The 119579-nt window shown below is 41.1% G+C and overlaps 3 protein-coding genes and 2 long non-coding RNA genes across 6 annotated transcripts; 2 read left to right on the top strand and 3 right to left on the bottom strand.

Annotated features, from left to right (window-relative positions):
* Nucleotides 1–13143: 13143 nt before the first annotated feature.
* Nucleotides 13144–27077, bottom strand: LOC124116981. Its single transcript, XR_006858210.2, has 3 exons — nt 26896–27077; nt 17315–17386; nt 13144–13165 (listed from the first exon to the last, which is right to left on the bottom strand). It is a non-coding gene; the product is annotated as an uncharacterized LOC124116981 (long non-coding RNA).
* Nucleotides 26887–28799, top strand: LOC124116980 (mannan endo-1,4-beta-mannosidase-like). Its single transcript, XM_046478647.2, has 2 exons — nt 26887–27222; nt 27815–28799. The coding sequence occupies exons 1-2, from the start codon at nt 26980–26982 to the stop codon at nt 28772–28774; spliced, it is 1203 nt and encodes a 400-aa protein (XP_046334603.1). The 5' UTR covers nt 26887–26979; the 3' UTR covers nt 28775–28799.
* Nucleotides 28800–30488: 1689 nt separating this feature from the next.
* LOC125383471 lies at nt 30489–60437 on the top strand. The gene is made up of 3 exons (XR_007222761.1): nt 30489–30606; nt 49974–50054; nt 60373–60437. It is a non-coding gene; the product is annotated as an uncharacterized LOC125383471 (long non-coding RNA).
* Nucleotides 36312–58720, bottom strand: LOC124116998 (G/T mismatch-specific thymine DNA glycosylase-like). 2 transcript variants are annotated; one of them, XM_046478663.2, is made up of 9 exons: nt 58653–58720; nt 54684–54772; nt 51781–51939; nt 51001–51178; nt 49972–50041; nt 48713–48845; nt 48248–48330; nt 46469–46545; nt 36312–43415 (listed from the first exon to the last, which is right to left on the bottom strand). In XM_046478663.2, the coding sequence occupies exons 2-9, from the start codon at nt 54704–54706 to the stop codon at nt 42555–42557; spliced, it is 1584 nt and encodes a 527-aa protein (XP_046334619.1). In that variant the 5' UTR covers nt 54707–54772; nt 58653–58720; the 3' UTR covers nt 36312–42554. The 2 variants fall into 2 exon arrangements, with proteins under 2 accessions (XP_046334619.1, XP_046334620.1); XM_046478664.2 differs by having other exon boundaries at nt 58632–58714.
* A 5879-nt stretch (nt 60438–66316) lies between the features above and the next one.
* On the bottom strand, nt 66317–98742 carry LOC124116979 (DNA repair protein complementing XP-C cells-like). The gene is made up of 22 exons (XM_046478646.2): nt 98654–98742; nt 94106–95190; nt 93527–93614; nt 92588–92672; nt 91483–91707; nt 90033–90101; nt 88850–88942; nt 87588–88147; nt 86760–86887; nt 85594–85644; nt 83315–83407; nt 81822–81977; nt 80127–80184; nt 78918–79029; nt 77738–77782; nt 76145–76189; nt 74718–74813; nt 74492–74573; nt 73746–73842; nt 70591–70684; nt 68735–68824; nt 66317–67811 (listed from the first exon to the last, which is right to left on the bottom strand). The coding sequence occupies exons 2-22, from the start codon at nt 95184–95186 to the stop codon at nt 67650–67652; spliced, it is 3510 nt and encodes a 1169-aa protein (XP_046334602.2). The 5' UTR covers nt 95187–95190; nt 98654–98742; the 3' UTR covers nt 66317–67649.
* Between the last annotated feature and the right edge of the window lie 20837 nt (nt 98743–119579).

Genomic DNA, 119579 nt, shown 5'->3' with positions numbered 1-119579 from the left:
TCAGCAACTCATGCTTGCCCTAAAAGGCGACTATGCTCGTCGTAAGAGGCGACTAACGGCATCGGATGGTCAGGCTCGCTCACTTGGTTGATGCTTCTCATCGACCCCAATTGCGTGGATCGATGCTCATGCTGTCAATCACTGGATTGTCTGGCCCAGACTCGATTATTTACAGACCGCCGACATATAGCTGGAATATTGCTGAGTGCAGCGTTAAACATCAAACCAACCAACCAACCAATCACACCTATAAGTCTTTGTAAAAAGTAATCTGTAGCCGGGTTAATTTTGTGTAAAAATAAATTAGTTCAATGGGGTAAGAAATGAATTTGCAACCACATGACCCCAACCATGTTTGAAATGAAAAAAGCAAATTATTTTCAAAATGAAGACGTCTCAAATACCCACCAAAAGTTGTGTATAATGCGGATTGGTTTAGTTTTTAAAAGTTCGACATACGATAAATCAACTGAGAGTTACAGATTCTTTTGCTCCATGGTTTCCTCGACAGGGGGCACGGGTGGCCCAGTCGTCTAAGGCGCCGCGATTCGCTGTGCAGAGTGGCGTCCCTTGGGCACGCCAGAAACCTATGGTTGTGGTTTCGAATCCCGGTTCGCCCCAATTATGTTTCTAGGTTTGTGAGCGTCTGAGACCTGCATCACTTCGGGCTTTCCTCCCACATTAAACGCCGTGATATAACTGGAATACTGTTAAAAGCGGCGTTAAACCCAACTCACTCACTCCTTTGCTCGACAGATCGAATTCATGGTTATTAATCTTTTAGACATGAGCTGTCATTCCTAATGTATAGTCACGAGGGCTCCAGGTACTTATATAAGACATCGCCAAATATTACCTTGTGTATGAAGCCCACTTTCAGCACACAAGCATCTGATATGTCCATTTATCACCATTTATATAAAAATACACCACGTGGCCAAATGACGATACGTCATTGGACAAGAACATTAAGTTTAAACAATGACAGAGGAGACGTTGGCGACAGCATAATGCATACGTCATATTATTATTAACTATATCTAATAATCTTGCGTGTTTATGGTAGCTATATTGCTCCTGTCGACCTTAACGTCACTAAATACACTACTGCCAACAATATGATATATACAAATGACACGCTGCCTTGTTAAGGGGTCTAGCGGATCAATCACGGTATTGCACGGGCTCAACGGATGGGGTTTCGTGACCTTGAACAATGTCACCAATTTCATGAACTGTCAGATTCAGTTTCCTGCACGTGACATGACAACAACGTGCCAGTTTTTCCTCTGTGTGTTCGGAAAGTTTATGACGGCAAATCAATAAAAGTTGGTATTATATGACAATTTCTTCACCTTTACAATCACTTAAATGCTACTATATGTTGCCTTTTTTCAATTTTGTGAGGAAAACGAAAGTTTTTATGTTTTATCGACATTGTTGATTTTTTATGTTCGGTAATTTTTTTTATCTTATTTAAATATCAGACGTTTATGCTTTTGTCGTGTACATTACAAAAATCAATACAATGTTAGCTGTTGTGTTCAGGATTAGATTAAGAGATGCTTTTGAAAGACTGAGGACGGTAAGCTTGTGGCGAAACATATGACCAGGCTTAAGTCCCTTGGTCTAGTGCCCTGAGGGTGAAAGGTCGGAGGTTCGATCACGGCACACCCAAAGACGTTAAAAGATTAAATTTATTGTTACCCTGCCTGGCGTTCGGCATTCAGGGGATAAAACAAGGAATGGTCGGCTCGGAGTCAGTATACTGTGTCTTGGTATGTTTTCCATGTTAAACTGTGGTATGGATCTAACACACACACGCGCGCGCGCGCGCGTACGTGCAATCAAATTGCGAAGATCGATGCACATGTTTGTTTTGTTTGGTTGTTTAACCCCAAACTCAGAAATATTCCAGCTATATGGCGGCGATATTCGGCTTTTCCCGGAATAACACGAGTTGGTCACGAATGTGATTGTTAGAATCCCGTCGCGGGACAACATTTTTCAGCTTGTTAGGAGACATGCCAAGATCTTTAGATTCTCGTTTCAAGTATTTATTAATGGCACAAAATGGTTTTCCTCTTTCTGCTTCGCATTGAAAGAAATCATACACATTAAAAATCAACTGTTTCACATCAGCTGAGAAGCGCATCGTCAGTCAGTGACACGTGTACTGTGTAGCACGTGCAGTACGTGTTTACGCTGTTCCTCCTAACGTTGCGCACCCTCTGGTTTCCATTGAATCCATGTACGGGCAAATACAAGGGACGCCAAATTAAAGTGTTTGTTTGTTATAATAACATTTTCAACTTCTTATGGATACAGCAATATTTGGAAAATAAGAGCAGGATTTTAGATTAGATTAGATTAGGAAGAAAAATATTGAATTAGATGTTAGTGAAAAGTCAACTTCTTTTGACGTTCGACGCGATTGTGGTACAAATTCGATTACATTACCAGCACATGAGGCGAGAATCGATCTAATGTGACAGATGGCACAGAACTCAGAGACTCAGCGCAGGGAATGTCACAAAGACCACTGTGTCGAGCTGACACCAAGTTGTACCTGCACGAGAAGCACGTGGAAAAGGAAGCGTTCGAGGCACAGGTGCACAGGAGGCACGGGTGCACAGGCGTGTTGTCATTTTTGGTAACACTGTGTCGTGGTTGTCGAACATAATCGATTGTTGGGACTGCATTGTGGACAACAGAATGACTTTAAGATTGTTTTACGAGTGATTGTTGGTTTATTGGTTGTTTAACGCCACACTCAATAATATTCCATATATACACCACTGCAGTCTGTGAACCTGTGAAGATGCGGGGTAGAATAGGTCTTCAGCAACCCATGCTTGCCGTAAAAGGCGACAATGCTTGTCTAAAGAAGCGACTAATGGGATCGGGTGGTCAGGCTCGCTGACTTGTCTCACGCACAACAGTGTGACTGATTGTTTGCATCATAACAAGATTCTTTGTTCATAGCATGGGCGGATACAGCTTTTTTTTAAAGGGGGGGGGGGGGTGTGCACAATTAAGATCTATTTATTGTCTTTGGTGGTAATTTATACAGAAATAAAGATTTTTTTTCGAAATAAAAAGGGGGGTTTCAGCAGTCCAATGGAACGCTGGTCGCTGAAACCTATGATCGTGAGGTCGAATCCCGGTCAGCCCCGATTATTTTCCTAGGTTTCTTCAGCACCATACCCATGGTCGTGGGTTTCACCAAAGTGGTAAACGTCTAAGACCTGCATCACTTCGGGCTTTCCTCCCACATTGAGCTGACACGCCATGATATAACTGGAATACTGTTCAAAGCGGCGTTAAACCCAACTCACCCACTCATCCACTCACCCACTAACACTCGAATACGCCGCCAATATACCATATTCTTAGAAGCCGAGTAAAATGTCAATCAGGTGATCGAACTCTGTGAATTCGCCCACCCACTCACAATAAATAACTAAATACGAATCCTCTCATGTTCCACCTGAAACAATATCCTCCACTGCGTGTGAACTACCTGTCGATGAACGTTCTTCAGAGCTGAAATTAAATAAGATGTAACACGCCTCAGGGGCATCTAACACAATTACAAATAATCTAATCACTTTGCTGGAGGTTTGTTTTTTCAGTATTATCATCACAAATTGACACCTAATCCAGCTGGTTAGAGCGACTATCGGGGAATGGCGATCCCCCGGCAGTGTGGTAACACTGAGCCAAGTTTCGCCTTAACAGGCACCTGTAGAATTTCATAACCCAGCTCAGACTTGACTTTGGTTTTCATATCAAATATTTGGATTAAGGACAGGATTTTCTAAAATTGCTCAGAATGTTCTTTTTTCTTTGAATTCTTATTCCGCTATGTTGACTGCTCTTTGGCATTTAAGTCCTCAAATATTTCCTAAAAGCTGAAAAAAACAACTAAAGTTTTACAAACGTTGCTGCTTCTTTATGAAAAGGTTAGACAAAAAAAACTTTTTAAATGCTATATTTGATTCAAGGAGATATTTTGAGGAAAGTTATCTTGTGTAATCAAATAAATGCTGAAGAATTTCCTCAACATAAAGACAAACAGTAAAGGTTAATGTTTCTTATTTGCAAGGACAGGACTAGAAATATTTATTGACCAAATGAAAAATTAATAAATAATTCTTTCAGTTGTCAAGCGTTTTGGGCCAAGACAAATCCCTATCTGAAATATTGTGAAAGAATTGATGGTATAACGTCATGAGAAGATGCTCCCTAAATGTATCCGCGTGTTGTGTCGTGCAATGTGTTATGTATGTATCTTTAATGATGTCATTTATATAAAATACATAGTTTGAAAAAGTAAGCAAGCATGCAAAACATTAGTGTGGATTAGGTTGAATAATCAGATTCGTGTTTTATCTTCTCTGCACCTTTATTTGGTGCAGAAAATTCATCTGTGAAATAGTGCTCATACAAAAAATGACTTCAAAGTATGTTATGTAATTTAAGCCTAAATGGGTGGGATTAATATTGTCCAGGCGCACACGTTGCCTTCAAATTGGTAGCTCAGGATGACGACGAACGATAGAAGAGAAAACTCAGTGTTGAAGTTTTATTTTACAGCAGCCTGGTTTATTGTTGATGGGGAATAACGGTCGAAAAGGTACACGATGACAATCAAGAGACTGAACATATTTACATGGGTCGATGCTCATGATGTCAATCACTGGACTGTCTGGTACATGACTTTCCTGCCAGAGAGAGGCTAAACAGACTGACCAATAGCATCCAAGATTAGCTATCTACTCACAGATAGAAGGGTAAGTAGTACCCGCACGCCAAGGTCGGGCGTCATATTACGCCTGCAGGAAGTCTAGCTGGTAGCCAAGCAGTGAGATAGCTCAGGATGACGACGAACGATAGAAGAGAAAACTCAGTGTTGTAGTTTTACTTTACAGCAGCCTGGTTTATTGTTGATGGGGAATAACGGTCGAAAAGGTACACGATGACAATCAAGAGATCGCATACCAGGACCTTATTTCAGTTCTTTTACATAATAATGAACATTAAACCTTAACCCCAACCCCACCCCCTACCCCTCAACCCCGTGGTATGTCCTGAACTATCCAGAAACAGTAGTGGTTCCTCCTAACAAGGCCTGGAACATAACAAAGTCACGATTTATTCCCCTAACAAGATCAGGTCGACGACTCAAGTCACGGCGTTCTACGCCTCTAGTAGGCCCCGTCTGTGATATAGGTGACGAACGTATGTACCTCCAATAAGGTCTTACGAATGATATTAATGAGGGCGTTATTAACTTCTAACAAGACCGCGTTAACGGCGAAAGTGACGGCGATATTTGACTCAGGTCTTCAGCAACCCATGCTTGTCGCAACAGGCGACTATGCTTGGCGTAAGAGGCGACTAACGGGATCAGGTGGTCAGGCTCGCTGACTTTGTTGATGCATGTAATCGTATCCCAATAGGATGGGTCGATGCTCATGATGTCAATCACTGAATTGTCTGGTACAGACTCGATTATTTTTACAGACCGCTTTAATATCGCTGAATGCGGCGTTCAGCAGCAACCAATCAATCAATCATAATTCTGACTTCGGGATATGATAATGGTACTTGTCTCTAACGTGGTAGTGTGGATACCACAAGTGACGGCGGTATTCTAGACACCGGTGACGGGAGACCTCCACCTCCGCCATGTTCTGTTACACAACAATGATTTACTGTGGTCTGTACAGCTACGAACGTCATCTCCAAATGCTTATCACATCACTAACCACAATAGACGTCCAACCCGACCTCTGAACTCTCTGACGGCCCTGACATTTTCATTACATTAGTAAGCTTGCATGAAACCTCATTATCGATTTCCTGCCAGAGAGAGGCTAAACAGACTGACCAATAGCATCCAAGATTAGCTATCTACTCACAGATAGAAGGGTAAGTAGTACCCGCACGCCAAGGTCGGGCGTCATATTACGCCTGCAGGAAGTCTAGCTGGTAGCCAAGCAGTGAGATTCGTCTGAGTGAACGAACCACGAGGCATCTTTGATCTGCTTGTTGACAACTGATGGCAGCGTTAATTATACCCTTCATGGTGAAAACAAGCGTCAGTCAGACTGACAAATACGCCAGCTCCAATAACAACACTGCTATAGGAATATTCAGTTGTTTTTGAGCGTCTGGTACTGATTAAGCGTGGGCATCCAAGGGCGGTGGGGTAGCTTAGTGGTTGAATCGTTCGCTCGTCTCGACGAAAACCAAGTTCGGCTCAACATGGCTTTGGTTTTATTTTTCGTGACTGTTAGAAGTTTGCGCTCGTTCGCTCACTCCCTCCTTCCACCACTCATTCCCTCCCACACTTACTCACGCACCATCTCCACAAAGCGATATTACCGCTACGACTGTTGTAATTCCCGTTATGTAGATTACGTCATACAACTTAAGGTCGCTTTGTGGATTCTTGGGTTAGTTTCACAAACATGTGATGCTGTACCGTCAGTGAGAGTGTGAGGACGGTTTTAATTCCCTTTAAGCAAAATCGAGACGAGAGACACAAAGAATGGGTGACACACTGCATTCGAATGAAAAACCTGGATATTACGATTTAGCGCAAAAGCAGTTTTGATTATGAATTCCATTAGGACAAAACATTCGGCAAATTACAATACAGTATTGTGATTTCTTTGTTTCCGTACTGAGGAGGCCAGTGAAGGTAGTAAATTTGGCAACTCCGTGGGGAAGAGAACCCAGACCTTCGACGCGACGAGTGAATGCTTTAACCACTAGGCTACCCCACCGCCCGCAGACCTTAGCAAGATGCATGGAATTATAATGTTTTTGTTGTTGTTGGATGTTGTTGTTTAACGCCGTACGCAGCATTATGCCGACTATATGACGACTGTCTGTAAATAATCGAGTCTGGCCCAGACAATCCAATGATTGACACCGTGAGCACCGGTACACGCAAGGGGGATACGATGACACCTCATCGAACGTGACCACCCGATCCCGTTAGTCGCCTCTTACAAGCATGGGTTGCTGAAGATCAATTCTAACCGGGATCAAAGGGGGATACGTACACCTCCCCACCTCCCAAATGGACCCGTGAAGATCAGGGGTAGAATAGGTCTTCAGCAACCCATGCTTGCTGTAAAAGGCGACTATGCTTGTCGTAAGAGTCGACTAACGGGATCGGGTGGTTAGGCCCGCTGACTTGGTTGATGCATGTCATCGATCCCAATTGCGTGGACCGATGCTCATGATATCCAGTACTTGATTGTCTGGTCCAGACCCGATTATTTACACAGACCGCCGTCACATAGCTGCAATATTGCTGAGTGCGGCGTTAAACAAACAAACAAACAAACAAACCTCCCCAATGTAAGTTTAAAAAATATAGCTAATTTCAGAGTACTGCATGACTTTTAATCAATGGCGTGAATATTATTATCATACGCGTGAGTTTGGGTTAAAGTCGCTTTAAACAGTTTATAATGTGTGGCAACTCTTGTAGGAGGTCTTAGGCGTTTAGCACTGATGGACATACAATCAGAGCGAATCTAGGATTCAAACCATGATTATAGGTGTCTTGTACACCTAAGGGACGTAACTCTGCAAGCTTTGCACATAATTGCACCGCCTCAGACAACAGGGCCATCCGTGACCCCGATTATGACATGACCTCTAGATGTACTTTTGTCAGATCGCCAAAATGTATTTCCGGTCGCGTTCAAAGATTTTAACCTTACGGTCAAGCAATGCCTGGTCAGTTTCCAACAGAACAAACTCGTGTCATTCGGTTCTGTTGACCATCACACATACCTTGACCTCTAGGAGAGCATCAGAGTATCATATTGCTTGTTTAAACGATTATTTATGCCAGGGGCCATCTTAGAAATGTTACATTTTATCTCTCCAAATAATTCCTAATGCGCTTCCAAAGCTGTGGTTTGTTTATTTTGGGTGCAAACAAACAAATTTCTGTTTGAAGAAGCTTCAGCATTTTTTCTTTCGTCAGTGGCGCGTTTGGCCATTCGACCCGTTGTGGTTATGAATACAAGGATTTACTCCTTATCCGTCTTCAAACAAAATGCCTCACTTCTCAAACTGATATAACCAAGCATAAATTTGTGCATTGCAGTCAAATAATTGATATTTTGTTGCGTTCGTGTTTTGGCGCTACCGTTGATCAAATCCACGCGATAGGCAGGCACAGTCGGGTTAAATCGGTTAGGATGCACAAACCAGTGCATTTTTTATGCAAACACAAACTCAGCGTTGCCAATGCAAAGAATGTTACTTTTGCGATACAACGTGATAATAGAGAATGTCAGGCAGCTGTTTTAAGGGTTAGTAGCCCCTTCAAACAACGCTCAAGGGCCGGGGTCGTGCGCGGCGTCTGATGACACAGGACAGTCGCCCTCCACAGCTGATGGAAGGTCTTGCAATGTTTGAGGAGGGTATTTACAAGTTTCACTGTTTTATTGTTATGTTTTTGTTTAATTCTAGGTTAAATATTCATTAAACAGAGTCTACCGGATGCGGGTCTTGGATTTGTTATACGCTGGAAAAAAGTGATTAGATCCAAAACACAAACCTAAACACGTTCCTTGTCCCATTATTTTGACATGTTTAGGCCTTAACATGTTTAGGATTGTGTTTAACAGCTAAACGTGTTTAGGGTGTAAATGTGAGAAAGATCCATATACCCTTTCTTGATACCTTGACACGTATACCTTTATGGTAGGTAATTTAAAAAGGGGGGGGGGGGGGCTTTCTTTTGGGCTCATACGCGTTTAATGGGGAAAAAGAATTGTGTGTATGTGGTGATATGTGTGTGTGTGTGTGGGGGGGGGGGGGGGGGGGGGGGAGTGAAATAAACCGTTGTAATTAGATATACTTTCATTGTTAGCTTCCGTTTCCTGTACGCGGTGTAACTTTAAGTCCTTTGGAATTATTTATTGTATTGTTTGCAGATGACATAATCTTGTTAGATGTAACAGCTAATGGCCTACAGAAACGTCTTGACCAACTTTCTTTATATCGTAATCAATGGAAATTGACTATTAATACTCAAAAAAGCAAAGTGATTGTGTTCAGGAATGGCGGCAAACTTGGATCTTATGAAAAGTTTAGGATTGGGGATTCTGTCATTGACATAGTCCTTAGTTATAAATATCTAGGTGTGCAGTTATCGTCCTCTGGTTCTTGGTATCTTACTCAAAATCAAAAGACTTTGGCACAACAGGCATGGAAAGAAGTTCGAATACTACAATCAACACTGGGAAAATTCTCGACAATCCCAGCTCGTGTCTGTTTTCATATTTTTGATAAAAAGTATTGCCAATTTTAAATTATGGAGCAGAGGTTTGGGGATTTCATCCTTCACCCGATATTGAGATATACTATTCGTCAGCAACACATTTAAGAACATAACACTTCTTGAATCTCCGCGGGATACGAATCCGCAATCTCTTGATTTGCAGGCCTTCGCTATCACCTGTGCTACTGTGACTGTCATCACATCATCGATGTCAATTATCCTAGTCACGCTTGGTTTACGTGTATATTTCTGTTAACATTGTACCAAGTTCGTTGTAAGTCCTGGCTTTATACAAAAGTGCCTGGGAATCTGATTTGCAATATTTATAATACATCTTATCCATATTTGACTTGCTGCCTAATGATATGCATTTTTTTCAAACATGTTCCATTTCTAGGTTGGGTAACCTGTAGTTCACTCAGAAAAAACTGGTCCGATTCCCCAAACACTATATGAAGTCGATTGTTCCATGTCCCTCAGTGGGTATAGGTGGAATAGTTCTTAAGAACGTGGTAGGACCAGGGCCCACTTGCACAAAGCGATCTTAGCGCTAAGATGATCGTAACTCCTATACTTTAACATAGGCTTACAATAGTCTTAGCGCTAAGATTGCTTTGTGCAAGTGGGCCCAGGACCCGTTTTGCCCCCCAGAAACGTTCTAATTAAAGGTAAAGGCAACCTTTGAGATACTGACAGGAAAACGTTCAAATGGCTAACAACTTGCAATGTTTATCTTTCTTACAGGTGTAGGTTTGGGAATTTTGACAAAATCCAATTAATAAGCAAGGCCAAATGAGGGTCAATGGCTGTTTGTCAATCGTCAAGAACTTATTTCACTATGATCAAGCCTTTGACCCGAGATGATGTTTTCTTTATCTAGATGTCCATAGAATGTCAGGATTTTTGTGACGTTGTAACGTTATATGTATAATTAGTGTTAGTCCAAATAGTGCAAGTTTTGAAATGAATATACGTGTAGTCTAACGATCATGGATATAAACACAGCTGATATCGTTCCCATGTCCTGAATGTTTTACTCTCTCTCTCTCTCTCTCTCTCACACACAAACACACACACACACACACACACACACACACACACACACACACACACACACCACACACACAAGCTTCTCTCTCACACACGCACACACATACATGACTCACACACACACACACACACACACACACACATGGCCAGGTCAAAATGCTCTTAAATATTTGACCCAGCTTCCTCTGGTGACCTTGGAACCGGTTGCAATCTGAGGTTAAAGACGCCTTAACCAGACAACACGTGAAGCCGTCCCAAGTACACTGGACTTCTATAGCCAACTTGGCGTAACTTCATGGTGTCCCTGGCTCCCTTCGCCTCAGCTGAGGTTGATATTATGAAAACCAGATATTTCCGTTGAATGTTTCAACTTGTTTTGTGGTTAAAGTGTTATAGTTTCTAATGTGAGGTTTACACGATATACGGAAATCTCTCTCGTCACTTTTATCGTGTCGGCCATTTTGACGCCTCGTACTTGATGTCAATGTATTACGATGTGTTGTCACTGTGACCCAGGAGCGGTCGGGTAGCCTAGTGGTTAAAGCGTTCGCTCGTCACGCCGAAGACCCGGGTTCGATTCCCGACATGGGTACAATGTGTGAAGCCCATTTAAGGTGTCCCCCGCCGTGATATCGCTGGAATATTGCTAAAAGCGGCGTTAAACCATACTCACTCACTCACTCACTCACTGTGACCGATTTACTGAGGTAGTTTTTAACAGACCTTTCTCATTTAATGTTGATTAACGCCTCACTCAGCAATATTTCAGCTATATTACTGCCGTCTGTAAATAATCGAGTCGAGAACATGAACATCAATCTACGCAATTAGGATACGATGCATCAACCAAGTCAACGGGCCTGACCACCCGATCCCGTTAGTCTCCTCTTACGACAAGCATAGTCACCTTTTACGGCAAGCATGGTTACCTATTCTAACCCGGATCCTCACAGGTCATAGCGCCCCAGGGTATCGATTGCCGCTCATGCCATCAAGCACTGGTTTACCTGCGTCATACTCAGGTATTTTTAGACAAGCGTTATACAGCCGAAATATTCCCGGCTTGAACAACATTCTCGACTTTATCCAGTGAATCGCGCGTGCCTGTTGATGTCATTCGTCACCCATCAGTCACCACCGGCATCAACCCGTGAAGATTCCGGGGTAGAATGGGTCTTCAGCAACCCATACCTGCCGTAAAAGGCGACTATGCTTGTCGTAAAAGGCGACTAACGGGATCGGGCGGTCAGGCTTGCTGACTTGGTTGATGCATGTTATCGATCCCAATTGCGTGGATCGATGCTCATGATATTAATCACTGGATTGTCTGGTCCAGACTCGATTATTTACAGACCGCCGTCATATAGCTGGAATATTGCTGAGTTCGGCGTTAAACAACAAACCAACCAACCAACCACCACCGCCATAACGATACTCGCCAGACACGAGCCAGTCAAGGCCCCAACCCCTAATCAAATATCGACGTCGGTAAACACCGTAAACGGTTCGAAATCTGTCTATGTCATGAATGCAGATTATTCTAACACTCAACATATAACACTACAGACGGATGAAACCCGTCAACGTTAACGCTGAGATCACACCTGACACTTTATAAACGAACGTTTGTTATGACTGCGCCGTTATTAGAGGGCCGGTCGGCAAAAGAAGTCTATTTAGTTAGAAGTTATTTTTAAAGGCACACCATTTCGTCTGCCTACTTCATTTTCGCCTACTGTGATAAAGAAATGTTTAGTCTATGGAAGCGGTAGCGGAAAGTAACTGTGATTTGATCTGATTTATTGATGATCTCATTTATCTATTTATCGATAGCAAGCAATCGTGACGTCATTTGTTAACCCGCGAGATTTCCCGAGACTCCACACAGCGAGATCATGTAACAATGTCCACAATCATACTCCCACAAGCTGGCACAATGGTATAAATGAAATACTGTTCAAAACATGTACTGGTCCCATGCTACCTTTGCCCTGCGACAGCTTTACACGTCAAAACGGATTTTTTTTATACACTAATCCTTAGTAATCTATTTTTAGGTGATACGCGTGCTGGGAGTTCTCATTTTAACGAATCACCATCAATACGTGGTAGAGTAACTATTGCTATTATCTTGCATTGGTTTTTTTAGTAGCAAAATTAATTAACAATTGAAAGAAAAGAACCATGACTACAGGTTGTAGGAACATAAAATTTATTATTATCATGGCTTCTTCTCAAATCTTGATTAATGGATTTCTGGATTTAGTTATTGTCTTCTGATAAAATCGTCCAAAAGAAAGTATACACCCGTTTTTGATGGTGGCTAGAAATGAAACAAACAATAAATGGTTATTCGATGGTGATAGGGCCTTAATGTTGCAGTGTTTCGGTGATTGTTCTCAGCTGAGTAACGTTTTGACAACGTTTGCAACTTGTTGATGAAATCAATTTTTTAAGTGTATACTTTCTTTTGTCCGACAGTTTATCATGTCTTTCTACACAATTCTGGATTAACAGATTTCTGGATTAAGTTACCAGGCAATAAGTTTATTACCTCCTGGTAAAGAAAAAGGTACTAAAAATTATGTTTATGAATTTCATTGAATGTGAATTATATTTGGCGACGTAGCGTAAGTCGGTGTTTTTTAATGTTAAAATACAATAACACTCAATACAAACCACAAATTTGAAACACAGGCGTATCGACCTTATTAACGTTTTCGATAACGTACGGTAGCCACTGGTCAGAAACGATTCGTCCATATTTGTATCGTTCATTTCACTTGTGAAGCACTGAAATGAAATGAAATGGTTAACTTTAATAGAGAGAATATCGTGAAAACTATTTCCAGTTACATATTTATCCTCTGGTTGCCCTAGTTTCATCGAATCTGTTAAGAAATGCATGTCATCGTATCCCAATTGCGTAGATCGATGCTCATGGTGTCAATCACTGGATTTTCTTGTACAGACTCGATTATTTACACACCGCCGTCAGATAGCTGGAATATTGCTGAGTTCGGCGTTAAACAACAAACAAACAAATAAACACAAAGCTGACGATGCGGTAGCTTTTACACAGGCACGTATTGCTTGAAGTATATTCGAAGGTGTGATACTGATAAACAGTTCTTGAATTTGATTGACAGCGTACGATGATAGAGACACTTTTTTAAATGTGTCAATTGCAAAGCTTCCCCAGTCCTGCTGCATCGTCCAGTGTGTTGTGTCACGTTACAACCACGTGAATTTCGTGAAGCACGTGCAGTACAGTCACACCGACTCCCAGTGGGCATTACGACCTGTGGTGAAGCGGCCTGGGCCAGGTTATAATACTTAGACCGACTATGAGGCTGGCGGTTGGCAAGGACAACGATTTACATGTGCATGTATAGTGGACATACAACCGTGATGGGGTTCGAACCACGGACTTCCTGATCTGTCCTTATCCTTGCTCAGCATTTTTTATAATTGTTTAGGAGCTCAATTATGTTTTCCAACATAAACCGGTGATAATTTTGATTTCTTTTAAATTAATTCAAATAACGAACTGAATTCTTTGGACATTTCTCTGCAAGAAAAGGGCACACTGTTCTTTCTTACAAATCGACGCATACATAAGATTTCATATTAGTAAAACTTGGGCTTGATTATATTTTTAGTAAGAAATCCCGGCCCAAACCTGAAATTCTGTCGCGGTTTTGGTATAATATATTTATAATTAGGCAAGACAATATGTCAATAGCACCAAAAGATTGGTCTGTTTTAACCACAGGTGCGTTTGTTTACAAACAGGAGAGTAGTCCGGTCACGTGATATGCAAATTAGCTTGTGAGTTTGGCGTAATGCTCTCATCACGAAGTGTGGGTAGAATGTTTGTTTGTTTGTTTGTTTGTTGTTTAACGCCGTACTCAGCAATATTCCAGCTGTGTCGAGCCAAACCATATGAACTCAAGTGAGAGAGTGTGTATGTTTTTCTAGCCGCATTTAGCAATATTCCAGCAATATCACGGCGGTGGACACAACAAAATAGGCTTCACACATTGTACCCATGTTGGGTAAAAACTCCTGTGTTCCTGTACAAGATAATACAATTGAAGACATAAATAATACAATCTGTATGCGGCCTATAGACTACCACGTATTTAAATCTTTTTGACTATTTACATTTAGCACAAAAAGTATCCATACGCTGTATATAGTCCAAATTATTGCCGGGATTTAAGTTCCATTTGCCGTCGATTTTCAACCAATCAGTATACAGCATTCACTAACATTCATTTTACATCATAAATACATAATCTGTTGTCATTTATCATGATCTGGACCGTGAGGTTTCAGGGAAGACAAATTTGTCCACGAAGTTTCGACTTCATTAAATCAAGGCGCGTTATGTTAGCCCCGTGGTAAGGTAATGCGGTCAACTTTGTACACGGAGTCAGGCAACGTATCGCTGCATTAAGAGTACCAGTGGGGGAAATTGATCACAAGCAGCTGGTAGCTGTCGTAAAAGGCAACTTAAATCGAACGTACAAAACAACAGTGCCTGGAAGTTAGTTCCATGTGTGACCGCCAGGGATGTGTCTGTGATCGGGCTGGTTTCTGTGATCGATGAGCTCACTATCACATTTTGGGTTGCGTGATCTGGTTGGGTGTTCACAACCTCTAAAAGTCTCCCTCCCCTAGCTTAATCCCGAAAATAACGCTTCCCATTTTGGAATACATCCATCTAAAAAAGGAGATTGAGAGTGCGTTTTATTTACACGCAGCGCAAGCTTAGATACAACTCCCAGTAGATTTTGGAGTGTTTTAGATAGCTCTCCGGTAACCCATGTACTTATAGTTTAATTTAACGAATCGTGAGAGAAAACTACTGCTGCAGCCCTGACTACCGGTTGTAGGAAGGTATTACTGTCATCTGGTAACACCGGACAGAGGAAAGTATACATCCATGTTTGAAGATGGCTAGAAATGAAAAAAGACCAAGATATTTTAATTCGATGGTGGTGTATTTTATACGGGTATCATCGTTGTGTTTTGGACTTTAATTGTGCATTGTTTCGGTGATTGTTCTCAGCCTAATAACGTTTGATAACGTTTGTAATTTGTTGGTGAAATCAAAATTTCAAGTGTATATCGTGTCTTTCTGCACAAATCTGGATTAACAGATTTCTGGATAACGTCACCAGGTAATAAGTCCTGGTGTAAAAAAAAAAGGTACTGAGGTGGTATAAATTATATTTATGAATTTCATTGAATGTGCGAATTATATTTGGCGATGTAGCGTAAGTCGGTGTTTTTTAATGTTAAAATGCAATAACATTTAATGAAAACCACACATTTAAAACATAGGTTTATCAATATTACTTACGTGTTCAGTAACTTTCGGAAGCCACAGGCCAGCAACGATCACACCTTACACAGTCCATTCAACAAAATACATATTCTGAGTATATCCGGGGGCACAGTGGGCCCATTCGTCTAAGGCGCCGCGATTCGCTGTGTAGAGTTGCGTCCCTTGGGTACGCCAGAAACCTATGATTGAGTTGGGTTTAACGCCGCTTTTAACAGTATTCCAGTTACATCGCGGCGTGTCAGCTTAATTTGGGAGGAAAGCCCGAGGTGATGCAGGTCTCAGTGGTTTACCACTTCGGTGAAACCCACGAGCACGGGTATGGTGCTGACAAACCTAGAAACATAATCGGGGCGAACCGGGATTCGAACCCACAATCATAGGTTTCTGGCGTGCCCAAGGGACGCAACTCTGCACAGCGAATCGCGCCGCCTTAGGCGACTGGGCCACCCGTCCCCCTGTTACTTGTTGTTACCCTGCCTGGCATTAAGGGGATAAAACAATGACCGGTAGGTTCTGAGTCAGTATACTGTGTCTGAGTGGGGTACTCATGGTGTGTGGTGTCTCAGTTGACTTGCACTATAAAAAAACCCGGACTTGTACATGCAGCCACATGCACTTTGGAATATTAAAGCAATAATATTTAACATGATGTTAAACCCCATTTCACCTTATCACATAGTATGTCACCTTATATGTGTTTGTTAGATATCATGTGTTGGTGGAACAAACACTTATACAAATGTGACCCTCATTACTGTTTGTTTGTTTGTTTGTTGTTTAACGCCGCACTCAGCAATATTCCAGCTATATATGAGGGTGGTCTGTAAATAATCGAACCTGGACCAGACAATCCAGTGATTGTTATGAGCATCCATCCTCGCAAATGACACCAACCAAGTCAGCGAGCGTGACCACCCGACCCCGTTAGTCGCCTCTTACGACAAGCAAAGTCACCGTTTACGGCAAGCATGGGTTCCTGAAGACCTATTCTACCCCGGACCTTCACGGGTACCCTTATTACTGAGCCTGGGGGTCTGATAATGCGAACGTTGTTGGTTTAATCTAGTTTGGACTCGTGAAGATCTGGGTTAGAATTGGTCTTCAGCAACATATTGTGTTGTAAGATGTGATTGTCTCTGGACTGTCTGGTCCAAACTCGATTATTTACAGACCGCCGTAATATGGCTGGAATGTTGCTGAGTGCGGCGTTAAACAACAAACAAACAAATTATCGTTTGATTGACACCCTAGTACCAGAGAACAGAGTCCGAATCATTACACCCCAGTCCCAGACACCAGAGTCCCAACGGGGGACATTTACAAATTCAAAGATGGAAAGATGAAATAGAAAGCGGAGTATTAACAATTATAACTTTATATATGAACCAGGAATTGTCAGCAGTATTCAAGAAAAAACAAAAGATTTCGCCAAACAAAGATAAACGAGGGGCTATAAGGGGGATCGTGGTTTGCAAGGTTGTTAGCGTCGGGGAGCACCTGATGCTAGTCCGTGTGCAGTATCTTCAGTACCACATAACCTACAAGGCACAGTTGTGATTTTGGATATCTGATGCTTCTCTACCTACTTTCAGGCAATAAGTCTTCAGCGTGGTTCCAACTGGGAATACGTCTGACTGATGCGCAGCGTTAAGACGAATCTATTCAATAAAAACGAGAGGCAAAGTATTTTTATACGTCGGTATATGGTCTCTGTCAGCAGTAAAGCGTGACATCAATGCCCAAACTTTGGTATATATTAAAGTATCGTATAAACCTATTTTACGGGTCATTCTTTTCGTGGAACTACCTTTCAGCTCGTCTCGGGGATTTTCTATAGTAAGTTCCTCTCTTCCATCAGAATAATTTTGCACTAGAACACAATCCACATAACACACATTACAGTGCTAACTTAAGGACATGTGCGGAAATATGTAACATCAAACGTCAAATGTTACTTATATAATAAGTGGAACCTGCAGATTGCATATATGTAACCTTGTGAGTCATTCGTGACCAACTCGTGTTATTCCGGGACAAGCCGAATAGCGACTCGTGCCCCTCTCATGGCGACCGGGTTCCGTCTTAGCGCAAACGGGCATACCTAAAACAATTGTCAACTCGTTGCGTAATGGTTCACGTATATTTCCCCATATATTATATAATTTCAGATGCAATTTAAAGCACATCGGGACATGCGGAATAATACAGTTTGATTGAACACATTTAACTGTGTGTTGGGTATATTTTGAGATACAAGACATATGTAAAATCAAAAATTATTTCTGAGGGATTCGTTGACGAAGAACTTGAAACCATACGCGCATTCTGATTGGTTTGTCGTATTTTCGCACATAACATTCATGGACAGCGGCATTCGTGACCAACTCGTGTTATTCCGGGACAAGCCGAATATCAGGTTACGGAAAGGGGCGAGTGGTGACGAATGCGACAGGGGGACGACATTCGTCACCACTCGCCCCTTTCCGTAACCTGCAAGAAGACTCGTCCCCATATCGATGAATTTTATGTGCGAAAATACGACAAACCAATCAGAATGCGCGTATGATTTCAAGTTCTTCGACAAAGAATCCCTCAGAAATAATTTCTGTTTTTACATATGTCGTGCATCTAAAAATATACCCAAGACACAGTTAAATGTGTTCAATCATACTGTATAATTTCGCATGTCTGGTGTGCTTTTAATTGCGTCTGAAATATAAATGATATATGGGGAAATATATGTGAACCATTGCGCAACGAGTTGACAATTGTTTTAGGTATGCCCGTTTGCGCTAAGACGGAACCCGGTTGCAAAAATGGCCACGAGAGGGGCACGAGTCGCTATTCGGCTTGTCCCGGAATAACACGAGTTGGTCACGAATGAGGGGGACGAGTCTTCTTGCAGGTTACGGAAAAGGGGGAGTGGTGACGAATGCTTGTGAGTCGGCCACTAAGCTTCCGAGGCGCTGATAAGCCACGATGTCTTCAAAGATCGCCTTTTAAAGTATTTGTAAGCCAGCAAGATATATTTTACGTCCGTTTCAAAGAGCGTGTGTTGGATAAATGTTGTTTTAGATTTTTCTTACAGTTTATCCGTCTGCAGGATGATTGTCCGACGCTGATTCAAATAGGCAATGTACTATATGGAAAACTTTGAAAGTAGTTGTGAAAGTTGTTAAAAAATATTAAGATTTTTAAACTTTTCTCGTTAGCTATTACCCCTTGCGGTTCAGATTTGAAAAGATTGTGTTTTACGCCTCCGTGGTCTAGTGGGAGAGCGTCGGCCCGGAGAACGGAAGATCCGGGGTTCAGTCCCGGTCGCGTCATACCAAAAGACGTTTAAAGATGGTACTTGTTGTTACCCTGTCTGCCACTCGGCATTAAGGGGCTAAAACAGCTCGGCTCGGAGTCAGTATACTGTGCCTGAGTGGGGTATTTATGTTAAACTGCGGCATGGTATCTCAGTAGGCTAGCACTATAAAATCGGCATCAGTCCGGACTAGTACAAGCAGCCACACACACACTCGTGCATGCACGGTGTTATATATAAGTGCAATACTCCTGGACGTGATGGTAAAAAGCCATTTCATCTCACCTAAAGGGTTATTCTATTGCATCGTGCAGCTTCATAATTTGTAGATGCGCTTCAAGTATGAAGTATGACCCTTCTGCACACTACACATACATACCCCGCCTTCATCTCACCATACAAGCAGACTGACTTTCTTCTGCACAAAAGACACGGTGACTGCAACCAAAAAGCCATTTTCCTTCCAGAGACGTCATGCGAATAGACACGCATGTATCTTATTATAGCACAATTGCATCATTTAATCACGACAAATTATATCGATCCATTTCAAGGTGCTTCATGATCAGACTTTGCAAACAGCTTCTGTCTCATTTAGAACGATTTACTTGTCCGTCGTGATCGGAATTAATCTCCAATGTAATTAGAATGTTGCGTTTAAAGCAGGTGATCTATTCAGAGCCCAGAGATGGCTTTGTGAACAGGAACGTAAAACTTAAAGACCTTGTATATTTGTCTACCCTTCGACAGAGACATTGATTGGTCACGTTTTGTCGGGTCAGCTTGGACAAATCAGCTCTCAAATTCCATTAACAGGATCGATAAGACAAATCTGCGTTGGCCTTGAGTAAGGGGGTAAGCTGGGTTTTACGTCATGTTGAACAGTACTTCCGGTACCCCTAATAAGCGACGCAACTGTGCACAGGAAATTTCGGCGCCTCAGAAGATTGGGCAACTCCTGCCCATTGTCCTTTAAAGTTGACGTTGTCTCAAAAGAATAAATATGCTTCAGATTGTTAAAAAAAAAGGTGCCTGCCAATAAAACTACATTGTTGCAAGATGTGTTTTCCAAAACCTATTTAGGCTCATAGTTTTAATTTGAAAAGAATATCTGGTTGTGCAGCTGCAGCTGAAGAAATATCCAGACTCCTTACAAAATCCCAGCACACACAACCCTAGTAATCTATATTATTGATGAACACGATGTTACTCCTAGAATGTTAGATTTGAGTACTGTTGACATCATTTACTGAGACATTAGTTTGCAAGCACTTTCATCTGTCCGTCGGTCGCTGTCATACACTGTTGATCACATTGTCTTTTATTAAACATTATAATGGCAACAATCTCTTCTAAAAGAAACTGAGAAATCTAGACTTGCAAAGTATACTGAACAACAAAAGTACCTGTGACATTGAATAAGATTTAATGCAAAGTTATGTTTTTTACCAAATCTGAAACAATTTCGGTTTGCAACAGATAAAAGATTCCTGTAAGTGTTCAAATACTTTAATTTGCCATACTTACTTCAGAAAATGCGTGATTTCATTTTAAAAAAACATGAACATGCCAAAATGTCAATTTACAAATCAATAGCGTGTGTGTCCACCTCTGGTTGCGATGCAAGCAACACATCTTCGCCTCATGGAATGGACCAGGCGTCGCGCAAAGTCCTGTGGGATATCTGTCCACATCTGCGGGAGCATGTTAAGAAGTTCCTGGAGTGTCTGTGGAACACGTGGTTGACGTCGAAGGCGCCGATCCATCTCATCCCACACTTGCTCGATTGGTGAGAGATCAGGGGAGAGAGCCGGCCAGGGGTTGACATTCACGTTGTTTTGTTGAAGAGAATCCTGAACAAGTCGAGCAATATCAGGCCGGGCGTTGTCATGTTGAAAGGAAATGCCTGGGCCATGACGACGCAAAAACGGTAGAACAACAGGGCCGAAGATCTCGTCGCGGTAGCGCTGTCCATTGAGATTTCCCTCTACCACTATCAAACGGGTCCTCTGTCTTGCTGTAATCCCACCCTATACCATAACGCTGCCGCTCCCGAACCGATCCTTTTCCATGCCATAATGATTGACGTTCACCTCGACGTCGGTACACTCGAATCCGTCTATCACTGTGGCTGAGGTGAAAACGAGACTCGTCAGTGAATAGAACTGCATGGCCGCCCAGCGTAGACGCTGTACCACTGTAGACGTGCCTGACGGTGGTTTCCTGTCAAAATGGGACGTCTGGCGGGTCTTCTGGCGACAATCCCTGCACATCTGAGGCGACGACGTACGGTTTGTGAAGACATTCGTCGAAGGCCAGGGATGCTTCTTGCAGTCACTGTTGCTGGCTGGAATCGATTTCGTAGGTGTGTTGTTCGAATCCAGTTGTCTTGTCGATTATTGGTTACGCGTGGCCTGCCACTCCGAGGATGGTTTCTGACTGCATTCGTCCGTTGCCAACGTTGCCATAAACACCAAATTGTGTTTCTGTGGACGTTAAATTGTCTTGCAACATCACGTAGACTCGATCCTGCTTCAAGCATACCAATGGCTCGCAGACGCTTATTTTCGGACAGGCATGGCATTTCGTAATGTTGAATAATGGTGTAATTTTGTTGTTTTTCTCAGTGGTTGTTGTCAGCACGATGCTAAACAATGCATATGGAATCCCGTTAAAGGGCAAGTTCACACGAAAATGAACCTAATTTTCTTGTACTTTTTCCACAATAAAAGTGTTAACCTAGAAGTGTCATAGACAAAAATATAAAAATATTACAATTAATTAACATATGTTTTGCATTAAAACGATTTATATTTTTCACATTTACCAAGTGTTCTATTTCCATAACAAAAACACCATGGCTTATGCCCCTTGCAATATGACGTCATTGGTGCCAATTGATAAACATTATGACGTCATCATGCTTTGTTAGAGCCGCTTCACGTGGTGTAGGTACAGGTGTATGATTCTAGCGTCTCAGATGCCAGCCAGCATAGTGTTATGCTGAGTCACCACTGCGCCGGAGTGTGTCGTAGGCCATGTTGTTTTACCGAAAACTTGTACTTGATATCTTTTGCGTTCAGAATAGACAGGGACCAAGTTGAATTGGCACCAATTACGTCATAATCTAAGGGGGATAACTCAGGCCTGTTTAGCTCGAAAAACGAAGGCCTCATGACGGCATATCATTTTCACACTATTGTGAGCTTCCTACTTTCACTGTGAAAAAAATGAGTGTATATTTTCAAACACAGATACTAACTAATTCTAAAATTGCGTTTTGTTTAGAAAAAGAAAGAAAGTGATTTTTGTGTGTACACTTCCCCTTTAAAGCACATGTTTTTATACCCATTCTTGGGTAGTGAAATGCATGGGGCTTGCATAAAAGTCAACTTTTGCATGCTTTTCTGTAGCAGTTGCGTTTTTGTGACTTGATCCCATACATGTACTACAATATTGAAAACCAAACTTTACTTGTTTGAAAAATACACTAAAATATTGGTGTCACAGGAACTTTTGTTGTTGATTATATTTTAACTTTCTTTGGAGTTTTCGGATAGTTGTGTCAGGGTCTGTATCAGAAATTACTGATTCGCCTGCCTTAGGGTTTATTAGCCTTTAAAACCTGCAGTCATGCAGATAGTTCCCGTTTTATTCACTACTAAAAGTAGTCTCAATTCAGTTACAATCAATTATGTAGTTGAGGTTTTTTCTTGTCTTTCCAGGCCCCTGATACAAAGGTGTTACCATCAACTACTCAAAAGAAGTTAAAGAACACCGACTTTTTCATATGGCTATAGTTAATCTGTGATGACATGACAGATTAACTATGGTCATATGACAAATTGGGTGTTCTTTAACTTCTTTAAAGTAGTGTATTTTGAAATCTATGAAATTTTATGCTTTAGTTATTTTAGTTTAGGTATTTTAAACATTACTGTAACACCAATTTTTTTTCTTGAAACTAAGTTTTTGTTGTCCTACACTACTGCGCGTGGCACATGAAAGTGAGTTTGTGTGTACAGTAAACTACGTTTATAACGAACACGCTTATAACGAACTGACCTATATAACGAAATTTGTTTTTAGTCCCGACCATTCGTTGTATATATGTTGTATGTTTGCTTATAACGAACTACGGTTATTACGAACAAAAAAAGTTGTCCCCTCGAGTTCGTTATAACCGTAGTTTACTGTATCTCTTTTCTTTTTATTGGTTGACATGACTGAGATGATTTCTTTACAAACTGAACTGGTACACATGGTACAAACAATGTTCCTCTTTTGTATTTTAACCCTCACGTTTAAATTATTGTGCCATATAAGTATCATATATATGGTTTCACAGTTAAACACAAACAAACTTGATCATACCATGACAGTGAGTGAGTGAGCTAGTTTAATTCCGCTTTCAACAGCATTTCAGTTATATTATACCTAAGGTGCCACTTTGGTAGCATAAATTGACTTTTTAAAATAGAAATTTCTCGTTATTTCAATTATCTTCTCGAAATTTCGAGTTCTTTCTCGATACTTCGATTATTTTCTCGGTTGTTTTTTTCAATTATTTTCTCGGAATAACGAGTTGTTTCTTTTACTTCAAATATGTTCTCGATTCAAGTTTATCATAAAAACTCGGAATTCCGATTATTTTTTTCGTTGCTTCGATTGTTTTCCCGTAATTTCGATTAAAATTAAAAAACTCGAAATTTCGACATTTCGAAATAACGAGAAAATACTAGAAGCATGGAGAAAATAATTGAAATAACGAGTAAATAACTGAGGTAACGAGAGTGAAAAAAATCGCAGTAATGAGAGATAGTCGAAGTAACGAGAAAATAATTGAAATTACGAAAATATAATCGAAGTAACGAGAAAAAAAACTCGAAACGTCCAGAAATTAACAAATAAGAAATTTCGATTTACAGCATATTTGGGCCTGTCAGTGAGGGATAAGGCAAAAAACACACGAAAAAATCCACGAGCAGTCTATAAAGAATGACACTCCAAGGACGATAATAAGCGGATATTATAGAGGTAATAATATGATTATAGCAAATTATGAATATCATCTCGTATTGTTTCCAATATACATGTATTACTTCTTTAGTAAACATTTTCTAATATATAACTTCTTAAGTAATTTTATTTATAACATTTATAAATAACATTGGGTCATGAAAATGACACTTGAATAATTTGAAATAATCAGTGAGTGAGTTGAGTTGAACGCCGCTTTAAACATCTTACCAGTAATATCAAGGCGTGTCAGCTCAACGTGGGAGGACAGCCCGATGTGATGCGGGCCTCAGACATTTACCACTTTGGTGAAGCATTCGTCACCACTCGCCCCTTTCCGTAATCTGCAAGAAGACTCGTCCCCCTATCGATGAATGTTATGTGCGAAAATACGACAAACCAATCAGAATGCGCGTATGATTTCGAGTTCTTCGTCAAAGAATCCCTCAGAAATAATTTTTGATTTTACATATGTCTTGCATCTAAAAATATACCCAAGACACAGTTAAATGTGTTCAACCATACTGTATAATTCCGCATGTCCAGCTGTGTTTTAAATTGCATCTGAATATATATTATATATGGGTAAAGATGTGTGAACCATTACGCAACGAGTTGACAATTGTTTTAGGTATGCCTGTTTGCGCTAAGACGGAGCCCGGTCGCAAAAATGCCCATGAGAGGGGCACGAGTCGCTAATCGGCTTGTCCCGGAATAACACGAGTTGGTCACGAATGTTTGGTGAAGCTGACATGATGCTGACAAACATATATACATAATTAAAGCGAACCGGGATTCGAACCCACGATCATATGTTTCTTGTGTGACCAATGGACGCAACTCTGCACAGAGAATTGTGGCGCCTTAGACGACTGGGCCACCCGTGCCCCCGATTAGTGTTGTGGTGGTACGTGAAGTGGTTGCTGTAGTGGAGGTGGTGGTCTGTGTAGTGGTGGTGGGTGAGGTAGTGTATATCTAGCCATCCCGGGGGTAGAGATCGAGATAGTCAGGGCACTAGTCCAGTGTATATCTAACTGGCCCGGGGGTGGAGATCGAGATTGCCAGGGTGCTGTATATTTAGCCAGCCCGGGGAGTGGTGACCGCCTTGAATTCCGAATATTTATGAATTTATGTGAGATATTTCGACACAATCATCAGAAGTCTTTTTGTCGTTACAGGCACTTCGTGAAGGACATTTTACGCACGCTTCTGTGACTTTTGCAGAAATAGTGGCTTGCGTTCGATTTGAAAACCCTGAACGACCGAGATGAACTCATGTCAACTGAATTACGTCTTTCTTCGGTTGACCTAGGTTGCCCATACCATAACTCCCGTTAACAGCCTCCAAGTGACGTAAAGAAAATTAATTTTGTTTATTCATTCGATCATGAATTAAAGGATTTTAATTATTATAATTAAATATAGGTGCTAATTGCATATGTGTATTCTGAAATGCGTCAGAGACATTTAACTTTCGATTGTTGATATGAATATGAATAAATGATGCAACTTTGTTGATGGTTTTGCCTTTTCTTGTCGTTTTGTGTGCATTCAATAGAAAAGATACAGTTTTGTCAAGAACTACTTATTGTTGTATTTCTGGTTGCCAGAAATGTAGTAACGTAGGTTGCCTCAGGTCACTCAAAGTTTCAGAATCGAACGCACATAGTATGAATGGGTGTGAATAAATTATGTACTGTTGGAAATGATGTGATGTGCAACGGTTTAATATTTGCTTCACGCTCATTCTAAGTCTAAAGTCAGACAGTTTCAGCGCCATGAGAAAGTTATTAATTATGCATGGGGTTTTAGATGTACAGAGTGTTACAAATTTATCAAAAGTTACATTTGTGTAAAAATAATAAGATAGAACATTACGTCTCAAACTGTCATAATATGGACATTATAAACAAAATTGATATTCAGCTTCCACTTCAGGTCTTACACAAAATGGACATAGTCACTTAGCTCTCGGTATATTGTACATCCTTCCATTTAGCAAAGTATGACCAGAACATCTTAATTTACTCAAAGCAATACGATAGGCACTTACTCAAATGTAATCTAGATAATTTTCAAATACATTATATTGCTTAATACAAGAAGAGAAAGAAAGTTTTGAGTACTTTCTTAAACTGCTAGACCACTGTTGGTTATCTATTTCAATACATCTTATTTTAGAGTTATCAATAAAACCAATATGATTTATGCCTTGACTATCCCAAATATGGACAAAGCCAAATAAATAAAGAAGTTGTTTTACTTTGAGTGCCCAGCAATTGTTTACTTACAGAGAGGACCAGCGAAGACCAGCAATATTCCAGCTATATGACGGCAGTCTGTAAATAATCGAGTCTGGACCAGACAATGCAGTGATTGATATTTAAGCATTGATCTACGTAATTCTGATACGATAACATGTATCATCCCAGTCAGCGAGCTTGACCACCACTTCCCGTTAGTCGCCTCTTACGACAAGCATATTCGCCTTTTACGGCAAGCATGGATTGGTGAAGCCCTATTCGACCCCGGATCTTCACGGGGAATGCCAAAAGAAATACCGGATGCCTAGAGAGAGAGGGTGGGATAGGCCTGACACCCTTTTCAAAACACGCATGTAAGTTCAGGATAAATGAATTTATAGAAGTGGTGGTCCTTTATCTTTTTCCAAGTTTGTATTCGTATGTGTCAGCAGACACTATCCACTAAATACAATCTTAGAAACCTGCACAATAAAGAAACCCTAATTATTTCATTATCTTATAATCAGGCACAGTTTGCTTGGACCTAATCAGCGCAAACAACAGCTGTCGTCCTTGTAATCTCAGATAATCTTACCTGTTGTCTGGGTCAAGCTTCAAGCATATATTCAGCAGACTTGACTATATTGTGGCGTACCCAAAAACGATAATTTAAACCAACATGGTGCCTCTTTCTAAGGGGTTTCTTATTTTGACTGCGATCCAATATGGCTGCTATGGACTTCCGATCGATCAACGCGCTACCTTGGAGACGAAGAACTTGTACAGCAATCTACTGAAGCTGTCACGTGACGACAGCAAGTTCGTGTTTGGGATGCAAGGATCCACACAGTGGGGAGAATATGGCGGGCACTCTCCTTACCAAGTCTACCAGAACGGAAATACCAAAGGATGGGCGTTCACCGTGAGTTGGCGATTTTCATGATCGCTCGTTTCATTCCGGAAAGAGCGAAGTCTGACGGACAGACGCGAGTGGTGACGATTGAGTTAACATTTCAACACAATCAGAATTATCATTAAAATTGATAAACATAATTGTTATTATACGGAGAGAGTTATATAGTTTGTTTGTGCCAATAAATAGAGAATCTCACCCTCGTGTCTTTTGATATGAAATAAATCAACATTCGCAGATAAAGGTTTTATCTGCGAATGTTGATATATTTCATATCAAAAGACACGAGGGTGAGATTTTATTTATCATCCAACGTCATCCTTTAACTTTTGCAGTTTGTAGGCAGTAATAAGCAGTGTCTTCGGTATAAAAAGTACTGATAACAGTTTCAGTTGCAGAGCCTTTAGATATGTCATTTGATTGTGACGTCATGGTAACCATTGACGTCTGCAAAGCATTGTGATGCAATTTGTGATGTCACCCAAGCGATAATCTGCGTCCACAATCTGCTCCCAGAGGAGATATCGCTTGGGATGACAAATGTTATTAATTGTCTTTATTCATTGAAACGAAATTGTGATTCATTCCATATTTTTTCCAGAGTAAACAGGCACATCATATGGATAGCGATGACCTTTGTGACGTCTGCTCAATCACGAACCAACATCCGGGCATCATGGGTATGGACTTCCGGGATCTGACACCTTCTTACATTGACACCGTGACGTATCTCGCCCACAAGGCCTACGCTCGAGGAGAAGTTATCACGTTTTCATGGCACCACAGCAACCCTGTTACAGGAGGGCCGTTCTACATTGCCGACGACCACGGGGACGTGGCCCACAGCATCCAAAAATCTCTCCCTGGTGGACCCAACCACGTCAACCTGACAAAGAGTCTGGACCAAATCGCAGAATGGGCACTAAACTTCAAAGATCCCCAGGGTAAGCATATCCCCGTAATATTCCGTCCCTACCATGAGATGAACGGAAGATGGTTCTTTTGGGGCATGGGGAATGCTGCTCACAACACCCCGGACGAGTATAAGAAACTCTGGCAGTTCCTTGTCCACTACCTCCGTGACATCAAACACGTCCACAACTTCCTCTACGCCTACAGTCCCGGCTGGGTGAAGGATAACCATGAATACATGCTCACCTACCCTGGGGACGACTACGTCGACGTGGTGGGACAAGACTACTACTACAGCGGTTCGTCTTCAAGAAACCCCACAGACCTCATCGCTAAAATCGAGTCCATTGTTGATGTGGCCAAGAGGAGGAATAAGATAGCGGCAGTGACTGAGTTCGGATCTAATAACCCCACAGTGGATACTCATCCCAACTTGTGGATGGACCTGGTCCTCAAGCCAATGAAGGAGAGTAAGACTGCTCTAGGAATTGCCTATCTATCAACGTGGATTAACAGGTGTTCGGGCGACCGGAAGTGTGGGAATCTTTACACGCCATATAAGGGACATCCCGCAGCAGACGACTTCCTGAAGTTCTTCAATGACCCGGCCACTCTATGGGGAAAGAACATGCCACACATGTACTCTTAGTGAAATAAATATCTTCTATTTTGAATATGTTAACATATTTAAAAATGAACAATTGGGCATAATTTCAATCAATATTAAAACGGATGATAATTAAAAAATGTGTGTCAAACTAGAAAAGTGATAAAACATGCCTTCTCCAAACTCATCACAGATTGAAGACACTTACCTCTAGGTGAGTTAGTGTGTGAGTGGGTATGGTTTTACGCCGCTTTTAACAATATTCCAGCAATATCACGGCGAGGGACACCAGAAATCGGCTTCACACATTGTACCCATGTAGGGAATCGAACCCGAATCTTAGGCGTGACGAGCGAACCACTAGGCTACCCGACCGCCCCTTACCTCTAGGTAACATAAAGAAGAATCTGCAAGGCATTTCCACCATAATGACAACTCTGTAAGGCTGATGACATCATTTCTGGCCAATGCGTACAACTTTAACGAGAATGTCCTATCCCTTTACCTACCTAAGTTATAACCTTTATTGGTTTAATGACATCCCTTCCAATTTGGGAAAACGCCTGTCAAATGCAAGATAGACTTAACCAGAAAGACCAATACCTGTAACAACATTAATAAGAAAGTTAAGTGGACTCCGGTTTTTTACTTCACACATTGCTAAAAGAAAATTTTAAACCAGAAATTCCCCATGTCCCTAATAATATTAACAAGACAGTTATATACTTTTTTATTTGATATCACGCGCGGTTTTAGATAATACATGTCTAACGCATGACAACTTTATACCAGAAAGTCCAATGACTTTAATAATATTAACACAAATGTTATATGAACTTCGATTTTTATTACTTGCGGTTTTGGAAAGCACATCTGACAAGTAAGACAACTTTAACAAAGGGACGCTCCAGTTACCTTGACCTTCAAATTCGGCCAATGAAATGTATGATTCTTTCCAGTAGAAAGATGGGTGCTAGCACTTGGAATCATATCATACCACCTCTGGGGGTTGGTCAGTACATAAAAAAGCAGATGTTCCTGACGTGTGATCAGATCTATGGGCTCTTTTCCCTTATTATCTTTGATGCTAGACATTTGGTAGGTAAAGTGATGCAAATCTCAGACGTTTGCCACTTTGATGAAGCCAACGAGCACACGGGTATTATACTGACAAACCAAGCTTCATAACCATGCAGGTGAATCTTGTATTTGAACCTATGATCATCTGACCTCTGACACCCCATGGGGCGCAACTCTGAACCGTGAATTGCGACTCCTATTTAAAGACTGGGCCATACATGTTTCAATAAGGTAACACTCCTTTCAAAAGAAAGCAAAATGATTCTGGATACAATGTAAAAGAACAAGATAAGCAGAGCTAGTGCAACCCGTCACAAACACATGCAAAGGCAAGTCAAATGTTCATTGAAAAAACACGGGATCACATTGTACAAGTCAAAATGCAGATGTGTGCAGTATTTTTCAGCCGATTAAAATTCTACGTATGTATAACTAGTCATTATTTGCAAGTAGAAAATGTTTATGACAGTCATTAAAGGTTGGTATTGATATATATATATATATATATATAAGGCACTATAACATATAACATTTTGACCTCTGAAGGCTGTTTATCGTCGTTGTTAATATTTACATAAACAAATGTCAAATCCGGTTTGAAGTCTTGTACATTTCACGCAGGTGGGCGCCAGTAATGTCACGTGGTGTCGTGATGACGCGTTTTAACCAATCACAATTCACTTCCGCTGCACGAGTTTTCCGTGCGCGTTTATTCCAGACCCGATGGATGGAAGCAGACGTCACAAATATATTCAACAATTGAACCGGCGAAGGTCCATTTAATTCAATTTAAGGTGGTAAGAATTTATTTAAATCGAAATGAAAATTAGCTTTGACTCTAATTATTGACATTTCTGATCTCCATACACGCTATAATGAAGGTGCTTAAGGATAAAGAGGCAGTTAATGTCAACTATGAAGGCCATCCTCGAAGTAACGCTCTTTATATCTTTGCTCGCGCTGCTGTCCTAGTTTAAAGAACGTTGAAAATAACAATATTAAAGGTAAGTTCATCCGATAATGTTATGAAACAACCTGTTTGTGGCTATGTTATGTATTGTGTATTCATAAATTCGAAATTTGTACTCTTTTGTTGGTAGTGGCAGAGTGAATATGGGTTTAAAGCCCCTTTCAGCAGTATGTTATGGTTGTAATCATTCAAAGAAGTATCGGTGTATCGAGATACACAATTCGATTACCGTGTACCATGTCAATATCAATACTAAGTAATACATGTGTACTAAGTTACATGTGGAAGAAATGACACATGATATGGAAATGAACTGTATGCTATTTTCTGACTGCATGCTCATGAGATATCGAACTATTATTCATTCAAATGATCATCCCTTTGATAGTGGAACACGGCTTCTAAACATGGGAGATTATATGTGGGTGGGTGTGTGTGTGGGGGGGGGGGGGGGGGGGGGGGGGGCGGGGGGGTCTCGTCCCAGTCCTTATAACAGAACTTGGGACCCGAGGAACGGCAAAATAAACTGTTTCGATGACCAGAAGCATTCATTCATCAACTTTATTACATTGCCATGATGTCGTATAAAACGGACAAACACTATCACGACATGTAAGGATTGATTATAGTAAGTTAATTACTAGTAATCACTAATTATGGTGGGTGATAGCCTCGTGGTTAAATATTCATTCGTCACCCCAAAACCCGGGTTCGATTCATCACAATGGTGCCTACAGTATTGATATATGTCGCACGGCGTAACGGGTATCCTGAAAATATGAAGTAATATGTTAAATATTTAATCAGTTTACTCATTTGACTAGTTATTGTCTCAAGCGTCATTGGCAGCCTGCTGTAGTTACCTCCCCTTAAGCGAAATGTGCAGACATGCGAATGAATAAATCGTCAGTGTTTTGGACCTATAGCCGATCTAGCTACGTTTCAGTACAGTGTAATGTTTACTGCATTGCTGTAACAAATCTTTATCAGCTCATAAACTACTTCGACATGTCGATACAAATATGTGCATCCTTCAAACACAGTATGTGAAACCCGTCCGGGATAGAATGGGTCTTCCCAACTGCGTGGTTCGATGCTCATGATGTCAATCACTGGATTGTTTGGTCCAGACTCGTTTATTTACTGACAGCCGTCATATAGCTGGAATATTGCTGATTGCGGCGTTAAACAACAAAGCAAACCCTTTCAAAGGCGACTATGCTTGTAAGAGGCGACTAACGGCCAACGTGTCATGAAAGAATTGGTTGTTTTTTTATATATATTTGTATGTATCTCTGATACTAACAGTTTTAAATATGTATAATGTCTCATTGCTTCTTCAAGTAGGTGTGAATTGATTGGTTGTTCATGAGATTGGGTAACACCTTAAAGAATGAAAAGACATTGCTCATACATTCATATACACTGGAAACTCTAGTCATTGTATCCAAATTGCGTAGATCGATGCGCATGATGTCAATCACTCGAGTGTCTGGTTCAGACTAGATTATTTACAGACCGCCGTCATCTAGCTGGAATCTTGCTGAGTGCGGCTTTAATTAACAAAACTAATTAAATTTATTATACCTTACATCTTTTCAAGTAGAGTGTCCTTTCATAAACCAAATGTCTTATGGGGTATTGGGGTCTCTTAGTTCATGATAATAATGCTTGTAAACGACGCCCTAAAGGAAAACACGGTACTACGGAAGGGATCGGGTCTGTACCAAAATTACATTATGGCTTTATGCAAAGTGCTGTTATACAACATAGAACATTAACAATATTCGAAACAACAGCCTACTTTGAGACCAAAACTTGCAAGATATCTCCTACCATTTTCTTTAATTCACAGTGTTATTGTGAATTAAAAACGTAACATTGTCGCATTTCTAATTCAAGTTCAAAAACCATTATCTGTGTAAGACACATGAAATAAGTACTTATCGTTAAGTATATTCTTTATTCATTGTCACCATCATACATATCCAAACATAACTCGACAAAAACAATTACACATGTAGACATATAAAGCCCTCCCTCCCTAGCGTATTCAAATGTGTTTCACCCACTCCCTCATAATGATCATGCATGGGTTTCCTAGTCAATTCATAACGAGCATAAAACATGTTGTGTTAATAATCCTGATTCCTGAGTACGTGATTCCGTTAAAAACAATTGCTCATTTCGCTAATAAATTATAACACTAAAACATACTTCCCTTTATTGCACTACCATACTCTTGTGGTTGAGATTTGTTCATCCAACGAAGTGCTCAGTCAATTTAGTAAATACTCTCTCCTGGTCGTGTCGCTCACAATGGAAGTATGAATTGCAAGTTTCATAGAAATGTTCTGTAAAGAAATGGACTCTTCATAAGGATTCCAATTGAGAATTGGTCCCCGCAGTACTCCATGTGAGTGAGTGAGTATGGTTTAACGCCGCTTTAAGCAATATTCCAGCAATATCACGGCGGGGGACACCAGAAATGGGCTTCACACATTGTACCCATGTTGGGATTCGAACCCGGGTCTTCGGCGCGACGAGCGAACGCTTTAACCACTAGGCTCGGACCCCGACGTCGTGGAACATTGCCAAAATATCAATCACTGGATTGTCTGGTCCAGACTCGATTATTTACAAGCCCCCGTCATATAACTCGAATATTGCCAAGTGCCAACAACACACAAATAAACATTGAAATATACTTTTGGGGCAATATAATTTCTTTTGGCAATGAGTGAGTGAGTATGTGTTAACGCCGCTTTTAGCAATATTCCAGCAATATTAAGTCGGAGCACGCCAGAAATCGGCTTTACACATTTTACCCATGTGGGGTATCGAACCCTGGTCTTCGGCGTGACGAGCGACCGTTTTAACCACTAGTCTACCCCACCTCCCCGTTTGGTAATGAAGATCATCCGTTTTGTACTTAAGACAATTCTAATGCATCATTGGGGCACGAGTGGCCCTGTCGTCTCAGGCGCCGCGATTCGCTGCAGAGTTGCGTCCCTTGGACACGCCAGAAACCTATGATTGTGGGTTCGAATCCCGGTTCGCCCCGATTGAGTTTCTAGGTTTGTCAGCTCTATACCCGTGCTCGTGGGTTTAACGGAAGTGGTAAACGTCTGTGACCTGCATCACATCGGGTTTTCCTCCCACATTAAGCTGACACGCTGTGATATAACTGGAATACTGTTAACAAGGCGGCGTTAAACCCGCCTCACACACTCACTCTGATGCATCATTTGTATTGGACAAGTTTGATATCAGCATGAAGTATTAAGTTGAAACAAGTACATTGTATTTTGTATATTTGTATGCGACAATAATATATTACATATATTGTCCATCCTATTTCACAAACAAGACTTAGTCTCAAGCTTTGCCTCTGTTCGTAAACGCACAATGCGTGTAGGTAATACGTAATCTTTGGGTTTATTGGCACATAATGAACAAGATATCTCCATTTAGGAGTCAAGGGTTGGATTTAAACACAAGCTGGAATATCAGTGAAATCTTGTTATGTCGATCTTCATGGGGGGCGGTGGGGTAGTCTAGTGGTTAAAGCGTCCGCTCGTCACGCCTAAGGCCCCGGTTCGATTCCCTCCATGGTTTAATACGACACATCTCTCATAACCGGGAGAATTGTTTTCGGCACTATAATGTAAAATCGACAAGAGTTGACTCGATATATTTGCAATGGTCACTTCGATTTACTGTAATGTAGGATATAGCGTTGGCCTAGACGACCAAGGTGCCTGAACATGGGTTACACACTACAACTGTCCGTGGTCACGTGGGCTCCATTCTGAGAAAGCCATGTAATGCTGGACGTTCCCTGAGAAGAATGTGGTCAGTAGATATAGGGGTGTATTTTGCTGGTCAGAATGTTCCAAGTATAACCTTCGCATTCATGGTGACGTGTAAGAATGAGTTGCGGGTGCTGTCCACACCCAATGATACCCCAGTTACCGTAGAAAGGCAGTTGTAGTGTCAGCCGAGGTCGTGGATGAATTCAAGTGTTCATATATAAGTAGATAAGGACCAACTCTCAGACTGAGGTATAGAATATGAAGGTTAATAAAATACGATCATGTTTTCTGTGTATCAGTGCAAAGTAATGGTTATAGTTCTACTCGGCATCTTCCCTTACGCGTGTGAGAGGTCTAGTCTACACTTCCGATTGTCAATATATTCGACTGTGTTTTTCAAAATTAATTCGATTGTGAAAATTGTAATTTTTGATAATGGCATACAAATAACACCAGGGTCACTTAGAGGCGGCAGATTTTGTTGGGAGTGTCGTAAATTTTGGGCCTGTGGATAGTGATTGTATGTGCGCTTCTATGGGTGTGAGGCGGTGTCTTCATATTAATGGAATACGGACTGGCTGCATAATTATTTGAATGACCTTTCATTTTGGGATGAAAACAATTCTCAATACTGTCAAGTTGGCATTAACTCACTCTGTGCAGTCCATTGTTTCTGCTCCTGAAAATAAAGTGCTTCGTTGTACCTGAGGTCTTTTCTGGGTATTCAAAATGTCAGCAATGTCATGAGTCAGTGAGGGAGCTGTTTTTAAGATGGCTTTGAACAGTTGTTCTGTATTATCATGGCATGTTATTGTGAGGTAGAAATACCCATCGTGACAATGGTCATGGACATGTTAGGTGAAGAGAGCCTAGGCCTGGTGCAAGCAAACCAAGGATGATAATCTATTGCTTCTTGCATTCAAACCTAAGCTGATTGGATCCTTCCTCCAGGATGTGTTTGTTAACGCACACACAACAATATTCCAGCAGCCTGTAATTTATCATGTCTGGACCAGACAATTCCGTGATTGATATTATGAACAACTGTCTACACGTTTAGGGTATGATGACATCCTTAACCAAGTCAATGAGCCTGACCAACCGTTCCATGCAACTTCGTGCAACCTGCAGTTGCTTGGGACCAATTCGTACCATTTAGGTCTATTTTACTACATGTCATACAATTATCTTAGCAAAAATGAGTAGTGTTGTTCTTTAAACTATGAGGTCACTGTATTGTTTACCTTGCTGTGAGGTCATTGCACTGTATGAAATCAATGAAATATTGCTGCACCTAATAAATTGAGGGGGAAATGCACATTTCTTTAAGATTTGCTTAACATGGAGAAATTACGTTTTCTTATAGATGACCCTGTTATTCGGTTGTTAAATACCATTAATCATACTTTCATGCAAAACTGTTTCCACCCTGAGTGATCTCCTATGCCTGACTATAGGAAAGTGTCAATTTGGTGTGGTAGTTTACAAGTGTACCTAGACAGTTGGATTAACTAAGATTTTAGAAGTACCTTTTGTAGAAAAGTTAATACTCTTACTTCAGACCAATGTCAATCACTGGATTGTCTGGTCCAGACTCGATTTTTTTACAGACCACGGTCATATAGCTGTAATATTGCTGAGTGCAGCATTCAACAACGAACGAACGAACATGAGACCAGTGGACATCCATAACCACAAAACAACAAAACATTTGTAAAATGCTATGAAACTATATTTCATTTTGTTCACCATAAAAAGGGTGATACATGTACAGTACAATATCTGATTCACATAATTTAGTTCACATTAATATGTAAAGCTAAACATTGTATATCAACAAACACTTTAAACTGTCAGTATAAGGAAACACAGGCCGACTCTCGGTAATTATATCAATCAATCTACATTCACATTCAAATCTTCAAATAACATAAACAGGACATCTACCATAAATTCAGCAAAACACTAACCTATATGTCTATAATGTTAGAGGGCTATGCAGAGAGCATCAGCTAAACTGCCACACAAATAATCTGTTTGTTCAGGACTTGTTCAGGGTGCACCATGAAACAATGACGTCATGTAATAAATTACTGCATATTGTACAAAGCAACATATGGTGTGTTATCTTCATCTTCAAGATGAAGACAGAACTGATATGATGAAACTTAGGAGTCAACTGATTCATGTTTATAGTGGAACCTCTTCATCAAGCAGTTCAATAGCGTTTTTCAAAAAATATGATAAACCATTTTCTAGTCAATTAATTAATTTTGTTGAAAATGACAATAGTTTAATGCTTATCGTTTGTTTTTTTGATTCATGTATAACACTGCACTCAGCAATATTCCAGCTATATGATGGCAGTCTGTAAATATTCAAGTATGGACCAGACAATCCATTAATTGACATGAGTATTGATCTACGCAACTGAGATACGATGACATGCATCAACCAAGTCAGCAAGACTGACCAACCGATCCCTTTTATCGCCTCTTATGACAAGCGTAGTCGCCTTTGACCTGAAGTTGTCAATCCTTGACCTGAAGTTATCAATCCTGGAACAGAAATTATCAATCCTTGACCTGAAGTGATCGTAACTTGACCAGAAAAACTGTTGGTTGATACTGTGAGCTACTAGAGGTCCCACTGTATATGAATGTATGAGAAATGTCTTTTTATACTTCAATGCGTAACACAATCTCATGAACAGCCAAATTGACCTACAATTCATACCTGCTTAAAGTGGCAATGAGACATTATACATATTTAAAACTGTCAGTGAAATACATAAAAAAACAACTCTTGCATGACATGGTGGCCGTTACAGATCTGGGCCATTCCACAAAGTGATTAGTGTGCCACGGCTGTTTGTGGATCTACACTGTACAGTGTTCCAAATTCCAAAGTCATGGTGTCCTTGCCATTGCCCTAATGGTAAAGGGCAAAGGGGGTCCCCAGATTCAAATAATACAGGAGGAAATCTCAAGGACCCCAGGTCCCCCTTAATTGTGACCACTGCTGTAGAAGGTGGACTTAGAAAGCTCATAGCCATGATCATCTTATGGAATTGGGCCCCGTTCCTCAAAGCGATCTTAGAGCTACGATGATCGTAACCCTAAGTTAAAGTATGGGACTTACGATCACCTTAGCGCTAAGATCGCTTTGAGGAACGGGGCCCTGTTCCACAAAGCTATCTTATCCTTACGACTGTCATGTCTCCCATGTTCTAAAATAGACTTACAATGTTGTAGCACTAAAACCCCTCTGCAGAATGAGCCCTATTTGAAACATGTCAAACTTGATAATAATGGCAGTTTTCCTAACCAAGCGTGCCACTATCATCAGATAAATTATGAGTTGGTTGCATTTCAAAAGTATTGCACTTGTTTCAATTTGCAGTATAAAAGTATGAAATGTCATACACAACATGATTTCATTAGAGGAACTGGAAACACATTATCATGGTATCACTATAGCCTTGACAGATCGAAATGCAACTCAAACAGCAGAGTGCAGATCTTATACATGCTTGAAACGTACAACAAATTTCATCTTTAAGGATTAGAACTGGCCATGGTTGATTCTTAACAAAATCAGTCACCCAAAATTTTGGCAAGACACAAAAACTTTGGAAGACTAAACACATTGGCAAAAAAACAAAAATGAATCAAACAGAGCTATATTTCTGAAACAAGATCTTGACCTCAAAAGAATTTTTAAAGATTCATTTCATGAAATCTAATTGTTTCTTTTTAATTCTGAAAAAATAGAGGGGGGGATTCTTTTCATGCCTAACATTATAACATAAGAGTCAATGCTTAATGAGAGACTACTTGCAGGTCTTGAGATTGCATCAAAACATAAGCAAGCGCACTTGTTCAGTTCTATGGGGCAAAGAAGGCACTATATACACTATCAAGTTCACAGCTCAAATCACAGTATGAATAATAATAGGTTTTCATTTGGAATTATCATATAAACAATACTTGGTAACAGTGCTTGATTAAGACAATTGTATCCCTATTTCCTCTCAAGGAAGTTTTCCAAATATGGTTAGCTTTTCTTAGGATTGGAATATTGTTTAAAGGCAACTACTTGCTATGGTGTGCTTGGATTTGAATTAATTTATTGGGAATATTAATTGCAGCACCAAGTCATTCAAGGACCAAACCCAAAATTAATATATCCGATATCACTCACAATTTGCACCAATGTATAAGTACTTGAACATGTGAGAATTGGGCAAGGCGTGAAACTATGTCTCAACAGATCATGTTTGTCGTAAACTAGTAATGATATCCCAAACACTGACCCGGTCATCATTAATAGGCTTAGATTTGCTCTCAGGTTTCACTTCACCAACCTTCATTACACACACCCTTCACAACCACAAGTTACAAACTTGGACATTTTAGAAACCTGGGCATGGGTCACCACAATGGAACTTGAAGTGCTCTTCTTACATGGTCCATACTGAACACCAGTTGTACTTGCATCAAAATCACATCCAATGAATTTTTAAGTAAACTTCACAGTGCCTTAGCATCATTTAATCTAATAGTAAAATTCAGTTGCTTCTTTTTAATTTTGTCATTAGGAAGGGAATAGGCTGTATCTACTACATTACTCTGGTGACTCTAATACATGTGACTACTATCTTGACTTGAACTACAATTTACATCAAATAATAATGCCATGGGACTTAAAATAGGTGAAATGCTTCAATAAAAATATGTATTTTACTTCACAAAACAACTAGTAGCTAAACATTGAACTTGATTTTTTTCTATAAAACATACTCTAATTTTGATTAAGTCAGTAAACTGATCTTAAATATACGAAAACAATAAAATAGCTCATTATGCTGTAAAATATTTTACAGTTCATTTCTTAACCAAACAGATATCAATCACCAAGATTAAAACACAATTGTAGCTCAGTTGTACAATTCCAATATAAAGATTGCTAACATTTCTTCAAAAAGACAGTTCAGTCTAAAAGTCAACAAAATCATAAAATCAGACAACAAAAACACATATCAAAATAAATCAACTGACATAGTGAACTTTACACTCTAAAAAATTGATACAATATCAATCAAGTTACAACAGTGTCCGAACAATTCATTTAGTGATGTATGTACAGCATCCATATAGACAGAAACATGAAGAAATGTTTACATGGTTTAAACATGGCATACGGTCCACTCTCTTTATCTCTGGAACCATGGTTACCAGGGTACACATGTAGTAGGAAACTTTCAAAGGAATAACGTCTTTCAACAGTGAGTGAGTGAAGGGTCTAACAGTGCTTTGAATGGTAGTACAAATAGGTCATTGTGTGTTAAATCAATGTGGAGATAAACACGGTGAAACAAAAATGAGGCAGGTCCTAGACGTTTACCATTTTTGTTTAATCAATGAAGTATGGCTCTGAAAGATCATGAAACATATATGGTATCTGAACCTACAACCAATGGATTCAGTAACTGCTAAGGGACACAACTCTGCACAGCACATTGTTGTGCCTTAAACCGCTGGGCCCATTTGCCTTTCCCTGTCTTTAGATCATGAGAAATTATAAGTATTTCATCATATTTGTTTGTATTAGTAAATTCCTGGAACTAAAATCATGTACCGGGCCCTGGTGACCATGGAAACAGTGTGAGCAAATATAAATGCAATGGTTTATAAATATTCAAGCAATGAACCATGAGTATGAAATATGGACCAATATAAATGGTTTTCAACATATTGCCATTACAAGAGAAGTAAGCACAATCTCCAAGGTCATTAATAAACGATATTATCAAAGTGGATAGAACCAAACGAAACTTAAGGCTTGTCTTATCGATTATTGTCAAACCAGGTTTAGGGTAAAATGATTGGTTCTAAGTGAAGACTAAAAAATTTCAAAATCCTTTTCAAAAGACACTGAGATGATATTTGTTGTGGCATAGTGGTTTGATCATATTGCTGGCTTTCACCAAACATTAATACAGTGTCCGGTAAAGAGTAAACAACTTTGAGAATATCATCCATTAACACACAGTCAGTAACAATTCATATTCACAAATCATGATATGAAAAATGGTATTCATGGTTACAACTATGTCCGCCAGTTCTTCAATTTGTTGACCTTGAACTGCTAATTCCACACATAAAGCATGTCAACTTCTGAGTATAACACTGCTGACTTCAAATTGATGTTATGTACAGAAGCATTCCTGTTACCCTGACAGTGAACTCCCACATTGGAAGAAAGCGGTTTTATAGAACATGTATAAGGGGTAGGGAAAGTGAAAAGAATACTCAGTTTTTTTCCAGCAAGTATAACATATCCTCAAAATACGGAGACACCCTGTTAATCCAGACACCAGCTTTCCCAGTGAAACCATCCGGCTTTCATATTAACCAACCATGGATACCATTTTTAATCACTGTTCACTTGTGGTAGTGTTCCCAAATTAATCGTCCAGTGGGAAGGGTTTCCAGTTTAACAGGGTCTGGATTAATGAGGTTTCACTATACTTCATTCTGTATTGACACATAACAAATCATTTAAATACTCGGACATTGTGTCTTTTTCATGTACTATTGTAGTCCACATCATATGGTTTGATCATCTATATAATTGTACACTGGTTTGTTAAAAATAACATGCATGTAAGACATTCACACATTCTTTATCCAAAGTAGTGACATGATATATCTATATATATTGTATTGAGAACAAATCATTGTAATCTATATACCTGTCAGCCCCATCCATTCATGCAAATTTCATTTGAGTTCTTAAAGAGTCCACAAACAAATCTAACTAAATTATCTAGCTCTTTCCGTACCCCAGTAACCACAGTAACTACAAAACCGCTGTCGAAAAAAATACAAATACCACGAGGTCAGTTCAGCACTGGTACAAATCGCAGATCAAATCCTCCAATTGGCATTGACTTGGGAAAAGCCTACAGTCCTTTCAACACATTTCAAACACATGTTTGGGGCATCTTGCAGGTGGTTCAGTTGAATACACCAAGTCAGACGATCATATATGAATATTACTGCTTGATATTTCCTTGACTTACCTCGGCATAAAGTATGCATACGCTACAGTCATAATCGTTTGCTCTGTTGTACCCTACTGACCGTTTTTGACAGTGATGCCACCAGATGAGATCAATTACGACATGGAACATGATTATTAACAGGAGCATATACGTAAAAACTAATCTGTCACAGATCTATGTAAATACATCAAGGCCCTTTCCTCAGCAATCTGTCATAAATCTATGCTTAATGGTGCAACGTCAGATTTCTATGTCTATAGTTTATTAATATTTTGCATATTTTATTAACCAGTTGAGAAATAAGCACAATTGTTTCCTGTTTACAAACTTTCATTCAAGGACACTTGCCACCTATGGCAGTGTCGGGACTTTCAAACAAACTCTCAACAGGAATCCAGAATTCTAAACTGGCAGTCAAATTGCCCCGGGGGAATACTGTTATTTTGTTCAGAATTGGGATTTTCTTTAAAGTCCTTAATTTCTTAAATTCAGAGGTGTTTTGAAATTTGAGAGAGTATTCAATGCAATATCACAAAATAAATTCCGATTTGGGAATTTTTTAATGACATTCGCTGCAAACTGAAATAGGCAGGTCAAGATAAATCCTTGCTGTCATGCTAGTATATATTTTACTAGGTATTTTACATAGTCACCATGATTGTATGGAAAGAAATCAATTCCAATGAATCACCAGTGATGTTGGGGTATGACAAAACAGGCTTTGAAATCTGACATTACACCTTAAAGTTTTAGTTACGCCAGTCGTAGCACGATGATGGTTTTTGCGAAACACACCCTGAGCTGTACGCCATCTCGTGAACTGACAGACATATTCGTACGATCAGTGTACACAATGACAGGATGACAATATCTGAGTCACATGAACTGCTACATGCTATTGAAAGGAATCTCAGTGTAGCCGTAATCCTCAGGTTCTGTCTTGATGTGGACAACCTGAGATGAAGCATTGTCTTCTGTCGTCTTATTGGCTGAGCTGTTATCCAGCATTTCATTGGCTGAGAAGGAGGGATACTGCCAGGTCTGTGAGTTCCTGTCATTGGTCAGGTTGGGCTCCTGCAACTGCTGTAAGAAAGATCCCTGGGAGTACATCTGCCCTTGGTACATCGGCTGCGCTGACGCTGGGTAAAAAACTGCTGTTGTGCTTGGCAAAGTCCTTCCCATATCATCTTGACTTGTGGATTTTGTGCCGTTGTGGATGGTTACTTGACCCTGTGCGCTACTCTGCCCATTTGGCTGGGAGTATATGTGGGCATTCTGATACACTGGCATCATTTGATTGGACATGGGAACCGCACAAGCAGCAGATATCGGAGTGCCGTACGGCTGTCCGCCATACTCACTCGGATCATATGGCTTTTCTTGCTTCACGGCAGACCACATCCCATTAGCCATCTGGCCATGACTAGTTGGAACTGGAATGTTCTGGGACTGACTAGTTTGGGATTGACTTTGGGCTTTACTTTTCTTGCTCTTGGATTTGGATTTTGGTTCAGCTTTTGGTTTTGGCTCAGTTTTGATAGGATTGCCATCGGCATCAAGTTCGACTTTGGGCTCAGTTTTGATCTTGAGTTCCAGGTTAGGGAAACAGACTTCAGATTCGTCGAGGATCGGTTGGTCTCCTCGACAGTGGTCCCTCAACTTCTTCAAGGCCAGGTAGAATGGGACTTTGTCAACAGCTCTTGGCAGCTGAGCACACCGAGCACTAGACGAAGGCATTACATATACCATCTGAAAACAATGGACATAGCATTATGGTTTGATATTTATATACTTATCCTGCATTACCATGATTACACATGATCTAATTTCGTGCTGTTGAACCAAAACAAATTGCACAAACATGCCTACCACCAGGCATCACGTGACTGCACACGACATCCTTTTGCTGAGTGAATCAAGCACATGCCAAAGAAGGTTCTTGGTCCTTGCGAGAGTAGGGATGATTGTAATGAATGATATATATATAATCAGATATTGATAAATTTTTAACTGATCCTGCATTACACATAATTCAAATTTATTCCCATGGGATGGTTGGCAAACCTTCAAAGTTATTTGAGGTGAAATGGGGTTTAAAATCGCGTCCAAAATTATTGTATATATACAGCGACATGCTTGCACGTGTGTGGGGGTGTTGGGGCGGTTGTTGGGGCTGCTTGTTCTAGTCAAGACTAATGGCGATTTTATAGTGCTAGCCCACTGAGATACGATGCTGCAGTTTAACATGAACATCCAACTAAGACACAGTATACTGACTTCGAGCAGACCAGGCCTTGTTTAAGCCCCTTAATGCGCCACACAGGGTAACAACAAGTACCATCTTTTAACGTATTTTGGTATTACGCAGAGGGATTGAACCCTGGACCTTCTGCTCCCCGGACGGATGCTCTACCACTAGACAAAATCGTAAACATGAGACGTTTCACCTCACCTCGACTGCCACTCGAGTGCAAGTGTTAATGTCAACACTATTCAAGGTTTGGGAGATAGCACAGGATAGTGCCTGGTAGTACACTATCGGCGGAGACGTCTTAGGTCTGCAATAGCCGTGCTACCACCAATGGCCAAACTGTGTATGCCTTTTAGATCCCCTAAGACATGTCTTGCTTGATAGTGGCTTGCGAAGTGGCTTGTGTCAGATTTCCCCAAACATCCTTAATTGAAGTGACAGAGCAGTTGCCATGAAGCACCATCGTCAATGCTAGTGCTCTAATGTTAAGGGGATTGTTTGTTTGAAGTGGAGGTAGAATCGCTCCTCACAGATGGTAACAGTTGTTATAGACACTTCTGACGAGCAGCAAAGTGAAGTCAAAATAAATAGGTACGTCCTCATATGAGTTGATTTAGTTTGAGTGAGGTTGAGATGATAATGGTTGGACACTAAAACAAGGAATTTGTTCACCAGGAATTTAGTTTGGCTATAAAGTCCCAACAGATGCTCAAATGTACAACACCATGATGAGACTGGACCAATGGCGGGGGCATGCAGTTCACCTAGACATGAAGTTGTAGCAAGTGCTGTCAAAAATCCTTGACACACACTCTGGTGGTGCCGACACCAAGTTTTCATAAGGTGCCTGGTGAAAGTGACATAGTACAAAGTTAAGGTCCAAAGCAGGTGAACAAAATTTCTGCTTGTTGTCTTCAAGCTAATAGGCCTTTAACATAAGCTGGAGTTCTGGGTTACATGAAACTTCCTATCACAAGGGACAGTTAAAACTGAGCTGAAGGTGATCGCGATAGTTCCCCTTCCCCTTCAGATGACGTGTCCGATGCAAGTACACTAGGAGTGAGTGAGTGAGTATGTTTTACGCCGCTTTTAGCAATATTCCAGCAATATCACGGCGGGGGACAACACAAATGGGCTTCACACATTGTACCCATGTCGGGAATCGAACCCGGGTCTTCGGCGTGACAAGCGAACGCTTTAACCACTAGGCTACCCGACCGCCCCAAGTACACTAGGAAGTGGGCAATGAACTGCAGTACATCATCCACAGGGGACTTGTCATGGCGCCAACAAAAAGACTCAAATTTGTCATCATCGAGGCCTCTAGTGGAGGGACAATGTGCGACCCCAAAGCGTTAAGTCCTGTGGCGAACGCCAGGGGTAGAAGTACCTTGACCTTGTGCCACTGTTTCATCAAGGTTGTGTATTGAGTGAAGCAGTCCCTCCCTGGGGAGTGGTGATGTTTATAATGGAGGTGCTGTGTGCAGATGTAGCCTGTACCCATGATGTAGTGGGTTGGTTACGTAGGGCTTCCCAAAAAGAGGCCAATTCCGGGGGAGAGAGTCCCCAGTCGCTGGCGGGCCATGCTTCATTTAAGGTCACTGCTTGACTGCGGGCACTTACATCTGCTTGCACCAGACTGAAGGGTTTACCTTCCCACGAAAGGGCTGGTTGCTGCCCTGAACCCTTCGGGACCGAAGTAGAATGCTTTCTGTTGCTTGTAGGTGCCCAAAATGACAAAATTAGGCATCATCACCCACCCCCTAAGCAAATCATCACTTATAAGACGTTTGTTTATTATGAATATAACACAGCCATATCTGTACAAAGGACAAGGAAGGGTGAGAGCTTCTCTGGACAGGACTTGCTTTCTCCCTGCAAGGACCTTCTTTGGAATGTACTTGATTTGCTCAACAAAAGGATGCCGCGTGCAATTTGGGTCATGTGATGTGTGGCGAAAGGTATGTTTGGACAATTCATTTATGGAAGTGGATGAGAGATCTCTGTTGGGTATTACGTCTCGGTTTAACAGCAACAGAGGTAGGATAAGTTAAATGTCACATTTTTATGGGAAAATATTCAACAGTGCAATAAGTGGAATTCAAATACAGAATAACAAATACTTGCATATCACTTTAATAATCACAAGTCTACCACAGGGTTGAGAGGAGGAGTTGAGCTTAAACATGTTATGAACAGGATCTTAAGTCACATCACAGCGTGTCAGCTTATTGTGTGAGAGAAGTTATTTTCATAATGTTCTAGGATCTTAGAAAAAGTTGACAACCAGTTATAGAGCTTTTCATGCCTACTGGTGGCAATGAGCACACTTTTCAAGGCCACAAGTATGACCAAAGTGTGCTTTCAAACAGTTATTGGGACATTCTTACTTACTTTCATTGTCAGAATGGATCAACTAGTATCATTATTATATGAGGACCAATCGTTTGCTACATGTCATTGCACACATAGTTGAGCCCCTGCCCCTGTATGCCAAGCAGTCCGACTTCACGTCTGGCTGTCCTGACTTCACACCCTGCTCAATACTTACTGTATTTGTTCCTTCTACCGGCTCGGGTTGTTTTCCCAGAATGAAGTTCTTGTGGCCACAGTACACCTCATAAATACCTGCAGGAAAACACCCAAGAGGTGATGAAAGTCCTCAAAGTTTCTCACAATACTACCATGATTACCGTGCATGTTCATATCAAGCTCAGTTTGGCCAGAATTTTGCTTGATTTGTGTTCAGATTTCTTTTCATGAACATAACAATGCAAAAGCAGAGCTTGATTCAAGGTACTTGACTTAACTTGCCTCGGGTGCGAGTTGACATAAAAATCAACTTTTTGAGAGGCATTTAGAAGTTGGAGTACTAAGTAAGGATAAGATATACGGATGAACAGCTTCTTTATTACAATTAGGAGCAACGATTCGGTGTAGGTTCTAAAACCATTATCAAGCAAGTGGGACACACATGCTAGATAATGGGGTTAGACCCTACACCGAAATAAAGTAGTATAAATATTGAAAAGAGAGCAGATCTCTGATGACTGAGTCATGATTTTACATAAATGTATGACATATTGCTGTAAAATGTAATAGGACCACGAGCACATAATCCTTAAGTACCCCCAGTTTGATGACGTAAAGCCCAAGAAATAGAGGTATTGAATGTTCAAAGATCAACATTGTGTGGAAAAGTTAGTGTGATAAAAATTTGAATTCTTTTGCCATTCACATGGTGCATGTAGACATTAATATTAGTGTTGCCCTTTTCAATAATAGCTTGCACTGGTGCATGTTTTATATAGCTAAATGGTGTCCCTCTTGCAATGGATAGACATTTTTTTTTTTAAATTGCTTGTAAAATATTTCCTAACTTCTTGCACGGTTACAGTGTTGTTTGAAACTAAAATCCACTTCCTTAAATCTAAAGAACAGACATGATGGATCTGTAACCAGGTAGATATATTTTCTTAAGATGGCCTTAAACCATTGCTGATTTGAAAAGTTTGGCAGCACAAGTCAAGGTAAGTTGGCAGTCTTGGCCAACTATACCCAAAATGATAATCATGTTTGTTTGTTTGTTGTTTAACCCCGCACTCAGCAATATTCCAGCTATATGACAGCAGTCTGACAAAATTAAGCAAGTCTGGACCAGACATTCCAGTGATTGACATCATGAGCATCAATCCACACAATTGGGATACAAAGACATGCATCAACCAATTCAGTGAGCCTGACCAATCCATCCCGTTGGTCACCTCTTATGACAAGCATAGTCGTCGCCTTTTACAGCAATTATGAATTAAAGACCTATTCTAACCCAGATCTTCATGGGTGGATAATCATTTACCTTGATTACAAAGAGTTGAGAAGGTTACAACTATCTGCTGAGTAATCAGTTTTCAATGCTAAGGTCATAAATAATCAAAAACCTTAATGTGATGATGAGATAAACATACTGTATTGTCAATGTAAGCTGTTACCTGTAGATTTGATGGCACTAAATTGAATTTGGCTGCAAATGTGCAGCATGAGATTTCAAATGTTAAATTTATCACACACGGGTAACCGCCAAAGACAGTAAGTGATCTTCATTCTACCATGATGAAATCATATATCGAATTTATGCGACAGGCATTCATGGCTTGTAGCACAGCTACTTCGTTATCACTCAGCTGTCAAATCAGGTATTTCAGAGGTGGTTATTGTGATTTGAAATCTTTAAAATGACCAATTAGCATCAAATTTCTACCAAAATCATAGTAAAAAAATGAACTGATTGCTACATGATAAGTAGAAATCTATTCCCTTTATGATAAGTTACCTTTTCCATTAAATGCTGCAATCTTCGGTTTGTATTTCTGTAGTTTCTCCCTCAGTATAGTGGCTCCCTCCTTGATTTCAGTCCTGCAACAACATGCCCCTACTGTGTCAGGATATAACGTGGGAGGAAGCATTCATGGCTTCGGGGATGAGACCCAAAACAAAGCTGGTCATATTATCACAATGGTGAAACACATATACTAACTTGATGTTGACAGACCGTACCTGGTGCAAATCCTGGGATTGTATAATATTGTGTTGGGTAAGTGCATCAGGTTTAGCCTATTAACAGCATACTGACCTTCCTGACCTCCAAAGTCAGTAAGTGGTAGGTGATAAGTCTTTTAGAAACAAAAGCACTGACGAAAATATCCCGTATTAACCAGAATTACTGAACAGAATGATGTCCAACAGCTGTTTATTATTCATGAGAAGATATCTTTAGAAAGAGAGTTATGTCCCCTACCTCTTCAGATCTGCACTTCCTCTTGTGGTCCTAGCACAAATATTTGTGAAGCCAATGCCGAAATTTTGAAGTTCATGATCCTGGTAGGCATTCATGGGTTCCGGGATGAGACCTGACAGGAACAGGCATTTCCCTGCGAGAAGAGGAAGGTTAAGTCAGGCGTTCATAAGTGGTTTGTATGTATTTTCTTGTAAAAACATCCTGTTTCTGTTTCATCTAGACTGTCAATTATATTATGTGACATTTAGATTGACAGATATTCATACCAGTAATTAAATGCTGAAGGGGTTTGATTAGGTTTTGTTTCAATTGCTTGGGGCAGGCATATGGGATTATTGTAGTCCTTATTTTGTTAAATTGTTTTTTGAATTCAATGATGAAATCAATTTTAACTAAACATGATAAATATTGAAGTCCTTCTGTTGGTCCTTGTATCTGGGGAAACCAGTTACCACGTCTAACATGTCTACAAAGAGGAATCACATTTTATCCAGTTTTGTACCCATGTGGATTAGTAATAACATCTGCCTGAGGCCGAACATGGTCTCTGAGATGGCCTAGATATATCCCTATGCTGAACATATCAGATGTCACAAGTCCACATGCACACAGATGTACCTAGCCTCAGTCCTGTGATGTATCACTAACCATTGCTAACTATCAGAGAGTCTTACATGCATTATCATCAGATAAACGAGCCAAGTGAGCACTATGTCAGTAGGTACTGAGAAGAGATGGATTCTTTGAGTTTCATGTTCTTTCAGTGTACTTACCAATCTCATTAAAATCAGATCTTAGTTCTCGCTACCGCTAAACAAAGATCTGAAGACATCCCATTAGATGTCACGTCAGAACGACCTTTCATCCAACCAATCAGTGCATCGCTTACAAGATTATGAAAGTGACAATCAGAATGTGATTTCTAATCATGCAATCTCGAAAACATTAACATGGGGTATTCCGAACGATAGTAAGGGGTTTAACGACTGAGTCCTTACAATCTAGACCATCTATTAGCCATTCCAGAATATTATTTTTGTTCAGGTTTCAAATTTGTCAAAATATGTTTCGAAGCGTAGTCGCCAATTTGAAATTTGTGCCGTAAAGCACGAGAAAGCTGCCCTCTGACTGGTCATTCCATTGGTCAGTCAAAGTTTGCCCAAGGTCGGTCTGACATGACCCGTAATGTGATGTCCTCAGATCTTTGTTTAGCGGTAGCGAGAACTAAGATCTGATTTTAATGAGATTGGTGTACTTACAGAAGTGGTTTCCTGGCCCAGCATAGTGATGTCCGACGTAGGCAGCAAACAGTCCTGGGTTGATTCCCACCTGGTGAGAACAAGTGGGTAAGTCATGCTTAACACCGTTTTGAATAGAATTCCAGTCATAAAACGGCGTGTCAGCTTACTGTGGGAGGAAAGCCCGAAGTGATGCATGCCTCAGGTGCTTACTACTTTGGTGCAACCCATGAGCACAGGTATGGTGCTGACAAACCAAGAAACATTATCAGGGTGAACCGGGATTCCAGCAGTCATAGGTTTCTGGTGTGCACAAGGGACACAACTCTGCACAGCTAATTGCACCCCCTGGTGAAATGAATGCATCGTGAGAACAAATAGCTCATACCACTGGAAGGCTAGAAGTAATACACTTTTATATAGATACATAGTTTCAAATCAGTCCTTGTCTTCTGAGAAATGTCAACTGGTCTAGCAAGGAGAGCTTGTGATTGCTCATATGAAAGGAGTAAAACTTGCTAATAAGGTAGTAGTCTGGGACACAGATTGTAAGACATTCAATACGTTATGCACATGACTTAAAGTTAACAAAACAAATTTATAGAAGTAAGAGTAAAAACAAAGTTCAAAAACAATTGTTTGACACAGTCAATGTCAGTGTCAGAAGAAGCCTGTGTGTCTGTCAGAAGTCATATCCAAAACATCAAAGTCAAGTTCAAGGTTACAACACCCATCATACATCAGCGATTTACCTAGGATTCTAAACTAAGTGCCCTAGGCAGGCAAATTGGGGAAAAAATGTTTTTTAACTTTTGGGGGGGGTTATTTTGAGAGGTATTTATTCATCATATTGGGTTGGGAGACCCAACATTAGCAGTGTTCAGAATTAACCATGCGAGTCAAGGGGTCCTCATCATATTCCTAATGTTGAAAGTTTACGTTTCATGGGTCCCTAATTCAAAAACTATAGGAGCAACCTTCAAGGAACCTCATTAATTTTTAACACTTATAATCAATTTTTAATAGCATCCAATCCACCCCTTCTCTTACAATGACAATGTCCAGATTCTCCATCAAGTGATCTGGCAACAGCCTCAGAACCACCTCTTCCTCAGGCATGCCGTTAAAGCGGTCACGTTTCTTCTTCACTGTCAGATGCTCTGTAATCTTCTCTTGTTTTAACTTCTTCTTGGGGGCTTTCCCATCTTCTCCTTCCACAACCTGTGTCCTACAAAGCCAGTACAGAGACAGTGAGTGAGTGAGTGAATATTGATACTGATAACGATTAATCAACTTTCTCCAATAGGTTACAATGTTGGATGCTTGCAAATATGCAATATGTCACACAATCCGGACAGAATAATTAAATTTTGGCACAATATAACATCTAATGTAACAAATCATGTTATAACAGGTAATTTGAAAAAGCTTTTAGACATGTCTAGAAGACCCTTCAAAATATGAAGAAAAAAAAAAATTAAAATGGAAGTTAAAGAGAAATTCTCAAAAATACCTTTCCCTTAGTAACCTTTTGTCAAAATTATAGGAAAGATACCATTGTTGGTGTATGCTTAAAATTGAATTTTTTTCTTATATCCTTGACATCATGAACGTGACAATATAAACATGATAAACGTAACAAAAATCATACAGGAAACATGTAAATCATATATCACCAATTTCAGCTGTTGTTGAAACAAGGAACTGAACTCAAAAACAAAGCCTACACTATTCATGATTCCTGACGACTCATCGGCCAACATTATTCAGTTAACAATTCCATACAGACAATGAGACATATGCCATGATCTATCCTTATCCATCTCTCACTTGTCTTGGGGTTCCTTCTTAATCTTCTTCTTCTTGGCCTTGGCCTTGGCAGGAGGTTGAAGGTCAATGACAGGTTGAGGCTCCTGAGGCTCCTGTTTGATGGGCATGGAGTCTGGGAGCTGCTGGAACCCCGCAGGGAGTTGGAACTGAGCAGGCGTGCTGCAATAGTCAAACATCATACTACTGTATGCTTTGACCATAGCGCCGGGAGGTCCCGGCCTCATCAGGTTCATGGGCAGAGGGTTGGGTAGCTGTTGGAATCTGGCTGGGAGTTGGAACTGGGCTGGGGTACTGCAATAAGTATACGTCAAACATGCTCAGACTACACATGCTACATCAATGCTAGGTGAGTGAGTGAGTGAGTGAATAATATTAGGCGCAGTCAGCACTATTACACCTGAAGTGTTTGAGCCAGACTATGTCTATGCAAACCAGAAGATAACTGGAGTTGTAACAGTCCATGTCATCACTGTGAGATGCAGCATTTTCAATACATACAACATGAGACAAAACATGCTATGTATTTATCATGTTTATCTGTCTATTTATCAATCATTGTTAGTCGATAGTTGAGAATTTGACTTCTAGCTATATCCAGATGGCTACTTCAGTCTGTGACTAGTCATTAGTCCGAAGCCCGAGTCTAGTAAAAGTCTGTTAGGTCTTGTAAGTTCAGCTACTGAACATTATTCAAAGTAGTAGTCTAAAATGTCTTTTTGGCACAGCTGCAACTTATTCTTTGTTTCTTGCTGAAAATGTGGATGGTCATTCCAAAAACAATTATTCCTCTTCAGCAGCCATTGTGACTGCTAAATTCCCATTTAATCTACCTCTTGCAAACAAGACTGAGCATGTTGAGGAACAAATTTAAGTGATCCTACTGCTTTGAACAACTTTAGTTTAGTTCCTTGTAGATGGTCAAGCATAGATGTAAATAGATGGCCTGGATCCATTTCCCCTGGCATTTCTTGAACCTTGAGTACCTGGGTGGGTGCTCACTGCATAATCTTTCATTACACACACTAGAGACAAAACACCAGAGAAACAACTGTCAACACTACAATGCACTGTTACTCATACAACAAGTCACACAGACAGCATAGGTAGACATAAAGAGCAAGCTATCTGATTCTATTTCCATGCTTAACGTGAAAATCTGTTATTTTCAAACAAAATGACCAAATTCCTTCAAATCTGAAGGTGTAAAACTATAAACATGATAAAGAAAATGTAGTTCAGATTTCCACAACAAATCTCACTTGATTGATCATCACTTTGCAGAGGACTAAAACTGATGAATGTTGCGATATAAGCCACCATGCCACTGGGTCACACACTAAGATCTGATTTTAATGAGATTGGGTCACACACAAACAATTACAGAGGCAAACACAGTGACAACAAAGGATTAATAACAGGGCCATGTGACAAACAACAGACAAGGCAGACAGACTTTTCGTTACAATTCTTTTGCCAATAACATGTACATTGATAATAACAAAGAAATATGCCCTCTTAAAATTTCAGGCCAGTTTCGAACAAGCTTCATTTTGGAAGTCATAAACATCTCCAATCACTACCTTAGCAAAGAATTCTGAACATGAGTGTGGCATAGATACAACATGATATACATTCGAAATCGCATGAGTTAGTCCTCAGTATTTTTAGTCAAATCAGAGGACTGCTATCAATGACGGAGATAAAGATGGAGAAGGGAAGTCTTTAATGTCAATGTGTATGTATTTGAGACAGTATGCCAGGAGAGTATTAGTAATATCGCCACTTGTTTCAATCATAAAAGAACAGTATGTTGATTGAACCACTAACTTCAGTCTCATTCAAACCAAACAATAGAGTGAGTGAGTATGGTTATACGCCGCTTTTAGCAATATTCCAGCAATATCACGGCGGGGGACACCAGAAATGGGCTTCACACATTGTACCCATGTCGGGAATTGAACCCCGGTCTTCAGTGTGACGAGCGAACACTAGGCTACCCGACCGCCCCCCAAACAATAGAAAAAGGTATGGTTGTGAATTGGTCCTTGGACCCATTCCACAAAGTGATCTTAGCACCAAGATGCTTGTAACCCCCATACTTTAACATTGGCACATGGTACTCATAGATATCATACATGATCGAGTATGGTGGGGATGGTAAGCTGATCTTATGACAGCCCAAGTGCCTGTAAGCATGTAGGGAGTAAAAGCTACAGAAAAAGATGCAGAAAGACAAGATTGGGCTAGTCATGCTCGTAAAATCGCTGTCCATTGGCACAGATTGTATAAGATCTGTTTAATACTGATGGATCAAAACAGACCAGGGCTTGATTAAAGGAACTCTATTTAACTTGTACTCAGTGCATGTTGACATGGAAACCTAGTGGCACCAGACAAAACCATAACATGACCAAAGTTGAAACACAGATGCATAAACTAGTCTAAATAAATAAAATCCCAGATCTCTGATGACACGGTCATCATTTTACATAAATTATTGATCTATTGCTTCAATTGCAAAGCGTTACAGGAACATTTGCACGTAATCTTGAAGTACCAACAGTTTGATGTCAAACACATGGGATTAGTGATGTAGTCTGGTACATGGAACTTAGAGGCATTGAGTGTATTCAAAGATTGTTTTTGTGTGGAAAAGCAAGGGTTAGTCACACACAAATTGTAAAATGTTGAACTTGCACTTGGTGCATGTAGATTTAAATATTACGTTGCGCTTTTTAATAATAGGATGCACTGGTGCATGTTTTGTATAGTTAAATAGAGCCCTGCAAACAGTTCTGGGTATCTTTTTATACATAAATATTAATCCACTCATGACATCTGAAATGACCTGGTTTCAAAAGTCTCATGTCACCCTGTCATGAGCCTTGGTAGCTTATACTCACAAAATGGGCACGCTTTCGTCCATGTTGCTATTGTGACCAATACTGGGTAGGGGAATACTGATGTGGCCCAGGCCTTGGGGGTAGGGGACCTGCAACAAAGCACTGCATCAAATGTGTGTCACATGAAAACTTGTCAACACTCTTTAAACATGCTAAGAGAGCACACATCAAGTTAGGAAAAATGCTAAACATCTTGTCACCATCATGTGTCTCATTCACGGAAAGCATCAAAACACATTGACTTTGAAAACATAAAATAAAAATTGGCACTAGTCCTATAGTCCTTGCTGAACTTCCTAATATTTAAAGTACCATAAGGACTAGTAGCAATGTCATTTTTTAAGGGTTTTGCTACTGGCTAGCAATCTGTTATCGCCGAGGACCAATTATAGCCAACTCCCTGTTGCTTGTGATTGAATCTCATTTTACTTTTGCTCAGTCTTGAGAAGAGAGTAATGTTTATCCAAAAATGATTAACAAAACTGACTATTGTGAAGAAAACTTAAAAACAAACCATATAATCACCTTGCTCAAATACAACTTTAGAAGAGACACGCGGGAGGTCACGTGACTAATTCACGCATAAACAACAAAATTCCAACATAATGATGCACATTCAGTTCTCATAGCTCACTGTCATTTCTTCCCCAAATTACAATTCTACAACCTATTTCCTCCTTTTTACCAACAATGCATAACTCTGTATGTATCGCAAAATCCATAGTATTTCATAATATTTCAGAAATAACATGAAAGAAATGGTGATAACTTGTCGATGACCAGTATACAGTCAAGTCTCGTTAATCCGACACTCGGCTTTATCCGACACAAATGATGGGAACCGATTGATTCAGCGCAATTTAGTCCCGTTAATCCGACATTCTCGCACTCCGACTCCGACACACCTAATTTGCAACGAATTACCGAAATCACTCATTAATCAGTCTCGTTAATCCGACACAGTGGTCAGCGTACTCCGTGGTCATCTGCCCGCGAGTACACAACCCCGTGTTTTGACACGCACTGGCTGCAGAGATTAACTTTAACAATTAACACTAGATGCCGGGATCATAAAGAATTTCAAGCTTTATTATAAGAAACAAATGAAATTACACCTCGACAATGTTGATGCTGAAGAACCACCAGCCCTAGACGTCAAGCGAACAGGGGACTTTGAGAAATGTGCCTTCAAAATGTGAGAAACAGAAAACACTGACAGACTATTTTAAGTAGATGAAGCAAGTTGTTAAGACAGTAGCACTTGCATTTACACGAGGAAACACACGGTTATTATCTATCGTGAAGATGTCCGATTTTCGATCACAAATTACTTAATTTTGTTAATCCGACATACTCGTTAATCCGACACAATCATGTGCAACCAACGATGTCGGATTAACGAGACTTGACTGTATGTTATATTAAGGACTAGTGGACTAAAAAGGTTAGTTCCTATCGCTGCAGACATTAATTATGTACAAACAGAGAATAAGTTGGCTTGAAAATAGCTTTGACCATTATTTTGCAATAGAAACTAACAGTTTTAGACCACCAGTCCTTATAATGAGAACATTCAACATACATACTTGTAACATCAGTCATGACTTTCAGTTCTTAATTTCAAACATTGGACTAACCACACAGCTGGAGGATACCATGAATGGGTTTCACACAATGTATCCATGTGGCATCTTCCCGAGGCAAGGGTGTTAACTGACTATAAAAGTCCAGTTTCCACCCTTGCCAAACTAGGCTGAAATTTCCAGGGTCAAATGTAGTGACACCAGTGGCTATAATGAGTTATGTCCCTTCTATGTCCCTCCTAATGGCCAATCAGATTCAATCTCTGATATCACTTGCATTTGCTTCAAACAAAATAATGGCACCCAGGCAAGACGATCTGATCACAAAATTCAAGATCAATATTATTATAAAACAGGTCTTACCCTGAAAATGCATCAAATCACTTGAGCACCGTGATTAAAAACATGAAAAGATTTGCAACATATCTGTCAACGACCAGTACACATGCTTTGCAAATCCTGCAGTCGACCGATATCTAAATAGACATGTCAGTCCAGCAAAATTTAAACTCCAGAATTCAAGCCTAGTTCGACAAGGGTGGAAACTGGACTTTTATGGTCAGTTAACTCCCTTGTTTCAGGAAGATGCCACGTGGGGAATCAAACACTGGTCTTCAGCATGATGAGCCAACACTTTCATCACTAGGGCGGTACAATTCACCGATACCAAGATATCATTGATACTTAGGTACACACGATACTTGACTCATCAGTTTGTGAGATCGCAATACACTATAAATAGAACAGGAACTGATAGCTACCTCCATAATGGAAGAAGTAGCATCACAGAACACAAGGACGGAGGAAACGCTGACTAACTGTTAAATAAATAACCATCCCTTCATAAAAACTGTTTAGTTCTTGTGGTTTTCTTTGTTAAACTTTTTGAGATAACAATAAATAAATGTATGAAGAAAGACGTTTTTGAACTGTATTTCAGTGATTTCATCATTTCTTACTATTCGATGTGGTGTATCTTGATACAAGTAGTATTGTCAGTCTGTATCGCGATACTAATCATATCACAAGTTACCAGGCAAATCAGCTCTATTCACCACTAGGCTACATCACAGCCCTTCAGTGATCAATAAGATGAACTTTGATTGTGATGTGCACTGTATGATGATATTCACGATGACATTTAACATGTTTATTTTGAATCATTATTATCAGTCGTAATGATTTCCAAAATCACAAGTATGCCATGATCATGCTTACAACTAAAAATGGATGAGCAAAATCTCCAAGGTAACTGGTTACTGTAACCAGAATTATGATTTATTTCAGCCTGTGCCAAACATGTCAAATCCTACTTGGTCAAATAAGGTGTTTCACAATTTGCTATGGTATCAATAATCATGACCATACTGAACAGAAAATGGACAATGATTTACCATGTTCACAAGACCTACAAAATAAGTGTGGAGGAAACACTCCAGATGCATGACATTTGTCCATTATAGGACATTATTTTATGTCTAGACATTATAGAACTGCTCCTTTACCATTATCAGTGATTAGTATTACAACAAAGGGATGGCAGGTCAAGAGACTGAAATTCCCAGGAATTGGTGAAAAGATGTGTAATGAGCCTTCCTTTAGCTGTTCCCGAACTTATGTCCATGGAATTCTATTGTACTGACTTGAATCATACAGTGTGAGTTTATTACTTTTTATTCAGATTGTAATAAAAAAAAAAGACTTCAAAGTTTAGGTACACATAGAAGTGGAAATTAGGTTACAAATCATCCCAGAAAGTGATGTCCTGATTGAACAAGAAACGTGAAACCAGAAATGTATAATAGTAGCAGTCTTAGTCCTGGATCAGTGACAGTTACTGCTTGGTCCAAATTGCTCTAAAACAAAAAGTTGAGCTGTACGGTACACAAATAAAAGCAATTTCGGTGTAAATTCTATCCCAGTTTCTATGTATAATTTCATCAGCAAATGCTAATTAATATGGTAGGACAGGTCTTGGTGATTAGGCCTAGATCTACGACCATTAATATTTCTCTAGGGCCTACAACGTGTCGGCAAAATCGGCAAAATGACAAATTCAACTCGGAAAATATCAAAATTTGATTCCTTGTGCCTAAAAGAGTGCCAGCAACGACAACTTGATGGGAATCGAATCTGTCGTTTGATATAGCATGGCAGTTTTGATGTTTAAAAAATCGAACATGAAATAATAACCTTCCATAATGAAATGTCAGCGGATGATGACGATCTACAAAAGGTTTCGATGATATGACATTTGTTGTAATTTTCAACCAGCTCTACTCTGCGATCGCGTTGATGCTGAGCCGAAAGGAAGAAGCATCGGGGAAAGAGAGCGTTAAAGATAACGACGATCAATAGCATTTACCGCGGGAGCCTCTAGATGTACCTTCAGTGAGATTTTTTTCCAGCTTCAGCGAGCGCCAGTTCACTCCATGTTGGCTTTGTTTCGAACAGATGCCCGATTAAGAAACTTCCACTGATTGGCCACAAGGATTACAAAGGATCCAATCATGTATAGCTTTACAAAACAGTAAATCGCCATTACTCCCTTTGCGCATGCGTTGAAAAAGAAAATGGCCGCGCCCATGTAGCCATGCACGAAATCCATGTTTACATAATGTAACAATGTCAACTGATAGATTTATTCGATCTTTTATAGACAAATGGCCCGGAAAGCGACTTTTTGGCATTTATAGATTCCTTCCTTGCTTTTTTATACTTGGAGCTACTGTTGAATTTTCAATGATCCATTGGCAAGTTGGAGAAGTAAACTTTTGTAAGTAGAACAATTTGTTCAATTTTCGATCACATGATGAAAGTGATTTTGAAGGTCAAACTTAACACTGCCTGAATAATTGGCGCGATTATATACTTTATTGGGCGCAAAACTTTGCATCTCAATTAAAGTTGCAATTCAGTTGGAATACACATGTAATCTAAGACATTTAACCTTATATCAAGAGGTCTAGAGGCTGAGATCGTGAAGATTCCAAGCACAGGACCATGTAACAATAAAAATATATAAAAAGTCGCAAAAAAAATCATGGACCTTTTGGCCTTTTTATGCAACTTTTTTATATTTTTATTGTTACATGGTCCTGTGTTCATTTCTATCTCTGGTATGATATGACAGTTTAGTGAACATGTACAGCCCTGTCATGGTCATTGTTGATACTTCTACATTTACAGCACACAAGTGAGCAAAGTATTCAGACGAGCATGTCTTGTTTCTGCATCTTGAAATGAACTTATATCAATCTATTCCGAATGTAAATAAGAACCCATTCATCCTCAAATTTGCTCTTGACTGATGTTTGAGTTGTGGCTGACCGCTTCCTGACGTATCCGTATATCACAAGATGGATGCTGCACCCAAGTCTACATATCAGCCAGTGAAAACATTTGTCACACACTGCTGTGCCAGTAGCTCTAGACCATGCCCCAAAATATATTTGTTTTGAAAGGCGATTACAGAACGTGTGATTTCATCCCTTACACTTGAACTTTCTGTGAATGTTATGATTTTTTTCTCCTAAGAAAATGGCTTCATGTATCTGTATCTAACAAAATCTGAATTAAATGTTTTAACTATACTTGCCCTTGTATCTGGAGGCAAAGGACTTCCTTGCATTAGACATTGGTGTTCCTTAGTGGTGTCATTGATTGATCGATTGATTGTGGGTTTCACCAATCTGGTAAACGTCTGTGACCTGCAAATGTTTCTATGTCAGTGAATTATCAATTTTGTATCAATATTCCAAAATTTGTATCTAGACAGTGTAGACACTCAAAATTTATTCATTTAAACGAGTAGTGTATTTTAGCATTGTTTTAGCAAGTGCATTGTCTTGTATTGATGCAGAAAAAAACATACATGTATCATTTCACCTCAAGACATGAGTGAAGGTGTGTAGTATATGGAATGATATCTGGAGTTGCTTCTGTTTTTGCTAGTATTTGCAAACATTTTATTCATTTCCAGTAGAATTTAGACTTTTATTAGACAAAAAGAAAGACTAGACCCTAGCTTGAGACAAGTGGATCAACTATATTTTTTCATTCTTAGTATGGGCAAGAATATCTGAAAAGTGTTCTGTTGGTTTCAGATTCTGTGTACAAGAGGAAACAAGCAATCAGAAAAGCCCTAGAGCTCGAGGAAGCCTCGTCCTAGGTGGTCAGCTGCACATCGGTACCGGTTCCTGACGTCCCATCATGCCTGCTGGAGTGACCTGGGGCCGGTATCTGCGCTTCACAGCAGCAGCCATGTTGTCCATGTTTGCTGGGTCCCAGACAGTCCACCTGCTGTATCGGCCGTTGGATGTAGGTATACATAGTGTAAGGCTTGGTAAGGCATGGTGTTAGACGTCCTAAAGGAATAGTTTTAAATTTATTGGAGGCACAGCATATGATCTTATTAAAGGCATGTGGTCATATCCAACAAAATTACCATCATGATGTTTAGTGAGTGAGTGAGTGAGTTGGGTTTAACGCCACTTTTAACAGTATTCCAGTTATATCGCGGCATGTCAGCTTAATGTGGGAGGAAAGCCCAAAGTGATGCAGGTCTCAGACGTTTACCACTTCAGCGAAACCCACGAGCATGGGTATAGTGCTGACAAACCTAGAAACATAATCATAGGTTTCTGGCGTGCCCAAGGGATGCAACTCTGCACAGCGAATCCCGGCGCCTCAGACGACTGGGCCACCTGTGCCCCCCTCATGATGTTTAGACTAGGAAAACGAGGCAGCTCATCCAACATGTCCAATGAACAAGAAATCCAATAATTTTTTTATTTTTCTCAATTATCATCAACCATAGCTGAACACCACAATTATGAAATGAAATAGAAATGTTTGTTCCTCTGACCGCTGGTTTAGTTTGATATTAAAAAATTATAGTTTTTGTATGTAGTACCTGGCAACTGCCACCCAAACAACTTCATGCCAAATGAAACCCAAAACTATTAAGCACACAAATTTATTTTTATTTTGACCAACCCAATTGTGAGTGAGTTGGGTTTAACGCTGCTTTTAACAGTATTCCAGTTATAGTATGGTTTGTCAGCTTAATGTGGGAGGAAAACCTGAAGTGATGCAGGTCAAATTGATTGGTTAGAAAAATACTGTAACCCCAAAATATAAATGTGTGACCTCAGTTAGACAGACTGTATTTTTTGTCACTGATTGAGTGTTTTTTTCACAGGATATGGACAAGTGGATTGAGAAAGAAAGGAAGAAGATTTCTTTGGAAAAGTCCAAGAGCTGACATCTTATCATTGAAAGTGGACATTATTCAAAGACTTATTCATTTCTTTGCTGTTGGCATAAACAAATGAGAGATAAAGATGAAAACAGATATGCTGTCGAATCAAGTCTTTGATGGACGACCCGTGAAGATCCGGGGTAGAATAGGTCTTCAGCAACCCATGCTTGCCGTAAAAGGTGACTATGCTTGTTGTTAGAGGCGACTAACGGGATCGGGTGGTCAGGCTCACTGACTTGGTTGATGCATGTCATCGTATCCCAATTGTGCTCCTGTTGTCAATCACTGGATTGTCTGGTCCAGACTCAATCATTTACAGACCGCCGTCATATAGCTGGAATATTGCTGAGTGCGGCGTTAAACAACAAACAAAACATATGGTTCACTTGAAATTCACATTTACTGGAAGGTTAATATCCACGTTTGCAAGATTGTGATACCGCAGACTATAATTATGTTGACTTCCAATGTATGTTAGTGAAAGTGATATTTGACATGTTGACTGTAGGTTTCAAGTGTCCATCAGTCATAGTGTAAGGTCATGAGATGATATAAGCTGCATAGTGCTGTGTGAGATTCAGTTGTGAATTGTGAATATGTGGACTGAAAAACCTTGAAAATGTATTAAATTATGATTAGTCTGTTTGATTTCTCCATTTTCTGTGGAGTGCATGGTCACAGTGACTGCACAAGCTTTTTTCCTTTTTGCGGGTTTGACTGACTGGAGCCACAGGTCCAAATAGAAAATATATAAGGCTAAAAAAGAAAATAATCTTGGTTCTCAGGCACTGCCCGCATCATCAATGACATCAAAAAGTTCGCCACATGTTTCATTTTCATTTCCATTTAAAAAAAAATAATATCCTTAAATATTGCAAGTCCAACGGTGGTAAAATTCTGTATTCTAGTTTTTGACTCATCAAGGAAAACATTTATGTAGGGAGGCCCTCTCCCAGGTTGATTGTACACAACTGTTTATTTGGATACACAACTGTTTATTTGGTTACATACTAGTTAGAACAACCCCCCAAAAACAAAAAAAAACCTGCCCACACTATATTTTCAAAAGCCATTGCCTGCCTGAGATCCAATTCTTTCTTTTTTTTTAAGCCTAATTGTAATTTTTTTTACAAAAGTTGCAAATATAGAACATGGGTCCTAAGTACTGACTAGATTATTAACATAATGACCAGGTAAAGGCCATAAATAGCTTTTGTAAGAAGGCTTCTCAGGCAACCACATTGAAAATTGGATTCCAACCTGTTGACCAGGTGGAACAAGCATTTGAAGTATCCGCTTCATTGGTTTCTGCGATGTTTATGATGTACGTAGGACAAACAGGACATGACATCAGCTCACTCGACTTTCAGTCAGGTGAGCTAACAAACATCCTGCACCAAACACTGAAAGAGTATTGTGTACCTCCCAAAGATAACTGGCAGGCCAAGATCTGTAAGTGTGCCCTTAATCCACTGCACACTGTACTTAGTCGGTGGTAATGCAGGGGCTGTTGTCCTTTTTAATTTAATTTGCATTCTAACTTAAGTTGCATAACAAACTGAAAGCTGATTTTCTGGAACCACACTGAAAAACATGGTGTTATGGTACATCAAAAAGTGTGTCTGACATCGTCAACATAATTATGAAAGAATCATCTGTTTCACTGGTCGTCCAAAATTTAAGACTGCACAATTTCAGAAAATTTCAAAAATTTCAACAATGGTTTTGACATTTGTTTTTCTTATTTGTGCATTACATGTATTTGAAGGTTGAGTTTCTGGAACTACTCTGGAAGACCTTCAATATTTCTTCTGTAAACTTGAACCAGGCTTGGGGTTTGTGCCCTTTCCTTCTTAGTAAGATAGTGGTCGAAAGTGAGGGAGGTGAAATGGGGACGACTTTTGCCTCCAAACTTATCAACTTGTATAGTGTCAAGCATGCACGTGTGAGTGTGTCTTCTTGTACTAGTCAGGACTTATGTGGTTCTATTGTGCTGGCTCACTGAGATACCATGCCACAGTTTAACATGGATACCCCACCCAGACACAGTAAACTGACTCAAGTCAATAGTCCTCTCTGAGCAGACGCTGTATACACTACACCATTGATGCGGTCTCCATGTAGACACTCTATCCACGACACCATGTAGGCGGTCTTCATGTAGACGCTCTATCCACGACACCATTGATTCGGTCTCCATGTAGACACTCTATCCACGACACCATGTAGGCAGTCTTCATGTAGACACTCTATCCACGACACCATGTAGGCGGTCTTCATGTAGACGCTCTATCCACGACACCATTGATTCGGTCTCCATGTAGACACTCTATCCACGACACCATGTAGGCAGTCTTCATGTAGACACTCTATCCACGACACCATGTAGGCGGTCTTCATGTAGACGCTCTATCCACGACACCATTGATTCGGTCTCCATGTAGACACTCTATCCACGACACCATGTAGGCGGTCTTCATGTAGACACTATCCACGACACCATGGAGGCGGTCTCCAGGCAGACGCTCTATCCACTACCCCATGGAGGCGGTATCCGGGCAGACGCTCTATCCACTACCCACGTAGGTTGTCTCCAGGCAGACACTCTATCCACGACACCATGGAGGCGGTCTCCATGCAGACACTCTATCCACTACCCACTACCCACGCAGGTGGTCTCCAGGCAGACACTCACCATTTATGCGGTCTCCATGCAGACACTCTATCCACTACCCCATGGAGGCGGTCTCAAGGTAGACACTCTATCCAATACCCACGCAGGTGGTCTCCAGGGAGACACTCTATCCACGACACCATGTAGGCGGTCTTCATGTAGACACTCTATCCACGACACCATGTAGGCAGTCTTCATGTAGACGCTCTATCCACGACACCATTGATTTGGTCTCCATGTAGACGCTCTATCCACGACACCATGTAGGCGGTCTTCATGTAGACGCTCTATCCACGACACCATGTAGGCGGTCTTCATGTAGACGCTCTATCCACGACACCATTGATTCGGTCTCCATGTAGACACTCTATCCACGACACCATGTAGGCGGTCTTCATGTAGACACTCTATCCACGACACCATTGATTCGGTCTCCATGTAGACACTCTATCCACGACACCATGTAGGCGGTCTTCATGTAGACTCTCTATCCACGACACCATGGAGGCGGTCTCCATGTAGACACTCTGTCCACGACACCATTGATTAGGTCTCCATGTAGACGCTCTATCCACGACACCATGTAGGCGGTCTTCATGTAGACACTCTATCCACGACACCATGTAGGCGGTCTTCATGTAGACGCTCTATCCACGACACCATTGATTCGGTCTCCATGTAGACACTCTATCCACGACACCATGGAGGCGGTCTCCATGTAGACACTCTGTCCACGACACCATTGATTCGGTCTCCATGTAGACGCTCTATCCACGACACCATTGATTCGGTCTCCATGTAGACACTCTATCCACGACACCATGTAGGCGGTCTTCATGTAGACGCTCTATCCACGACACCATGTAGGCGGTCTCCATGTAGACACTCTATCCACGACACCATGTAGGCAGTCTTCATGTAGACGCTCTATCCACGACACCATTGATTCGGTCTCCATGTAGACACTCTATCCACGACACCATGTAGGCGGTCTTCATGTAGACGCTCTATCCACGACACCATTGATTCGATCTCCATGTAGACACTCTATCCACGACACCATGTAGGCGGTCTTCATGTAGACACTCTATCCACGACACCATGTAGGCGGTCTTCATGTAGACGCTCTATCCATGACACCATTGATTCGGTCTCCATGTAGACGCTCTATCCACGACACCATGTAGGCGGTCTTCATGTAGACGCTCTATCCATGGCACCATTGATTCGGTCTCCATGTAGACACTCTATCCACGACACCATGTAGGCGGTCTTCATGTAGACGCTCTATCCACGACACCATTGATTCGGTCTCCATGTAGACACTCTATCCACGACACCATGTAGGCGGTCTTCATGTAGACACTCTATCCACGACACCATGGAGGCGGTCTCCAGGCAGACGCTCTATCCACTACCCCATGGAGGCGGTATCCGGGCAGACGCTCTATCCACTACCCACGCAGGTGGTCTCCAGGCAGACGCTCACCATTGATGCGGTCTCCATGTAGACAGTCTATCCACTACCCACGTAGGTGGTCTCCAGGCAGACACTCTATCCACGACACCATGGAGGCGGTCTCCAGGGAGACACTCTATCCACTACCCACGCAGGTGGTCTCCAGGCAGACACTCACCATTTATGCGGTCTCCATGCAGACACTCTATCCACTACCCCATGGAGGCGGTCTCAAGGTAGACACTCTATCCACTACCCACGCAGGTGGTCTCCAGGGAGACACTCTATCCACTACACCATTGATGCGGTCTGCATGTAGACGCTCTATCCACTACACCATGGAGGCGGTCTCCAGGTAGACACTCTATCCACTACCCACGCAGGTGGTCTCTTGGCAGACACTCTATCCACGACACCATGTAGGCGGTCTCCATGCAGACACTCTATCCACTACCCACGCAGGTGGTTCCAGGTAGACACTCTATCCACTACACCATTGATGCGGTCTCCATGTAGACAATCTATCCACTACCCACGCAGGTGGTCGGTTCAAGGGGGAGGTGAAATAGCACTCACTCACTCACTCACTAACACTTCATCTGAGAAAAACAGGAATCTGTAATTCAGGAAAACAAATAAAATAGAAGTGACACATTTGTGTATTTTCTTTATTGCCATTGTCAGTATATTTTCAGTATAAAATTCTTCTAGACTATATTACTATTTGGAATGACAATTGTTACAAAACTGATCATTGTGTATAATGCTGCCATATATAAAATAACAATTAGCACTTAATGGATGATGATGATGAGATGAGATAATTTCAGTCATAAAGATTCTCATAATTTCTTGTGACACTGTTTGGCAACTCGCTGTGCAGACTGAGTTGCCTCCCTTGGTTCCTTGGTCTGATAATACCCGAGACTGAAAATGGGACCATGAAGCATAGTCTCCCTTAAACATTGCTGCCTGTAAATACTCAGGTCTGGATCAGGCAAACCAGTGACTGAAAACATGAGCAACAGTCCATCAGGGCACGACACACCATCAACAAAATCACTGATCACCGAAACTGACCACCCATTCCTCTCAATCAGCTCTTACAACAAGCATGGGGTACTTGGGACCTCGTCTTCCCCAGAAGCACTATGGGGTGGATCAGTAGTGATGGTAGCTTATGGAGGTCCTTTGCCCATGAGAATGCTCTTCCTTTTCCAATTGGAAAGTTAGGTTAAATCATTCAGATTTAAAAGGGAGTGAGTTGGGTTTAATGCCACTTTTAACAGTATTCCAGTTATATCATGGCGTGTCAGCTTAATGTGGGAGGAAAGCCCGAAGTGATGCAGGTCTCATACGTTTACCACTTCGGTGAAACCCACGAGCACGGGTATGGTGCTGACAAACCTGCAAACATAATCGGGGCGAACCGGGACTAGAACCCACAATCATGGGTTACTGGCATGCCCACAGGACTCAATGCTGCACAGCAAATCGCGGCGCCTTAGTCGACTGGGCCATCCGTGTCTCCCAGATTTAAAAGAAAATAATTAAATCATATCGACAAAGACTAGCAAAATCCTTAAGAGTAATTATGTGAGGCTGGTTGAATGAATTTTCAGAATACAAAATCCCCACTTGAGCCAGCCAAGTCAAGAAAATATGTACAATAACAGTGGGTATGTGTTGGTCAGATTATCAAGACTCGCATCACTTGGTTGATTTCCCCAGATTAATAAATGTCCTAAACATATTGTTCAGCTTTTCGTGTCAGCTTCAGCAGGGGAAGGAGGTATGTGTTGATGAGCTGAATGGCTGAAATAGTTTAAAGCATGGACAGTTGGAAAACTGGCAACACCCTGAATACAAGGTCGAAGTTCATCTTCAAATGACTTGGAAGTTTCCACATTTCAGTGTGTTGTGTCACCGGGTTGCCATGACTCCGACAGCTACAGCTGCTTGTATCTCACTGATAGTTCCACACTGATCACATGGTTTCCATGGTTTCCGATGGGGGATGGTGTTTTTTGTGCTTCCCCTTCTGCCTGTTTGCCGGCCACGACTGAATGACGTCCATTGCCTTCTCCCCCTTTCCCCCCTTCTCCTCCCCATCGTCCTCCTCCACCTCCACCTCCTCGGGGTTTGTATCCTAGCAACAAAACATTGACAAATATTGCATGAAACATCTTCACAATACAGATTAGTAAATCATGAAATTCAACATTTTTAGTCCACTAGTCCTCACTATCAGAACATAGAGCAAAACCCCTAAAAGTGACACATTTCTACTAGTCCTTATGGTACCTTAACTATTGGGCAGTTTGGCAAGGACTATAGGACTAGTGCCAATTTCTGTCGCTGCGGATTAATCTGTCAACAAATTAATGTGAGTGTCGATCCCCGGCCTAAAATGCATCACAAAATGAATGCGTGTAGCCCTGCCTTTGAACTGTTCAACTAATCCTCAAACAACACCAATACTTGAGGTATCATATAGAATGGGGCGATAGCAGTTTAATTGAATAATATCATTTGGTATCTTCATAAACTAAACTTCCCACTGTTTTGAATGAAATCAAAAGCAAGAAATTCCCTATAACGCACATACAAATGAGATGGGTCAGGTCACTGATGAAGAGGTTTAAAGTATTGTTAGACGAGTAAGTGTAATCCCCTAACCGCAAATGATCAATGTTATTATCTATTCACCATGAATACTGGACATATTCACAAACCCTCGACTTTCTGCTCTCCGGGCAGACGCTCTACCATCTCTTAAGAATTAATCTTAAGATTAATTTCTTGATGCAGGCCAGAGAATCAAGTGATTGAGTTCTATCCATGCAAATGAGATACAATGACATGTAATCATCCAAGTCATCGAGTCTGACCACCCAATCCATTTAATGGCCTCTAATGATGAGGACAGGTTGACCTATATTCCAACCCAGAATCCCTACAGGTTCGATCAGTTAGGGACAGTTTTCAACGCTACAGGAACTTATTACATTTCAATGTCATATTTGAGATAATTTTCCATCAAATTGTTTAAAAATAAAATATCTGACTCACCTGCAGATCGAAGCGTTTTTTCAGCCTCTCTCTGATAAGCAGTGATCGTGTCAACAGTTTCCAGTTGCCCAGGGCTCGCTTCTCCCTCTTCTGTTGACATACATGATACAGTCATTTAGTACAACATCTTAGCAAGGCCACATTATATCAATTATTAGATTTTCATCCAAAGTTAGGCAGGAGACATGTTTTTATATTACTTTTTGTAGACAAAATGTTCAAGTTGGTTGGTTGGTTTGTTTGTGGTTTAACGCCGCACTCAGCAATATTCAAGCTATATGACGGCGGTCTGTAAATAATCGAGTCTGGCCCAGACAATCCAGTGATTGATATCATGAGCATCAATCCACGCAATTGAGATCGATGACATGCATCAACCAAGTCAGCGAGCCTGACCACCCGATCCCGTTAGTCGCCTTTTACGACAAGCATAGTCGCCTTTTACGGCAAGCATTGGTTGCTGAAGATCTATTCTACCCAGGATCTTCACTGGTCCAAAATGTTCAAGCTATCTGTGTACATGAACTGTGAATGGATGTGATTCACACAAAGCATGACTGTCTAGTACAATGAAGTTTATGGTGTCATTCCTCAAGTAAAGAAATACAGAAGCTATTTCCTTTGTCTGTATGTTTTTGTTTGTTTGTTTGTTAACGCTGCACTCAGCAAAATTCCAGCTATAAGGGCGGTCTGTAAATAACCGAGCGTGGACCAGAAAATCCAGTGATTGACATCATGAGCATCGATCCATGCAATTGGGACATGATGACATGCATCAACCAAGTCGGCAAGTATGACGACCTGATCCCGTTAGTCGCCTTTTACGGCAAGCATGGGTTGCTGAAGACCTATTCTATTCCGGACCTTCACGGGTCCTTTGTATGCACTGAGGTCATTAGAAGGACATGAGGCAGAGAATGGTACGGAGGCACACATGATGGAAATCTAATTATTGATATCAACCAATACACCTCATACACAGAGGGCAAGTGACCAGGTGCAAGAACAAAAAGCAAGCTACCGATACAAACATTATTTCAGTTAAATCACATCATGTCAGCTTGATGTCAGGTTTGAAATCAGGTTTAAGATCACAGGTGTGATAATGACAAATAGAATCTTGGATTCGTAACCATGCTCTTTAATTTTTTGCGAACCTACGAGGTGCACCACTGCAGAGTGATTTTCAGTGCCTTAGACAACTGTTCCATGTTTGTTGTTTATAGTTATTGTTTACAGCAATAGTCCAGCTATATGGTGGCGGTCTGTATAGAATCTGGACCAGACAATCTAGAGATTGTCATTATGAGCATCGATCTACGCAATTGGGATACCATGACATGCAGCAACCAAGTCAGCGAGCCTGACCGCCAAAACCTGGTAGTCGCCTCTTACGACAAGCATAGCTGACAAGCAACTAGGCCACCCAGATACCTTGTGACAGATGTGTTTTGGTTAGAGCAGTCTGCATGTTAGCTGGAAACTGAAGCTTGTGGAAATTAGCAAGAATAGCCAATGTTTCATATTTTGAAGGAGGCATGTGTGGCCCAGTCTCCTATGCTGCCACAATTCACTGTGCAGAGTTGCATCCCTTAGGCATGCCAGAAACCTTTGATCCTGAGTCCGATAATGTTTCTAGGCTTGTAAGCACAAAAGTGGTTAACACCTGAGACATGCATCATTTCGGGATTTCTCATCCCACACTAAGCTGATGTGCCGTGATATAACTGGAATACTAGAATACTGTGGATAGCTGTCAGATTGCTGCCTGGAAGTCCTTGTCTTGGACAAAGTAGGACACCAACTGAGTGAGTCAGGGTTGAGCACATCCTGGCACACATCTGAGAGCCATGTACCTCCATCTCCCTCTGCTTCTGTATCTCCTGGTCCTCGTCCCACGCAGCGATCAGGATGTCCTTGTGTTCCTCACACACAACCCAGCCATCAATCCTGCATAAAAAATACAATAACACCTGCCGTCAATCCTGCATAAAAAATACAATAACACCTGTCATCAATCCTGCATCAACAAATACAACACCTGCCATCAATCCTACATCAACAAATGAAACAACACCCATTGTCAATCCTGCATCAACAAATACAACACCTGCCATCAACACCAAATATCAATCCTGCACACAACAAACTAATGTTGTTCATCAATCCTGCACACAACAAACTAACGTCATACATCAATCCTGCACACAACAAACTAACGTTGTTCATCAATCCTCCACACAACAAACTAACGTCGTACATCAATCCTCCACACAACAAACTAACGTTGTACATCAATCCTGCATCAACAAACTAACGTCGTACATCAATCCTGCATCAACAAACTAACGTCATACATCAATCCTGCACACAACAAACTAACGTCGTACATCAATCCTGCATCAACAAACTAACGTCATACATCAATCCTCCACACAACAAACTAACGTCGTACATCAATCCTGCATCAACAAACTAACGTCGTACATCAATCCTGCATCAACAAATTAACGTCATACATCAATCCTCCACACAACAAACTAACGTCGTACATCAATCCTGCATCAACAAACTAACGTCGTACATCAATCCTCCACACAACAAACTAACGTCGTACATCAATCCTGCATCAACAAACTAACGTCATACATCAATCCTCCACACAACAAACTAACGTCGTACATCAATCCTGCATCAACAAACTAACGTCGTACATCAATCCTGCATCAACAAACTAACGTCGTACATCAATCCTCCACACAACAAACTAACGTCGTACATCAATCCTGCATCAACAAACTAACGTCATACATCAATCCTCCACACAACAAACTAACGTCGTACATCAATCCTGCATCAACAAACTAACGTCGTACATCAATCCTGCATCAACAAACTAACGTCATACATCAATCCTGCACACAACAAACTAACGTCGTACATCAATCCTGCATCAACAAACTAACGTCATACATCAATCCTGCATCAACAAACTAACGTCGTACATCAATCCTCCACACAACAAACTAACGTCATACATCAATCCTGCATGAACAAACAAACGTTGTACATCAATCCTCCACACAACAAACTAACGTCATACATCAATCCTGCATCAACAAACTAACGTCGTACATCAATCCTGCACACAACAAACTAACATCATACATCAATCCTGCACACAACAAACTAACGTCGTACATCAATCCTCCACACAACAAACTAACGTCGTACATCAATCCTCCACACAACAAACTAACGTCGTACATCAATCCTGCATCAACAAACTAACGTCATACATCAATCCTGCACACAACAAACTAACGTTGTACATCAATCCTGCATCAACAAACTAACGTCGTGCATCAATCCTGCATCAACAAACTAACGTCGTACATCAATCCTGCATCAACATACTAACGTCGTACATCAATCCTCCACACAACAAACTAACGTCGTACATCAATCCTGCATGAACAAACAAACGTTGTACATCAATCCTCCACACAACAAACTAACGTCATACATCAATCCTGCACACAATAAACTAACGTTGTACATCAATCCTGCATCAACAAACTAACTTCGTACATGAATCCTGCATCAACAAACTAACGTCATACATCAATCCTGCACACAACAAACAAACGTTGTACATCAATCCTCCACACAACAAACTAACGTCGTACATCAATCCTCCACACAACAAACTAACGTCGTACATCAATCCTCCACACAACAAACTAACGTCGTACATCAATCCTGCACACAACAAACTAACGTCGTACATCAATCCTGCGCACAACAAACTAACGTCGTACATCAATCCTGCGCACAACAAACTAACGTCGTACATCAATCCTGCATCAACAAACTAACGTCATACATCAATCCTGCATCAACAAACTAACGTCATACATCAATCCTGCATCAACAAACTAACGTCGTACATCAATCCTGCACACAACAAACTAACATCATACATCAATCCTGCACACAACAAACTAACATCATACATCAATCCTGCACACAACAAACTTACGTCATACATCAATCCTGCATCAACAAACTAACGTCGTACATCAATCCTGCACACAACAAATTAACGTCATACATCAATCCTGCACACAACAAACTAACGTTATTCATCAATCCTGCACACAACAAATAAACGTCATACATCAATCCTGCACACAACAAACTAACGTCGTACATCAATCCTGCGCACAACAAACTAACGTCGTACATCAATCCTGCGCACAACAAACTAACGTCGTACATCAATCCTGCATCAACAAACTAACGTCATACATCAATCCTGCATCAACAAACTAACGTCATACATCAATCCTGCATCAACAAACTAACGTCGTACATCAATCCTGCACACAACAAACTAACATCATACATCAATCCTGCACACAACAAACTAACATCATACATCAATCCTGCACACAACAAACTTACGTCATACATCAATCCTGCATCAACAAACTAACGTCGTACATCAATCCTGCACACAACAAATTAACGTCATACATCAATCCTGCACACAACAAACTAACGTTATTCATCAATCCTGCACACAACAAATAAACGTCATACATCAATCCTGCACACAACAAACTAACGTCATACATCAATCCTGCACACAACAAACTAACGTTGTACATCAATCCTGCACACAACAAAATAACGTCGTACATCAATCCTGCACACAACAAACAAACGTCGTACATCAATCCTGCACACAACAAACTAACGTTGTACATCAATCCTGCACACAACAAACTAACATCATACATCAATCCTGCACACAACAAACTAACGTCGTACATCAATCCTGCACACAACAAACTAACGTTGTACATCAATCCTGCACACAACAAACTAACGTCGTACATCAATCCTGCACACAACAAACTAGCACCCAGACAAAATATCTTTGCACACAGCAACAGCAGTTATAATAATAGAAACTGCTCATTCTTTATTTCTTCTCTCAACTCACAGAGGATGAGGGAAGCCACCGTGAGTGTCCCAGCCCACCATGGCCGGCGATACGTCAAGGTTCAGCTTCTTCGCGACTCGGTTCAGAGCTGGGAATCCTGGACAACAAACAATAAACTGACACTTCCATTCCAAGCCTATGTAGATCATGTATCGATACAAAACAATACATCCATTTATATATATAACACGTAAAACTGAATGAAAAGTTTGTTTCACGAATTGTCTCAAATCATCTAATACATATGTCATTTCATCCTGACATGTCTAGTTTGATTTTTCACATATTATATCATGTATTGAAACACGACCTTTCTATCACAACATGACATCATTACATGTTCAACAGCTAAATGTTGTGCTTTTCACAAAGACTTTAATGATTAGTTTAAGACTGTATTCTGTTTTTCAATTTCACTAAAATTCACTAAGATGTTGTCCTATTCTCATACATTGATTGACTGTTTGTTGTTTAACGCAGTACTCAACAATATTCCTGCTTTATGTCAGCAGTCTGAAAAAAGTCAAGTCTGGACCAGACAATCCAGTATTTGACATCATGAGCATCGATTCACGCAATTGGGATACGATGACATGCATCAACCAAGTCAGCAACCAGACCACCCAATCCTATTAGTCGCCTCATACAACAAGCATTGTTTGCTGAAGACCTATTCTACCCCGGATCTTCACGGGTTATTCTCAAAGATATTGTCAGTGATATACATCAGCCATGAGGACAACTACCTTGCAGGTGCACTGTTCCCCCTGGCAACATCCACGGCTTGAACAGCTCAATGTTCCCGTACTCGTTCCGCTGAATCTTGCCCTGCAGAAACACAACATACTGGTAGCACGACACAAGAAAATACAGATGAGATTTGATTTTGAAAATGAACTCATGGAAATATTTTTTGGCAGAAATGGGAGTCAAATGGGAGAAACGTTATGATCTGACAGTTTGAGAACCTACGTCAACAGCAGGAGGAGGGATGTAGATCTCCGTCTGCCACAGTCCAAACAGCTCAAGGTCAAGGGCATCAGGATCTTCCTTTGGTTGTTTTTGTTTCTGAAAAAGAGTTGACAGTGTGACAATCACATAAGCAGCACAACTGAAGGGGGAGAAAAAAAGGGAGGGAGAAAATATATTACATGGGACATCTGGAGTTGTTTTTATTCTTTTTGCCAAGTCTGTAAATAGGCCCATCATGAAATAGGCCTTAAGCCCATCATTAAATAGGCCACAGGCCCATCTTGAAATAGATCACAGGCCTATCATGAAATAGGCCATAGGCCCATCATGAAATAGGCCATAGGCCATTCTTGAAATAGGCCACAGGCCCATCTTGAAATAGGCCATAGGCCCCTCATGAAATAGGCAATAGGTCCATCTTGAAATAGGCCATAGGCCCATCATGAAATAGGCCATAGGTCCATCTTGAAAAAGGCCATAGGTCCATCTTGAAATAGGTCATATGCCCATCGTGAAATAGGCCACAGGTCCATCTTGAAATAGGCCATATGCCCATCATGAAATAGGCCATAGGCCCATCTTGAAATAGGCCACAGGTCCATCTTGAAATAGGCCATAGGCCCATCATGAAATAGGCGATAGGTCCATCTTGAAATAGGTCATAGGTCCATCTTGAAATAGGCCATATGCCCATCATGAAATAGGCCACAGGTCAATCTTGAAATAGGCCATATGCCCATCATGAAATAGGCCATAGGTCCATCATGAAATAGGCCACAGGTCCATCTTGAAATAGGCCATATGCCCATCATGAAATAGGCCATAGGCCCATCTTGAAATAGGCCATAGGTCCATCTTGAAATAGGCCATAGACCCATCATGAAATAGGCCATAGGTCCATCTTGAAATAGGTCATATGCCAATTGTGAAATAGGTAATAGGCCCATCATGAAATAGGTCATAGGCCCATCATGAAATAGGCCATATGTCCATCTTTAAGGCTCATAACATAAATGGAACTAACCCAACATTTTTAAACAACATTAGTAAACCAATTATTATCGGTTCTTCACACTGTCACAAATGATTGCTGGCTTACTAAACAGTATTACTTAGGCACTGGATTTTTGTTAGAAACAGCAAGGTAATATTTTTCGGCGACTGCTTCAAGACCAAGCTGTGCCAAGAACATCCATTGGCTGGCCCCTTATTCATATTTTCTATCCAATAAAATACTACTCAAAAGAAGTTAAAGATCACCCGATGCTTTCATATTACTATAGTTAACCTGTCATGCCATGACTATTACCATGCCATGACAGATTACCATGCCATGACAGATTACCATGCCATGACAGATTACCTATAGTAATATGAAAGGATTGTGTTCCTCAACTTCTTTTGAGTAGTATATATGCAATACTCACCCATCTCTTCCTTGATTTGACATTTTTATATGTTTGTTCACCCAGCTGAAAAAGAACAAGTAAGGCCATGAAGTAATGAAAAATATTTCTAAAAACATGATTATTTTGAATTACCTTGAATAATTATGACTTACCACTGGTAATTATTCCTCCATGTAAACTTTATCATTGAAGAATAAGATTTATAAAGATCAAATCATGATCATGCAATTTCATAACATAAAAGATTATTATATTTGTTATAAACATGAGCTTGTTGGAGTGTAGAAGTGTGAATGTATCACTTAATATAAATAGTTTATGTTTCTAGGGAACTTATATTTTTTCCAACTGATGAAGGTGAAACGATTATTTAGATTATTGTCACAGAGAAGGACAGTAGACGAGAGGTCATTTTCCTTCTCAACTGAAAGGAAATGGTACCCTTACATAAATAAGTATGCAAACTCCTATTGCAGCCATTTCCAGCACACGAGATTCACAGTAAAGCAGTGTGCATGTAAAGGGAAGTAACTGCATGCCATATTGGATCGCATTGTTTTCAAGTATTACGATTTTTATAATTTTTTTGCAAAATGGAAATCAAAACATGCTGCAGACTTTATGATGATGTGGCCGGTGCCTGAGAACCACTATTATTTTTTTTAGCCTTAAGCTGGCTGTTTTGGAGTTACATTGTACTTGTGAAAACCTAAATAAAAGATTTGACCTTGCATTTTGTTGCAATTTGTTTTATCTACAATCTGTACATGGTACTGACTTCAGGTTCCCAGGATTTAACCCCAAGTACAAGGCCAATGTATGGGTGTGTTGATTGGAAACTTCTGGTGTCCATTGTTGACAGTGGTTACTGCGATAACTAGATGCTCAATCCAGGTTGATATTTTGCTAAGTGACAAATGGAAGGTTGGTACACCGAGGACCGATATTAAGTATTGTGGTGCGATGTGGTTTGCTATATCTCTATTTCTGAAGATACTGACATGCAACTTCACATATTTATGGACAGTAAGGTTTGAAATCTTTCCACATGTGTTGTCAATGTAGATAGCAAACAAGGCAAATAGTTGCAGTCTGAAGCCAACCAGGCTCAGCCGCCTCCGTGGTCTAGTGGTAGAACATCCGCCCGGAGAGCAGAAGGTCTGGGGTTCGATCCCCGGCCGTGTCATACCAAAAGACGTTAAAAGATGGTACTTGTTGTTACCCTGTCTGGCGATCGGCATTAAGGGGCTAAAACAGGGACTGGTCGGCTCAGAGTCAGTTTACTGTGTCTGAGTGGGGTGTTCATGTTAAACTGCGGCATGGTGCCTCAGTGGGCTAGCACTATAAATCGGCATCAGTCCGGACTAGTACAAGCAGCCACCCACACACGTGCATGCACGTGGCTTTATAACAGATTTAAGTGCAAAAATCTTGGACACAACGTTAAACCCCATGTCACCTCGCCTCACCTCACCAACCAGACTCAAATTATAGTGTTCATGAAAGCATAACATAACACTAAATATACTAGGCTGGAAATGACATATTTTTAAATAAGATTGAAAAAGACTGATATGCACATTTAAAATGACCAATCAGCGACATTCTTACCCGGACTGCTCTTCCCTCTTTCAGCCAGTTCTCCCGGGAATGAAGCTGTGAACACAAGTCACATCAACTCTTAGATTTGATTGTTTTTTAACGCTTCACTCAGCAATATTCCAACTATATGTCAGAATCCTGTAGGAATCTTTACCAGAGAAACCAGTGAGTGATGTTATGAGCAACAACATCGGGGTAAGCTGACATGCACTCTTCTCCACTAATTCTGTATGTGAAGTATTGAGAACAGTAATGCTTGGAGTTGTTTCACATCCAGCAGCCTAAAGTGGGAGCACAGTCCAAACTGATTCAGATTGTAGACGCTCACCAGCTTGGTGAAACCCATAATAACAGACCAAGTACTGACACACACAAAGAATCATAATCAAAGCTCATCGAGGCTTCAAATCCTGTCAGCTAAGGGACATAACTCTGCAGAGCCAACTTAGATCATTGTGTCAGCCATACTCGAGGCATTTGTGAACTTCGACCCTATGTCTGCAGGATATCAGGTATCTCGGGTACTCGGGTCAGGTGGGTACTGAGAGGGACCAGGGTACCCACAGGACTACCCGGACCCGTGGTAAGTCACATGATATATTTGTTTAGTGACAAAATTTATCTAGAACTCCATGGTTACACTTCAAGGAACTAATATTGGCATTTCTTTCTGTCTATGCATGCATTCCTTCTGACTTTTATATGTTTGAATAATTTGTATTTCACCCGTCTTTGGTGGAATTAACCTGTCACCGACAGTGGGACAGGGTATTATTGGCAATTATTTGCAAGCATATGTAAAAATTCCCACAATAAAATACCAAGCTATTATTGTCATAGCTAATGTACAGCTTAGCAGAGGGGGGGCGGTGGGGTAGCCTAGTTGTTAAAGCGTTCGCTTGTCACGCCAAAGACCCGGATTGGATTCCCCACATGGGTACAATGTGTAAATGTGTAAAGCCGTGATATTGCTGGAATATTGCTGAAAGCGGGCTAAAACCATACTCACTCACTCACTCACTCACTTAGCAGAGGTGACTCGTATTTCACTGATAACAGGACCAATAAACAGGAATAGGGGTTTAATATTCAATATTACATTTAATTTAAGAGGACTTGAGGACTTAGTTTGAAATCCTAGATAAATCCTGTGCTCCCACAAAGAAGCGACAAGACACACACTACTTACAGTCTGAACACACTCTCTAGCGTAGATAGGCTCACTCCGGATGTAGCCAAGGGGGATGGAGGACTCGGGGTAGATCGCCTCGTACTTCAACAGGTGACGAGACAGTGCATACCTGATGGATACAGGAGAGACCCTCAGTGGAATATAGCACAAGAGCAAGTTTTTCTAATTTCATTTTTTTTTTTTTATCTGGTCTGAATATCAAGAGACTGTTTAGGAATTGTTGTAAGCTCCTGCTATTTTGCTTCAATGGTGGATAATACCATGTGACCATCATCAATATTGATAGTTATACTGATATTGATTATGATTGTCAACATGGATAGTAATCTCCAGACTGATCTGGTCAGGGATATTAGGCCCAAAGTCTGCAGCATATGTCAGTACATCTTCCCGCGGCAAGAGAGTTAACTGACTATAAAAGTCCAGTTTCCACCCTTGCCGAACTAGGCTGGTATAATGGAGTTACATTTTGGCTGGACTAACGAGTCTATGCATAGTCCAATCAAATTCTCGCAACGAAATTGAAATCCGGTTCGTAAACTGTCATGCAGATTTTGGTCGATTGCAGGATTTGCAAAGCATGCGCACCGCCAAGACGTAAACAGATATTTTCCAAACCTTTTTATGTTTTTAAACAAGGTGCTCACGTGATTTGATGCACTTCGCGATGTAAGACCTGTTTTATCACAATATAGATCTTAATAATCGATCAGATCATCTTGAATGGTCGCTGCCATTTTGTTAGAAACCAATGCAAGTGCTGGAATCGGATTGGTCCATAGGAGAGGCTTAGAAGAGACATAACTCATAATAACCAGTCGTGGCGCTACGATCGAGCCCAGGAATTCCAGCCTAGTTAGGCAAGGGTGGAAACTGGACTTTTAAAGTTAGTTAACTCACTTGTCTAGGGAAGATGATGTCGGTAATTGGAAATTGGAAATTTAATCTTCCAAATTTCATAACAGTAAGACAATGAGGACGAGGCTTAACGCTTAGTTGTAAAGTATTACAAAGAATGCAATGCTGAAAATACACTGGTAAAATACATCTATTCCAATATTCAGTAAAATATTGATATTTTAACCAAACATTCTTGGTGCTTAGTTTGGAATCCTAGATAAATACCTGCTGGCACTACTAGATTAGATAAGATCACAACAATATGGACAGGTTGATGTCTTGTTAGCAATGCCAGAAGCTGCTTACAGTGGGTGGTTCTTGAACTGGCCTATGCTGGTAGGCAGTGGTCTCTTCATGAGCTGAGCTGGAAGTAGAGATCAAAGTCCTGTAAGACGGCACAATAACTGGCTTCACAAATGTCACTGTGAGAACTTGATCTGGACATCACAGGACACAGGTGTTGAGGGGTGAATGTGATGTATTTAGTTTTTAATACTCATTTTATCTAGGGCCTGGATAAAATACAGAAGGTGGTGATTCACATAAACCACATTCATCTAAAACATCACCTCTCTGACTGATATCATCCATATCTCCCTAGCTCTGATATCACCCATATCTCCCTACCTCTGATATCATCCACATCTCACTATCAATGATATCATCCACATCTCCCTACTTCTGATATCATCCACATCTCACTATCAATGATATCATCCACATCTCACTATCAATGATATCATCCACATCTCACTATCAATGATATCATCCACATCACCCTACCTCTGATATCGTCCACTTCTCACTATCAATATCATCCACATCTCCCTACCCCTGATATCGTCCACATTTCCCTACCTCTGATATCTGCAATATTTCCCTACCTCTGATATCATCCACATCTCCCTACCTCTGATATCATCCACATCTCCCTACCCCTGATATCATCCACATCTCACTATCAATGATATCATCCACATCTCCCCTACCTCTGATATCATCTACATCTCCCTACCTCTGATATCTGCAATATTTCCCTACCTCTGATATCATCCACATCTCCCTACCTCTGATATCTGCAATTTTTCCCTAGCTCTGATATCATCCACATCTCACTATCAATGATATCATCCACATCCCACTACCTCTGATATCATCCACATCTCACTATCAATGATATCATCCACATCCCGCTACCTCTGATATCGCCCACATCTCACTATCAATGATATCATCCACATCTCCCTACCTCTGATATCGTTCACATCTCACTATCAATGATATTATCCACATCTCCCTACCTCTGATATCATCCACACCTGCACCTTAAAATACAGAAGGTGGTGATTCACATAAACCACATTCATCTAAAACATCACCTCTCTGACTGATATCATCCATATCTCCCTAGCTCTGATATCATCCACATCTCCCTACTTCTGATATCACCCATATCTCCCTACCTCTGATATCATCCACATCCCACTACCTCTGATATCATCCACATCTCACTATCAATGATATCATCCCTATCCCACTACCTCTGATATCATCCACATCTCACTATCAATGATATCATCCACATCTCCCTACCTCTGATATCGTCCACATCTCACTATCAATGATATTATCCACATCTCCCTACCTCTGATATCATCCACATCTCACTATCAATAATATCATCCACATCCCACTACCTCTGATATCATCCACATCTTCCTACCTTTGATATCATCCACATCTCACTATCAATGATATCATCCACATCTCACTATCTATGATATCATCCACATCTCCCTACCTCTGGTATCATCCACATCTCACAATCAATGATATCATCCACATCTCACTATCTATGATATCATCCACATCTCCCTACCTCTGATATCATCCACATCTCCTTACCCCTGATATCATCCAAGTACCCCTTCCTCTGATATCATCCATTTCCCAACCTCTGATATCATCCACATGTCCCTGATATCATCCACACATTCCTACCCCTGATATCATCTTCATCGTTATCTCCCTGCTCTGGTGCTGGGTTCTTGTAGAGCTCCAGTGTTTCATCCCACCACTCCGGATCCACTCTCAGTTTCCGAGTATGAGACATCCACTGGGAGGCATACCTGGCGGTCACGTCTCGGAGATACCCATCTACAACAAAAACAGATACCATAATAAGCGCCCCGCTCCAATAAGCGCCCAGGTCGATATTTGTTAATATATTGGCAAATGAACAATCCCAATTAGCACCCCTTCCAACTGATCAATGTACACAAGACTTATTTTTTCGCATATGATACTCACTCATGTGTTATATGCACCCTTAATTATGGGCAATTTAATTCTGGAAAAACATATCTGTCGTACATAAACATTTCAGGTTGTCAGCTCAAACCACTGTTTTTTTCCACCAAAATAATATTCTAATAAGGGCCCCCTATTCCTAATTTTGAGAGCGCCCTGGGCGCTTATTACGTCGAATACGGTATACAGGTCTGACATACATTTGATTCTGAATTTTCTGCCCAATTAAGTGAAAAGTGACAAAAAACATGCGAAAGGACAAAATGGTTACCATCAAACTCACAGTCAAATAACCTAGACACGTATATGTACCCACAGTCCATATATCATCATGGCATCCTGATAAGCAGACGAAGTGTTCATCCCCCCACCATGTCCTGTTTCAGTGAGTGAGTTTGATTTTACGCCGCTTTTAGCAATATTCCAGCAATATCACGTCAGGGGACACCAGAAATGGGCTTCACACATTGTACCCATTTCAGGAATAGAACCCGGGTCTTCGGCGTGATGAGCAAACGCTTTAACAACTAGGCTACCCGACCACCCCTGTTTCACATGATCAGCAAAGCTAGAATCATGGGAGATCTCACGGACCGCAAAACGGATAAAATAGACAAAATCAATGAAACTATCATATCACAACAATTGTCTGTGTGCTTAGCCAACAGTAAGATATACGTAAGCTTTAGCTGACATGATTATTCAAGCACCAGAAAGGTGTCACCTCTTGACTACATCTGATCATTTCGTTCATGTTACAGGCTGTGTTCTTAAATGCTTTACGACCGTCTCTGTGGTCTAGTGGTAGAGCGTCCGCCCGGAGAGCAAAAGGCCGGGGTTCGAACCCCAGCCGCGCCATACCAAAGGACGTTAAAAGATGGTACTTGTTGTTACCCTGTCTAGGGCTCAGCATTAAGGGACTAAAACAAGGACTGGTCAGCACGGAGTCAGTATACTGGGTCTGAGTGGGGTATTCATGTTAAATTACGGCATGGTATCTCAGTGGGCTAGCACTATAAATCGGCATCAGTCTGGACTAGTACAAGCAGCCACACACACACACACGTGCATGCACTTCGCAATATAAGTGCAATAATCTTTGACATGACGTTAAACCAAATTTCACCTCACCTTAAATGCTTTACTCAACAGTGACTCAGGTAGCATGGCTACTGTCTCCTTACCGGCACTGAAGGCGATCACGTAGTGAACTGGCTGGACCAGCTTGGATTCAATCTCATATGGCTTGTCCATAATATTGTGTGCACAGTCAACACCTGGTTGAAGAGAAATAACGTAAATCTACTGAAAAAATCAACTCATTCAAAAGCAACAACACACACCCTTTACCATGCCGGTGTTTTGTATGTTCTCCTTAACAGATGTACTGGAATTATTGAGCACTATTAAAGTTACATTAGTCATACATTACATCTGACTATGTTCCAGTAAATATGTAACAAATGTCATATTTGGGATAACACTTTCTGAGTAAAGTACAGATTCTCGTACTTTTTAGGGTTGAGTCCCGTCTGGGAGGCACCTAATTGCTAGCACACAAGGTCAGCGAACCCACTCAGCCACCGAGGCTTTCACAAAAAATGCAAGACAACTGGTAGTCTAGTTCACATACTTTGTGTACCCCTCTGACAAGTGTAAATTGGCATGGCTCCCATGGCCGAAAGCTATGAATACACAATGCCATTTAGAAGAAAATTTGATTTGATAAACAGGGGCATAAATGCATCTGTGAACATGGTGATAAAAGGGTTGAAAGACAGAAGTAGGGCTGGGACGAGTCCAAATTTACTACCGGCGTACCTGACCCCTATTATCTGACCCTATAACCGCTGTTGGTCTCAGAGTTGGGTAGAAAAAAGTCTGCATAGGAATTGTTTACTGGGGCCCTGGCAAAGTGAGTGAGTGAGTGAGTGAGTGAGTATGGTTTTACGCCGCTTTTAGCAATATTCCAGCAATATCACGGCTAGGAACACCAGAAATGGGCTTCACATATTGTACCCATGTCGGGAATCGAACCCGGGTCTTCAGCCTGACGAGCGAACGCTTTAACCACTAAGCTACCCGACCGCCCTGCCCTGGCAAAGAATATTTAGATACACATATATAATGGTCGGATCATTCATAATTTGCCGTCCACTGAAGCTTTATCTTTATTCAAACATATAAAAGTCAGAAGGAATGCTTGAGCTTGAATACATGTGAACATTAGCGACTTGTAGTGTAACCATGTAACCACAAATCCAGGTTTGTTTGTTTGTTTGTTTAAGGCTGCACTCAGCAATATTCCAGCTAAATGACGGCAGCATCGATCTACCCAATTGGGAAAGATGACATGCATCAACCAAGTCAGCAAGCATGACCATCCGATCCCATCAGTCGCCTCTTACGACAAGCATAGTCACCTTTTACGACAAGCATGGGTGGCTGAAGACCTATTCTACCCCGGATCTTCACGGGTCACAAATCCAGGTAATCCTATTAGACCATATGGGATCCAGGTCCTACTCAGGACCCATCCGCCCCGAGTACCCGAGTTACCCATCCTAGCCCTAGACTGAAGGTAATTAATATCTGTTATTTCCACAAACACATTTTGCTGTTATATTGCTGAATAGAAAAAACAACACAGCATGATGCAAATTATAACTGATGTTTTCACAAATTGATATCCCATTGGTAATTCCTGGTTAGAATAGATTCCCAGCAACCTATGCTTGATGTACAAGGAACAACATGGACCAGGTTGTCAGACTCGGTGATAACGTGTCATCGTACCCCGACTTCATAATATCAATCACTAGTTTGACTAGTCCAGACTTGATAATTTACAGGCCACCATCACATAGGTGGAATAATACAGTTAAACAACAAACAAACTGACAACATTCTGGTTAGGGTTAGATTTCATGGTCATCCTGCTCCTTGTGCAATCTCATTAAAATCAGATCTTAGATCGTTACCGCTAAACCAAGATCTGAGGACATCCCATTACGGGTCACGCCAGACCGACCTTACGCAAACTTTGACCGACCAATGGAATGACCAATCAGAAGGCAGCTTTCTCATGCTTTACGGCTCAAATTTCAAATTGGCGACTACGCTTCGAAACATATTTTGACAAATTCTCGATTACAAATTTGAAACCTGAACAAAAGAACATTCTGGAATGGCTAATAGATGGTCAAGATTGTATGGATTCAGTCGTTAAACTATCATTCAGAGTTAAAGTTTTCGAGGTTGCATGATTAGAAATCACATTCCGACTGTCACTTTCATAATCTGGTAAGCTATGCTCTGATTGGTCGGATGAAAGGTCGTTCTGACGTGACCCCTAATGGGATGTCCTCAGATCTTTGTTTAGTGGTAGCGAGAACTGAGGTCTGATTTTAATGAGATTGGCTTCTTGTGTTGAGTGATGTGCAGATACATTAACAGTACTTACACACCCATCTTGATTCTTTTGGCAGAAACACTTCTGTCCAGATGTCACAGCCTGAAACATCGATGCTCATCTCAACAGTTGAAAGTATAAGGCACATTTAGTTTTGTAGGGGAGTATGGGTTTCGGAGCTTTTGGGTATCTGGGTATCTGGGTTTATGGGTTTATGGGTTTATGGGTTTATGGGTTCATGGGTTTATGGGTGATCAAGGTTCATACAGATATGAAACACTAAAATTAATGGCCTTTTTTCAAGGCTATTCAAGACTTTCAACTTCCATTTTGAAGGCTTCTTTAGTTGGGTTATTAACCTAAGTCTGTCAATATTTTTTAATCCAGTTTACTATATATCAGTCGTAAGACTTTTAAAGCAGTATGAACATCACAAAGTTTCCAACAAGATTTATTTTCATAACCAAGAAATAAAATTGATCAAGTCTGTCCAGACTTCTATAGTAAATCTTAATCAGACCCGGCTTTTGAAACTGCCAGTCCTGGTGGACTGGCAACTCTAAAAATTACCAGTTCCCCCTAATTTTTGCCAGTCCCAACTTTCAACAAATAAAAAAACATATGAAGATTATTTGGTTTTAATTCTTTCAACATCATGTTCAATGCAAGGATGTCATCTCTGAAGTAACTTAGTTAGATCTAAACGTCATTCATACAAACTTCAGTCACAATTTTCTCTCTTTTTTTTTTTAATTTTGAGACAAGGCGCTACAAATGGATATTTTGATATAGAAACCCTGATGGTAGCAGACAATCTGACTTTGTTCGAAAAATGTACTCATATGAATATCACCAATGTTTTGTTCAACAAAGATTTATAAGATTTATAAGATTGATTTGTCAGTCAACAGGGACCCACAGTCACATGAATTACCAGACCAAGCCTAATTGTACTGGTAATTACCAGTAAACAGGAACGCTGTTAATACTTTCATAGTATATGTCATATTCAAGCTATCTGGGTGGTTTTCAAGACTTTTCAAGTTTGACACTAAGAATCAAGGCTTTTCAAGTGGGACCTTAAAATAGAAGGCCTTTTCAAGTCTGTAGGAACCTTGGTGTTTTCCTTCATGAACAGTGAATTGCAATGCCAAAACCACGATGCCCTCTAATAATGTGTAAGATTCCCAGGACTCTACATTGTCATGGAAACCAACCTTTATTTCCAGATCTGTTGTCACCATCCGAGTCCGAAGAGAGAATCTTCCTGTTCTTCTTCCTTCGCAACTTCTCCGAGAGGGGGCTCCGGAAAGATGTCTCTTCCTCCGTGAACTCACTCCCAGAGCTGAAGCATCAAGTGAATGTTGAACGCCACAGTCAGCAACATTCCAGTCAACACTTATGTTGCCAATCAGTACAATAAATAACAGTCAATTTGTCAACGGCTCATCACTGATACCAGAGCTCCACAAAAGTGGCCAGAAACAAGTTTCAATGAAAATTTTAAAGAAAAACTATCACAATATCACTATCCTTGCAGCTTTCATATGGAGGTTTGTATTACTGATTGGCAGAATAAATATGACCGTATACCACAGGATGGTAGGGCTGGGATGGGTAACTTGGTACTCGGGTTGGGTACTAAGTTGGACCCGAGTACCCACAGGACTACCCAGACCCGGGGTTAGTCACATGATATATTGTTTAATGACAAAAATTTGTTATAACTCCATGGTTACTCTACAAGGAACTAATGTCTGCATTTCTCTCAAACTATGCACACATTTCTTCTGACTTTTATATGCTTGAATAAAGACAAAGCTTCAGCCAACTTTAGTGCATGCATGATCAGATTATTTACATGCATCTGAAAGGTTTTGATAGGCTTCGGTAAAACAATTCCCTAATCGGACATTTTGTACCTAACTTTTGAGACCTATAGCAGGTACCCTGGTAGGGTCGGGTAATAGGGCACTGGTACCCGGGAAGTAAATTTGGACTCATCCAGGCCATAGCCTATTGTGTGTCAACAAACCCAATCATACCTCAGTTGAATGACCTCTTCCTCCATCTTCTCTTTCTTTACAGCTTTCTGCTTCCCTTTGCTTCCACGCTTTCCTTTCCTCTTCTTCATATTACATTCCTCCTCTGAGAAGCTACTGTCACGGTCACTAGGAACACTTTCTTCAAACCCGGACTCACTCGCATCCTTTTCTTCATTCATCGTTTTCTTCTCATCTCTTTTCCGTAATGTCCTCTTGGGTTTCTCTTCCGCATCAGAATCAGAATCAGAATCTTCTGAAGAATGTTTTTTCTTTGAGAGTTGTTTCCCCTTGGCAGCCTTGCCCTTCTTAGACTTGTTTTCACCTTTTTGTTTCCTGGCCTTGGTTTTAGTGTCTTTGTCCACCATTTCTGTTTTGCATTGATCTTTGGATTTAGAGTTTACTTTTCGTCCAGCAGAACTACTTTTAGAGTATTTGGGGTTGTCAGATCTTTTATTTTTTCCAGCACGCTTTTTGCCTTTTTCTGCAGTTTCTTCTTTAACCTGAGTTGTAACTGAACTGGAGGGGCTTTCTCCATTTTTGGATTCTTTCTTCACTTTAAACTGAAGATTAATATTGTCATATGAACACCATACACAGGAGATTTTAAACTGGTTACACATCAGCAACATCAAACTATGACATGCTGACAAAAGTGTTTATCAGGGTTTCTGTCCTTGACAATCATCTTCCTTGATGTTCTAGTGTACTATCTCATTCATTAAGATCAATACCTTATCTATGTTTGAGACCAGGGGACTCTTTGTAATTTGGGGGGTTCATGGCGGGAATATGGGGGTCCTTCCCAGGTTGGATTCCTGTGGCACGCTTCCCTGATTGCTTAGAACTTTATCATTGCTTTGTTTGTTTGTTGTTTAACGCCACATTCAGCATTAATTCAGCTATATGACGGCGGTCTGTCAATAATCGGGTCTGGACCAGACAATCCAGTGATTGACATTATGAGCATCGATCAACAAATTGGGATATGATGTCATGCATCAAACAAGTCAGTGAGTCTGATCACCCGATCCCATTAGACGCCTCTTACGACAAGCATAGTCGCCTTTCACAGCAAGCATGGGTTGCTGAAGACCTATTCTCTACCCCGGATCTTCACGCTATCACTGCACATGGTCATCTCAAATTAATTGCAACATTCTCAACATGTATGTGTAAAGAACGCAATGTTTTGTGTGTGGTAAATCCCTGCATGTATATCCCACATGGTCAAACAACATGACTTATGATTGGTCAACACCTACCTTATCTTCTTCGGCAAGCTTGATTCCCATTGGCTGAAGTGACATCATCAGTCGTACATCAAATCCTAGCGTCCTCAAGATAATGATGAAAATCTGGAGAGAAGTTAAATTTTGCACATTGTGACTGATTAATGATTGCATGGAGCGACTGACTGCATCTTGCCTAGCAAGGGAGTTAACTGACCATAAAAGTCCAGTTTCCATGAACTAGGCTGGAATTTCGTTCTATTTAGGCTAGACTAACGAGACTATACATAGTCCAATCATGATCACAAAACGAAATCAACATCTGGTTCCGAAACAGCATGGTGATTGCCATGCAAACTTTCACAGGATTTGCAGAGCATACATAAAGCTGACTGGGCATCAACATATTTTCCCAATCTTTTCATGTTTTTAATGAAGGTGCACAAGTGATGTACACACATGTACCCACAGTTCTATAGTTGTGTGCAGACGGGTGGCAATGTCCCTGGTAGTGTGTCACATGATTGGCAACAGTTAGCAGGGACTTAGCTAGGCATGCTCAGAGACCGATATTTCGGCCCCAAGTCAGTAGTAAATATCATTACTAAATTCTGTAAATTTAATTACAAATTTCTAAATATATTGTAACATACATAACTAATTACTAATTTATTACTACATAGAAGAAACTGACACCACGACTTATAAACAGGAAGAGACTTTAACACTTAGTTTCATATCACTGCATCAAAATACAATATTATTTTACCTCATATTTAAGAAAATAGAGACTAAAGAAAAAATCTAATGTTGAACAAAAGAACAACTTTTTCTGAGTTTGCCTAAATCGCTAGTTAGAATGTTTTGTTTGTTGTTTAACATCACACTCAGCAATATTCCAGCTATATGACGGCAGTCTGTAAATAATCGAGTCTGGACCAGACAATCCAAAGATTGACATCACGAGCATCGATCCACGCAATTGGGATACGATAACATGCATCAACCAAGTCAGCGAGCTTGACCAACCAATTCCGTTAGTCACCTTTTTTACGGCAAGCATGGGTTGCTGAAGACCTATTCTCTACCCGGATCTTCACGGGTCTCCCACAATATAGAATATGGACTATGGGCTATTGCAGGTGTGGAACTACATGGAACACACCACAACCGATATTACAGGGCAAAAAGTACATACAGATGGAATAATACTTACAATTGCAAGAATTCTGCCATCACAAATCTGGCGTGTTGAAATGGCTGCTTCTAACTGGGCTTGGTTAATCTACACGATACAAATGACAAATAAAACAACATTCAGGAGTGAATGAGTGAGTGAGTGAGTGAGTGAGAGAATGTTGTTTAGCAGCAATATTCCTGTTGTGTCACAGCAGCCTGTAAACAATAGCGTCAGAACCAAGTAAACCAGTGACTGAAAGCATGAGCAACGATCCACACATCTTCCTGAGGGAAAGGAGTTAACTGACTATAAAAACCTTGCTGAACTATGGATGAAATTATGGCATTTCTGGACTTTTACAGTCAGTTACCTCCCTTGCCTCGGGAACATGCGATCTACATCGCCAGAACAGTAACTTGCTATCAGCCAAGTGACAGACCCCAAACAACTGAGCTTGATCCTGCTTGATGACAAGTATGAGGTACAGTGGAACACCACATGGGTAACAAAACAATGATGATTATGACATTTTTCAATCTCATAACCTTTTGTTCCCATACAGTATCTTTGAGTGAGTGAGTGAGTGAGTGAGTGAGTGAGTGAGTGAGTGAGCGAGTGAGTGAGTGTTAGTTGGGTCTAATGCCGCTTTGAACAGTATTCCAGTGGGTGGTCAGGCTTGGCGACTTTGGTGAAAAACACAAAAACACAAAAACAGGTAATCAGGTGGAATCTGACATTTGAACTGACATTATAGGATCCTGGCATACCTAAGGGGCTAAACTCTGCATGGTAAATTCCCCCACCCCCATGAGGTGAGGTGAGGTGAAATTGGGTTTAACGTCGCGTCCAAGATTATTGCACTTATATAGCGACGTGCATGCACGTGTATGTGTGTGTGTGGCTGCTTGTACTAGTCCGGACTGATGCCGATTTATAGTGCTAGCTCACTGAGATACCATGCCGCAGTTTGACATGAATACCCCACTCAGACACAGTATACTGACTCCGAGCCGACCAGTCCTTGTTTTAGCCCCTTAATGCCGAGCGCCAGACAGGGTAACAACAAGTACAATCTTTTAACGTCTTTTTGTATGACGCGGCCCGGGATCGAACCCTGGACCTTCCGCTCTCCGGGCGGACGCTCTACCACAAGACCACGGAGGCGGTCCCACCCCCATGAGAATATGGTAACTTCCCTTCACAAAAAGCTGCTGACATCTGGCCTATCAAGTCAAACAAATTATATATAGTTTAAAAATGAGCGTTTCTGATTAAATGCAATGTTTTTATACTTACCTGACGCTACACAGTGATATAGGTGTAGTGTCAGGTAACATGGGTAAGGTAAAACTCGATATTTGGACACTCCTAGAAATTCTGCTGATAATACAGGATAATAAAATTGTCATCTCATAAGAATCCATTATTTTCTGGTGATGTCATATATCACAAATCCTGTGAGAATTGCCAACACCAGGCTACGTACCAATCCAGTATTGTTTTCATCACCATCGAAGTATTGAGACTTGGCCTGGAGGGGGAATTCCTCGCGGAACCACTTGACAATCTGCCTCAACCCCTCGAAGCTGCAGGACGCGACGCCATGAGTAAACCTGGCCGGGATGACCGAGATGGCCTGTGCCTCCAGCGTGTCGGCGTTGCAGATGTTGCTCTGACGGAAGCCGTGGGCCAGTAGACACAGAAGATGCACCTGTGAAGATCAAACACTGCAACTGTCACACACTGGTCAGTGGTCAAGGAGTGCTAAATAATGAATGAGTTGGTGTGTTGGGTGGCCTGAAAGGATTCAAAACTTTTTACAACTATGATGAAGTCAATGAGCATGAAATGGTGCGGACAAACCTAGAAACAATCAGGGGGAATCTGGTTTGTTGGTTGATTGTTTTAAGCCGCACTCAACAATATTCCAGATATATGACGGCGGTCTGTAAATAATCGAGTCTGGACCAGACAATTCAGTGATTCATACATGAGCATCGATCCATGCAATTGGGATCGATGACATGTATCAACCAAGTCAGCAAGCCTGACCACCCGATCCCGTTAGTCACCTTTTACGACAAGCATAGTCGCCTTTTACGGAAAGCATGGGTTGCTGAAGACCTATTCTACCCCGGATCTTCACAGGTCAGGGGGAACCTGGAATTGAAACCCACCATGGTAGATTTCAGGCACACATAAGCCTTACCCCAAACTTTGTGAACGAAAAAATATCAAACAAGCTAAGTAAGGTTTGTTTGTTGTTTAACACTGCACTCTGCAATATTCCAGCTACATGACGGAGGTCTGTAAAAATCAAGTATGGACCAGACGACCCAGTGATTGACATCATGAGCATCTAACCACACAATTGGGATACGGTGACATGTATCAACCAAGTCAGCAAGCTTGACCACCTGATCCCATTAGTCAGCTCTTAAGACAAGCATAGTCGCCTTTTACAACAAGCTTTGGTTGCTGAAGCTTTGGTTGCTGTTCTACCCCGAATCTTCACGGGTCCCTGATTAGTAAGGCCAGAGTATCAGCAACAATTCACAAAAACTACTTCACTTCAATACATACAAGTTTACCTTATGCATGTTAATTCGAACATCTTTCTGAAACCTTCTCATTGTTCGCTGAATGTAACCAAGCCAGTCAAACTTCTTCTTTTTCCTTAAAAAAACACATGCACATTAGAGGTTTGGTTTCTTTTCATTAGAAATACAACATCTAAAAACAAAAACAAAATCTGACGTGGAATAATCCCAGGGAATATAAAACATCACTAACTGATCTGGGTAATTTGGATTCGGGGACGCAATGAGACTTTTAGCATGTACAACTGTATAGCCAAATAACAAAATGGAACAGTAATCAGGTTCAAATTATATTTGGGGGCACGAGTGACCCAGTCATCTTAGGCGCATTGCAGAGTTGCGTCCCTTGGGCACGCCAGAAACCTATGATTGTGGGTTCGAATCCTGGTTCGCCCCAATTATGTTTCTAGGTTTGTCAGCACCATACCCGTGCTTGTGGGTTTCACCGAAGTGGTAAACGTTTAAGACCTGCATCACTTTGGGCTTTCCTCCCATATTAAGCTGACAAGCCATGATATAACTAGAATACTGTTCAAAGCGGTGTTAAACCCAACTCACTCACTCAAATCATATTGGCCAAACTTGCTGCCCTGTATTTTCTTGTGAGGGGAAGACAGGGTGAGTGAGTGAGTGAGGTTTTACGCCGCTTTTAGCAATATTCAAGCCAATCAAGGTGGGGACACCAGAAAATGGGCTTCACACCTTGTACCCATGTCGGGTATCAAACCTGGATCTTTGGCGTGACGAGCAAACACTTTAACCACTAGGCTACCCGACCGCCCCCTATGACAGGTAGAGGACACTCATCGGACCCAGTACTGAAGTAACATTATCAAGACAATCCTTCTACAAACATACAATGTACTTAGACAATTCCCACCAATATTGTCTTGTCAATGAATATATCAGTCTCCTTGAAGACTACACTACCTCTTCTTCCTCATGACATCAGGTGCTTCTAGTGTGATTTCCACCGGCTCTGTTGGAATCCGAGATATTAACTGGCTTCCTTTGTGATCTGAACGAAAGGAGAATTGGACATTAAGCACTGAGCATACATAAGACATGCCTAGAAATACCTAGGAATTGATTAACAGTGATAAATAACATGAAGTATAGTTAAGACAATAACTTGTTCAAAAACTTACAGCACTGTCATCTCAATCAAGTTCAACATAAACATGTTATTTGGAGTTTACACCACTTTCAGCAAAATTCCAGCAATATCACAGCACGCCAGAAACCTATGATTGTGGGTTCGAATCCCAGTTCACCCCGATTGTGTTTCTAGGTTTGTCAGCACCATACCCATGCTCATGGGTGGGTGAGTGAGCGAGGTGTCACGCCGCTTTTAGCAGTATTCCAACAATATCACGGTGAGGGACACCAGAAATGGGCTTCATACATTGTACCCGTGTCGGGAATCAAACCCGGGCCTTCGACTTGACAAGCAAAAGCCTCAATCAAAAGGCTACCAAACTACCCCAGTATGTTATGGAAAAGAATTACCTTCCACTTCCTCCCAGTCTTCACTATCTTCTTCCTCATCATCATCATCATCATCTTCGTCTTCAGTTGATGACCTTAACCCTTTGACCTTCCTCTCACCTTGACCTTCACCTGAAGCTACTGATTGAGAGCAGCTTGCACCTTCCATTCTCAACAAGATGGCCGTCACATCCCCTTTATCAATATCGTCAAGTTTGGTGGCTGAAGTGAGGTCTGCTTCAGCCTTAACTTCATCCATCTTGGAATACTTAGATTTCGCTTCTGCTGCACCTTTTCTACTCTGCCGTTTTCGGGTTCCAGGTTTGCTTTTAACATCTGAACTTGATTTACTTCTTCTCTTTGCGGATGGCGTAGTTTTGAGAGTTTTCCTTGTAATTGTAGGTTTCTTTTTACTTGTTTTAGCCTCATCCTTTTTGGATCCCACATTTTCGACATTTTCAAAGTCTGAGTCATCTGAATCACTCATCACACCAACAGGATGCAATATATCAGGTTTTGTCTCCAAGGCAACCATTTCCACTTTTATTTCCTTAATGGACTTGTCTTTTACTTCCTCAAAATCATCCTCTTCACTGTCACTTTCATTCAACGATTCATTAATAATTTCTTCTTTATTTCTTATATCTTCCTGTTTTGACTTAGTTTTGCCATCTAGTGTTAAGTCATCTTTACGCTTCAATATTTTCTTTCCTTTCTTCAAACCATCCGTGGAATCAGCATGTTTTTTAAGAATTTTCTTTGTATTTGTCACAGGTATTTTCCCCTGCGAACCTTCCAGAGTGAAATCACCACATTTAGATTTTTTTCCTTTCGAACTTTTCTGTTCACTCACAGCATTTTCTATTTCTTCTTTTCGTTTCTGTTTAGCTGATGGCACATTTTGGTTTATATTTTCTTCACTTTTCCTTTTCCTAACAGGACGTGTCTTCTTTTCATTTTGTTCTATATTTTTATTTTTATTCCCTTTTATAGATTTTTTCTGGGTACTATCTTTTTCTTCAATATCATGATTAACTAACTTCGTTTCTTTATCAGTTAGCTTTTTCACAGGTTCTCTCGTTTTTCTCTTTGGAGGCATCATAAGGCTGAAATTGTCAGAATACACAACATCACATACTACATGTATTCAACACTTGCCAAGGGCCACACCTTTCACTAAAGGTGACTATTTTGGGCCTTAGCAAATGTTGAGTAGTATATTTTGAATTATTAATTTTTAAAAATCAGACCCACTTCCATAAAACTTCACAAGGGCATGGCCATGTAGCTTTGCAGCATCTTCCCGAGACTGACTAAAAGTCCAGTTTCCTACCTTCCCGAACTAGGCTGGTATTAAAGAGTTCAGATCGTCCTGACCAGGCGCCACCATTTTGTGTGAAGCAAAGCAAGTGATACGAGAGTTGGAATCTGATTGGTCCATAGGAGAGGCTTAGAAGGGACATAACTGGTAATAGCCACTGGTGGTGCTACGATCGAGCACAGTAATTCCAACCTAGTTCGGCAAGGGTGGAAACTGATCTTTAATAGTCAGTTAACTCTCTTGCCTCGGGAAGATGCTTTGCATATACTAGTACCAGCCGTAGTCATGGTAATAGTGACAACGTATAAGGACTACCCATTAAAAGTCTGAAATTGTACTCTAACCTCTTAACATTGGATAAACTGTCTATGGTTTATGGGCGAGTGCCATTCTGCAAAGCTGTCACAATACACTTACATGATACATCACGTATCGATACACATAGTGAATCTTGAGTCAAGATCTGATACATATCAGGATAAGTTATCCACTCTGTCTTTGCAGGAAATTCTACATGTTGAGGCTGCTGCTCTCATGCAGTTGGTGTTTTGTTTGCATAGCTGGTTAATGTAGGCTGCTTCTCGTGGAATCTTACAACCAGATTAAGCACTTTTGTGCTATTACTGGTTATTAGGCATTGAAACTTGATACAGAAATTAAACATGAATCGATACATCGGTAGTTATATCATGTATCATATCGTCGGGTGTAAATTTGTGAAAGAAGGTTTCAATTTTGGTGAGACTTATCTAGGATGCTAAACTAAGTTCCTTTGGCAACCAATTTGGGAAAATTATATAAAAGTGGAATTTTCTAAAAAGTTATTATTTTCTTAACTTCAGGGATATTTAATGTTAAAGACGCATCATAGCCCAGACCAGCTTCGTTAATGTTAAAGGTTCCCTAAGGGCCAGTATATCTTTTAACACTTTGTGGGGTATGGCTATGTTTTCACTATTTTGGATTGTAGACTTTAGGGTAAATTTCTATCCCTGCCTGTTATCAGCAAAACCCTCCAATTATCACTACAATAAAATGACATGGCAAATTTGTAATCCCAATTTTGGAAATTTTACTGACATTTGAACCAAATTTCAGGCCACACTCAGCAATATTCCAGCTATACGACGGCGGTCTGTATATAATCGAGGCTGGACCAGACAATCCAGTGATTGACATCATGGGCATCGATCCACGCAATTGGGATACGATGACATGCATCAACAAAGTCAGTAATTATCAGTACACTCACTTGGAGCAAACCTGTCGCTAGTCTGTCTCACAGTCCCTGAACCATACTATTTGCCCTTCCGCTCAGCCCTAAATGAAGCAAGTCTAGATTGTCCCAAGGTTCAGGAATCTCCAATCTCACTGGTGCTCCCTTTCAATTTATATGTAGCTGCTTGTTTCTATAAAAATATATTATTTTCAGATACTAACCAGGGCCCAATTTAAATATATAAAACAGGCACCAATGCAGCCTATTATTGAAAACTGCATCCTTATATACAAAGAACTCAAATTTGTGTCCGACTAACACTTACTTTTCCACACAAAAATGATCTTTGAACACACTCAATACCTCTAAGCTTATATATCATACAACATTACTAATCCCTGTGTTATGTGTAATTTGTCATGCTTTCTTGGGCTTGAAGTTATCAAACTGAGGTACTTCAAGATTATGTGCTTTCACAGCAATACATGATTATTTTACGCAAAATCATGACACATATTTTATTTATTTAGACTAGTTTTATGCATCTGTCATGTCTATGTTTCAACTTTGATAAACTTGTACCAGGTTTCAACCTGCTTATGTCTGGTTCAAAGACGTACATCTATATACATCCTTTGGGTGGTGCAAGTACATTTTCATGTCAACATGCACTTGGTGCAAGTTGAATCAAGTTCCTCATATCGAGGCCTGCTAAGTATTACTCTAACTATCACATGAGAAAGTTGTTACACTGTTAATGTATGAAGGCTGTACTCTACTTAAAAATGTGCTGTGTCAGCAGCTAGTTTGCATTTTCGAAAATGAAAAAATATTTTGTTGTGACCAGAGACAATGGTGGAATATGTGATGGGAATATGATATCGCTATGTTCAGTACTTTTGACATGTTTCATTTTGCACCACTTCTAATGGACTTACAGTTACAGAAGATGGATGAAAACCCATGTCAAGGTAATCCAAATGTCAGACATTGATATTTGATTCATTGAAAGATTTAAACAAATATTCTTGAGTTGTGCACATTATTCGGGGCACCAGTGTTTTCGGATTCCAGCTGTCTTCATTCAGATATAGGAGGATTTAACTTGTGTTGCCAGCTTCAATGTAGGCTCAATTAAAGAGCTAATAAGCCAAAACGTTAACATGAGATAAACAACTGATTAATGCATAAATGTAAATGATCATACGGATATTCAGTGTAAATGCACTTTTTCCATCAAAACATGATGAATAAGCACCCTATATTTATCTTTACAATAGCCATTTTCCTTGTGCAAGTGGAAACTTGATATAAATTTACAGATTTGCATCAATTTACACTGGAAAAAAATGTTAATAAAATATTGCTAACACATGCATACCCTACCCAACAACTAACCCTAATGATGCTAAAGGGAGTGCCTAACCCTTAGCATTGCATAGGTGTATAGGGCAAGTGGTGCTCAACCCTTAGGATCGTGAACGGCTGTTTGATGGGAAAGGTGTACGCATAACCCTAATGAACGTAATGGGTTCCATGATCGGAAAGGGGATACAAGGGCTAAGGAAAGAGTTATGGTACCTACCCAAACCCCAACACAACTAACTGATGAGGCACGCGAGATCTGTGAAAACCACAGCCGGCAGCAATTAGCGCTTTAAAGGCCGACCCCGGTCAACTTCAATGTTGCCTCACATTGGATTCACGTTGGAAACATTCATCAAAAGAAGTGAGGAATATAATCCAAACCTAAAGATCGAATGAGGTACTTAACTGGTAACGTGTGTGTTCAGAGAGGGGATCCAAGGGCTAAGGATAGGGTTTGGAGTAACCTATACTAACCATTGCCACAAGGCAAAACTGGGTCACATTTATAATATGTCCCAAACTTTCACTACAGAACAGCTGATAAAGATTCCAATCTTTCGTGTCTCTCATTTGTAATCAGTAGCCTAGACAGGGGGAAGTATATATTTTAATACTTATATATATTATTCGTTGAAAACCATATGACAATATCTGTGATTACCTGGAAACGAGGAATACGTTTTCAAAGGCCTATTGACAGAACTACCCGCCAAACACATGGCAATGTTTATGCAATAGTTAGCCTCAAACCATATCGCCTAAAAATATAATTTCCGTCTGTTCATTCCTACGCGGTATTGAAAGAAGGACAAGCGTTTCATATTATCTATACTAAATCTAATGATAAGTTATACCTACTTAGATATGTTTTAATTTCAAAAAGAGAGTTTCTTATTCCTTTAGCATTAGAGATTATTTTATTATCGGACCTTCTCGGCTGAAGATTTTCCGCTTGAATTCATAGGAGTGACTTCCCTTTGTTGTCCTTCCCAAGCTCCTCACAGCGATATGCCGTTCGCGGAGCTCTCTATAATATCGCTGCCACCAGTCAAAGCTCCCCACTGTTATAGGTGGCTACCATGCTTGGGGTTGAACTCGCAGCCGATTGACCGTTATGTTTACAAACAAGTGATGACTGCCGTCTTTGTTTGTCAATTTGAATTTCTGTTTCATTACAACTATCATGTAATTAGTATAGTAAGAATGTAAGGGGGAAGTTGGTTGATTTTCTGTTCGTCTCCAATCTCGAACCAATCTGATTAAACAAACAAAAAGGTAATTCATGTGGGAAATATGGTCAGTCGTAAACCTTTTCAAAATTCAAGATGATGGCATTCCAAAAGACATAAACAAAAGTATAAACGTTACTACGTATGGGGTTAGAGGGCAAATTTCAAGATTCTTGTAATGGCCCGCCCACAGCGATGTTACCTAGAGTGCAACGAAGGTGTCACGCGTGTTGAAGGAGCTTGTACTTGTCCCAAGCTTGGCAGCGATAGTATATAGAGCTCCTCCAACGGGATACCTACATACGTGTGTGTTTAGGTGTGGGTGTGACATCAAGGGCGCCGATTGTTCATATTCCCTATATATTAGTTGGAGAAGATAATTTTGTACTATGGGGCTTCTGTGAGATTAAATTGGATATACACACAATGTAAAATTGTTCGAAGTGTATTTTTAACTTTTGGTTCAACGTGAAATGTCTGGTGTACACCGAGTCAATTTGTGAAAAATCAGTGAATTATTAAAGACGCCTTGAATTTCAGCATTTCTGTGAGACATTTGGCCACACATCAAGCTTTTCCTGTTCAATTTTGTCTGCATTGTTGATGTTGTTGTTGTTGTTGTTGCTTCAGGTGTTTAAGAGGTCGCCATCTGTCACAGCAATGTCGGCTGACCTGTTCCTTTTTGGGACTCGTGTACGTGTCAGTAGGGTACACATATCTAGATCTTGATATAGTGTCACTTTGGGTGTTCATTAAGATTCTGTTTTGTATTGATTCTTTTTTCGTATATTGAAATGACTTCATTTTTTTTATCTTTGGCTACTCTGTTTATATACGTTCGAGTAGCTGTCCATCTCTCAGAAATGAGTTCGTTTGGGCCTTCGCTCATGCATCTCTTGGCTTTAGGTGATAAAAAGAAGGGCAGGTTGTGTTTGTTTTGACGCCGAGTATTAACTGGCTAACATGTGAACGTATTTAATTGCTGGCAAAGACAATTTATCCGACCTAGGAACGGTCTCCTCGTGTGTAGTTCGTAATGTGCGTTGCCGGTAGCTTCGGAAAGACAAGCTGCGCAATACATCTAAGAAGCTCCTGCTACTTAACTCGCGCTAATAATCCAACCAGAGTGGTCTCCCTTTGTTCACTGCCCGAGAAGAAGCTGGAGGTCCATCCATTCCCCACTAATACACGAGAGATGGAAGTTGATTAACATACTTACAGGAACCAGTTTGTTAATTGTGCTCATGATTCGATTAAGAATTTCACGCCGGCTCTACATAATATTTCTAGCTATGCTCCCGCTCATTTCAAATACCAAGGCAGGGCCCCGGGTGTTTAATTGTAAGGCAAAGTAAGTGTTAACCTGCTCGTAATGATCGACCGGTGTTGACATTCAGTATTGGTTGGGCGTGCATGTATTTGGTCAGTGAACCTGATGTATCATCTGGCTAAGGCGTGTTAAACTGACAAAGGCCACGGTTAAGCAACAGAGAAGATTAAACGCCTCACGCTGATTTGAAGCTTCCTTACTTTTGAAATCAAACATGGTTATATATGGGCCGTATATTTATAATACTAATGCATGTTAAGAGTTAAAAGAATACCTTAATTGTCCCAGTATCATACAAGGCACTTATTACTACGTCTATACCTTGACTGACAATAAGCACTAGACGAGGAGCACAAGCCCCCTTTAAGTCTTAGAATATATCTATTACAGACTCGGTGTCGGCAAAACAGCCACGAACTGCGAAGGGAGATTACTCTCGATCATTCATGTGTGCATGAAACATATAGTAAGTGAAGTAATCGTAAAATAACCAGTGTTCCGACATCAGCTTCGAAGCTATGGCAACCCATGTTCATCTATTGACGTCGGGTTTGCCATCACAGACAGCTCGTAAAATACTCGGCTAGAAGACAGCAACAAAGCGGGATAGGGCAAATGACCCCCTAAATATCTCCATTTGTTGATTAGTTTACTCTGTATAACAACTTCAAGATATCTTAAGACCAGACTCGGTTCAGCCGCCTCTCCTGCTGTGTTGCTGTCATCTTGTCGTTATTAGATCCAAGGAAGGAAGGAAAACAGACTCGTGTGTATACCATTCACTAATATTTATTTAGGTGTAATCAAGAAATAGAATGGCATGTGCCAAAAGAAAATATCTGAATCGGGGCCAAAAAGGAACAGTCCTCTCTTATTAGGAGACAAATAAACTTAGAAATGTCAGCCAAAGGATATGCCAAAACATACTAGATCGAAATAATGTGTCTAAAAATAAGCCAAATGGAAGAAGCCAAAATAGACCAAAAGGGTGAAATGAGTTTATAAAATGGCACCAAAACATATCCTCTCACACACAGACACTCACATCCGTCCATACATCCAAAACACATCTTCATCACCAATACACACTCACACTAAATCACAAAGGCAAAATACATCATCTCCCACATACATCCAATCACACATGCAAAGAACATTCTGTCACATGCACACACAATCCCACATGCAACACACTTCCTCTCACACATGCACTTAATCACACATGAAAAGCACGTCCTGTCATATGTAAAAAACTGCACCTCACACTAACATGCAATCACTCATGCAAAATGCGTTCTCTCACATGCAGACAAAATCACTCATGTAAAACTCATCCCATGCTCACGCAATCACTCATGCACAACGCATCCTCGTACCCATACACACTCACATACAATCACACGTGCAACCCCCCCCCCCCCCCCCCCCCCCCCCTCTCTCTCTCTCTCTCTCACACACACACACACACACACACACACACTGGATGAGAAATCTACGAGAAGATTCTCCTCCAGAAGGCAGTCACTCTCCTCAGTGCCTTCCTCAGAGGATGAACCTCTCGGTCCTCCACAAAGCTGTCGTCGTCCTCGTCCTCATAGACCCAGTAGTCACTGTCGTCGTCACTAGGGGCAAGATAGTAATCGACGAAGGTGATGGTGACTGGGGCAGGGAGCGTCTCGCCGTGGTCAGGGCGGGCCCAGAACGGGGTGAAAACACTCAGGGGGTTGGGAGAGGGGGTCGGGGACGCAGCCTTGGGACGCTACATCGGCGAGTGGGAGGATGGGAGAAAGTAGGGTCATTGGGCGAGGTTTATAGGAGATTTTCAATGACAAATTGCAAGAGAAAGTCAGAGTGCATAGCCCCTGATTACACATGCCATGAGACGGTATCCCACGACAAACATGCTGATAGACTGAAATCTTAGTGTGTAAATGGGAGAAGGGTACCCTGAGACTGCTTTTCAGCACACCATAACAGTGGAAATATAACATAATGTCAATAGTAAGAGGACATCGATACAAGGACAAAAGAAGCAAGCTATTCGGTCGATCATGAAGAACAGGTGAATAAGAAACATACACAGTCGGATTCCTCATCCAGCGACGGCCATAAACTCGCAGCAGGAGTGACATGATACCGGATCATATCTTCCCGTGCTGAAAATAACCAAAACATCACATTTAAATGCACATTAAATCCATGTACAATGGAACCAAAATATTTGGGGGGCCGTCAAAAAGATAGCAACACACGCGAATTGCCGATAACAGAGACCAAAGTGTCAAAAGAGACTCTTTTGGGACACGTATAGGCCACGAGAATGTTTTAGAGGAAATAAAATTGGCATTTAATCCTTGTGTGGATATACATTGCGTCTTACAGTAATGCCATTATAGGCCGCACATTTGAAAGAGAAGTTTACACATAAAAATATACTAAAGCTACGTCTTATATATGTGAAAAACATCTATAGTAGTTTAACAACATCGCCCGTCATATATAAATACCGACAGCTCTCATTTCATTGGCAGAAAAGACATTAAATAGATACACATTTCTCAATTTTTACAAATTGCAAATGGCGGCCAGTGTCATGCCCACCGATGCCGCTGTCAAACTATGGCCAGTTACAGTACTAATCTACATATTAAACACTTTAAAATACAATAACTGTCTTCTCAAATACCTTGAATATGCAGCCTAGTAAACATCTTGTTAGTAGAAGTCCTCGAAACCATGTTGTAGTCAACGAAATGCAGAGCGATAGCAAGCAAGAGCGATAGTGAATCTGTTAAAAACAGAGGGGACGTTGGCAACGACAACGGTTACTATGTTATGAAGATGAAGTCAGAACGAGGCGTCATCGTCCATTTCCGGCAACGTCAAACAGCCACCTAGAGCTGCATGTCATGGGGGCTAAACACTTGGCGAGTTTTAGGTTTTAAAGCGTTGCATGTACATTCAAACGCCGGTTATATGGTAGTTCACCACCAAGTCCAGTCTGCTAGTTGTCCAAAACATACTATTCATTCTCTAAAGCCGCGTAAGATGAGTACACTTCCAATTCCTTTTTCGCTATTTCATACATGTATATCTAAGAAACAGGCGTTGCAGTCTATACACTTACAGTCCTGATTATAATGGCCAATTATACTTCGTCATTAACGCCATTTTGCATGATGCTGAAATACAGAAGATAAGATTTCTGGGAGTGGCCATTTGTTATGATGAAGACAGGAAGAATAGCCTTTAACTTCGACACAAAAGCAAACGACTCAATACAAGTAGCAGATCCTGGTTTGAAGGCCGTTGTCATGGTTTCCGTCGTTGATAAAAAGAAGAGCAGGTTGTATTTGTTTTGACCCTGAGGATTAACTGGCTAACTGGTGAACGTATTTAATTGCTGGCAAAGACAATTCATCTGAACTGGGAACGGTATGCTGGTGTGTAGCTCGTGATGTACGTTTAAGGTTGCCGGTAGCTGCACTACTTGCTGCGGAAAGACAAGCTGTGCAACTCGTCTTGGAAACTCTTCGCTACTAAACTCGCGCTAATAAACCGACAAGAGTGGTCTCCCTTTGTTCATTGGGCGAGAAAAAACTGGATAGGGGACCGGTCCATTCATTCCCCACAAATACATTAGAGATGGAAGTTAATTAACATGCTTACGGAACCAGTTTGTTTATTGTGCTCATGATTCGATTAAGAATTTCACGCCGGCTCTACATCATATTTCTAGCTATGCTCCCGCTCATTTCAAATACCAAGGCAGGGCCCCGAGTGTTTAATTGTAAGGCAAAGTACGTGTTAACCTGCTCGTAATGATCGACCGGTATTGACATTCAGTATTGGTTGGGCGTGCATGTATTTGGTCAGTGAACCTGATGTATCATCTGGCTAAGGCGTGTTAACCTGACAAAGGCCATGGTTAAGCAACAGGGAAGATTAAACGCCTCACGCTGATTTGAAGCTTCCTTACTTTTGAAATCAAACATGGTTATATATGGGCCGTATATTTATAATACTAATGCATGATCAAATTACGAGGTTGTCCCGTCCAATCTACAGCTACACGATGTTTATCTCCCAGCTTATGTCACATGCTCCTTGTGTACCCACTGGACGTAGAAGTCACATGCTCCTTCCTATTGTGCCAACTGAATATACAGTAGCTGATATATGAATATAACGTGTGAGGTCCATTCTTTGTGCCCCTGCCGCGACATGGGGGAACTGCTGCTAATAGGAGCGAACCATACTCACTCACCACTTATTGACTGTGGAGTCATGGGCGTGCAAATACATGGGGGTATTGGGATGTTCCTGTCTAAACATTTAAGGAGAGACTAGACCTGGTCAAATTGGCAGTCCCTGTCGACTTGGTTCAAGTTTTTCAAACACCACTTTGTTTGCTTGATCTAATTGTAGACATGTAGCCTATATCTATCTAAGAGTTAAAAGAATACCTTAATTGTCCCAGTATCATACAAGGCAGTTATTACTACGTCTATACCTTGACTGACAATAAGCACTAGACGAGGAGCACAAGCCCCCTTTAAGTCTTAGAATATATCTATTACAGACTCGGTGTCGGCAAAACAGCCACGAACTGCGAAGGGAGATTACTCTCGATCATTCACGTGTGCATGAAACTTATAGTAAGTGAAGTAATCGTAAAATAACCAGTGTTCCGACATCAGCTTCGAAGCTATGGCAACCCATGTTCATCTATTGACGGGTTTGCCATCACAGACAACTCGTAAAATACTCGGCTAGAAGACAGCAACAAAGCGGGATAGGGCAAATGAGCCCCTAAATATCTCCATTTGTTAATTAGTTTACTCTGTATAACAACTTCAAGATATCTTAAGACCAGACTCGGTTCAGCTGCCTCTCCTGCTGTGTTGCTGTCATCTTGTCGTTATTAGATCCAAGGAAGGAAGGAAAACAGACTCGTGTGTATACCATTCATTAATATTTATTTAGGTGTAATCAAGAAATAGAATGGCATGCGCCAAAGGAAAGTATCTGAATCGGGGCCAAAAAAGGAAGAACAGTGCCTCTCTTATTAGGAGACAAATAAACTTAGAAATGTCAGCCAAAGGATATGCCAAAACATACTAGATCGAAAGAATGTGTCTAAAAATAAGCCAAATGGAAGAAGCCAAAATAGACCAAAAGGATGAAATTAGTTTATAAAATGGCACCAAAACATATCCTCTCACACACAGACACTCACATCCGAACATACATCCAAAACACATCTTCATCACCAATACACACTCACACTAAATCACAAAGGCAAAATACATCATCTCCCACATACATCCAATCACACAGGCAAAGAACATTCTGTCACATGCACACACAATCCCACATGCAACACACTTCCTCTCACACATGCACTTAATCACACATGCAAAGCACGTCCTGTCATATGTAAAAAACTGCACCTCACACTAACATGCAATCACTCATGCAAAATGCGTTCTCTCACATGCAGACAAAATCACTCATGTAAAACTCATCCCCTCACATGCTCACGCAATCACTCATGCACAACGCATCCTCGTACCCATTCACACTCACATACAATCACACGTGCAAACCTCTCCCTCCCTCCCTCTCTCTCTCTCTCTCTCTCTCTCTCTCTCTCTCTCTCTCTCTCTCTCTCTCTCTCACACACACACACACACTGGATGAGAAATCTACGAGAAGATTCTCCTCCAGAAGGCAGCCACTCTCCTCAGTGCCTTCCTCAGAGGATGAACCTCTCGGTCCTCCACGAAGCTGTCGTCGTCCTCGTCCTCATAGACCCAATAGTCACTGTCGTCGTCACTAGGGGCAAGATAGTAATCGACGTAGGTGATGGTGACTGGGGCAGGGAGCGTCTCGCCGTGGTCAGGGCGGGCCCAGAACGGGGTGAAAACACTCAGGGGGTTGGGAGAGGGGGTCGGGGACGCAGCCTTGGGACGCTACATCGGCGAGTGGGAGGATGGGAGAAAGTAGGGTCATTGGGCGAGGTTTATAGGAGATTTTCAATGACAAATTGCAAGAGAAAGTCAGAGTGCATAGCCCCTGATTACACATGCCATGAGACGGTAGCCCACGACAAACATGCTGATAGACTGTTAGAAAGAAATCTTAGTGTGTAAATGGGAGAAGGGTACCCTGAGACTGCTTTTCAGCACACCATAACAGTGGAAATATAACATAATGTCAATAGTATGCATAGGAGGACATCGGTACAAGGACAAAAGAAGCAAGCTATTCGGTCGATCATGAAGAACAGGTGAATAAGAAACATACACAGTCGGATTCCTCATCCAGCGACGGCCATAAACTCGCAGCAGGAGTGACATGATACCGGATCATATCTTCCCGTGCTGAAAATAACCAAAACATCACATTTAAATGCACATTAAATGCATGTACAATGGAACCAAAATATTTGGGGGGCCGTCAAAAAGATAGCAACACACGCGAATTGCCGATAACAGAGACCAAAGTGTCAAAAGAGACTCTTTTGGGACACGTATAGGCCACGAGAATGTTTTAGAGGAAATAAAATGGGCATTTAATCCTTGTGTGGATACACAATGCGTCTTACAGTAATGCCATGATAGGCCGCACATTTGAAAGAGAAGTTTACACATAAAAATATACTAAAGCTACGTCTTATATATGTGAAAAACATCTATAGTAGTTTAACAACATCGTCCGTCATATATAAATACCGACAGCTCTCATTTCATTGGCAGAAAAGACATTAAATAGATACACATTTCTCAATTTTTACAAATTGCAAATGGCGGCCAGTGTCATGCCCACCGATGCCGCTGTCAAACTATGGCCAGTTACAGTACTAATCTACATATTAAACACTTTAAAATACAATAACTGTCTTCTCAAATACCTTGAATATGCAGCCTAGTAAACATCGTGTTAGTAGAAGTCCTCGAAACCATGTTGTAGTCAACGAAATGCAGAGCGATAGCAAGCAAGAGCGATAGTGAATCTGTTAAAAACAGAGGGGGACGTTGGCAACGACAACGGTTACTATGTTATGGAGACGAAGTCAGAACGAGGCGTCATCGTCCATTTCCGGCAACGTCAAACAGCCACCTAGAGCTGCATGTCATGGGGGCTAAACACTTGGCGAGTTTTAGGTTTTAAAGCGTTGCATGTATATTCAAAGGCCGGCTATATGGTAGTTCACCACCAAGTCCAGTCTGCTAGTTGTCGAAAACATACTATTCATTCTCTAAAGCCGCGTAAGATTAGTACCAATGTGAAACTAAAGGATTCGCTATCAGTCAGAAAGGTCTAAGTCTTCCGATTCCTTTTTCGCTATTTCATAGATGTTTATCTAAGAAACAGGCGTTGCAGTCTATACACTTACAGTCCTGATTATAATGGCCAATTATGCTTCGTCATTAACGCCATTTGCATGATGCTGAAATACAGAAGATAAGATTTCTGGACGGGGCCATTTGTTATGATGAAGACTGGAAGAATGGCCTTTAACTTAGACACAAAAGCAAAAGACTTAATACAAGAAGCAGATCCTGGTTTGAAGGCCGTTGTCATGGTTTCCGTCGTTGATAAAAAGAAGAGCAGGTTGTGTTTGTTTTGACCCTGAGGATTAACTGGCTAACTGGTGAACGTATTTAATTGCTGGCAAAGACAATTCATCTGAACTGGGAACGGTATGCTGGTGTGTAGCTCGTGATGTACGTTTAATGTTGCCGGTAGCTGCACTACTTGCTGCGGAAAGACAAGCTGTGCAATTCGTCTTGGAAACTCTTCGCTACTAAACTCGCGCTAATAATCCGACAAGAGTGGTCTCCCTTTGTTCATTGTCCGAGAAAAAGCTGGATAGGGGACTGGTCCATCCATTCCCCACAAATACACGAGAGATGGAAGTTAATTAACATGCTTACGGAACCAGTTTGTTTATTGTGCTCATGATTCGATTAAGAATTTCACGCCGGCTCTACATCATATTTCTAGCTATGCTCCCGCTCATTTCAAATACCAAGGCAGGGCCCCGAGTGTTTAATTGTAAGGCAAAGTAAGTGTTAACCTGCTCGTAATGATCGACCGGTATTGACATTCAGTATTGGTTGGGCGTGCATGTATTTGGTCAGTGAACCTGATGTATCATCTGGCTAAGGCGTGTTAACCTGACAAAGGCCATGGTTAAGCAACAGGGAAGATTAAACGCCTCACGCTGATTTGAAGCTTCCTTACTTTTGAAATCAAACATGGTTATATATGGGCCGTATATTTATAATACTAATGCATGTTCAAATTACGAGGTTGTCCCGTCCAATCTACAGCTACACGATGTTTATCTCCCAGCTTATGTAACATGCTCCTTGTGTACCCACTGGACGTAGAAGTCACATGCTCCTTCCTATTGTGCCAACTGAATATACTAGCTGATATATGAATATAACGTGTGAGGTCCATTCTTTGTGCCCCTGCCGCGACATGGGGGAACTGCTGCTAATAGGAGCGAACCATACTCACTCACCACTTATTGACTGTGGAGTCATGGTCGTGCAAATACATGGGGATATTGGGATGTTCCTGTCTAAACATTTAAGGAGAGACTAGACCTGGTCAAATTGGCAGTCCCCGTCGACTTGGTTCAAGTTTTTCAAACACCACTTTGTTTGCTTGATCTAATTGTATGTAGCCTATATCTATCTAAGAGTTAAAAGAATACCTTAATTGTCCCAGTATCATACAAGGCACTTATTACTACGTCTATACCTTGACTGACAATAAGCACTAGACGAGGAGCACAAGCCCCCTTTAAGTCTTAGAATATATCTATTACAGACTCGGTGTCGGCAAAACAGCCACGAACTGCGAAGGGAGATTACTCTCGATCATTCACGTGTGCATGAAACTTATAGTAAGTGAAGTAATCGTAAAATAACCAGTGTTCCGACATCAGCTTCGAAGCTATGGCAACCCATGTTCATCTATTGACGGGTTTGCCATCACAGACAACTCGTAAAATACTCGGCTAGAAGACAGCAACAAAGCGGGATAGGGCAAATGAGCCCCTAAATATCTCCATTTGTTAATTAGTTTACTCTGTATAACAACTTCAAGATATCTTAAGACCAGACTCGGTTCAGCTGCCTCTCCTGCTGTGTTGCTGTCATCTTGTCGTTATTAGATCCAAGGAAGGAAGGAAAACAGACTCGTGTGTATACCATTCATTAATATTTATTTAGGTGTAATCAAGAAATAGAATGGCATGCGCCAAAGGAAAGTATCTGAATCGGGGCCAAAAAAGGAAGAACAGTGCCTCTCTTATTAGGAGACAAATAAACTTAGAAATGTCAGCCAAAGGATATGCCAAAACATACTAGATCGAAAGAATGTGTCTAAAAATAAGCCAAATGGAAGAAGCCAAAATAGACCAAAAGGATGAAATTAGTTTATAAAATGGCACCAAAACATATCCTCTCACACACAGACACTCACATCCGAACATACATCCAAAACACATCTTCATCACCAATACACACTCACACTAAATCACAAAGGCAAAATACATCATCTCCCACATACATCCAATCACACAGGCAAAGAACATTCTGTCACATGCACACACAATCCCACATGCAACACACTTCCTCTCACACATGCACTTAATCACACATGCAAAGCACGTCCTGTCATATGTAAAAAACTGCACCTCACACTAACATGCAATCACTCATGCAAAATGCGTTCTCTCACATGCAGACAAAATCACTCATGTAAAACTCATCCCCTCACATGCTCACGCAATCACTCATGCACAACGCATCCTCGTACCCATTCACACTCACATACAATCACACGTGCAAACCTCTCCCTCCCCCCCCCCCTCTCTCTCTCTCTCTCTCTCTCTCTCTCTCTCTCTCTCTCTCTCTCTCTCTCTCTCTCTCACACACACACACATACACACACACACACTGGATGAGAAATCTACGAGAAGATTCTCCTCCAGAAGGCAGCCACTCTCCTCAGTGCCTTCCTCAGAGGATGAACCTCTCGGTCCTCCACGAAGCTGTCGTCGTCCTCGTCCTCATAGACCCAATAGTCACTGTCGTCGTCACTAGGGGCAAGATAGTAATCGACGTAGGTGATGGTGACTGGGGCAGGGAGCGTCTCGCCGTGGTCAGGGCGGGCCCAGAACGGGGTGAAAACACTCAGGGGGTTGGGAGAGGGGGTCGGGGACGCAGCCTTGGGACGCTACATCGGCGAGTGGGAGGATGGGAGAAAGTAGGGTCATTGGGCGAGGTTTATAGGAGATTTTCAATGACAAATTGCAAGAGAAAGTCAGAGTGCATAGCCCCTGATTACACATGCCATGAGACGGTAGCCCACGACAAACATGCTGATAGACTGTTAGAAAGAAATCTTAGTGTGTAAATGGGAGAAGGGTACCCTGAGACTGCTTTTCAGCACACCATAACAGTGGAAATATAACATAATGTCAATAGTATGCATAGGAGGACATCGGTACAAGGACAAAAGAAGCAAGCTATTCGGTCGATCATGAAGAACAGGTGAATAAGAAACATACACAGTCGGATTCCTCATCCAGCGACGGCCATAAACTCGCAGCAGGAGTGACATGATACCGGATCATATCTTCCCGTGCTGAAAATAACCAAAACATCACATTTAAATGCACATTAAATGCATGTACAATGGAACCAAAATATTTGGGGGGCCGTCAAAAAGATAGCAACACACGCGAATTGCCGATAACATAGACCAAAGTGTCAAAAGAGACTCTTTTGGGACACGTATAGGCCACGAGAATGTTTTAGAGGAAATAAAATGGGCATTTAATCCTTGTGTGGATACACAATGCGTCTTACAGTAATGCCATGATAGGCCGCACATTTGAAAGAGAAGTTTACACATAAAAATATACTAAAGCTACGTCTTATATATGTGAAAAACATCTATAGTAGTTTAACAACATCGTCCGTCATATATAAATACCGACAGCTCTCATTTCATTGGCAGAAAAGACATTAAATAGATACACATTTCTCAATTTTTACAAATTGCAAATGGCGGCCAGTGTCATGCCCACCGATGCCGCTGTCAAACTATGGCCAGTTACAGTACTAATCTACATATTAAACACTTTAAAATACAATAACTGTCTTCTCAAATACCTTGAATATGCAGCCTAGTAAACATCTTGTTAGTAGAAGTCCTCGAAACCACGTTGTAGTCAACGAAATGCAGAGCGATAGCAAGCAAGAGCGATAGTGAATCTGTTAAAAACAGAGGGGGACGTTGGCAACGACAACGGTTACTATGTTATGGAGACGAAGTCAGAACGAGGCGTCATCGTCCATTTCCGGCAACGTCAAACAGCCACCTAGAGCTGCATGTCATGGGGGCTAAACACTTGGCGAGTTTTAGGTTTTAAAGCGTTGCATGTATATTCAAAGGCCGGCTATATGGTAGTTCACCACCAAGTCCAGTCTGCTAGTTGTCGAAAACATACTATTCATTCTCTAAAGCCGCGTAAGATTAGTACCAATGTGAAACTAAAGGATTCGCTATCAGTCAGAAAGGTCTAAGTCTTCCGATTCCTTTTTCGCTATTTCATACATGTTTATCTAAGAAACAGGCGTTGCAGTCTATACACTTACAGTCCTGATTATAATGGCCAATTATGCTTCGTCATTAACGCCATTTGCATGATGCTGAAATACAGAAGATAAGATTTCTGGACGGGGCCATTTGTTATGATGAAGACTGGAAGAATGGCCTTTAACTTAGACACAAAAGCAAAAGACTTAATACAAGAAGCAGATCCTGGTTTGAAGGCCGTTGTCATGGTTTCCGTCGTTGATAAAAAGAAGAGCAGGTTGTGTTTGTTTTGACCCTGAGGATTAACTGGCTAACTGGTGAACGTATTTAATTGCTGGCAAAGACAATTCATCTGAACTGGGAACGGTATGCTGGTGTGTAGCTCGTGATGTACGTTTAATGTTGCCGGTAGCTGCACTACTTGCTGCGGAAAGACAAGCTGTGCAATTCGTCTTGGAAACTCTTCGCTACTAAACTCGCGCTAATAATCCGACAAGAGTGGTCTCCCTTTGTTCATTGTCCGAGAAAAAGCTGGATAGGGGACTGGTCCATCCATTCCCCACAAATACACGAGAGATGGAAGTTAATTAACATGCTTACGGAACCAGTTTGTTTATTGTGCTCATGATTCGATTAAGAATTTCACGCCGGCTCTACATCATATTTCTAGCTATGCTCCCGCTCATTTCAAATACCAAGGCAGGGCCCCGAGTGTTTAATTGTAAGGCAAAGTACGTGTTAACCTGCTCGTAATGATCGACCGGTGTTGACATTCAGTATTGGTTGGGCGTGCATGTATTTGGTCAGTGAACCTGATGTATCATCTGGCTAAGGCGTGTTAAACTGACAAAGGCCATGGTTAAGCAACAGAGAAGATTAAACGCCTCACGCTGATTTGAAGCTTCCTTACTTTTGAAATCAAACATGGTTATATATGGGCCGTATATTTATAATACTAATGCATGTTCAAATTACGAGGTTGTCCCGTCCAATCTACAGCTACACGATGTTTATCTCCCAGCTTATGTAACATGCTCCTTGTGTACCCACTGGACGTAGAAGTCACATGCTCCTTCCTATTGTGCCAACTGAATATACTAGCTGATATATGAATATAACGTGTGAGGTCCATTCTTTGTGCCCCTGCCGCGACATGGGGGAACTGCTGCTAATGGGAGCGAACCATACTCACTCACCACTTATTGACTGTGGAGTCATGGGCGTGCAAAGTCATGGGGATATTGGGATGTTCCTGTCTAAACATTTAAGGAGAGACTAGACCTGGTCAAATTGACAGTCCCCGTCGACTTGGTTCAAGTTTTTCAAACACCACTTTGTTTGCTTGATCTAATTGTATGTAGCCTATATCTATCTAAGAGTTAAAAGAATACCTTAATTGTCCCAGTATCATACAAGGCACTTATTACTACGTCTATACCTTGACTGACAATAAGCACTAGACGAGGAGCACAAGCCCCCTTTAAGTCTTAGAATATATCTATTACAGACTCGGTGTCGGCAAAACAGCCACGAACTGCGAAGGGAGATTACTCTCGATCATTCACGTGTGCATGAAACTTATAGTAAGTGAAGTAATCGTAAAATAACCAGTGTTCCGACATCAGCTTCGAAGCTATGGCAACCCATGTTCATCTATTGACGGGTTTGCCATCACAGACAACTCGTAAAATACTCGGCTAGAAGACAGCAACAAAGCGGGATAGGGCAAATGAGCCCCTAAATATCTCCATTTGTTAATTAGTTTACTCTGTATAACAACTTCAAGATATCTTAAGACCAGACTCGGTTCAGCTGCCTCTCCTGCTGTGTTGCTGTCATCTTGTCGTTATTAGATCCAAGGAAGGAAGGAAAACAGACTCGTGTGTATACCATTCATTAATATTTATTTAGGTGTAATCAAGAAATAGAATGGCATGCGCCAAAGGAAAGTATCTGAATCGGGGCCAAAAAAGGAAGAACAGTGCCTCTCTTATTAGGAGACAAATAAACTTAGAAATGTCAGCCAAAGGATATGCCAAAACATACTAGATCGAAAGAATGTGTCTAAAAATAAGCCAAATGGAAGAAGCCAAAATAGACCAAAAGGATGAAATTAGTTTATAAAATGGCACCAAAACATATCCTCTCACACACAGACACTCACATCCGAACATACATCCAAAACACATCTTCATCACCAATACACACTCACACTAAATCACAAAGGCAAAATACATCATCTCCCACATACATCCAATCACACAGGCAAAGAACATTCTGTCACATGCACACACAATCCCACATGCAACACACTTCCTCTCACACATGCACTTAATCACACATGCAAAGCACGTCCTGTCATATGTAAAAAACTGCACCTCACACTAACATGCAATCACTCATGCAAAATGCGTTCTCTCACATGCAGACAAAATCACTCATGTAAAACTCATCCCCTCACATGCTCACGCAATCACTCATGCACAACGCATCCTCGTACCCATTCACACTCACATACAATCACACGTGCAAACCTCTCCCTCCCTCCCTCTCTCTCTCTCTCTCTCTCTCTCTCTCTCTCTCTCTCTCTCTCTCTCTCTCTCTCTCACACACACACACATACACACACACACACTGGATGAGAAATCTACGAGAAGATTCTCCTCCAGAAGGCAGCCACTCTCCTCAGTGCCTTCCTCAGAGGATGAACCTCTCGGTCCTCCACGAAGCTGTCGTCGTCCTCGTCCTCATAGACCCAATAGTCACTGTCGTCGTCACTAGGGGCAAGATAGTAATCGACGTAGGTGATGGTGACTGGGGCAGGGAGCGTCTCGCCGTGGTCAGGGCGGGCCCAGAACGGGGTGAAAACACTCAGGGGGTTGGGAGAGGGGGTCGGGGACGCAGCCTTGGGACGCTACATCGGCGAGTGGGAGGATGGGAGAAAGTAGGGTCATTGGGCGAGGTTTATAGGAGATTTTCAATGACAAATTGCAAGAGAAAGTCAGAGTGCATAGCCCCTGATTACACATGCCATGAGACGGTAGCCCACGACAAACATGCTGATAGACTGTTAGAAAGAAATCTTAGTGTGTAAATGGGAGAAGGGTACCCTGAGACTGCTTTTCAGCACACCATAACAGTGGAAATATAACATAATGTCAATAGTATGCATAGGAGGACATCGGTACAAGGACAAAAGAAGCAAGCTATTCGGTCGATCATGAAGAACAGGTGAATAAGAAACATACACAGTCGGATTCCTCATCCAGCGACGGCCATAAACTCGCAGCAGGAGTGACATGATACCGGATCATATCTTCCCGTGCTGAAAATAACCAAAACATCACATTTAAATGCACATTAAATGCATGTACAATGGAACCAAAATATTTGGGGGGCCGTCAAAAAGATAGCAACACACGCGAATTGCCGATAACAGAGACCAAAGTGTCAAAAGAGACTCTTTTGGGACACGTATAGGCCACGAGAATGTTTTAGAGGAAATAAAATGGGCATTTAATCCTTGTGTGGATACACAATGCGTCTTACAGTAATGCCATGATAGGCCGCACATTTGAAAGAGAAGTTTACACATAAAAATATACTAAAGCTACGTCTTATATATGTGAAAAACATCTATAGTAGTTTAACAACATCGTCCGTCATATATAAATACCGACAGCTCTCATTTCATTGGCAGAAAAGACATTAAATAGATACACATTTCTCAATTTTTACAAATTGCAAATGGCGGCCAGTGTCATGCCCACCGATGCCGCTGTCAAACTATGGCCAGTTACAGTACTAATCTACATATTAAACACTTTAAAATACAATAACTGTCTTCTCAAATACCTTGAATATGCAGCCTAGTAAACATCTTGTTAGTAGAAGTCCTCGAAACCATGTTGTAGTCAACGAAATGCAGAGCGATAGCAAGCAAGAGCGATAGTGAATCTGTTAAAAACAGAGGGGGACGTTGGCAACGACAACGGTTACTATGTTATGGAGACGAAGTCAGAACGAGGCGTCATCGTCCATTTCCGGCAACGTCAAACAGCCACCTAGAGCTGCATGTCATGGGGGCTAAACACTTGGCGAGTTTTAGGTTTTAAAGCGTTGCATGTATATTCAAAGGCCGGCTATATGGTAGTTCACCACCAAGTCCAGTCTGCTAGTTGTCGAAAACATACTATTCATTCTCTAAAGCCGCGTAAGATTAGTACCAATGTGAAACTAAAGGATTCGCTATCAGTCAGAAAGGTCTAAGTCTTCCGATTCCTTTTTCGCTATTTCATAGATGTTTATCTAAGAAACAGGCGTTGCAGTCTATACACTTACAGTCCTGATTATAATGGCCAATTATGCTTCGTCATTAACGCCATTTGCATGATGCTGAAATACAGAAGATAAGATTTCTGGACGGGGCCATTTGTTATGATGAAGACTGGAAGAATGGCCTTTAACTTAGACACAAAAGCAAAAGACTTAATACAAGAAGCAGATCCTGGTTTGAAGGCCGTTGTCATGGTTTCCGTCGTTGATAAAAAGAAGAGCAGGTTGTGTTTGTTTTGACCCTGAGGATTAACTGGCTAACTGGTGAACGTATTTAATTGCTGGCAAAGACAATTCATCTGAACTGGGAACGGTATGCTGGTGTGTAGCTCGTGATGTACGTTTAATGTTGCCGGTAGCTGCACTACTTGCTGCGGAAAGACAAGCTGTGCAATTCGTCTTGGAAACTCTTCGCTACTAAACTCGCGCTAATAATCCGACAAGAGTGGTCTCCCTTTGTTCATTGGCCGAGAAAAAGCTGGATAGGGGACTGGTCCATCCATTCCCCACAAATACACGAGAGATGGAAGTTAATTAACATGCTTACGGAACCAGTTTGTTTATTGTGCTCATGATTCGATTAAGAATTTCACGCCGGCTCGACATCATATTTCTAGCTATGCTCCCGCTCATTTCAAATACCAAGGCAGGGCCCCGAGTGTTTAATTGTAAGGCAAAGTACGTGTTAACCTGCTCGTAATGATCGACCGGTATTGACATTCAGTATTGGTTGGGCGTGCATGTATTTGGTCAGTGAACCTGATGTATCATCTGGCTAAGGCGTGTTAAACTGACAAAGGCCATGGTTAAGCAACAGAGAAGATTAAACGCCTCACGCTGATTTGAAGCTTCCTTACTTTTGAAATCAAACATGGTTATATATGGGCCGTATATTTATAATACTAATGCATGTTCAAATTACGAGGTTGTCCCGTCCAATCTACAGCTACACGATGTTTATCTCCCAGCTTATGTCACATGCTCCTTGTGTACCCACTGGACGTAGAAGTCACATGCTCCTTCCTATTGTGCCAACTGAATATACTAGCTGATATATGAATATAACGTGTGAGGTCCATTCTTTGTGCCCCTGCCGCGACATGGGGGAACTGCTGCTAATGGGAGCGAACCATACTCACTCACCAATTATTGACTGTGGAGTCATGGGCGTGCAAAGTCATGGGGATATTGGGATCTTCCTGTCTAAACATTTAAGGAGAGACTAGACCTGGTCAAATTGACAGTCCCCGTCGACTTGGTTCAAGTTTTTCAAACACCACTTTGTTTGCTTGATCTAATTGTATGTAGCCTATATCTATCTAAGAGTTAAAAGAATACCTTAATTGTCCCAGTATCATACAAGGCACTTATTACTACGTCTATACCTTGACTGACAATAAGCACTAGACGAGGAGCACAAGCCCCCTTTAAGTCTTAAAATATATCTATTACAGACTCGGTGTCGGCAAAACAGCCACGAACTGCGAAGGGAGATTACTCTCGATCATTCACGTGTGCATGAAACTTATAGTAAGTGAAGTAATCGTAAAATAACCAGTGTTCCGACATCAGCTTCGAAGCTATGGCAACCCATGTTCATCTATTGACGGGTTTGCCATCACAGACAACTCGTAAAATACTCGGCTAGAAGACAGCAACAAAGCGGGATAGGGCAAATGAGCCCCTAAATATCTCCATTTGTTAATTAGTTTACTCTGTATAACAACTTCAAGATATCTTAAGACCAGACTCGGTTCAGCTGCCTCTCCTGCTGTGTTGCTGTCATCTTGTCGTTATTAGATCCAAGGAAGGAAGGAAAACAGACTCGTGTGTATACCATTCATTAATATTTATTTAGGTGTAATCAAGAAATAGAATGGCATGCGCCAAAGGAAAGTATCTGAATCGGGGCCAAAAAGGAAGAATAGTGCCTCTCTTATTAGGAGACAAATAAACTTAGAAATGTCAGCCAAAGGATATGCCAAAACATACTAGATCGAAAGAATGTGTCTAAAAATAAGCCAAATGGAAGAAGCCAAAATAGACCAAAAGGATGAAATTAGTTTATAAAATGGCACCAAAACATATCCTCTCACACACAGACACTCACATCCGAACATACATCCAAAACACATCTTCATCACCAATACACACTCACACTAAATCACAAAGGCAAAATACATCATCTCCCACATACATCCAATCACACAGGCAAAGAACATTCTGTCACATGCACACACAATCCCACATGCAACACACTTCCTCTCACACATGCACTTAATCACACATGCAAAGCACGTCCTGTCATATGTAAAAAACTGCACCTCACACTAACATGCAATCACTCATGCAAAATGCGTTCTCTCACATGCAGACAAAATCACTCATGTAAAACTCATCCCCTCACATGCTCACGCAATCACTCATGCACAACGCATCCTCGTACCCATTCACACTCACATACAATCACACGTGCAAACCTCTCCCTCCCTCTCTCTCTCTCTCTCTCTCTCTCTCTCTCTCTCTCTCTCTCTCTCTCTCTCTCTCTCTCTCTCTCTCACACACACACATACACACACACACACTGGATGAGAAATCTACGAGAAGATTCTCCTCCAGAAGGCAGCCACTCTCCTCAGTGCCTTCCTCAGAGGATGAACCTCTCGGTCCTCCACGAAGCTGTCGTCGTCCTCGTCCTCATAGACCCAATAGTCACTGTCGTCGTCACTAGGGGCAAGATAGTAATCGACGTAGGTGATGGTGACTGGGGCAGGGAGCGTCTCGCCGTGGTCAGGGCGGGCCCAGAACGGGGTGAAAACACTCAGGGGGTTGGGAGAGGGGGTCGGGGACGCAGCCTTGGGACGCTACATCGGCGAGTGGGAGGATGGGAGAAAGTAGGGTCATTGGGCGAGGTTTATAGGAGATTTTCAATGACAAATTGCAAGAGAAAGTCAGAGTGCATAGCCCCTGATTACACATGCCATGAGACGGTAGCCCACGACAAACATGCTGATAGACTGTTAGAAAGAAATCTTAGTGTGTAAATGGGAGAAGGGTACCCT

Source organism: Haliotis rufescens, unplaced genomic scaffold (assembly GCF_023055435.1).
Source record: "Haliotis rufescens isolate VD_foot unplaced genomic scaffold, xgHalRufe1.0.p SCAF_23, whole genome shotgun sequence".
In the NCBI taxonomy this organism is placed as follows: domain Eukaryota; kingdom Metazoa; phylum Mollusca; class Gastropoda; order Lepetellida; family Haliotidae; genus Haliotis; species Haliotis rufescens.
Note: the sequence above shows the minus strand (reverse complement) of the source record. Positions and strands in the feature narration are given on the sequence as shown.

Bases quoted from the DNA above. Each gene is read 5' to 3' on its own strand.
- LOC124116980 (XM_046478647.2), top strand. From the start codon at position 26,980: ATGGTGCCTCTTTCTAAGGGGTTTCTTATTTTGACTGCGATCCAATAT. The intron at 27,223-27,814 runs GTGAGTTGGCGA...TATTTTTTCCAG, and splicing joins CCAAAGGATGGGCGTTCACC to AGTAAACAGGCACATCATAT.
- LOC124116998 (XM_046478663.2), bottom strand. From the start codon at position 54,706: ATGGACGAAAGCGTGCCCATTTT. The intron at 50,042-51,000 runs GTAAGAGAAGGG...TGTTCTCACCAG, and splicing joins AGAATCTGGACATTGTCATT to GTGGGAATCAACCCAGGACT. The intron at 46,546-48,247 runs GTAACTTATCAT...GTTTTCCTGCAG, and splicing joins TGCAGCATTTAATGGAAAAG to GTATTTATGAGGTGTACTGT.
- LOC124116979 (XM_046478646.2), bottom strand. From the start codon at position 95,186: ATGATGCCTCCAAAGAGAAAAACGAGAGAACCTGTGAAAAAGCTAACT. The intron at 88,148-88,849 runs GTAGGTGTTGAC...ATTAATCTTCAG, and splicing joins AGCTTGCCGAAGAAGATAAG to TTTAAAGTGAAGAAAGAATC. The intron at 83,408-85,593 runs GTAAGTACTGTT...CTCTTCAACCAG, and splicing joins AAAAGAATCAAGATGGGTGT to GTGTTGACTGTGCACACAAT.